Source organism: Gouania willdenowi, chromosome 24, assembly GCF_900634775.1.
Source record: "Gouania willdenowi chromosome 24, fGouWil2.1, whole genome shotgun sequence".
In the NCBI taxonomy this organism is placed as follows: domain Eukaryota; kingdom Metazoa; phylum Chordata; class Actinopteri; order Blenniiformes; family Gobiesocidae; genus Gouania; species Gouania willdenowi.
In genome coordinates this window covers 12,710,289-12,811,730 of record NC_041066.1, presented here as the reverse complement: position 1 = coordinate 12,811,730, position 101,442 = coordinate 12,710,289, and the positions used below count along the sequence as shown (strand labels likewise).

The 101,442-nt window shown below is 38.0% G+C and overlaps 4 protein-coding genes, 1 non-coding gene and 1 pseudogene across 7 annotated transcripts; 2 read left to right on the top strand and 4 right to left on the bottom strand.

Moving 5' to 3' along the window:
• Nucleotides 1–2,767: 2,767 nt before the first annotated feature.
• LOC114457452 (cholesterol 24-hydroxylase-like) lies at nt 2,768–8,319 on the bottom strand. Of its 2 annotated transcripts, XM_028439267.1 has the most exons (15): nt 8,079–8,318; nt 7,919–7,996; nt 7,658–7,739; nt 7,391–7,464; nt 6,548–6,634; nt 6,246–6,384; nt 6,037–6,147; nt 5,790–5,952; nt 5,624–5,689; nt 5,386–5,458; nt 5,189–5,273; nt 4,929–5,039; nt 3,601–3,689; nt 3,413–3,479; nt 2,768–3,323 (listed from the first exon to the last, which is right to left on the bottom strand). In XM_028439267.1, exons 1-15 carry the CDS (start codon nt 8,225–8,227, stop codon nt 3,174–3,176), a joined length of 1,524 nt encoding a protein of 507 aa, XP_028295068.1. In that variant the 5' UTR covers nt 8,228–8,318; the 3' UTR covers nt 2,768–3,173. The 2 variants fall into 2 exon arrangements, with proteins under 2 accessions (XP_028295068.1, XP_028295069.1); XM_028439268.1 differs by lacking the exons at nt 2,768–3,323; nt 3,413–3,479; nt 3,601–3,689 and adding an exon at nt 4,203–4,784 and having other exon boundaries at nt 8,079–8,319.
• A 62-nt stretch (nt 8,320–8,381) lies between these two features.
• Nucleotides 8,382–8,454, top strand: trnat-ugu (transfer RNA threonine (anticodon UGU)). Its single transcript has one exon. It is a non-coding gene; the product is annotated as a tRNA-Thr (tRNA).
• An 11,118-nt stretch (nt 8,455–19,572) lies between these two features.
• ism2b (isthmin 2b) lies at nt 19,573–32,801 on the bottom strand. The gene is made up of 6 exons (XM_028439658.1): nt 32,094–32,801; nt 25,924–26,175; nt 24,635–24,956; nt 22,226–22,363; nt 22,052–22,120; nt 19,573–20,605 (listed from the first exon to the last, which is right to left on the bottom strand). Exons 1-6 carry the CDS (start codon nt 32,205–32,207, stop codon nt 20,088–20,090), a joined length of 1,413 nt encoding a protein of 470 aa, XP_028295459.1. The 5' UTR covers nt 32,208–32,801; the 3' UTR covers nt 19,573–20,087.
• A 4,534-nt stretch (nt 32,802–37,335) lies between these two features.
• sptlc2b (serine palmitoyltransferase, long chain base subunit 2b) lies at nt 37,336–59,112 on the bottom strand. 2 transcript variants are annotated; one of them, XM_028440282.1, is made up of 12 exons: nt 58,844–59,112; nt 53,498–53,692; nt 53,185–53,339; nt 50,453–50,601; nt 49,444–49,568; nt 48,637–48,730; nt 47,477–47,582; nt 45,581–45,800; nt 45,165–45,291; nt 40,576–40,711; nt 40,353–40,482; nt 37,336–37,894 (listed from the first exon to the last, which is right to left on the bottom strand). In XM_028440282.1, exons 1-12 carry the CDS (start codon nt 59,009–59,011, stop codon nt 37,781–37,783), a joined length of 1,719 nt encoding a protein of 572 aa, XP_028296083.1. In that variant the 5' UTR covers nt 59,012–59,112; the 3' UTR covers nt 37,336–37,780. The 2 variants fall into 2 exon arrangements, with proteins under 2 accessions (XP_028296083.1, XP_028296084.1); XM_028440283.1 differs by lacking the exon at nt 58,844–59,112 and adding an exon at nt 57,791–58,074 and having other exon boundaries at nt 37,781–37,894.
• An 11,568-nt stretch (nt 59,113–70,680) lies between these two features.
• Nucleotides 70,681–81,280, bottom strand: snw1 (SNW domain containing 1). Its single transcript, XM_028440043.1, has 14 exons — nt 81,227–81,280; nt 80,628–80,781; nt 80,371–80,532; nt 79,293–79,388; nt 78,733–78,839; nt 78,458–78,562; nt 78,216–78,285; nt 78,053–78,118; nt 77,854–77,970; nt 77,616–77,757; nt 74,965–75,067; nt 73,911–74,028; nt 71,615–71,778; nt 70,681–71,515 (listed from the first exon to the last, which is right to left on the bottom strand). The coding sequence occupies exons 1-14, from the start codon at nt 81,238–81,240 to the stop codon at nt 71,323–71,325; spliced, it is 1,611 nt and encodes a 536-aa protein (XP_028295844.1). The 5' UTR covers nt 81,241–81,280; the 3' UTR covers nt 70,681–71,322.
• A 15,045-nt stretch (nt 81,281–96,325) lies between these two features.
• LOC114458139 (uncharacterized) lies at nt 96,326–96,443 on the top strand (annotated as a pseudogene).
• The last annotated feature ends 4,999 nt before the right edge of the window (nt 96,444–101,442 follow it).

The window sequence follows — 101,442 nt, the reverse complement described above, 5'->3', positions numbered from 1 at the left end:
CATTCCTCAACATGCCCACAGCGCCCCCGCGCGTCCCTTACCGGTAATGGTCCACAAAGCACTATTATTGATTTTAATTTGATTCATTCATTTTGAACATGTAAAACCAAAAATATATATATGAAATAAAAGAAATGTCACAAAACAAGTTAATTACCAAAACAAGTAAAAAAAAAAAAAATCAAAGTAAATACGATTTTAATTTTTTTTTAAATGTATACGTTGAAAAAAGGTGTAGGAAGAAGTCTGACTTATTTAATCCTACCTCTCTTATAACCAGTATAACCAATTTATCTTCGAGCTACTTATATATACATACCCATATATGCACCCATACATGTATATATATATACAGATATACACCTATACATAAACAATGTACATACAGTAATATTATATACTACCCATGTGCAAGTTATAATTATAATATAAGCTACCTATATACATATGAACACATTTTTATATATCGCTATACCCACACTAAAGATACCATGTTTTTTTCAATTATATTATTATATATTATTTGCGGTGTTTTGCCATTTGTACTATTAATGACATAAATTTGAAAATAAGTGATGCAAAAATACTATTTGTCTATCCATGTAATTTATTGATTATCTATACATACATAAGCATATATATCTATACATTTGTTGAGTCAAGAAAGACACAGTAAAAAAAAAAGTATTAAAATCCCATTGGAGCCATCTTTCATTATATTGGAAATTTTTCCTTACAATGTTAAGTCAAATTTTAAATTTGGTCTACTAAAATTGACTATTAATCACCTAAGAAAAAATGATCGCTGTTTCAACTGGATAAATTGCATATTTACCGTAATTTCAATCCACTTACTTGTATTTTTCTTCTCCACACATCTTTGTTATTGACCTGCAGCTTGTTGTGTCTGCATTTGTACATTTGCATATTAGAATTATGGAAAAAAATTGTAACGAATGACACTGTTTGACTGTTCTCTATGAATAATGTTTAATATATGTATGACGTGATTTGTACTGTGTGATTGTATAAATAAAAACAATTAAAAAAAATAAATAAAAAAAAATCAAAGCGACTTGAATTAAGCAAACAATTGTCCCAGGCTTACGTGTGTTTTGTAATAAAATACATACTTACTGTATGTTTTGGGGGGCACACACACAAAAAAAAAAAAAAATCAATTTTTTTTTTTTTTTTCAATTATTTATCTAATTCAGTGAATGCACTGATGAAGCTTACAGGGTTCGGTATCTCCAATACGGTTAAGAACCAAGTGGGACTAGTCTGAGTTGAGTTCTTTACTCGATTAACAAACACACCTTTGGTCCTGCAGAAGAAAGCAAATAGAGACACACAAAGAATATAGCTATGGTGTTTACTTGTATGAATTCCTAGTCAGGAATAAACTCACCCTATGTGATTCAAAGTTTTTTTTTTTTTTTTTTTTTTTTTTACAGCTTAAGAAACAGAACTTTGGCAGCTCTTTGGGATTAAACATCATTTCTAATAACTACACACCAAAAGACTGAAAACAACAAACTTGAACTTGAATTTTAACTCGTGACTAGCAATTTGTAAGAAAACCACACTTATAGGAAACTTGGGAGAATTACAGAAAAAAGTACAGCCAGTGTCATCAATTTTTTTAGGAATTATACACAGCCAACTGGTCAATTTAAAGAAAACTAATCCTCGACCCATTTTAGTTCAGAACCCATAGTGTAGAGTATTATGCTTCTACTGCCTCAACAAAGACTCTGGACAGGAGTTTTGTGCCCTGAATATCAACATTTTCGAACCAACCACTGTTGAAAAATCTGGTTTCACCTGTCAACATTATTATTTTTTTACATTTGGGAAACACATATTCAGTAAAGTTTGACACTTTTAGTTTTTAACACAATCACTGCAATTGAGACAAAGAACAACCCAAAAGTGATCTTATATGGAAAACCAATCCATCACAGGTTGAAATAAGGAAACCACATCTATGCACATTAAGGGTGTGCCAACTTTTTCACTTCCTATTTTTTTATTTTTTTTCAACTTTTTCACTTCCATTACCAATATTGCAACTTTGGGTTATTGGTCGATACCAATATTACGCCGATACATTATAGGCGTGAATCTTGCAGACTTTTATTACTTATTTTGTAGTGTGGAATGTTAGAAAAGGCTTGATTAAGTGATATTATCAATCAATCAATCAATTTTTATTTGTATAGCGCCAAATCATAACCAATGGTATCTCAAGGCACTTTACAGTAGAGCAGTCTTAAGGACGGACTCTTCATTTTATGGATACACACATATGCATATATACGTATATACACATACATATGTATCCCACACCCAACATGAATTCATATTACTCAGAGAACAATAGACAACAAAAGCAGGTATGACGGAAAAACTCACCCATTTATTAAAGTATTGGAGCACCGTCTGAAATTTTAGACGCATTTTTTTGCTGATATTCGACTGATATCTGATATTAATATTGGATCGGTAAAGCCATAATCCACTTTTAATTTTCCCTGCATGTTCGCTTCATAATAATAAGCTGCTTGATAAAGGCGATCTCAGGAAGAGAAATGGAAAAATGAAGCACTGATGTTCCATATTATTTTATTTAATCATATTGTCATTTAGATGAATAAATGCGTTATGTCAGTTTACATCAATGTCCTTTTTTTAAGTGGCTGAGATCATTAAAAAAATGTTCAAACTCAATACAATATTAAAGAAAATGTAAAAGACCAGCAGATTTACATTCTCAGATCTTTTTTTTTAATAAATTTTGTAATATTTCACATGGTTGAGCTACAGGCACCACTGGTAGGTCATTTATTAGAAGTTTAAGAAAGGTAAATAAACACATCACAATTACTATATGCAGTATTACTTTTCAAAACAAAATGTATATACAAGAAGATTTTTGTATCCCCGTGTCCTGATTTTTTTTTTTTTTTTGCTGAGAAGAATCAACAAATTACATTTTGATTTTACACAAACCCCAACAACTTTGTTAGAAAACACTATTGTTAATATTTTTAGATGTAAAGGAGGTAAGAATATATAGTTTAGTAAAATCCAAGAACACAACAAGCCATAATCACTACACTGATAAAACTATTTCTTGTACATTTTAGGGACAAAACTCCTCGAATCATTTATTCTTTGAACTTCCTGTGTGCCACAGAGCAAAGCACTCCACTCTTGGGCCTCAGCGTGCCAGTATCCATGATATCGTACGTCTGTCCCGGTTTGAGGGTGAAGTCAAAGCGCTGGAGGAACTTGGCCATGACGACTTTTGCCTCCATCTGAAAACGCAGCACCACCCATGCAGTTGACTCATTGTTTGTGGGTGTTGCCGGCCTTTGTGTTCAATTATTATTTTAGTCACACCCACCTGAGCAAAGTTCTGTCCCAGGCATGCCCGTGGGCCCAGGGAGAAGGGATAATAGCAGTAATAAGGCCTTGGGAATCAGATAGGATATAACAGGTCATTGCGCACTTTTCCTCCTCGTGTGAGAGGCATTAATGTTTGTTCTGATGTTGGAACAAATGTGAAAAACCTGAAACCTGAATGCTACTTACTTTGGAGCATCTGGGTGAAATCTGTCTGGATCAAAAGTAAGCGGGTCCTTGAAGAATTGATCTAATCTCCCACTCACATAGGAGCTGAACTGAAATAAAGAACACTTATAATAATTTACAAGGGTATTAAATGCTTCAAAAACCTTTGTATTAGAACAGCTGTAATTCCTATTAATGCCAGAGGTTATCTTTAGTTTTTTCAAATAGATGTTAAAACGTGATAATCAGCTAATCTTTGTGTTGCATGAATTTTCCATTTGGGTCTCCTGAGCCTTACAAAGCAGAGCTAACGCTAATGATGTTAAGAATCTATCCAATGAGTTTCCATTAGAAGCTCTGCTCCAGTAGGTTAATCTTTTGAAATCAACTGGATTTCTACTCAAAATGCTACCAGTACTTGTCATATTTAACATCAATCGTGTTTTATGTATTCCTAAAAAAAACAAAAAAAAAAAACAATGTGCACATAAAAACAAAAACACCATAAAAGTACCAGTAGTGTGATTGTGGAGTCATTTTGTATATTTTTGTATCTTTCTTGGTGTAGTTTTGTGCATTTCTGTTGTAATTTTAGTGTATTTTTTGTATAAATATTGTTTAGGTTTTTTTTTTTTTAATAATTTAGTATATTTTTTACTATAAATACCTTATGTGTGGTGAGGGCGTGTTTTGAGATGTGTGTGGCTCTCTATTTTGTTGCCATGTGGGACTCTATCTCCTCCGCCTCAGCCGCGCACACGCACACACTCCGCCACAGGTTGTTGAAATGCGTGTGTAGAGAACACTTCCGTTGTCGCAACTCTCTCTCTAAATGGCTCTGTTTGTGTTCAACATGTACATCCACGGTGCGCATTTCGTTCTATAGCACGTGGTGAAAATATCAGCGTTTCTAATGCCGTATCCGCGAAGAAATGTGAATTTTTCGCCGTATGCTTTCAATACAGCCAATAACTTCTGGGTCCCATCCGTCCAGTCTAAATAGCGAACGGTCAAACGAACATGAAAATAAACATTTTGAAACGTAATCACTAAATAATTAACAGTCAAAAAGTATGTTTCCTCAAAAGGGAAGTCCACAGGAGCCTTGAACTATCTTCCACTCTCGCACTCGTTTGACTGCGTGTACGTCTGGTGGACTCCAGGTTTTCAGTGAGCGATTGGCCCTGGCACGCACCGCAGTAGAGCTGTGCAGTGAAAAAGACATAGATGGTGCGCTAGCGCCCCCTCACACTGAGGTCAAAAGATGAATAGGTTTCACTTCTGGGCAAACTTGATCAAAATCCAATGCATTATTATTATTTCCTTACATATATTTGACAAAAACTCACAACATAAGTAATTCCACCAGGAATGGAGATGCCATTGATGACCATGTCCTGCCCAACGTCTCGAGAAGTGCCTGGAGCTGTCGGGTACATTCTCAGAGTCTCCTTTAGCACCTGAAACAGTTGGAGTTGGTAAAGTACAGAAAGGAGAATTAAGTAATGAAATAGTCAAATGAAATGGTAACTAAGGAAAGACGCTAGAATGAGATTTAGCACGCAGTTCATACAATTCCAGCTCTACTCTATATTTTAAGGAAATGTACCTGTGAGAGGTACTGCAGCTTGCCCAAGTCTTCGTAACTGACATCCTTTTTCATCCCAATTACATCATCCACCTCTTTTTTCACTCTAGAATTAGAAACGAAGTAAAAAAAAAACACTCTAGAAAGTATTGGTGAAACCAAGTCTTACTGGCCAGAAATGCAACTACGGTATTTCAACCAAGATGAATATTTCGTACTTCTGTAGGATGTCAGGGTGGCGTCCAAGTTCCATGATGCAAAAAGCCAGTTGATTGGCTGTTGTTTCCTGTCCTTTTAAATTAGACATTAAACAAAAGGAGAGATTTGACAAAAAAAAAAACATTAAAAAAAGCTGCCAAGTGGACCTTCATAGCAAAGTTGATAAAGTTCTTGAAATATGTTTCTAAAAGGTTCCTCAGAGCTTAATGTTTTTTGACAGCATAGTTTGTAAATCACCTGCAATAAAAAAAGTCACAAAGTTGTCCAACATGATCTCTTCATATTCTGTAGACGTGGTTTCCTCTGTAAAGAAAGAAAAAGCCACAGTCTTGTTTTAAATCCACTATCACAGCTGTATTTAAATGTAATATCTCATAAACCACAGACCGTCAGCATTCACTACCTTTCCCAGCTGCTTTCATGATCTGAGTGAGGATATCCTTGGGAACATCTTCACCGTTCAACATGGCTTTCCTTCTCTCACCAATCCACTTCTCTCCAGTTGTACGCAACAGGCGACACGCTTTTCTGGCTTCTTTTATAAACTGCCAGTTTCGGGGCTTAAACTGTACACATGGATTGAAGTATTTTTTTTATTTGCTTTGAAATCAGTATCAATACAGTCAAACTTTCAGTCTTTCAAGTACTACCAGAAAAAAGGAGTCCCTTATTTGGTACACCATTCCCTTCAAACATATCTCAATGGCTTTTGGAAAGAGTGAGGCGTTCTTTTGGTGTTCTAAATCAACGCCGAAAGCAATCTAAATGTAAAGAAAAACCAAAAACCTCTGAAAACTCAGTGTTTAGACAATCGACATCTAAATTTCTGACATAGTCGTCTTCTTCAAAGAAGCAATACCTTAGCGATCACATTAAGGGTTACACGGTTGATAAGTTCAAGCAAATGGGCCTCTGATTTAGTGTCAGCAATATTGGAAAGTTTGTCCATTAGTTTCTCCGCCTCCTCATTGAAGCTGCCCATCAAACCTCTCAAATACCTGCAAGCAGTAATATAATGGAGCAGCCCAGTCAAGACAAAACCAGTAAAACCTGTAGAACATTTTTATCATTCTACAAACTAGGTGAAAAGGTTTTATACACACACAATCTGCAACACGTTTAACAATAAATTAAGTAAAAAAAGATGGAAATGTAACTCACAAACTGCTGAAAGCCGGGTCCATTATCCGGCGTTGTTTGTACCACTGCTCGTGATTAACAATGGTTACCAGGCCATTCCCAAAAAACCTCAAAAACACACAAATGAAAAAGTAAACACCTTAACGTACAAACTTCACCAACGTTTCACCTGAATTGAATAAAGTTTTGAATAGCTTTTGGTGGAAGTTAGTGTCGCTAAACCTGAGTTAAGAGTTTAATCTTTGGAAGTTGTGTGAACGCCTGAAGTGCGAGCACTGACACTTTTTACAATTTATTATTTTAAAAAACATGGATTAGATTGGACATTTATCTTATGGAAAGGATCACCATCTCTCTTCGCTTTCAGAAAAACACATTTTTTAAGTTGTGGACAAAGTGGCTCAAATATGTTAACCGTTCACAGACAGAAGGAAGTGGGTGGATGACTGTAATTCTGGGTGTATAATTTATTGTTGGATGTCCTATTAGGCCTAATAATTGGTTTGTATTACTCTCTGGGGACTTTCCAGTTTTCTGAAGTAATTCACTTAACTTTCTGTCTTTTGTCCCTTGTTTTGTAGCATAAAAATCTTACTTGTGAGTGGCAAAAGATGCACCAATGTACAAATGTATGTCTGAAAGTGTGCACTGTATTTTAATGCTCTCACAAAAATAAAATAAATAAATATATTGGATAACTGCAATAGAAATTAACCAAATTCGGGGACAATGTGCACATTTTGCATTTAGTAGTGCAGGCAGAACCCATAACCCTTCAAACTGCGAAGTTGCAATTATATCTAGAAAAAAAACACACACACATATAGTAAACAAATACTTCTGACTTTCATGAATGTACAGTACCTCTCACCAAACAGGTTGAAAAGCCTGCTATTCAAGAATTTATCTTTGGAGTATTTTGAGGACATCAAGACTTCCTGCGATGGAAACAAAATGCATCAAAACACATTCATCTGCGTTATAAAGAACTTGCAGGGACATGTAATGAACAGGTTAATCTTCCTTTGTGTGTGTGCGTGTGTGTGTGTGTGTGTGTGTGTGTGTGTGTGTGTGTGTGTGTGTGGTTCCACACTGTTTATGATGCAATTCACGAACTACGCTCCACTTTACCTTGGTTGTTTCCGGACAGTAGACACACACAAAAACAAAATGGACAAAATTGACTCTGTAAACGGGTCCATATGTCTCAGCCCTGCGAATGACAATTGATTTTCAAAGTTAGATTAAGAAACGGATCATTGCATGATGTGTTGAAAGTTCAAATAAAAACATCAATCAACAGTGACGTGGTTCAGCCTCACTAACTGTATATGGAAATACTTTTACACACAGCGCGCGTTTGGAAATTCAAACGTTTTGCCATTAATTTACCATTCCAGAAACGTGTCGTGCATAAGTTCACCACTGTTCATGATTCTCACAAACATGGAAGCGTGGCCAAAGAAGAAACTGTAAAAAAAAAAAAAAAACATTATTTCAGAAGCTAAAGCAAAAGCATTGACGTTCTTATGAATAATATTATTTAACGTACCTGTCCCTTGGCGGCCCGGGTATGTGGTCATATTTCATATGAATGCGTTTGATGTACAAACAGCAGCCGATGAACGCAATGAGCAGCAAAACGAGAGTAAACAGCAGTACGTGAGGAGCGAATGACAAGAACAAACTGAAAAACGCCATTATTACCAAGTGTTTGACCGCAAACAGCAGCGTCTCACCTGACCTGACCGTGTAGAGTCTCACCTGACCTGACTGTGTAAAGTCCAACCCACTTTATTACCACGTTCTTTGTCACTGTTTAATAGGCAAACTGTACACCCGAGTAGGCATCGCGGGCTCCATAGCTCAGTGGTTAGAGCACTGGTCTTGTAAACCAGGGGTCGCGAGTTCGATCCTCGCTGGGGCCTCGTGAACGGAATGTTGTTTTTTCATCGTTGTTGAATTTAAATATAAATGGTTTACATTTAATTTAACTTTTACTTCGAGTACTTTTCTCTTGCACTTGAGTGTTTTATGTATCACTTGTACTTGCATTTGATTACAATCTCATTCAAGTAAAAGTATTTCTAATAATCTCACCCAAGGTGAATATTGAACAGAATATTCTTACAGTCAATAATATAATATAATAAAATATATTTGTGTTTGTCATTTACAATAGTGATTCTCAACTGGTGGGTCGGGACCCAAAAGTGGGTCGCGGACCAGTACTGGGTGGGTCGCGGAGAGCAGACCATAAATAAATACTTAATGTCTCTCATGTTGGACTTGTCTTTTATTTTGAAGTAGACTTTTTTTTGACAGGCATGCTGTGAAAGGCATGTTACACACGAAAATATATAGATGTATGTTTTAAAAAATATTTTGTATGTGTGTTTTCAGCTATTTTTGAAAAACTAAATTTGCTCTGAAGAATTCTAAAAAGAAAAAGTGGGTCGCGAATTAATGACCGTGGCAAAATATGGGTCCCAGGGTGAAACCAGCTGAGAACCCCTGATTTACAACATACATATTCCATTATGTAAGAAAAGAATGAATATAAATAAAAAATTATATATATATATATATATATATGCAAAAGAATGAATATAAATAAAAAAATATATATATCAGAAAAAACACGAATCATTGTGTCAATGACCAAATAATTTAGTTGTAAAATGCTGTCGAAAGAACTCTAAATTTTACTATTTTTCACAAATTAATTCACAGTCTCCCCCAAAAAATGTAAATTGGTCAAAAAATAAATAAATCAAAGGACATCTGTCACTTTTTGCTCAGATATTATGATGCCTTCTGTACTTTATGTCTAATGTATAACTGGAAGTGCAAACTTGGGCACATTATTATTAAAATTGTTTCTTTTCTTGCCTAAAACCTGTGGCCCACTTGTGATCAAACTGGTCCGTATTTGGCCCTTAAACTAAAATGAGTTTGACACCACTGATATAGAATGTCAGCGCCATAGTAAAAGTATTACAAGGAATGTTTCAAGTAGAAAATAGAAATATGAAAACAGTCCCTTATGGCTAATTTAGGGCCAACTGACCACCAAGCTTTAGTGGGAGACAAGAAACACAGTTCCTTGTCTCCCATTACACACAGGATTACAAACCCATCCAAGGGCCCAACACCACCATTAAGTTTGCAGATGACACCATTGTGGTGGCTATAAGGATCAAATCCAACGATGAGATTGCATATAGAGCAGGGGATGACAACCTGGAGAACTGGAGCTAAGACAACAAACTGATCCTCAATCCATCATTAAAACTGGTGAGAGCGTCCTATGGGCTGACATACACTGTGCGATGACATTAAAGACCTTATCCTATGGGTATCCAAGCCACTCAGATAAAGAGATTTAGAGACCTATAAATTGTGTTTTATCACTGTACCAGCAATCTCCATATATGCCACTGAAACAAGACACCGACCGTAAAGGCCCACTGCGAACATGTAATAACCTGGCCCAAAACTGCTAGAAAACCCCTAAACAACAATGACGTGTTGTTAAAATGTCACTTCCATGAAGCTCTTTTTGTGCTGGGGCTTTTTTGGCTACATTTATGATCATGAACCTTGTCTCTCTTTGTTTTGTCCACACATAATAAGCTATTTAGTGGTAATATATTGTTTTTGTTTTTGTTATTGTTGTGATATTGCCATATTCCTGTCAGATTTAAGTAAATAAAGGTTAATATAAGCTTCAGAGAGGCTGTGCTGAGCATCTTTAATCCATCGTCTGAACATCGGCCAAACGCCGATGTCTCCGCGACGTCTGCCCAATGAGCAAACGCTCTACATAATACGTTTCGCCAATGCAACTTCATTCATCGTGCCGACGTCGACGAGATGTATGTTTGCTATCAGGCTACGTGACTCAGATCAAGACATTTGGCAAACTATTTCACAAAGACCTAACTTTCTAACTTACCAGTTCATAAACCCTTCCTGGATCCCTAAAATTGAAGGATTTTCCCTATACTTCATGAAGCAGAAGTAGGCCTGTGTGACACACACTCCTTCATCATCCTTCTCATTTCGCAGCATAAATCTTTGTTTTTACAACTGTGAAGCTTATAAGTAATTTTCCAAAGCAGAGTTGCTGCGCCAAAGAACAAGGGAATCCCTCCAAAAACCTTGAACAGGATCAGCATTGCCAACTGGAGCATGAAACTACGTAGCAGTGTGCACTTGTAGCCGATGAAGCAGGAAAATTAGCCCAAACGTTATACGATCCCTCTCATCTCCAAGTGCACCGAGGTAGTGTGTGTCAGTGCACACGCTTGATAGAGACGCAGAGAAGTGATAGGCCGAGTGACGCAGATAAACATTGTGAATCCACCGTCACACACTTTCGTCAACAAATGTTCTCAGTGTTCATCGAACACATTATGCAGTTCTTTTTAAATGTGCCAAAAGGTTGAAGCTAAGTGAGCACGAAAGCCGATACGATAGTAATGAACTGAATATTCAATTGAGTATATACTTCAGTTGATTGAGTATATACTTCAGTTTGGTTTGTAAATGTGTTTGTCATTTAAAAAGGAAGTAAGAGCAAAGCTTTGAGATGTCAGACAATAAAAAAACCACCAGCCAAATCGAAGGAAATTAAAAAATATCGGCAATCGTGCATATTTTGGTTACTTCCATTTTGTTTTGCTCAATCAAATTTAATTTAGAACAGGGAATTAGTGATACTCTGTTGCATTACTGTAAAGCATTCCTTTCAAAATAAAAGCACAACATCTCGCTTATTTAAAGTAGTGTAGTTACTCATAGTGACCACCAGGAGACAGTCTTGGTCGGATTCTTAACTTTGAGTGTTCTTTTCACTCAGTTTTTTTTTTTTTTTTTGCTAGTAAAAGAGATGGAACAAACAAACAAACACACAAATCAGATCTTATGAAGGTTTGTGAGCTTAGTATTTGATTCTCCATGCCTTATACGTGCATTCAAAGGCAAACCCAGAGTTATTTTCATTTCCCATCATGTCTCGTCTAATTTGGGGAGGCCAAGAATCCTCATGTGACCTAAAAGGCCTTGTTCTTCCTCTTGGTTTGCTTTGCTGTGGCTGCAGCATACCTGCTTATATTGTTTGCAAAAATGCTTCAAGCTTGTCTGCATTCTTATCTAAAAAAGAAGAAACAGTCTTAGCTTCTGTCCAGGCTCCCAGCTCTGTGTAAACACTGGAGGCATAAGGGCTGTTTGATGTTGTTATGGCTGCTGCTGCCTTGGATCTGCAGGCTCAGGTCCAGCAGTAATGTTTGAGCAGTTACATTTATTACGTTATCACCAAAGATGAGCAAGAGAATGGAAGAAGAAGAAGAAGAAGAAGAAGAAGAAGAAGAAGAAGAAGAAGAAGAAGAAGAAGAAGAAGAAGAAGAAGAAGAAGAAGAAGAAGAAGAAGAAGAAAAACTTGGTTTCTTTTGACTTACTGAAAGAATGTGAGTTCCTCAGTTTTATCAAAGAATGTTGATGTGAAGCTATGGAATTATGATGCTCAAAATATTTCACGCCTTAGGCTTAAACCGAAGGATACATTCATTGATATAAAAAAGAGAGATAGGGCATGTTTGTTATTTGGATGTTGATCGGATTGGTCCGAAAATGGACTCCATTTTACCAGAGGTGAGGCTAAGTGCACGATATTCAAGTCTTGCAGCGTGTCTATTATTTTTCATCATTATTTGTATTTCATTATAGCTTTTTATTCACATACTTCTGAAACATCAGCAATTAGATTAAGAAAGTGTCTATTTATACAGTTGCCGTACGGACAACACACGGTGCTATTGGTACGGTTACCAAAGTACAAGTATGTAGCGTCTTAGGTTTAGGGTTAGGGTTAGGGTTAGGTTTAGAGTTATGTTTAGGGTTATGGTTTCGGGTTATGTTTAGGGTTATGGTTTAGGGTTATGGTTTAGGGTTATGGTTTAGGGATATGGTGTAGGGTTATGGTTTAGGGTTAGGTTTAGGGTTATGGTTTAGGGTTATGATTTAGGGTTATGGTTTAGGGTTATGGTTTAGGGTTTTGGTTTAGAGTTATGGTTTAGGGTTATGCTTTAGGGTTATGGTTCAGAGTTATGGTTTAGGGTTATGGTTTAGGGTTATGGTTTAGGGTTTTGGTTTAGAGTTATGGTTTAGGGTTATGGTTTAGGGTTATGGTTTAGGGATATGGTTTAGGGTTTTGGTTTAGAGTTATGGTTAAGGGTTATGGTTTAGGGATATGGTTTAGGGATATGGTGTAGGGTTATGGTCTTGGGTCATGGTTTAGAGTTATGGTTTAGGGTTATGGTTTAGGGATATGGTTTCGGGATGTGGTGTAGGGTTATGGTTTTGGGTTATGGTTTAGGGTTATGGTTTAGAATTATGGTTTAGAGTTAAGGTTTAGAGTTAAGGTTAGGTTATATCACAACAATTTTTAGGGTTAGGATTAGGGATAGAGTTAGGGTATGGTTTAGTCTCAGTCACGTGACCTAAACTGGCCAAATAGGGGCGCTGCGTACGGATAGAATGTCGACATATTGACACGGCAACCGTATGGATAGCCACTGCCTTGAATTAATTACATCCATTAGGGTGATGACAATCTTTTTTTTTTTTTTTTTATCAGATAAAGTCCTAAGTATAGTGTAGGCCTCATAGATCAATAAATCAAAGATTGTTTGCTCGGGAAAAGACGTAAACGGTTGAAATTGCTGCTCGCTTGTTTTGATCTCCACTGTAAACACTCTCTTATTGACATTGTCAATTTTCACAGTTGCATTGTGGGATGTGGAGTCTCTTAAAGTAAACGGATGCATAGAAGTGTATACAGCTTTAAAGTGTCTTCCATATGAATGCCATAGTTTGAAAGTTTCGAGACAAAAAAAAAAAAAAAAATCCCAAAGCATCACCACACTTCTGTTAGCTTAAAAAAATATGAGGTTTAAGATGTCAATTTTTAGTATCATCATAATAATGATGATGAAAATTATATTCATTAGAACATGAGCTGGAAATACAAGGGTCAGTCTTGGTACCACACCTGTTTCATTCCACTTATTTACAAAATGAGATAAAAAAAAAAAAAAAAGAAAAGTGTTTTATCACGCATTCATGATAGGGATAGACCGATACTCCCTCAATTTACATCAAAAAAATTAAACAATGATGATAACAAATGGTACGATTCTCAACTTTTTAAAAAAGGACATTTTTTTAAATTAACAAAAGTGAGGTAGAACGACGACAAGTATAACATATTTAACAAATATTAAAAACAGGTGATGTACAACAAGAACAAGTAAAAATGATTTCTGCTCTCTGTAAATGATGCAAAACAGTGGCCCGCATCGGCCAATGCCGATACACGTAAAAAACGCAAATATTGGCCGATATACAGTATCGGTCTATCACTAATTCATGACATCGTTATGCTCCGTAGTTGTTTTCTCACTGTATTTTGATGAAAATGTTGTAGTCGGACAAAAAAGTTTGAGAACCACTGCTCTACATTATAATTGGTTAATAAATGTAATCTCTTTAAATTGGAGTTTTGGTTTTTATGTAGAAATTGCATGTTCCCACAGTCCAAATACAAGGAGCCAAACAAAATCTACAGATACTTAGAGACTCTCGTTGACCTATCTAGATGTTATTTTACGTTGCTTAAATAAGCCCAGAGATAACGTGCTCATTCCACAAGCAAAGCGGCAACCAGTACAGCACCATGCTACCCATGATAAAATAAAACAATTGAATCAAATTATTTGAGCGATTTTGTGAAATCAGCCAGTTTTACATTGGCCCCCACTTTGGCTAGTGCGCGCCCGATGTAGTGAGAGGAAGGGGTTGTTCTTTGAGATTAGTCATGTCAATCACTGCTGAACAAGGCTTCCCTCTGTGTCAAGCCGGTCAATGAATTGGAATAATTAAAGCTTTCGGTAATCCATAAAATCCACTCTTGAGTCGGTTCATTTGTGAACGGAATTAGCGGTGTGAGTGTGACGTCTTTATACCTCTACAGATTCCTTGTCGTAAGGGTGACAACATGTTTGTTTGGTGTTGGCCTCATCACAAGCAGTGTGTGTGTGTGTGTGTGTGTGTGTGTTTGAGGCAGGGTGTAACGGGAGCAGCTCAGCACTAGAAGAGCCGAGCTGTTTGCAGGTCCACCAGCCACAGCACTCCCCAGAGGAAATCTCATGTTCCTGCCAGCCAACCTAAGTAAACAGATCTGTAACCACCGAGGGCTGGCACCAGGCCGGGGCCACCGGCAACACAGCTAAATGGACTGATCCACCAAACACATATTTGCTGCTCAAAATAAACGTGCTTGGCATGTGAAGCGAGTGTAAAGACTACTTTTTTTTTTCTGCATAAAGTCATTTACTTTCAAATGAAACACAATATTTGTCATATTTAACTTCTGTATAACCGCAAAGCACTCCCTCATTGACACGATGCATGTGCTTTCCATAAACTGTGAAGTGTGATCGCCCCCTTTTTTTTTTTAAAGTGCATTTGCTTGGAAAACTTCTGTTTTATTTAGTATTTCAGATAAAATCTTTGCAGCCGTGGAGTTCTGAAACCTGCCCTCTCTTTTATCTGCCCCCTTTTTTTTCTCTTCTCTGTTCTCTCTCTCTCTCTCTCTCTCTTCTCGCTTTCTCCTCTGTTTGCACATCTGCGGTTATTTATCTGTTTTTCTGTGGCTTCAATGTGGTCAACATGTGTCTGGCTCCTCTCCACACAGCATTCATCTGTAAGGAACCACAGGAGGACTGCAGCCGACCTATCAAGCTCCTCGGTACTCTTATAGAGGCAGCTACATGGTTTTCTAAACATCTTCTTGGCTCTACACATGACAATAGTGCATCCTTTTGACTTCTTTTTAGGCAAATTGTCTTGGTTTTTCTTTCTCTGCATAGTTAATGAGGACAGGATAGACACCGTAGGTCACAGGAATTAAAGTATCTGGGAGAGTATTTATGTTGCCTAAGCCTATGGATTTGAATTACCCTGACCTCTGAACTTTTAATCTAAATGTATTTAATCCTCTGAAAGCAGTACAGCTGCTTTCAACATTATTGTTTGCATATCTCAACCTACAAACCACAAAGAAGAAGCTATCAAACCAGGGTTCTGTAGTTCGAGGTTAGATGTCACTTTTTCGTCCCTTGACCTCCTTGAATTTGAAGCGTTTGAAGTCTCGACCGCAGTCACTTTTTTAATGACAGCCTCATGAATTGCCACAAGAATGTCTGCTACACATTTGTAACTCGTGACGGGACCGCGGGTAAACAAAGCTGAGGCTGATTGTTTACAAGTCTTTCCATGTGACATGTGGATGCATGGGGAGGTTATGAGGAAAACCAGAGTTAGATTGGAAACACACACACGTGCCAAGCACAGTCAACAAATGAAGTGTTTCACGGCCCTGTTTTAATTTGTCACTTCTGCTATTGGTGAGATGAAGTATTTGACATATGGTTTCACGCTGACACTTTGACAATTGAATTATACAGATTCTCAAAGGGTTTTTCTTTGCAGGCAAAGTTGAAGATATACATAAGAAGAAACATGTATCAATGATTAAGTTATTCTATATATCAAATTGTAAAAACTTTAGGGCTTAAGGGTCTTAATAAAATATAGAGCTTGTTTCAGCTTCAAAAAAAACTTCTGAGAGCTGGTCATAACAGATTTCAACACAGAATTATGTTGAGCTTGTGAGGTCACAAATGCAGACACAAACACCTTTGGTTTAGTTTCCTTAGCCCGTAGAGTCTATCACACCTTTTTATTTATTCCAGATGCAAAAGTATTCCAGACCACTGAATAACTCATCTGTGTAAACTCATAATGTGTAATTGAAGAACTGAGATGGAACAGCTGATCAGCTGTTTTTCTTAATCAGTATGGGTTTTAGGTGAAACTACATACAGTTTGAGTGTATGTGATACTCTTTTTCCGTTAACACTTTACTTGAAGTTTTATACATAAGGCTGACATTACGCCATCATTACCAGCCATTAGCATGAATGAGTGTGATTAAGCTACCATTAAGTGTTGTTTGCTAATTTATGACACCTTTGGAGCTATGTTGGCATTTTTTGGGATAGGTTGAGGGATCTAGTGGGGTTAGGTAGGGCTAGGGGGTAGGAGTAGAGTTATGGTTAAGGTTAGGGTTAGGGTTTAGGGTAATCAAGGGTTAGGGTAATGAAAGACACTTAATGACAGCCTTCATGAACCACATAATTATGACTTTAATGTATAAAACTCGTGTCACCCTTTTTCCTTTTTGTGCATTTACCTGCATTTGAAAAGTTAATTTGCAATTCTAGATAACTCCATTTTTTTTTTTTTTTTAAATCTTCAGTAATCTTTTTTTCTTTTTCAGAATTTAGTTCAGGTGATATGAGGTAAATCAAAGTTGAGTGGATTTTGAGAGGTCATATTTTCTCCTTGGTCAAAGCCACTCAATTTTAATTTCATTAATATCCCTTTAACTAAAAATGATTACAAAAAAATTGAGTTTTCTCAACACACTGTTGAGAAAAACCCAGCACAGGTAATGAACCATGTCTATTGAGCTGTGCCTATGTTATACCGTAAGAATTACTTTCACTTATCTTTGACTTTATTTGGACACGAACACCATCCATTTCTCCAGAGAGATATCTTCATAGCTCAACACAGTAATTGCAGCATTCAAAACAGCCTTCAGGTACACATTTGTATGTATGACGTACGCATTTCAGAAAATATTGGCTTGCAAGTCATTTAATGTTGTATGCAGGACTTAAAATGTTGATTAGCATTGCAGTGCTACAGTTGAAAATGGAAAAATGAGACCATGTCTAGTTGGGTAAGGTTTAATACACATTTTTATCTATTTACCAAGACCACCACAGCTAAGTGTTGGTATTCTCATAAACATAATAAAGGCAATTGGTCTAAGTTGATGTGCACATTTTTCTCCAAGAGGTTTTTAGGTAAAGTATTCCCTAGTGGCTACACAAACTTGGTTTATTAAACATTTGTGTAGCTTTCCAAACCTTTTTTTTTACTTTTTCTTTCACTGCAGTGGTGTTTTTGTGGACTTCTGCCTGAAAGCTTTGGATAGAATCCTGCTGAAACATACCTGGTCTAACAACTACCTCATTTTCAAGGTCTGCTGAGGTCTAACAATACTGAGCCTTCGTTTGAAGCTGAGAGACATCTTAAACCATTCAATCCCTGGCTGCTCCGTATGAGAATCAGTAAGTACCGAGCTTGTGTGGAAAAAAGGAACAACGCATTGAGGAATCAGATGATGATGCAAAGTCTTTATATATTTTTCTTCAGTATATTTGCAACAACGTATTCATGAATCACTGCGGTACAGCAAAAGATTGAAAAACACACAAACACACACCTGATGATGCTGTAAGAAGTGACAATAGGTTTCCCTTTTTGTTGACAGGTGCGTTCCATTCTCCATCTGATTAGTGCACCATAAGAAGTATAGAGTCATTTCAAAGGTCCATCAAGCTTTTTAAAAAAGGAAAACAGACAAATAAATACTGTACAACTCCATATATGTAATACTAGATTCAAAATTCACAAATGATCATGCTTTTCTGAACAAAACACATCTATGTATAAACACCTTCATTTGACAATGCCGCATTTCTGTTGAGTTTCCCTTCACAACAATACCATTATCAACAAACGGCAATAATTAAAGTGCCTTTCCTTAAAATGGTTGATATCCATCTTGGGACAGAACTTTTGAAAACGACGGTTTGAACATAAAATTGAAAGATTTGACAAGAACGACTTGTCCTGTATCTTTCAGCCGGTCACACCAGTCTGACTTTAGTATTGGAACGGATTTGAGAGGTGAACATTATTCAGTCAGAATCAACTCACAAGACATGCCTATAAGGGATGTCCATCCTGTCTAATAAAGGTCTGCCAGTACTCCAAAGATTCCAGAACCAAATGCTCAAACATTTTTTCTACAGCACAAAACATGGGAAAATGATCTAGTCTCAGGGTTCAAGCATTTTTCGGAGATACAGTGGTCCCTCGCTATATCGCGGTTCACCTTGCGCGGATTTTTTTACAGTGCAATTTTGAATGCATTTTTTTTACAGCGTTTGAACGGGCATTGTGTTCTGCGTCCTGATTGGCTAATGCTGCGTTCACCCACTGTCTCCAACTCGGTGAGTTTCACTGCCTGCTGAAACGAGGAGCTGCGCTCCTTTTTCTCCTCTCATAAACATAAACCACCAGTGAAAAAAGCCGGTGTGATTAGCGGCTAATGCTAACCTAGCTCAGTGCTACAGAGAACTTTTACCTGCTACTACCACCTCCTCGCAGATTCTCCTCCACGCCAAATCCTTCCTAGTGCGGTCCCGGTTGTAAAGGCCGTGTCATACAGCTCCAGGTGGTCACACACAGCTTCTACTTCATGGTTGAATGGGTGAACAGACCGGTGTCAGCGTTGACATGACGTCATTGTCACCAAAGACTCTGAAGTGCTGTATGTTTGAAAAATGTTTTATGTTTTAAAATCTACAAAGGTTTGAACTTTGAGAGTGTTTAAACAAGGGAAAAATGTTAATTCCCGTCTGAGAAAAGTGTATAAAGTGTGTAGTGAGGGGTTTCACAGCCTTAAAACATGTATAATAATTGTAAAAAAATAAAGCTGACTACTTCGCAGATTTTGCCTAATGCGGGTTATTTTTAGAACGTAACCCCCGCAATAAAAGAGGGACAACTGTATCTCAAAAGACCTCTGCTCACTGATTTCAATAGAACTAATCTTTAACTAAATGAACCTTCTGTAATAATCCAATAGTGTTCAACTGTTGAGGTACAGCAGCAAATTTGTTTGCCACGGTTAGCTAGTCCCCTGAGAATATTGTAGAAACCCTTCTAGGAACACATCATGGTCACTTGATTCTCTACTTTGGAGACCCAAAGGCTGGATTTCCACTGGCACCAAGTGTTTGATTCTTTTAAAATCTCTTTGGCACCCAGATCACGTATTCAAGGTGTTAACGCACCACTTCATCATTAAATCTCAAGAAATGAGCTTATGAAGTGTTGATTTCATTCAATATTGTGTTAGATATTCATCAATTTAGAAGGCTTGCTGAATTAGAATGTATTTGACCTTACATTGTAGCAGTATAGCTAGCATTGTTACCTGTTGTCCAAGCATTGTGTTTCTTTCATCAATATAAGCAGCACATGTTCATGGTAGATTTTCTGGAGAAAGCGTGACATCACCAAGAAAGCCAGCAGGAGATCTTACTCAGACAAATGGCGTGAGTTAAAAGAGAGTAGAACGTCATGCTGAACGTGAAAGACATTGTCAAGGAATGAGACAACACTCACATTTTATGTTGTTTTTCCTCTCATGAAATTCAGTTATATTCAATCAATACTGACGTCAGAAATTTAGAATGTTCTACAACCTGTCAAAGCCTTTGGGCCTACACTTATAAGGTAGGCTTGTCTGTTTTCAGTTCAGGATCAGTCCTTCTATTTTGGATGTCATCCTTTAGTATTCCCTGGCCTCTTCCAGTTCATTCATAAACACATCCTCATGGGGATTTTCAGGGCACTTCAATCCATTATTGGGTGGCCGCACCACATGAAAGCGACTCCAGTCTCCTTTGCACAGAATCCATGGCAGCACGTCTACTTTGAAGTGAAGCTCAGGTGAGAACTCTGTGCTGATCAGATTAGGCGTTCCAGCACTCTTTCCCCGTGTGATCAGCCGCCCGCGTTCATCATAGCAGCAGTGCTGCGCCGCCAGAGTCGATGCGTCATTGGAGAGAGCTGAGCGAATGCAGCTGCGTGCCGAGGGCTTGTAGATGTCCAGACGCTCTTTTGGGCTACTGGCATCACGCCATCGGAAAGGCCTGTCGTGAGACTTATCGTAGAGACTGACCACAGTGTAAGAAACTTCAGAGGGGTAGGAGCAGGGGCAGCTGGGTAACTCAGACTGAACCTTGTGGAGGTATCGCTGGAGGAAGTCACTCTTACAGTTGAGCCATTTTTCACAACTGTCCACATCTGTTAAAAAAAAGGCAGACATACTTCAGATTCCTGAATTCAGCGATGGCTGAAGATATAGGTAACTGTTAGGAGTTAACGGGTCTGCTTTTCACTACAGTTTTTCTGACATTGGTCAGCCTTTACATAGTATATCTAAAGATGGAATGTAGAAAGAATTAAAGCTGCTCAAAAATAATTATGGATTTTTGACAAAATGATGCCCAAAAAAAATTACATACTGCAGCTTTAACTCAATTATTATTGTAGGTTACTGTAATAGCATTCAAGATTCATAAATCATGTAATTACATAGTCCACCATGTCAGTATGTGGCACTAAGGAGTACCTATGGGATGTAACGATGTGTGCAGAGGTGTGCCAGGGCTCACCCAGGACTAAAGGTAGACCCATTTCAATGTGGACAAACAAGACACATGACTGACATGTATGTGCAGAAACCATGTTGTTTACATATGTGATGCTTGAAAAATTGAAAAATGGAAACAAATCAACCGCTGTTAAGGCTCAAAAACTTGTCACCTGAGGACGCGGCCACTTATTTAAAGAAACTCACTTTAAGTACAGGTAAACGATTGCGAGTCCCATGCAGCATTCCCAAAAATGAGTGAACATTTGATGTGGCGCCTGGCCCAATGCTCAATGGCCAGACATTTATGCATATCTGATAGAAAAACTCAGTGTATATAAGAAAGAAAGCCTAAAAGCATACAAGTCTCTAGATGCTTATAACTACTTGTTATGAACGGGCAGGTAGGCGGGCTGCTGTACTCCTGTTACCAAAGGTTTCCGTGTATTTCCACGTATTCTGATCAGTTTCAACGGATGAGTGTACATCTCCACATTAAGTCTCCTCCTCACTGTCCCTTGTCTGCATATCAGTCCATTTACAGCTTTTTATGGTCACTTTTTACTGGATCCAGACTGAGATGGCGCTCTGTCCACTCCCGTGCACCATCGCTAAACGTAACGTGGTTATTTGGCAACTTTATGCTGTTATGCTATTTCTATCATAAACCGGCTGATTTTTAGTTTATCCGGAATGTTTTAGCGCTTTCTCTCTCTCTCTCTCTCTCTCTCTCTCTCTCTCTCTCTCTCTGTGTGTCAGATTCGTCAGCTGTCAGCCTCTGTTTGATAACACACAACCATAAGTCTCGTCTATTCTTTTGAAAAGGGTGCCCACCTGCCGGTGTGTCGTAAAATGTAAGTTCTGGATCGTTGGTACTCCTATTTGTGCAATCAACAATGCAACACAATGCCACTGTGTTGTTTTTATATGAAAACAAAAGTGTTCCAATCATGTGCCGATGCTAGTACAATGCCGTTCTCCGGTTGTTTTGCACCGAGCCTGCGCGCGCATGCACCTTATTTAGAATGCATACAACACACGAAATGAGTTTATATGTTGTGATTAAAAAGTATTAAAAAAAAAAAAAAAACACTGACCTGTACCAAATGGCTCTGTGCCGTTCTCCATCTCGAAAGGGAAATAATCGACAACAGCATTCTCATCGCCTACAAAAAAGGTGAACAATGGATCACTTGCAGAGTCCAAACAGCCAGTAAACAATTTCAAATGCAGTCCACATACTGTCTGTTTATTTTTTTTGTTATTCTTACCTGGACATGGTTCCAAATCACATTTAGAGGCCTCTGTCAGAGTGCAGGAGTAACCACACGACTTTGTTCTCTTCTTCTCTCCCTGTCCACATGTCACTGAACAGGGGGACCACGGGGTCCACTCATCTGTGTCTTTGTCTGTGGGAAGAATTCAAACATGAGCTTCAGGAGGACTCGTTTTGTCTTCTGTGCCTGATTATCCTGTATAGGGCTGCAGAAGATGCCGGAACCTGTCTAAGATGACTAAGGGCAAGGGTACAGTAGACAACAGGACAGAAATGTTGAGGCAAGACTCGATTTAACAGTCACAGAGCTGAGGCTGAAAAACTTAAATCAAACGGTTAAAAAAACCTAAGTAACAATGGTTCATCAGATTGTGCCATGGTAAAAGCATTCATGAAGTAAGGGAAGAGTATGTTTCTTGAACTAAACTCTGTGTGATCCAAAAAAGCTTTCAGTTTTCAGCCCATACAAATGACAGTTTTCTCTCTCTTTAACCTTTCCCATGCAAGCCTGTGTTCTTTTTAAGAAGGATTCTGTCAAATTAAAGAGAGCGAAGTTGTGCTGCGGCGATGCGCCTCCGCACTATGTTTCCTTGTGGTGTTAATAACACTAAAAACAAGTCTTTCATGATTAAAGGCGAAGTTGGGTGCAGAAATACCAGCTTGGGTGTACGGAGCATCCAATTTGACTTTGAGGGCCCTGCCAACTCGCCATGTGGCCGTGCATGAATGAGGTCTCAGGAGAGTCCTAATTACAGAAGAAGCTAAGACAAGCATCCGTGATTTATGTCTGAGTCCTTAGATGTGACCACTTAATAGGCATTGTTGCCTTGTGTATGTGCACGAAACTCAAACAGACAAAGTCTATACACAGGCATAACAGGAAATGGGAAAGTCTAAACTCGTTTAGACACTTGAAGAGTTCTCAGAATATTTTTTTTGAAAAAGAAATGGATTAGTCATGCACTGCAGCACTGCAATTTCATTTATTTTAATTCCTTCACGCAATAAATACTTTATCTGTGAAAGCACGCAACATAAGCTTGGAAGAGGCCTTAAAGGCATGCAGAATCCAGAGCTCACTCAAAAGGCTAAGCCCTGCAGAACATTGATGATCGCCAGGATCTGAGAGTGGGAGGGCCTTAGGGGTCCTGGGGAAGAATGAAAGGCCTGGCCAAATGTCCTCTTGTCCTTCTCTGTTCCCAAACTGCCCTCTAATTGTCCACAAGCAGAGCGCTGTTTTGTCTCAGAGAACAGTGAACAGTGCCGCCTCATGATGCCATTAACGAGCGCATCTGACTCATCTTCAAAAGGCAGGCCCCTGCGACCAGCACGACCAGTGTCGACTTCAAAGCACCCCCTAACCCACAATGTCCTCACGGTCGAGTGCTCGTGCTGCCTTGCATGCTGGCATCTTTTGGTTTGCTGTGACTGCGAGGACAGTTATCTATAGCCTTTATGTGCTCCTTCCACTCAGTCTCCTCTTCCAGAAGACTAGCTTCCTACCACGTTCATTTATGTTGTCTTTCTGAAATTCCCAATGTTGAGTGTGATCGAGAAGTTTCTGAGGTGGAGGCACACTGTGCAGGTCAGTGTTTCTCAAATGGGGGTATGCGATGGCAATAGAGGGTGTACTTGAGACAGAGGAAAATTACCAAATAAAAAATGTAAAATATGGGGTTTTATAATGTTTATCTTTAGATAAAAATTATAATAATAGTATATATTACCAGCAACTCACAAAACAACAACAAAAACAAGCAAAATAAGGGGGAAAAATATACTGAATAATGAAAAAGAGCAGACAAACAACAACAAAAAAATACACAAAATTACACCAAAAACATACACACACACACACTAAGAGAGAAAAACATGTGCTATTACCAGCAACACACAAAACAACAATAAAGACATGATTAATGAGAGAAAAACACACAAGATCACGACAAAATACACAAAGATAACAGCACAAAAACACACACACTGAGAGAGAAAAATGTATATAATACCAACAACACACAAAAAAAGAGAACAAAAACACACAAAATGAGAGAAAAATATACTGAAAATTAAAAAGAACAGACAAACAACAACAAAATACACAAAATGACACCAATAACACGCATAATGATGATGGAAATGATCTTGATTAGAACATGAACTGAAAATACAAAGATCAGTCTTGGTCCCACATCAGGAGGGAGATGGTCTAGTCAGGAAGCCTAAATACTATACGTATTCATTCCATCATTATGCTTTATAGTTGTTGTTTCATAGTATTCTGAGCAAAATGTTCTAGTCAGACAAACGGGGTACTACTACTTGAATTCAAAAGTAAGAGAAAGGGGGTACTTGAGCCAAAAATGTTTGAGAACCACAGATGTAGGTAACAACACAATCTTACCATAGTAGCTCTGCACTGGGTCCCAACCTCCGTTCCAGCTTGTATCCCAGTCTCCACCTAAACCGCTAGGTAAGCGCTCCTCACTGCCGTAATCCAATGAGTAATCTTCCTCTTCCTCCTCTCCAGCTTCTTCCTGGCCCGATCGACCGTTACTGTCTTCACTGGAATCTGAGTCGGTGTAACTCCAAAAAATAGGCCAGAAAAGCTTCTTCCCTCCAATCCAATCGACTGTAGAGGAAGGGGAAGACGGGAGCCACTCTTTCTCTTTCGCCAGATCCATTTCTACTTCCATCTGAGGGTCATCAACCACCTCAATGGTTACCTACATCAAACAGGAGAGAGATAGCCAAATTGAAACCCACAGTAAATACATTTTCATAAAAAGGACTGTTCAGAACAACTTAAGAATGTTTGACCAGAGAGACATGTAAACCCATGTAAATTTTTGATGTACAAAACAGGGGACGGGACCTGAATAAGCAAATTGCTTCTCTCGTCTCCTTTTTCGGCATATACAAAAAAAAAAAAAAAAAATGAATGTAACCAAGTGAATGTAACCATGTCGGAAATAAACTGAATAAATAAATAAAATGAATAAATAAAGTAACGACATGGTGAGCCTGCCTTTGCAGTTGTTGTAATTAGGACAAGTTAAGGAGCCACAATCGTTTCTTCGGCTTTAGAGCTTCACATCAAATCAACCACATCATATCCTTGGAAGAGTGATTTGGTGAGCAAATCCATTCCCCGGATCCACCAATCAGATTATGAGCATGAGACAACCTAACGATACCTACAGAGAGAGAACATGAACCTTTATACAGGATAACTGCCCCTCATTACCTCAACGCGACTCATTTAAAACACATTCAAGAGCTCGCCTCAGATAATGTCAAGACCAGACACCGGAGCAATTACAGAGGAAAAATGAGTTTTATACATAGAAATTCTTTACGTTGCTGCTTATTCTGGTCGTTTTCCTCGTGTAGAGTCTTTTGGTTTAAGTGGGGGGTATAATGGAAGGTTCACATAAAAACTTTGAGAGATATTCAATATGGGGGACTTTTAAAGGTAACTGTTGGAAGGATCCACAAATTCCCATGGATTTTCCCTTTTTCCAATTGACAGTTTGGGATCTAACTGCACAAAGGGCTAGACTGAGAGACTGTAGCTTCTAAAACCCAACATTCCAGATATAAATATAATCAAATGAGAGCCTTTTTTCCCAGTTTCTTAAATCGCCTGATACTCTCCACGAAGTTAACAGATTCATCTATTCATACACTCACCTGTATGTTGGGATTCTGTGAGTTAATTTCCGCATTGGCCAGGTCTGGAAAGTTCTTCAGATCCAAGATGAATGGTTTGGTCTCCTCCTCGGGTTCGGGTTGTGGGAGAACTCCGACCGAGCGGTGCTGGTGGTGAGACCATCTTCTCTGGTGAATGTGCGGCTCTGGTAGAAAACTCTGAACCTGGTTCTGCTCTTCGATGTCTTCAGGGTCATACTGGAAGCCACCACTGTGAGCTGGGTGATTGTGAACCTGATGGAGAACACATTAATCAACATGGAGAAACTCATCATGGACACCAACACCAAAACACTCGACTTCCTCACACTCGGTTCCTTGTTTTTCATCTTTGGCTTTTTTTTTTGGCAAAGTTTGGGACCTTCAGGAATACAATACGGACATTGTTAGAAGTCGCTAAAATATGTACATGTTGTGAAAATTATAAAAAGAAAAGCAACTGGCACCATTCGCAAATATGTTGGCCTACCTGAGGCTATTAAAAGTAAACAGCAATTAGTTACAGTGGCAAACAGAAGAGTCTTAAAACAATTAGTCCACTGTTTCCAGGAAGTAACTTTGATACTGGCCACTACTTTGTGGCTTGGTCAGCAATTCCAAAAAGCCCCCGAGGCATGTAACTAAACAGCCAAGTGACCAACCAGCCTTCGTTAAATTTTCCTTTTTTCCCACCAGGCATGGCATCCAGGCCTTGGACAAAGGGCATCCTGTGGCAGAGAGATCCTCTTTTAGCATTAATGAGAGGGCCTGGGAGGTGTGGGACCCCCGGGCCGATGGAAGTGTGTCTGAAACTCCTGCACTGCCGCCACTACAGCTAATGCTTCATTTGACTTCTAAAGATCAGCAGGAAAAACACTGATCTCAGACAATAATCAAGATTAACAATGTGGGTATGAGATGGGGGATGAGGGACTCATCAGGAACTGTAAATAGATGTGAGTTTTCTCCAACCCTGGATGATATGATTGTGTAAAAGTTTTGTCTTATAACATATGATTTGTTTTTGCTCAATAAATCCTAAATTCAAGCCATCTAATGATATACTGTAAGTACTTTACACATTCAAATAACATCACGAGTAGGATAAATTGGCCCAAACATGTGATTGGACAAGAATGTGAGTTTGGATTTAAGCCAGATTGTGCTCTGTTGTGCTCGAAAAGAAAAAAAAAAAAAAAGAAAAACCAGTGGCAGTCGGGGGGGCTAGAGAGCAGAAGAAATGTCTGTATTAATGACCAGTCGGCTGTTAATTCATAGTTATGGCTTCTGGAACAGGGCGTACCTTTCAGCGACTGCCTGTGATTGTCTCATAAAGCACTTTTGTGGTCAGTCAAATCCAAGAATGTGAACACATAACGAATGTTTAAAGGGGAAACCTGCCAGGCCTGATAAATGTTAGATTATCTGCCCCCCACCCTTACAGAAATCTGTAAAACGGTGCTGACAAATGGTAAATCTTTTTTGGGAAGTCTGTAATTGCAAATTACAAAATATTTTTAGTTTGCCGACATCCCATTTTAATTTCTGAACAAAATGAGATTGCTCGGGTTGTCATTAGGGATAAGAACCAAACCCGCACCAGTGAAATAATGTTGAGTGATTCTCAATCCGGGGTACGCATAGCTCTGAGGGTACGTACAGTACGCTTTCACCCCTTATATTATCATCAATCTTAATTCTTGATGCACTACTACAGTAGACTTGACCAATTATTTACTAAGTAGCAAAATGCTTGTTTTTTTAGTGTTTTTTTAAAAAACAAAAGTAAAATATTCCCTAATGTCATAATAAGAGCAAACAGTAGAATAAGTTATCAGTTCATGTGTAACATGCATATTGCACATATCCAGGGCTTTTGTTTAGGGGTGTCCCGATACGATAGAGAGATTGAAATCTTGGTTATTGGTCGATGTCGATATTAATCCAAATCGATATCAGCACGAATCATTATCATACGTACTTTTATTACGTATTGTGTAGCGTGGAATGTTAGAAAAGGCTTGAGTCTGGAATGGGCTGCTTGTATCGGAGATTTTAGATTCAGGTCGATAAAATCCGATGCTCGTTTTCTGTGGGTATTATTACTAAATGTCTGTTTATGAAAAGTTGAAGCTGTGATGATTAAAAAAAACTCAACTAACCCTAATCTCAAGCAAAGGTCTCCTAAGATACATTTCTACTGACCTAGAACGCAAACGGAATGGCTCAGGCCACTCATCTCATATAACAGATGCAATCTTTCACACTATGGATTTGCCCAACAAGGAGGTTGGTAGATAAATTCCCCCCCCCCATCATGTTGCTGCTTTCTGTCTCTGATGGTTTCAGGTGAGACATGCAGTGACTGTGCACATCAACAACGTTCGTCCAGACTCCAGAGAGAGGCCACATACTTCAACACCCTGCTCATCTCGTCCCGTCACACATCTGGATTCTGTATTCTTACGCCTTGTATATCACTCTTCCTCCCCCTCGTTCCCTCTGATCCTTCTCTCCTCCGCTCTGTAGTGAAGCTCCTCTGATCAAAGGCCCGATGCTTGATGGCATGCAGTGTGTTTAACAAGGAGACCACGTGGACACAGTGGGGCACCTCGCTCTGAAACTTTAGTGCTATCTTCTGCTTTGTAAAAGACTCAGGTCTGTACACGTTGGGCTACTGGTGCTTCTACTGCTGGTAGCGACGAGGATGGTGACCATAGGCGGAGTATGCGGAGGATTGGGGGGGGAGGGGGCAACATTTCAGTTTTCCCAAATTCATTAAAAAAAATACAATTCTTAATATAATGTACACAATATACAAATACACCAGCAACCCAGAAAAACAGGAACAAGTGGAACAAGTAATTTTTTCAAGAGTGCACCCACCCAGCAGTTCATGTATGGTACTTTACTTTTAGTTTTAAAGTGTTTTGGACTAAATGCTGGGATTTATTGTATTTTTTTAATGTCTTATATATATTATTTTGAGGCCACATTTGTGGCCATACTTTCCTGTCATTGCTTGATCTTGTTGGATCTCGCCTGGTAAGTAGTTGGATGGGAGACCTCTGAGAATTCCAGGTGCCACAGTGGGGGACAGTCGCTCCAGTGGGTTCTGTCATTGTGTCCTTGGGCAAGACACTTCACCCGCATTGCCTAGTATGAATGTAGTGTATGAGTGAGTGTTGGTGGTGGTCGGAGGGACTGATGGCGCACTATGGCAGCCTCGCTTCCCTCAGTCTGCCCCTGGGCAGCTGTGGCTACAATAGTAGCTTACCATCACTAAGTGTGGAGTGAAAGAAAAATCCCTTAGTGTCTATGATAAAGCGCTATATAAAATCCAATGCATTGTCATTATTATTATTATTATTAATAATATATAGATGAATTAAGACTAGGGCCAGGTATCGCCAGGTACCTCACGATACGATACATTGCGAGATATTTTTTTTCCCACGGTTACGATATTATCACGGTACAGCAATTCTGCGATAATCAATATATCGTGGGTTAATTCATCCACGATATATTACAATATCTGTGTCACTGAAGAATCTCGGAATTTAGTGACTGCACTGAATCAATTCCACAGGAAATACAAAACATTATCAAGGACAACATTGTCATTCTGATTAGGACATGGCATCACTTTAAAGGTGAGAAGTGCTGGCTTGTTTATGTCGCCATTTTGCTTCAAAGTTTGACAAAATAATTGATTGTGTTTGCTCTGATGATTGTGTCCTAAAATAGTTTATATGGTTAAAAACGGAATTTTGTAAGCTTTCGAACGGTATATAATACGTGTATTTAAGAAGCATTTAATCCCTTTAGAGTGAGAACATGCATCTTGACCCGTATTTGGGTCGGTGGACGTTAACGGGTTATGACGTGCAGCCAACATTATCAATTATGTTATTAATCATTGTGACACACATTGTGGTTGGTGCAAATCTCAAGACAGTCTGTATATTTAATTTAATATAATCTCAAATGAATCTCAAACTCCGCCTATGATCTTCTGCTTTATAAAAGACTGAAACATGTACACGTTGGGCAACTGGTGTTTCTACTGATGATGATGAGGACGGTGACACATATTGAGGTCAGAGACTGGATGGCTGGAATGGGGTGGGGGGTGAGATCTGGGATGAGAGGTTCGGGTGGGGTTGGGGGGGGGGTGTTGCATGGGAAGGCATGCAGACAGAATGGCAGCCCTGATTTATGTGCATGCAGATATCAAACGTTGGTCATTTCCAAACCATTAGAGAAGAACAATAAACCATGGACGCTCCGGGATTGCCATCTTTCCGCCAATGGAAACAAATGAGACAACAAATGCATGTCCTGGTGGGGGGGGGGGGTTGGGGGGGAGAAACTGGTGGCAACATTTGTAAAAAAAAAAAAAAGAGGCCACTTCCGCGTGGAGCCTCTGCTTTCTGCTCCCAGATGAGGGCAAAACCAAAAAAAAACAGGAAATTCCACATTAACATAAAAAGGGCCAACGTAAACAATCAGATGAATGACCTTTGACCTGAGAGATGCTGAGGGGCTCGCCTTATCCTGGTTACATAAGCATCTTGTTACTACTTCTTCCTCCATCCATCCACCACTCATCCAACCAACCGGGCCCAAGCAGCGACCCACCCACAGCCTCACCCACATTCGAGCTGTTTTCCTTCTTCTTTCCACTAACTACTGCCTTCTCGTCCCTCCCTCTCTCCATCTTTTCCTTCCCCGTCTCTATTTTTTTTTTTGTTTTTTTTTTTTTTTGTTTTGCCCTGACATCAATCAGAAGGATGATGAGAGAGAAAGTCCTATAACAGGGGCACCCACGGGAGGCCACACAAGACGGAGAGTTCACAGGCGAAAAATCACACAAACAGACTTTGATATCCAAATACGTTTGTGTGTAGCACAAACATTCACCGTAGACACGCCACACACTGCACGGCATATGTGTGCGTTGAGGGCAGGGATTTATGATAGCAGGGTGTATGTCTGCCCAGTGAGGGCAAACCTTACTATACATGGAGAGAGATGGGAAAGTAAAGCACGGCGTGCACACTGTTACACGTGATTTACGCCTAATTTTAGCTATAAATATGTCATTTCAGTTGAAAGGAACTAATGTGTTGGAAGGATAGCGTATGTGTGTATGTGTGTTGCAGGCATTGCAAATTTAATAGTTTATTTTGGAAGGTTAAACCTTATAGTTTCTGAAAAAAAAAATAAAAACCTGATTCTAAATCTTGAAGTTAAAAACTTATTTAATGTGAACTTTAACAAAGGCAGATCACTTGTAGTTGCAACATAATAGCTTAAATGTTGGTGGTGGCGACCAAAAGGGACTTTTAATGTGTTTGAGGTGAATTTTATAGATTACAAATCAATTAGAAGAACTATATATGGATTGTAATGATCTAGACCAGGGGTTCTCAACTGGTCTCACCCCAGAACCCACATTTCGCCACGGTCATTAAATCGCGACCCACTTGATTTTAGAATTCAACCAAGCAAATGTATTTATTTATTTTTCAAAAATAGCACACATAGATAAATTGTTTAAAAAAAAAAAAAAAAAACATAAATCTATATATTTTCATGTACAACATGGCTGTCAAAAGAAAAGTTTCTTTCAAAATAAAAGACGAGACATTAAGAACTCATTTTTGCCAGCTGTCCGTGACCCACCAGTTGAGAATCACTGATCAAAAACATTTGACACATTGTTTTTTTCCTCTTCATACTGCAATGAATCAAACTTAACACGTGCCAGGGCAGCTCCACTTACAAAGTTAACTAGAAATATCTTTATTAGAATATATGGCCTACTTCTCAGATCCAGCTGATAAAACACAGAATAGATTAATTCATGCCTAATGGATTGATTTCTACACTTGCATAATCTCCCCCTTGTTTTTACTCCCCTTTAGTTTTATGGCTTTGACACAACAGTCACATAAATCTGATCAAAGTATGTTTGTGTATCATTTCCAGCCAAGAGTTCAGCTGAATAACAGTTTGAAGCTCCAAGAAGCAATCACTAGTTGGAGAAATGGTGTCAAAGTCATTAATAATGATTTGAGGGTCATCTTCTTAACAGTGCTAAAGTTCTTGAATGGAAGCACATGTGTGTGCGTGTGTGTGTGTGTGTGTGTGTGAAGAGGAATTACCTTGTTGGCCATGTTCATGTGTCTGGTGGGAAAGCCATGAGTCCCCAAACTTGGCAGAAGTATGGAGCAGAGGAGAAGCAGCGCCTGGAACCTCATCACCGCCTCCTGACGCATCTTCAAAGCTTCCAATGTGGAAGGATCTGTTAAAAAAAAAAAAAAAAAGAACTTTCTCTGTGGACTGGTGGTGGATATCAGCTGTGGGTGTAGCAGGAAAAGCTTTTGTGTCCCGCTCTGAAGTGTTTTTTTCTGGGCCTTTTTATGAAGATGCGCAGCAGCGTCCAGGGCTACCCGGCGCGCTCTCCATGTCAGACACCGGCGCTTTTACGCGTTACGCACAGAAGTAGAAGAAGCAGCAGCACCAGCACCAGCTTGGCGATCTTCTTCTTTCCACCATAAAATCCACCTCTTTTTAAAGCACTTGAAGGAAAAACCCCACGCACAACAATATCTCCGTGCGCACCGCTGATCGTTTATTCAGCTACTTTGGCGCCGTGACTCACGCTTCGTCGTGGGTGGGTGGGTAGTTTTCTTCCAATGCAATGCCATCTGGAGTTCATAGTTTGGAAGCTGGCTGTCTGATGCGTTAATCCGTTACCCAGCGCGAGTTCGTTCATCCACCGGTTCAAGAGGACGCGTACGTGTGATGTGTGCGCACGGCCCAGCCAACCGGTTTGGATAAACGCTCCGTTTTTACGCACGCAGTCAGAGGAGAGGAGGCTGGGGGTGGGATGCTCATTGCTCACATCTGTGTAGAAGAGGAGGAGGGAGGGAGGGGGGTGAGGGACTCTACAAGGTACAAGTTTTAGTTTACATGCAAGGACTTCCGATCATGTGATTAAATGTACGGTTCAGGGGCCACAGAGCGTGCACGTTCGACTTTTAACCATTTCCCTTTCCTTTTTAAAGCTGCTTTGCTTTCACTGCATGTGACTCCACCTGCGTGTAAAAAGTGACTAGAAGTGTGGTATGGCACAACTAGAGCTGGGCGATAAGGACCCAAAACTCATATCTCGATATTTTTTTTGTAAAATGGCGATATACAATATAAATATCGATATTTTTACCTCAATAAAGTCTTGCCAGAAATATAATTCTAGGTTAAATTAGATGATAAAAAATGCCACACAGACACATTTATTAACAAACAGCTGCACAATATGTCCCACTTTTGTGCTCGAAGGCAGGGTTTCTCAAATAGGGGTACGTGTAACCCTAGTGGTACACAATGGCACTACAGGGGGTACTAGAGAGAGAGAGAGAGAGAGAGAGAGAGAGAGAGAGAGAGAGAGAGAGATGAAAATTACAAATAAATTGTCAGTCTTCGTTCCACCCCGGGCATGAAATGACGGGAAATGATAACATAATAGAAAACCATCTAACCAGGAGCCACTAAAACAGCATTTTTCAACCTTGGGTTCAGGACCCCATGTGAGGTTGCCTGAAATTTCTAAAAAAATTCAAATAGATTTTTGAAATTTTGTAATTATTATTTTTTTAAAAAAATTAAAACACACAATTTTAAACAATTGTATTTCTATACTTTTACGTTGTGAAATATAAATCTAGTTCAACAAAAATCCTAAACAAAACCTAAAAAAAACAAAAAAAAAAAAACAACATTGAATCTCAAACATGATTAAAAACTAATGATAGAAAGAAATAAAATGTCTTTGGGATCGCCAGAAATTCAAAATGGGGTCACAATGCAAAAAAGGTTGGGAACCACTAAATACTGTTTCTTTCCACTTATTTACAAAATGAGATTCTTTAAAATGTGTTTTATCACTTGTTCATTCCATTATTATGCTCTATGGTTGCTTTTAGTTGGTTTTCTAAGCAAAATGTTGTAGTTGGACAAAAAAGGTACTTCAGCCAAAAAAAGGTTGAGAATTTCTGCTCTAAGGGACAGCACATGTGAGTGAGATCCGTAGTGTGGCTTGTTTAGGGGAAGGATATCCATCTAACTGAGCTTTTCATGTTGATCTGACAAGTAGCACATAGTAATTTTCTATATTGCCAAAATAGAAAACAATCTATCTTGAATCTCAATATATTGCCCAGGCCTAGGTGCAACATGTCACACCAGATATAAAACTGTCCAAATATTACATAAAGCTGCACTTCCAAAAGCATTGCAGAAAAGATTTTTAGAGATAGAATTGGAATATATTTGAACATTTCAAGATGCAATATGCCAGAACAACACTGAAATAGATGAGTCTAACAATAGCAGGGGTTGAATTATGGAACTGCAGTTTAAAAAGCTTTTTAAGTCATATATCGTTAGTAAGTATATGACTTTAATTATATACATCAATAATATATGTATATAATGGTATAAAAAACATGAATACTTAATAAACATAACATTTATAAATTGTGATACAACATATTAATTATAATTGTTTATCTTGTCTGCACATGCTGTCAAAGGTCAACACTATATATGTAGTGCAATCTTTCCGTGACAGTGCATGTTTTATTATTGCAATTAAATAAATGCATTTATTTTATTGCATGATTATAATAACCACCACCAGCCCTCCCTAAGGAAGGGTAAGAAATACTTTATTAATAGGATATATATATATATATATATATATATATATATATATATATATATATATATATATATATAGAGGGCAGTGTTAGACATAAGTGAGGGGGAAGGGAACAGGGAAGAGGGAGTCAGGGTAGGATAATGGAAGGGGTGGAGAAGTTGAGTGGTGTGATAAAAAAAAAGTGGTCACTGAAATGTGTCATGTATGCATGTGTGTGTATATAAAACTTTGTGTAGAATATATAGTGTGTATCGTAAAATAGTAATATTAGTTTCCTAATTGTTTTTTTGTGGTATTAGCCAGAGAGCCTTGTTTTGTTTGTTGTTTTTCTGAAGACTGCCAATAAATAACTAAATAAATCAACACAAACTCAATTCTAAGCTTCAGTACAAAGAAGTGATTTAATAATTTGCAGAAATGTTTCCAACAAACATCATGGCTTCTCAAACCTCATCATCAGAGCGGCTTATTTCCCCCCACAACTCAAACTAGAAGCAACAGATCAAAGTTACTGCTGGTCACTTTACAGGTTTAAGTGAAAGCAATAGGGGGACAAACAAAGTGTCACATTGTTTTTTTTTTTTTTTACAGAAATGCAGAGACTGACTGAACATTGTGTGTTGATGAAGCTTCCGTCAGCCAGAGAAGAAACAAAAGTTCCTTAGGTCAGAGCACATTTATGTGGTTTATTTAAGCGGATGCATCCGTGAGTCAATGTTCATTCATTTTCTGAGAAAACAAACGTTGGAATGAGTCATATACAACAACAAACAAAAAAAAAAAGTGTATTGGTAGATTTGTCGTGCCGTGTACTGCAGTTGCATCTCTGAACTTTTATCTGCATTCATTCGTTTTGTGGGTTAGGGTCACAATTTACTTTCTGACCTCAGATCAGACATGGAGACAATCACGCGTGACGTCTGGACAGTAAACGAAAAGACTGGAACGGGTTGGAATGCCTGCGGTAGAAAATGATCACGGATGATAAATTAAGTCGATTTAAAAACAAACAAAAACAGCTTCTTTTCTGTTTCAGTGGCTACGTCATGTGTGCACTTAGAATGCATGTCAGTAGTGCTGCACTGAAGTTAAGACATGTGGCGAAGTCAGTGGAGCTGCCTCTGATAACATAAAAAACACAAGGCTGGACAATTATCACATGATGAATAAATAAAGCCGTCTGTACATCAGATGAGTGTGTGTGTGTGTGTGTCTATCGTCATACATACAGACCTAATTTGCAGCGTGCCATGCACACAGATTGCTGATTCACATAAAAGCACTTGTGTGAAAACAAATAGCAAAAACAAACGTAGCTGGTTAAGCTTATAGAAATGTTAAAGACACTAGGTTCAAGCCATCTGAGTGCAGGTGTAAACAGTAAATAAGACTGAAAAATATTGCTAGAAAATAAGCAGTAAAAAATTATAAGTCTTTCTCTCTGTGGAATTTCTTTCCCCGTGTTTCCTCTGGAACGTCAGCTTTTGTTTCACGAGGACAAAAAAAAAAAAAAAAAAAAAAAAAAACAGGAAGTAGAAAATACATCTACAGTCAACATACATCCTTTGGTTTGGGAAGGAACCCAATATAATTTATACGCTCTGTTCAAGTAAAGGTGATAAATACAAATGTAGAAGACATGCTGACATGAGGGATCTCTGTTGGAGGTTTGGGATGTTTTACCTTAAGGCAATGTTCTCCCCTATGGGATCAATATTATTTACATAGACACCCCCCCCCCCCCCCCACCCCCGTGTGTGTGTGAACATCATTGCAACAGCTACCCTCAGATTTAGGTCCTCAGAGTGGCACCAGAAGGCTGAGATCTATGGGGCGCCGATTGTAAAGTTGCACATGTTAAAATAAACTTTTTTTGCAGCATTTAGCAACAAAATTCTCGTAAAAATCGAATGTCAACTTTGAATCTAAATGTTAAATATTAAATCTAAATGCTAAAATTAAATGTTAAATGTAAATTTGAAATGTAAATCTAATTGTTAAATCTAAATATTTAGCTAATATGCAAACAGATTGACCATAGATTTTACATTTAGATTTAACATTTAGCTTTAATAATTAACATTTAGATGTAGATGTAACATGTAGATTCAACATTGACAGTTTATTTTTATTTTAGATAAAAATAAACAGCATTTTTTTTTTTTTTAGCAAGATTGAACAACAAAGTTAAATTCTAAATGTTAAATATTAAATCTAAATGTTAATCTAAATCAAAATATCACAGGTGAAACTAAATATTTAGCGAAAATGCAAATAGATTTAGATTTAACATTTAGATTCAACATTTACATGTGGCATTTAGATTTAATATTTAACATTTAGATATAGATGTAAATGTAGATTCAACGTTGACATTTTATTTTTACAAGATAAAAATAAATAGCAACTTTTTTGCAAGATTGAACATAAAGCCACATTTATAAAAACATTTCTCATAAAAATATGTCAATGTTGAATCTCAATGTTAAATCTAAATATTAATTATTAAATCTAAATGTTCATCCAAATCTAAAAGTGAAATTTAAATATCACAGGTGAAACTAAATATTTAGCTCATATGCATTTAGATTTCAATTGAACATTTAGATTTCGATTCAACATTTACATTTAACATTTAGATTTAATATTCAACATTTAGATATACATTTGAAATTGACATATTTTTACATGATAAATATTACAAATATTGCTATGAATCTGGTCAAAAACGTGGTTTGTTGCTAAATGTTGCAAAAAGTTGCTGTTTATTTTAGCATGTGCAACTTTACAACCATCACCCTATTGAGCTCCGCCCACTGCACTCCATGTTTTGAAGGACTTTGCTGTCATCATTGCACAAATAAAACACATTCAATGTGCACACTGGATTAAAACTGGAACAAAGCAGTTACGATAGCGTAGCGCTAAAATAACGGACCTGACACACTTAGTAACAGTAATAAGAGACCTGTGGGAGACGCAGGAGTGGACAAAGTCTTTAAATCAAGAGCTTGGTTGTGGAGACACTGGCTCAGAGGACAACAGGAGGGAGAGAAGACAAAGGAAGCGAGAAGGAAGAATAAAAGTGAGTTTTGTTGTTGAAAGGCTTGGTAAAGATGACGAGACTCAGTCCTTGAGAAGACTCTCGTCTGACATCCATCCCAGCGACGGGAGTGGCCGCTCACGTCTGGAGTATTTCAGCTGCAGCAGGTCGCCCACTTCATTGATGGCATCCAAAGCCTGAGGACGCAGAAAGAAACTCATTAACCCTCCAATTTTTCTCAGAAAATTGTTAACCACATTTTTGTGTTTTTGTTGAATACATAAATAACCACTTGATAATGAAACATTAGAATTCATTTATCTTCAATAATTTTTATATCCAAATCTTCTCAACATTGATGACCACAAGAGTATGAACCCTATTGTTTGTGGTGATAATATTTCCTGCAGCGCCACCATCAGGTTAAACTTTCAGTTTTAGATGTTAGAGTATCGTGAAAATTCTTCATCCAAATCTTTTCTAATTTGGGGTGCACATTCATGACTCTCACAGAATGAACCATATTGATGGATTTGGGAACCCCCCTTTCCTCTCATAAACATATTTATGTCATTATTTTTATGTAACATATTTGGGGCTATTCAATATCAAGTGCTCCGTCTCAGACACATCCTCCTCTACGTCACTTTTACTGTGAAAGAGCTGTTCCAAGTCATGTATCAAGTCTGCACCTGCAGGTGTGGGGATGTAAGGTCACAGACAGACAAGTTTTACACAGCGAAAGCGGCTTGGGGTCCAATTGACCCCAGAGGAACATTAATACGTGCAATATGTGTTCAGCTCATTAAAAATATATTAGGTAACACTTTACTTTAAGTTTTATACATAAGTCTGACTTTGCACCGTCACTATCATAAATAACGTGTCATGAAGGCTTTGATTAAAATCAAATTAGGAAAAGTCATGAAATATGAGACAAAAGAAAAAAAAGGAAACTATTATTTGTTGAATGGGGTCAAATTGACCCCAAGGATAATAGGAGAGTTAATTACACTGATGGAAATGAGAAGAGAACACACAGGGGCCGACAGCTCGAGGAACGATGACGGAGAACAAATGGCCGGGTGTTGGGTTTACATCTTTAACATGTCAGAGCGGTGACGAAGCAGACGAATGGTACAGCTAAAGGTGAACAGAAGGCTCACTGTATAAACCACAACTGAGCACAAACTCCTCCGCCTCCCTCCACCAGAGACCGTACGCATTGCAACACACTGCAGGGCACCTGGAAACAATTTACCTTCCCTCTGACCTTTTTTTCTGATTCCATACTCTGACAAAGAGCAACGGCTTTTGCTTCGCCAAGGACGGGAAAAAAAAAGCGGCTTCTCTTAGTGCTCTACAAAGGCAGGCTGATGCCCTTTAAATGGACTTTTACAAACGGTGCTGACACACTCCTCAGCAAGATGAATGAAGTGTCTTTCGAGAGCCTCTGCAGCTCAAATAAAAGTGTGTGATTGAGCCGGGCTGTAATGTGAACAGACAGCTTTGGCCTTCCCACCGTCCTTCATTATAAAGGACATATTGGAAGCCTTTGTTTTTCAATGGGCTCACACACGAGCTGTCAGTCAAGCTGATCCCACTGATTAATAGTTAGAGTCAAACCATCGCCCACAGTGGAATCACAACAAGGTCCCAAATCATTCTGAAGATCAATGAATCGAACGTCATTTACTCCAAAAAAAAAAAAAAAAAGAAAAAGAAAGAAGGAAAAAGGTTGAAATCGCTCTGAAAAGTTTGTTTTTATCGCCGCTGTTAACACTCTTTTAATGACAGTTTTGGAAAAGTTTTACGCATAGCATTGTGGGATGTGGAGTCCCGTAGACCAGTGGTTCTCAAACTTTTCAGCCCACGACCCCCAAAATAAATGTTCCAGAGACCACAGAAAGGTTAACTTTGTCTTTTAAAAGAGTTAGAATGCATTCATGACTTAATGTCATGGTGCTATTTTACTTGTAATACGTTAAGGTTTCATTTATGTACTTTAATCTCCTGACATATTTTGACTGCCAACTGTCAGAAATATCTTTGATGTGTCATTATGAGTTCTTTATGGACGTGGCCAGGAGATTTTTAGGCTGGGCTACTGGACTCACTTTCTTCTTCTTCTTCTTGTTGTGTACACTAGTTAAAATCTCTACTCCTCTGTTAATCATGAACAGATTGAGCTGAAATTTGGTAGGTATAATCTATGGATGTGTACGCATCGATCGCTCGGAGCCCGATTTTAGATTTGGGCTCCAAGGAGCCTTAGAAGACAAAAAAAAAAAAAGTTGATTTCTCATTTATTTGCGAGTCAAATATTGCGACAGTTTAATTATTGACACATAATGGGGCCCATTACTCCGTATGTGCCACAGGGGCACCAGGAAGCCCCATTTTTCAAATGACTACTCTTCCGTTAATGCTCGTTGAATCGGGCTGTAATTTGACTGAATTCTCGGGAACTTGGTACGTGCTATTCGGTGGGGAGACTTTCCCCGGGCCCGGCCGTAGGTCATCAGAACTTTTTTTTTTTTTTTTCGGGAAATGAAAAAAGTTGTCTGAATAAATGAAACCTTAAACTATTCCAAAAAAAGAATACAACATGAACTTGCTGGAATTACTAGTTAACTTGTGTTTAAACTAACTTACTGTGTTGAGCATCTCTCTGGTGTGAGCTGCTGAAACACAGAAGCGCGCTCTGGACTCAATGATGGGTGTTGCTGGGAAGCCGACGCCCACTATGCCGATGTTCTTCTTCAGCATCTGTCGACCGAAGGCTCTGAGGAACCAAGAGGAGAACGCAGGCCGTTTATAAAACAAGACAAGCTAATAGGTTCATGATGTGGCTAGAATTCAGGATGAAACGGCTCACCCTATCTTAGCGGGCATGTAGAGCATCATGGGTATAACTGGAGAGTCTTCGTTGCCGTAGATGATTAAGCCCATGTCGTGGAGCTTCCGGCGGAAATATGTGGTGTTCTCATGGAGCTGTCTGAGGCGATCGGCGCCTGGGGAAGTCAGAGAAACATACAGACATGTCTTTAAACTGGATGCTGCACCTTCTGTTATAAAAACCTCAATCACTACAGTTACAAAATGTAATTCAATACCTTGGCTGTTTGAAATTGCATTCTAATGTACAGTACTACACATACCAAGTCTGACTTCAATATTATTATGTAGTGTGTTGACGTTAGATACTATGGAAAAATTGAGTACGTGAGAAATGTATACTATAGCAGGACATTTTTGAAGTACGTACTTTGGGCACACTAGTCCAGTGGTTCTCAACCTTGGGGTCAGACACTGGGAGGAGGTCTCCAGATGCCAAACTTGCCATTTTATAACCCATTTTCATCACTTTCTCTTGCAATATTTTTTCTCCTTTTAATGCACTTTTGCTACATTACTCCACTTTCTGCCACTTCATCAAATGTCAATGCCTTTTCTGTACATTTTTTCCACTTTCAAGACACAGAAATCCTTTTCATTACTTTTTTCACCTGATGTTGTATATTTTGACCAATTATTGTCACTTTTAACCACATTTCATGCACATTTTTTGCCAATTTAACCACAATTTGTCATGCCCATTATTTGCCAGTTTAATCTTATTGTTCCAACTTTTTTCTGCCACTTTTAAGCCAATATTGACACTATGAACCCTTTTTCTGTCGGTTTTTGGCCATTCTTAATTTGCAACTTTTAACCAATTTCTGTGGTTTTTAAAATCCAATTTCACCACCTTTACTGGTCACTTTTAGCCCATTTTATTTCTGATTAAAACAAGGATTCACATCTTCACATCACATCAAGCTAAAAATCAAACTTCCCTTTTTCAAAACAAAATAATCTCTTCTTGTCTTCCTTTAGTTTTTCACACTTTTGTGAACAGGGCTTTTGTTTTGAAGTGAACCAGAAGTTTTCTCAGAAACACAATGAAATGTGCTTTTCAAGAGTTTTATGGATCAAATGCTGATATTGTACTTGGTCACTTTCTCACTTGAAAAGCGTTTCAAAGGTGGCAAATTAACATTGATATATTTAGCCTCAGTGTGTTTCAGGTTTTTGTCATATGTTCGAAACAACATACTTGGAAGTATACTTTAGTGGGAATGGTCATCATCCTAATAATACATATAGCATATAGCAGACAGTAGTAAACAGTATATACTCATTGAGTTTGTGGTGCGTAGTGTACTGTAACTTTGCATGCATTATGCACAGATAAATTGTTTTTCCAACACTGCACCTGATCTCTGCAACTTCTGCGGCGAAGGTCGTCAAGGACACACAAAGAAGCTCTGGTGCGAGACCCGGAGACTAAACATGCATCAAATGTGATGCGTTTGTCTGATGCGCTCCGTGTTTTCACTGCGAGCCACCACAGATCACCATCTTAAGCAAACAGATAACCACATGCTACGCAAACCCAACAGCAGCAGCGCACATCTGGACATCAGTGCTCGACTCCAGAGCAGAAACAACACGACTTCAAAGAGTCCCGACAGTGCACATGGTTCCTTATTTGTAGTAAATCCACCGCTATTTCAAATATTGAGTAAAGTGACTTGTTTTGTGAGTCTTTTTTCAATCATGTTTTTTTTTTCTTCCAGATGACAGCTTTAAAGTAGAGATAGGCAAATGGCGGCCCGGGGGCCACATATGGCCATTGGTCTAATTTTGTGTGGCCCCCAAAACAAAATTGTAATTCGTGAAGATGGAAGTTAAATGAAAAATAACATAATACAGAAAACTCCAGAAACACAGAAAACTACAGCAAAATGCACAAAATACCAAAAAAAAGTTAAAAAAAAAAAAAAAAGTTACAAGAAAAACAGAAAGATAAAAAAACCTCAAAAGTTATTCATAAAACACACAAAATGATAAAGACACATTCACTTAATGTTCACTTACACACAGAAAATGACATATACAAAAGGACTTTAAAGACACGAATTCATGCAAAATGACAAGGACAGAAAAACTATGACAAAAACACACACAATGACGCCATATTGACAAGAAAATCTACAAAAGACATTTAAAAACACATGTAATGTGTGTTTTCAAGCTTGTATTAATGCTAATAATGTGGCCCTCGGATCAGATAATCACAGATAGTTTGTGTGGCTCTCGCTATGATAGAAGTTGCCCATCTCTGCTTTAAAGCATCTTTCCTTCTATATTTATTGCATATAGAAAACAGGCTAAGGCAACATGAGGGCAGGGACAAACTGTTAGCAGGCGGCTCAGCTGTCACTTTAACTTTGTTTCAGCGTTGAAGTCTTCAAAGGCTTGAATTTCAAACAGTGACAGGGCTGTAACCAATCAGACTGTCATTGTTACTTTCCTACAGAGATCATGTCAAGCTTGGACATGGGGCCAGTCAACCATCTCATAAGAGTTATGGCATAAAAAGAGTTGATGACAATGTAAAAAAAAAAAAAAAAAAGAAGAAGAAAAGGTAATAGTATAAAGCCTATAGAAGAGATATTTACTCCTGTGTGTGGCTGCTGGGATGCAGCGTAACCTGATCTCACATCAGCCTTTTGAAGGAGGTGGAATTGGCAGAGTACTGAGAAGATGCCACGCTGATAGGAAAACAACTACTTTGTCGTCTCTTTGGGGGTGTAGGGGAGACCAGCAGTGTTTGACCTGGTGTGAGGCACCATGCTGCTTTGTACCCACAGTGTGAACGCACACACACACACACCCGCGCACACGCACACACACGAAAACCATAAAGGCAGAAAGCTGGATACTCTGTCAGTGCAGCCAGAGGTGAACAAAAGTAGGGAACCCTCCACCGATGATAGTTTAACAAAGTCTATTTTACATCTGAACGCTGCTTTGATTTGGGAACCACACATTACAGTGTGTCAAAACAGCTTCAGATAATTCTGACTATAACAAATTATATTCGAAATAAAAAAACAGAGACCGGGGACCACCACTGTACTTGAAGGTGGTTGAACACAGACATGAACAGTCATGTGGAGACAGGGCTGTCTATGAGGGGGAATAAAGGGGAGAGCTTTTGGGGGCTCATCCATGAAGTCAGTAAAATGATGGTCCATTGTTCTATGAATCTGTGACAACCGCATATTTATTTATTTATCTCAATAATATCCAGGAAGTTTATTATTGTGCCATAGTATATAGTTATCTTAAAGATGTAAATTCTTTTTAAAAACAGAAATAAAATTGGTTAAGTGACCAATAATGGTGGAAAAGATGGTAAAATGGGATTTTAAAATCCACAGAAAGGTTACAAGTAGCAAATTAGAGTTGCCAAAACGGACAGAAAAACTGGTAAAAAGGGTTCAAAGTGTCAATATTGGAACATTCAGTTTAAACTGGCAAATAATGGGCATGGCAAATTGTGAATGTGGTTAAACTGGCAAAAAATAAGCATGAAATATGGTGAAGAGGTTAAAAGCAACAATAATGGGTCAAGATATGCAACATTAGGTGGAAAAAGTGGTGGGAAGAGTTTATAAGTGCCGAAAATGCTTTGAAAGTGGAACAAAATGTGCAGAAAAGGCATTGGAATTTGATAAAGAAGTGGCTGAAATAGGAGTAATGAACAAAAATGCATTAAAAAGTGATGAAAATGTATTAAAATATGGCAAGTTTGGTATAGTAAAAAATGGAAAAATGGGCTCAAATTGTTAAAAAAATATAATTCGTTTTTCGAAGGCATCTGGGGACCCCCTCCCAGTGTCAGGTTAAGTTTATACGTTCTCTGTATGCTTGTGTGACTTTCCTCTGGTTCACAATCCCATAGAGCCTAGTAGGAACTTGAGTTCAAATCAATTTCAATTCCACATTATCAATAACTGCCCAATGCTCTTACAGAAATGGTGATGTTTATCCTGCACAAGGTAAACAAAATCAGCTTCAAAGAAGGAAAAGAAGAAAAAAAAGATTTAGCGGTAAACTAATCTGAGAACGAGAGCAGATTCATGTTGCCATCTTGTGGTAATATTGCATCATTACATCAAGGATCAGCAATGAGGGAACTTCCAGTTGCATTGGTGACTGAATGATATCTACAGATGACATCGTGCTCAGTTGTAGCAGTAGGAAAGATTGTGGATATATGAAATAAAAACAGGGGGAGAAAAAACACTGGGAATGTTAATGGATGTAAAGATGGTGGCTTGGGTTTGTTTGCATTAAATGACACGAGAGAAGCAGAATTATTGCCGTGGCAACCCCTAATGGGGACAGCTGAAAGATGATAGCCAACAATCAAATGTCGTTTCTACAAAGGCACAAACACAAAAGGTAACAAAATCCACCTTAAATAAATCTGTAAAGGTCAACACGGATCTTTTCACTTTGGTATACGATCCTACAACCTCACTATAAAGATTTACCACATAAAACGTCTTTGCAGCCCATGCTCATCTCATCATATGATTAATCTTAGGTTATTACACACTTATAACCTACCTAGGGTGGTCCCATCCTCTCCCATGATGATCTTCATGGAGGTGATGATCTGTTGGGCCACAGGTGGAGACATAGAGGTGGCGTATACTGCGCTATGGGAATGACATCGCAGGTAGTCAATCAGCTCCTGACAGAGAAAAGGAAATCTTGTTTAAATTCATTCTTACAAGTCAATAAAGAATAATTTAGTGGTCGTAAGCAGATCAAACCCAAGGATTTTAAGGAGTGTTTAGTTTCATAATGACAGTGTGTGAACTCATATCTTCTCCTCTAAAACAGGAAGTGAACTTTCCTCTACTGGTAAGCAGTGTTGAGTAATACAGGAGTGAATGGTACATGTGACGCTGGAGAAGTTCTCTGCACTACTACGTGCTTCACTAGAATCATTTCCTATTTCTTTTTATCCTCTGGATCACCTTTTTTCCTCCGATGTAACCTCCTGCAGCACCGAAGCTCTTGGTGAACGTTCCCATCATAATGTCTACGTCTTTAGGATCCAGGCCGAAGTAGTCAACCACACCTTTGCCGTTGGGTCCTAATGCCCCGATGCTGTGAGCCTCATCCAGATAGAGGTAGGCCTTATAGTGCTTCTTCAGTGCTATGATTTCTGGCAGGCGTACGATGGAGCCCTCCATACTTAAATAGGAACACACAGGGAGCACAAAGTTACATCTAACATCAATACAACATGTGTCAAACACAAGGCCTGGGGGCCAAATCCGGCCCTTTAGACCATTCAATTCGGTCTGCAGGAGAACAAAAAAAAAAAAGACAGAAAATACATAAATGATTGTGTAAATTAGCAAATAATACTGTTTACTGTATTTAATGTTTTAAATGTGTGATTTTATACTGTTTTATTGTAGGGATGTAACGATTAATCGTAAGGCAGTTAAAAATCGATTCATAGGTATCACAGTTCACATCAATATTCTGAAAATTGAATCGCAGTACTCGCTATATAATATACATATATAAAACACATTTTCAGTTGCACTTTTAAAAAGAAAAAGAACAATTATGCAGTTTTGCATTGTTTACTACAGAACCAGCATTTAAATTAATAGGCTTCTTCTTCATTTGTATTATTCCTTTATTTATTTCATTCAAGATTTATTTTTAGTTAAATTGCATTTTTTTGAATTGTTTATCAAGGGATTCTTTTGACAATGAAAAATAAAAGGAAAATAGTACAGTTTTTCCCCCCCAAAAATAAAGGAATATTTTTCAGTCATTTGTCTACAGTCCCATTTTGTAAAATAAATCATCATATCAGGAGTTGAGTGAATCATTACATCACTATTTTATTGTGTTTTTAATGCTTTTGTTTTTAAAGCCTAACAGTCAAGCTTTGTGTGGAAAATGTTGTTCTGTATGTACCTATGGTGTGTATGTATGAATGACAATAATCTATATATCTTAAATAATTCAGTTCAATGAAACTCTACAATATTTAGAAGATTGCAATTGTCCCACGCTTTCATCACATGACTGCAGTCATTCAAAATCTCAAATTCTTCAAAGGAATCAATGTTTCTGAAATTATTTCTCATATTTTCCCAAAATCAAATAAAAATTTGTCACAAAAACCAATGAAATTTAAAAGGAAAAATCCAGCAGGGACTGTTACAGTATCTGTCACTTATTGATTGGATATTGTCAGTGACTTACATACTTTATGTATCATTTATACATCAAAGTGCAATTTTGGGAAATTATTGTTGAAATTACATGTTTTCCTGCCTAAAATCTGTGGCCCACTTAAAATCAACTACTTTATTTTTGGCCTCTGAACTAAAATGAGTTTGACATCCCTGATCTATACACTATCTATCTATACATTCTCAGCTTTTCCACTTCATCAACATATAAATTCACGTCGCAGCTAATCTCACGGTGAGTATTCATTCATTTGCACAGACTAACTGACAGCTACAATGTAGACTTAAAGTGGCTTTGAAAAGCATTTGACCTTATGTTTGACCTTCACATAGTATGTGTATGTGCAGGCGCTGTCTATTTTATCAGATGAAGTGTTTGCATTGGGACACCCCAGCAAAGATGGAAGTCCATTACTGTTGCATTAGTAAAGCACATCAATTATGCTAAGCAGTTTCACAGAGACCGTATTGATCAAGCTGATTGATTTCCTTTATGGGGAGATCCCTTCAAATAACAAGGCAGGCATTATAGGTAAAAGAAGGTCACCGGTCTTGCTCCTAGATTATCGTTATTTTACAAACATTAATAATTGAATCAGAGTTTGTGGCTAATATAACAGGTCTGCATTGGTCACTTTCTTTGGTGCCTACCTGTAAATGCCTTCCACCACAATGAGGATTTTCTTCCAGGGTCGGTGGGTTCTCGGCTGCCCGTGGACGATAGCGTCTCTCAGTAGTTTCTCCAGGCTCTGCATGTCTACGGGAAACACATTGATAGCTATTAGGCTACACAAAATGCCAGGGTATAATTGTAAACTTGTAATTGGTAATTCATTACAATTATGTTGTATTTATAATTGTAATTGAAAAAAATATATATGAAAATTCTATAAAAACTGTCTTTTACAATGTAATTAAATGCAAAACTGTGGAATTATGTTATAGTTCTATGGCTTACACATACTGTATGTGGTTAATAATAATTAAAATGTGTTTAATTTTAACTTTTCCCACTACCCGTCAGTTCTCTTGAGGATCATTGAAACCATTTTTTTTTTTTTTTTTTTTTTTTTTTTTAAAATCAAGGCTGAGACATTCACACCAAAAATATTAATACCAATATTTTCATTGACAAGGAATCGTAACAAGGTAAACAAGAGATGAAAAACAAATCTGATGATAGATATTATTTTTTTAAATGTATTTTACAGCTGACTTAAGACACGGGTCAATACTGACCTGTTATAAGAGATGCTAACAGAAAGCTAACACAAGAGAAAGGTTACTTTTCTAGGGTTATTTATTAAAGGCTCATTAATTGTGATTAACTGCAATTGAGAACATAATGTTAATTGACTTTCAGGGCAAAAAATAATGATTGTAATTAGAAAAAATGCTGGTCAACGTAATCATAATTGAGTTTTAATTGTACATTGATAATTGAAGATGTAATTGTATTTGGAAAATGTAATTGACCCCAACCTTGCAAAAATGCTAGCGTGTTTATTTCTGCAGATTGTGAGTATAGATAACTGTATTCATACATGGGGTGTGTGCGTCCTTGACTTAGTCTGCTTGGGTTCGTCTACACTCGCACGGCTGTTTTTATTTAATTAGTTGCTGAACTTTACCCTTGTGAAGTGTCTGTAATAGTTAGCTAACACAGAATATGCTTGTAGCACAGAATTGAACACAGCCTTGAAGTCACGTGAGAGCACGCTGAATTTGACATTTAAACCTCACTGCTATGCCATTTTTTTTTTCCTTCTCTCTCAACGTGGTCTTTGGAAATGGAAGTTACTGGTACTCACTGTTGTGTTTGAATACTCGGATGGTGGAGCTGGACAGGCGAGCACCCAGAACCAGAGAGGCGTGATTCAGCTCATCACTCAGGATAAGACAACCCTGAAAAAATATCAAAGAAATTTGAAATATTAACACACAAGTGGCAGACTAAAATAATAAAAATCAGTCCAAAAAACGATATGACTACAAAAATAGCCATAAATCTATAAAACACAAAAAAAAGAAAAATCTATGTTGGACAGGCATTTTTCCCATGTTTATACATTAAAAAAAACATTTATTTTTGAAATGCAAGACTAATTACATCATCAAATTCATACTTTTGTGTTCAAATTTAAAATATTGATTTAATGTGAAAACTTATGCCTTTTAAGCCTTTTTAAGGATCCATGGGAACCCTTTACACTCAGGTAACACTTTTCTGTCTTTCCTCGGTCATAATAACAGTCATTGTTTCTCGTGCCTGTCAGCACCCATTTCTACACACAGCTTGTGCAACAGGCTGAGAGCCAGAAGGACAAACAGTCAATGAAATGAGCCAAATGTCAAGTAACCAGTTTGTTTTTAACATTTGTTCCCGGAAAACAGCTCAGTGAAGAACATCCTGACTTCTTTGCATCTGACCCAACATCGGAAAAAAAAAAAACTTATTTGTACTTAAAACAGGAAGAGGTGCATTAGTTCAACAATAAACGACTGGGACTACAGTGTAGGTACAGTGTCAGGGTTTAAGTGCAAAAAAAGGAAGACGTATGCGACGATAAAGAGGAAAACTAAACAAAAAACAAGAGGAAGTGAGAGACATTCCTCACCTTCCCTGTGAGAGCAGGAATGTTCATGGAGTTGGTTGCAAAGCCCATGCCAAAGGCCATGGATGACTCGACGCCGAGAAACCTGGCAACCAACTGCTCCAATTCCTCATGGATGTCCAAGTTTCCTGAAAGCAAGAGAATCTGTCGTTTACATTAGAGTTAAACGTTTGATAAGATATTTGACTGATGACCACGAACGTCTCCATTATTTTATACTAGTTTTTTATCAACAACTGACTTGTGGAGGTGGAGCTTGTCCAAGCAAATATTAAGCCAAAGGAATGCTACTACTGTGCTCCACTAATGAGTGCTTTTCTCATTAAAAAAAGTTTAAAAATAAAATCATTTAACATCAAGAAATAACAACAAAACAGTATCATGCATCTTACGAGAGCAAAATCTGGCCCTTTAGAGCATCAAATTCAGCCCACAGAATAAAGTCAAAATGACAAAGAAAAACATTAATTATTGTGTAAATTACCAAATAATCCAGTTATAGAAATCTCAAATTCACCAACTTAATGATAATGATTTTTCCTTTGTTAATATCCCAGGATTGCAGGTCATTTTAATTGCAAATAACTACATTTTTTCACAAATCCTGCCATTTTAATTGCATAAAATTCCTTTGAATTACACAAAAATTGGTAACAAAATGGTGTTAAATAATCCCACCTCTTCAATTTTTTCTAGATTTCCTAACTTAAACATTAAGAAAGTTTCAATTTACTAACAATTTGAAAACTATATTGTGAATAAACAATCAATGCAATAATAATAATAATAAGTTTTTCTTTATTGTACAAACACCGCAAACTTTTAGATTTCATTATAAGTTATAATCTCCAAAAAACAGGTCATTTGTGTGAACCCCAAAATCACCATAATGAACAATGTCTGATTGCTCTTTTCTGCAGAATGAAAAGTGGTTAAAGTGAAGTTTTTCTTAGCGTAAGACATAAAAAGAGAGATTTTAACAATCATTTTATATTTGCGCAGCAATCCTTACCCATCTCACAGCGAGTGCTGCCGACGCCGACGCCGTACGCTTGTGTGGCCTCGATCGCAGCGTCCGCACACGGTCCTTTGTTCTCAGCAAAGCCGAGGTAGTTATAAGAACCCAAGTTGAGGACGTCCTTCAACACTCTGCCAGTGTATCTGTGAGAAGCAGCAAAACTAATGGTTATATATTATTATTTTACACATCTGTCCCTTTATATAGGCTATTACTGATTGTTGATTGAAAACTCGGTTGGAGTTTAGCCAGTTTGCTAACACAGAGAGAGCAAAGAGTCTAAAGCTTTAGAGTTTCAGTAATAAGCAGGGTTGGGGTCAATTATAATTGTGATTGATGATTAATTACAAATACTTCGTAATTATAATTTTAAAAATCTATTGCTGTTGCATTTAAATTGTGATTGAATTTAGATATTTGAGTTTGTAATTGTCGTTGCCATGAAAATTCTATACAAATTGGCAATTATAGTTTAACGCAAAACTTGGGAACCATGTTGCAGTTCTATGTACAGTTCTACATATATGTTGTTAACTATTAAAATATGTTTCACATCAAGCTTTCCCACATTTTACCATTTAAAAAAAACTTATAAATTGAGTGGCTCAGACGCCCACACCAAAAATATTAAAACCTATGATTTCATTGATTAGAAAGCCTAACAAGGTAAACAATAGATAGGAAAGAAATTAGATGATAGATATTTGTTTATTAGTATTATTTATCATTATTATAAGAGATGCTAACAGAAAGCAAACACGAGAGGAAAGTTAACTTTTATTATTATTCATGTTATGCATTTCAGGCTCAGTGATTGTGATTAATTGTAATTTAACTTTAGTAATGTAATTGACTTTCTGAGGATAAAAAAATATTTGTATTTGGAAAAAATGCTGGTCACTGTAATCGTAATTCAATTGTAATTGAACATGGGTAATTGAAATCGTAATTGTAACTGAAAAATGTAATTGACCCCAACCCTGGTGATATGTGTTCCCACTGAATGTTGGAATGAGTTGTACTTATGGTCTGATGGTCATAGATGTCTACTCTTACCAACCATCATGAATCAGCATTCTTGTAATTAAACAAACAACCCTCATGTAGGTTGAAGTGCATCGCACATTTCACAAATTCCAACACAGCTGCGCAGAATCAGTGCGTTTTTATCTTTCTGGGGTCACACAGGAATCGAGGGAATTTCCTCTACAGCCATGCTTTCGCTTTATCTCACTGAAAGTGTGTTAAAGGTATTCAACCATTTACACACACATAACCTTGTGACAGATACTCGAGTTTTCAATAATCAATTATGACGTATCTCCTCCTATCAGAAATACAAGGTCAGTGACTCACAGAGCACGCACACACACACACACACACACACACACCTTCCAGGGAGTATTGACACTCATGTGCAATGCCTTGTATCTAAGGGTGCGGTAGAAGCTATTGATTCATAAATAAATGTCACATCGCTGATAAATAAATTTTACCCAACCTTCAAAGCAGTTCCCAAAAAAGTGTTGAAAACAAACCAGTCATGCACCCATAGATAGTAATGTACTTTTTTCATGGGCTCTTTTAACTCCTGACTATTGTTTTTTTTTTTATTGCAAATAAATAGTATACAGTATGTGGCATCATGTTTTCTGTTGTCAGTCAGGTTAAATGTTTCTCTCATTGTGTGATGTTGCTTAACTGTATGTTAAATGTTAATGTTCAATTGTATGTTATATCACGTTTAGCTTTTGTGCCAACTCTGGCATATTTATGTTGACGCTGTTTGCTGACACATTGATTCATATGTCATTTCCTAATTCAAATTACATTTTATCGTACATGTCTAAAATCTCTGATATACAGTATATTATGTAAAAAAAATTTCAATAGTAGAATACTGTAGATATTATGTTGAAGGTTAAAATGTATGTAACCGACTGGTTAATAATAAATGGGTCAGTTTTTCTCATACCTACTGTTGCTGACTATTGTTCTCTGTTTGAGTAACATCACTTGATCAAGCCAAAATAAGCAGCTTGTTCTGCAGTCGGTGTACGACCACAGGATGGAGGAAACAAGTGTGGCCTTCAAGTCAACCATAGACCACTATTGAACACACTTTCTGAAGAGTACAACCTATAAAAAGAGTGAACGTTGGCCTGATATTACGGAAACCATTACAATACACTTGTGCAAAGACATGGTTTGTTTCCAATCGGTGAAATGGAAGGGGTTCATGACTAGAGCTAGGTAATAAGGACCAAAACTCGTGTCTCAATATTTGTTCTCAAAATCGAGATACATGATATAGATCTTGATATTTATACCTCAATACAATCTTACCAGAAAGACAATTCTGGGTTAGGTTTAATATACTTAAACAGCTGCACAATATGTGCCACTTTTGGCTTTTTCGCCTATAGGGGACAGCATGTGTGAGTGAGGGAGTGAGTGAGTTCTGTAGAGTGGCTTGTTTAGAAGAAGGTCTGGGTTAGGTCAATTTTAGCAACCAATCTAACTGTGGTTTTCTTGTTTTTTTTTTTTTTTTTAATCAATTTAGCTTTGCTAAGGGACTATATAACCATTTCAGAAACACTTTCAACTCTAATTTTTACACTTTACCTTTAAATCGCATTATTTACAGTTACTGTTAACCAGCCCTACTTGTATCTACAGAAAACGTGTGCGTAAACAGCCAGAGGAATCAACTGCATGCAACATACTCAAAGGTCCAGTTGTAGTTGGGGGTGCTCCTCTCGATCAGGTCCATCTTGGGCCCGGGAACGCTACAGACAGGCCGGTTCCAGTTGTCTCGGATTCTTATGTACAAGTTCCTGTTGTAAAAGTTCTCAAAGTCTTGATAGAGGGGAACAAAGTCCTGTATAACAAAAAAGTGTATTATTATGACAAATATTGTGGCATCCAAGTGCAATAAAAAAAAAAAAAAAGATATTTAATAGGCGACTGAACTTAAATGTAGAAAGAGAGAAAGATGGAATTCCTGCCATTCCTAAGTTTGACATGATGACGCTTTACCTTCTGTTCGTCTCTCTCACGAGCAATGTGGCGCTTTTCGATGTTCCACTGACGGAGGAAGTCTCTGAGGTAGCCAAAGATGGTTAGGATGCCGTAGCCCATGTATGTGAGCACTGCCACCATCAGTGGAGTCTCCTCGAAAGATTCCACAAAGGGCTTCTTGTACAAACTGGGATTATGGGGGACATTTGGGTTCTGGGAGAAGAGAATAAAACACAGTGAAAGAAATCAAAATGTGAAATGGGAAAAACAACCTCCTCCTAGTGTGTATTTTGTGAGCCTGAGGCAGAGACTTTGTGGGGGAGCATTTGGTCGTTGCACTGGTGCCTTCTCCTTTAAAGGGTAATGGTTTATCCATGCTTCAACTGTGTTTACTATTAAATCAGCAAGAACACCGCTGAGAAAACCATGAAAGAAAGCAGACCAGAATGGAAGCTTAGCTAAGAACACAGTCCTGTAGGCCATGTGAGGAAATGGTCATCACTCTATGTCAGTAGTCACCAACACGGTGCCCTCAGGTCTGTTCTTATAGGAGTCACCAATGGCTTCAAACTCAGGAATTCAGTACTTTTGAAGTAGCTCTCAGTTTCAGAAAGGTTGGTAACCCCTGCTCTAGGTTCTAATTGACTGAGTTTTGTAAAAGGCAACATTGATTGATGACTTAAGGGAAAACATATAACAGTAGTCACAGATTAAAAAACCTGATTTTTTTTTTTTTTAATATCAATCTTTGCCATTTCAACCCTGACCGTGTGATTCTTTACCAGTGACCTTGAACGATAGTTAAACCTTGGACTGTGCCCTGCAGCTTAGCAAAGCACACCTCATGTGACCGGTCATGCTTCTGCAAGACATTCCTCTGAGCTGGGAAACGCAGAGAGCACTGAAGTGTGTATGTTTGTGTGTGTGTGTTTAAAGACTATGGCCGGTCAAACCGGTTCCTCCCGCTAAAAGACGAAAGCTTCAGCGATCATTGGCTTTATTATACAACGGACATCAAACATTCAAAGAGCTGCGCACACCTTTCCCAGCCGCAGCATGGAAATGCAAATTGCCTGACATCGTATTTGCTTACTTTCCTTGTGTTTGGATAAAAAAGGAGCAAGTCTGAGGATAGCACAGTTCACATGCTTGCTCTGCAGCTCAATAAGAGCCGATCGTGTTACAATGTAAACACAATAGGGAAGAACACGGTGTGGATGACACACAGAGACAAGGAAACAGTGGTTGCCCTGACAGATGCTTTAGTGCATGCCTCGATGTCAGAAGTGGGCAACTTCACAATATCACAGCGGGGGGCCACAAAACTGTGTCTGATCAAAGGGCCACATTATCATCATTCATGTCAGCATTTAGAATATTGACCAATGTGGGTGTCAACACAGGAAATAAAGTTTTTATAGTAATTTGGTGTGTTTTTCCATTCTGTGTATGTTTGATGTTGTCTTGCTTGTATTGATTGCATTTTGTGCATTTCTGTTGTCCTTTTGTTTTTTCTTGTAAAACTTATGTTTTTTAGTGTCACATTATGTATTTATGTTGTCATTTTGTGTTTTTTAGAGTAATTTGTGCATTTCTGTTGTTTTGCTTGTTAGTACTATGGGTTTGGGAGGTTATTTTTTTGTGTTTTTCTTGTCTTTTTGTGTACTTTTGTTGTCTTTTCTGTAATTTTGTATATTGCTGTTGTCAGTTTGTTCATTTTTGCCGTAGTTGTGTGTTTTTGAAGTATTTTCTGTTTTTCTTTTTTTTTTTACTGTATTTTTTTGCAATTCTTTGTATTGTTGTAAATGTATTCTTGCTAGTGTTCTGAGTATTTTTCTCTCATTTCGTACGTTTACTTTAGAAGACAAATAAAATTAGACCGAGGGCCGCATGTGGCCCTTGGCCCGCCAGTTGCCCACGTCTGCTCTATATTAATTACGAGTTAATAACATCACTATTCATCGGGGAATGATTTTACACAGAACTCTATTTAGCACTTTGCGCACCGTATTGTGGACTCCAACAGATACTTTTGTATTATTTCTACTAATTTATTACAACGTTGTTCTCAAACTGTGGATAAAATGTATTATTGACCAGTGACTATACTTAGACTTTCACACTAAAACACTTTAAATAGCGATGTGACATGCGGGGTCATATAAGGAAACACTAAAAGTTCAGGAAATTACTAGAAAATTCCCAAGCATTCTTTTGGTTTCTCTGGCAACAACACGTGACACTGATGAGATGGAAATCAGGAGGATGATCAGTTGCAAAGTAAGCCATGCTCATTTTTGTTATGGAGGATGCCATTGTTCCACCCACTTTTATCTGTAACAATGACTTTTAGTAAAGGTATACAGCATCAGATTGTCTTATTCACGGTAATGTAGGTGTTTTAGAGACTTATATTTTGTTGCACCTTTGTGTACAACCTGGCAATAGAATAAAGGACTAGAAAAGGACAAATGTCATAGACAATAATGCTTGCTATACTACAAAACACAAAAATACACACACACAGCAACCACAAATTTTGAATTCAGTTTAGTAAATCAACTAAGGGTGCAAGAAAAAAAAACTGATTTGGCAATATATTACCACGCAGTTACTGTATTGATATTAATAAAATGCCCAAATCGATTTATTTAATCATTTTTTTTAACAAAAAAACTATTTAATTGCTCTAATATTTGCATATCACGTAAACACCTGGTAACTAGGTGTCAGTGAACCACATCAGACCTTGTTAAACTACTTTCCTTTCTAGAACCGTGCATAAAAAGTAAAGAAATCTAGTGAAATCATAGGATGATAAAAAACCAGAAATGATAAATTTAACTTGCTTGATTGGGAAATATTTTATGCCGTTTGTAAGCAAAAAAAGAAAAACAAGAATTTAACTTATTGGTATTAATTTATTTAAAATAATAGATAGAGCTGCACATATTAATTGTGATCACTATTTTGGTTGCCAGGATTAAATACATTTGATCGTCTGCAATATTTACATTTAAAATATGGGCTTTGTACTCTATATTTTTATTTTTTATTTTATTAGCCTTTGGAACATTTTAAATTCTTGGGTTTTTTTTTTTTTTTTGTAGTATAATTCTTATTAATGTTGCACTGTAAACTGTACACATTGTTTTTTTGTTTTTTTTAAAGTAAAATGATAAATAATTGTGACAGGTGCGCATGCCCATTGTCTACTGTAGGTTTATTCTACGCTACACTGGTTCCCACTAACTTTTTATGTTCTAACGAATGCTACCACTGACTCCGAATGCATTATTTTGTACGTTTATATTCTTCCTTGAACTTTATTTTGGAATTTTGAGTTGAAAAGCAATAAACATATATTGCAATGTTAAGTAATTCATCTTTGTTTTTGTTTTTTTTTTCCATTTTAGATTTGTAAATCAACATGTATAAATAACTTTTAGTCAATTAATGGGGAGATAATCGAATCAAACTGGAAACATGAATCGTTAGATTAATCGATGCATAGAAAAAAAATAATCGCTAGATTAATGGTTTTTTGTTTTTTTTTTAAATAATCGTTTATCCCAGCCCTAGTAACAGTAGGATATATCAATACTCTTTACACCTCTGGTTTTATCTTTGACAGAGAAAATGTAAATAAAGACAAACATTATAGATAAGAAGTACACACATTCGCAACAGGTTTCTATCGTTCTTATTTAAGCCCTGGAGGGACCACACCCTTCATGTTCAGACATTCCTCTCCTTGCTTCAGGATAATAGACACACAAGTTCTGTCTGTGTACACAAAAAAAAAAAAAAAAAAAAAACACTATCCTGGTATTTCTCCTCCTAGAGACTGTGTAAACACACACGCGCACGCGCACACGGGGTGTAAAGTTACAGCAGAATAGTCACCATAACAATCATTCATCCTGATCAGGTGACGTCCAGCAAAAAAAGAAAGCTCGAGGCAGTAGAATTGAAACATCATTTTAAGGATTTCCATGTGTCCCTGAACGCAGCACGGTGCGTTACATTGGAGGGTTTAAGCGGAGATAAACGTGTAATAGAGATATTAAAAGGCGTGAAGCTCATGGAGCACACTGTGGAGGACACATGAGCTCATCCACAGGCTATAATTCACACTACTGTGACGGTAAAGTGAGCGTTTCCTCAGGTGTCAGTGAACGCCTCACAGCTTCCGTGTGGCTGCTGCTCACAGCTGTCATGGAAAATGAATGCGAACATTGTGTCACAGTGCGGAGCCGGAGCTGTTTGTTTGTTTGTTGACAGCCCTTCCCCAGGCGACCCGGGCCTTACCTTGTCCCTGGGGCGGCGGTACTTGTGAGGCTGCTGGAGGAGGCAGTGGTTCTTCACGAAGCCATTTTTACTCGTTTTTAAGCCATTTGAAGTTCGGCGGCAGGAGTCTCCGTTCAGCAGTTTGTTCACCGAGCTTTCCGTCATCTTCGTCAAGCCGCCGGCCAGTAAATGACAGGGTTTGAATAGACTAAACTTGTGTAAAGGTCGGGGTCCCGTAGCGGCTCAGGGTGGGTTGTATGTGTGGAAGGGAAACGGATTGAACGCCCACTCTGCGCTGTGACCGCACCGAGATAACCGGAAACACACGCCCTGCTGCGCGCTGATTGGTCAATTTAAGAACCGTGACCAAGATCGTCTACACACAAAGAACTCTATCTGTGTGAGGATTATAGTTCAAAACGAATAAACACGTCTAACTCCATACAGAAACTTGATTTAATGTTAATTTGGAAACCAGATTAAAAAATATAGATATATTTTATCAACAAGTCTGAACCAGGTTTGGGGTCAATTACATTTTAGAATTATAATTACGTCTTTAATTATCCAACTCAATTACGATTACGGCGACCAGCATTTTTTTTTTCCAATTACAATTAAAATTAAAATTGTCATTATTTTTCCCTTGGAATCAATTACAATTATATTCTCAATTACTAAAGTACAAATTAAATTCCTAATCGACGAAGCTTATTGCATTCACTTGAATAATAAAAAAAAAAAAGTTTCTGTTTCTATGAGATAAGTTTTAGTTTTTTGAGCAAAGTTTCTGTTTTTATGAGTAAAATAAATCCTACATCATAATTGTAATTAATTACCATTTATGCAATTACAATTATAATTTACCCCAACCCTTGTTGGGGTGAATTATTCTGGACACCCTGATAAACACAGGAAAAAAAGACACTCACTGACTAAATGTATTTGATTATCTATTGAAAATTATATAGGTTATTTCATACTGTGCAAACATTTTATATTTTTGCAATCTCTATTCATAATTTACTATGCTGCTACCTGTAAATAACTCCTACCATACATAGCCCATCTTACCTTGATTATACTTCCTTTATCATATTCTTCTGCTGTTTTTCTCTTTAGCCCTATGCACTTGAAGATGAAGCCAAATAATTTCGTTGCACAAATGTATAATAACAATAAAAGCATTGTGAAATGTTGGCAAAAAAAGAATAAATACAAGAATATTGTCATTTCAAACATAGCTGAATGTAAGCTGAAAACTGATTCGGATGATCTGTGTTTGGCCTCATTAGAATCAAAGGAGGCGCTGCGTCCGAATATTCCCTCCTATCTCCTTTCCTATCGACTGTTCCTTAACCACCGGAAGTGTGGTGGCCATGATAAAAGGAGGCGCGGCCGTCGGATTACGTCATCGATTCGAAGTGCGTCTTTGATCGTCAAAAAAAAACAAAAAAAAAAACCCGATCACCTTTTCCTAACACTTTTCCTTAGGAGGGACTATTCGGACGAAGCCAAGAGTTGTGGTTTCTGATGAAATCAGGGCCCCAGTCATTGACCATGTGCTATATCAGACATAGGCAACTAGAGGCTCGGGGGCCACATGTGGCCCTCGGTCTAATTTTAGAAGGCCCCCCAAAGTAAATGTACAAAATGACAAAAAAAAAAATACACAAAACAAGAGCAAGAATACATTTTAAAAAAACAAAACAAAACAAAGAATTATACCATTGCAGGAAAATACAGTAAAAGATGAGATAAAAACACAGAAAACACTCCAAAAACAAACAAAACTACTACAAAAATGAACAAAAGGACAACAGCAATACACAAAATTACTCCGAAAAATATACAAAATTACAGAAAATGACAACAAAAGTACAAAAAAAGTCAAGAAAAACATGTAAAATGACTCTGCAAACCCACATTACTGACAAACAAGCAAAACGACAGCAGAAATAGGCTAGAAATACTCAAAAAAAACCTGCAAAATGACAAATACATAATATGACTGCAAAAACATCCTGTATTAATGCTCAGATTGCTCATTATTCTAAATACTGAAATGAATGTTGATCATGTGGCCCTCTGATCAAACAAACACATTTTTTCTGTCATCCTACAATTACTGTTATTGCGCCAGATTTCACAAAATAAAGTAATCTATGTTTTTTTTTTTATATAGTTATGGTTTATAGCTATAGTTTTTATAATAGTATTTTGTGTTTTATATTACTATACTGCGTATATTTAGGATGCATAGGAATTCTGAGATTATTATTATTTTGTTTACAGTAAAATGTATATTTTGTGGAAGGTACTGAAGTACAAAAAGAACAAATACTGTAAATTGCTGCACACCTGATTCAGTCTTGTTGCAGTATATATATTACCGCCTATACAATAATTCAGAACCATCAAAGTGCAAATATGTTATATTGTAATAAAATACTGATTTACCTGACAAAAATCATTCTAACTTGAAAGATAAGATGTATTTCATCTACCTGTAATGCTCTTTATGGTTATTAATGTGTAGTTGACTGTGCTCAGAGTGACTATGTACATGTGTGTGTTTCCACATTGAGACTATTTGCTAGTGTTGTGGTTGAAAATGTGTATATTTCTAATTGTTTTAATGCAAACAGTTGAAGATATTACTTCATTTTTTTATTTAATTTTTCTTTTTTTTTGTTAGTGTACTTTCATTTTGTTATTTACAAAATGATCCACCAGCCAGCATTCATACAAATAAAATAAAATAAAACATTTCTGACATAAAAGTGTAATCAGAGTGAGAGCTCTTCCTCGTGCCTTTCTGTCTTTAATGTGTGGCGTCGCCCAGAGTGGGACGTCCTAAAGCCCATCCCATGAAATGACCCGCAGTAACCCCACTGCAGACTCAGATCAGCACCTAACCACTGAGGCTCCTGCTTTCTCACCTGAGGGGCCACACAAGGGTCAGGGATGTGTCCAAGGTCCCTTTGAGGAGCAATGTGGGTTGCCAGGTTTGACTTTCAACATGCCAGAGACTGTCCTGTGATTGAAAATAAATAAATAAATAAATAAAAGCATTATATTAACCTTTTAACTAATAGATACATTAATGTATAACTTCATACATAGTACCCACATTGACCACAGTAACAGATATAGAAGGGAAAAAAGAGTTGCTATTTTCCTTTACTTGTCTCCATTTATGGAAATAAATATTCAACTGTGTGTAATTTGTGGTCTTAGGTCAGGTTTACTGATTCCAAAGCCTTCGAGCAGAATAATTATTAGAAAGGTTAATTACCATTCTTGTGCTGAAGTGCCCGCCGTCTTTTCCCGTGTTTGCTGTTAAGTGTTTTGCATAATTTGTGTTGATTAATATTCTGGGGTTGTCATTTTTCATCTGTGTGTGTGTGTGTGTGTGTGTGTGTGGTATATTTTTTTCAGCAATATTACTTTTTGGATATTGGAGTTGCATCCATCCATCCATCCATCCATCCATCCATCCATCCATCCATCCATCCATCCATCATCCATCCATGCATTCATCTATCACCCAACCATCCATCCATCCATCCATCCATCCATCAATCATCCATCCATCATCCATCCATCATTCATCTACCCACCCACGGATCCATCCATCCATCCATCCATCCATCCATCCATCCATCCATCCATCAGCAGATTGTGATCCAATTAGATTAAGAATTGTTAGATAATTCTTTTGTAAGGGACAGAGACCAACAATAGCAACAATACTTCTCCTGAAGCCATTGGCTGGGTTTTCCTTTTTTCCCTCTAGGGCCTCTTTGTTGTTCCCCTTCGTTACATCCTGTTTGGGTTATAATAGGTTTAAATGAGACGTGCTCACCAGCACAGAACCTGCTCTGATCCTGTTATTCCTAATGCTGTGAGTGTTCTTGAAGTTCATTTGATGCAGGGAAGCTTTTTTAAACTGATTTTTTCTTCTTTCTTTTTTTTTTTTTTTTTTTTACATCTTGCCTGTACTTCTACGTTGAACCTCCTAGATGGCACTGTTGAGCTACAGCAGGGTTGAATCTATCTTTGCTATAGTCTGAGACCTAAAAATGAAGGTTATATCCTGACTGTGGGTTATAGTTGAGAGGTGATTGGCATTGGTGTGCAGCCTGCTGTTTTTGCTGTGTCAAATCCATGATTAAGACACTGCTGATAACATCAGATGAATTAAGTCTTCAATCAGTTTTCAACCCTCTACTGAAGGTTGTAACCTTGAGTGTGGAATAATGAAACATCAGTCAGGCTGGCATGCACAGAAGCAGTTAAGCACCCCATCTATTCCAAAACTAATAAAGGTGATAAGAATCCAGGTTTAATAGGATCAGAGGCTGGGTTAAAAGGAAGAAGGACCTACTGTCGCTGATACAGACAGTACAAGGTGCTATCTTATAGACTAAACTCCAAAAGGCACTGCGGAAATGGATGTTTTTGCTGTCATTTCTCAAACGTGTCGGGCCTGAATTCATTTGGAACAGGAGCACTCAGAGAGGGCAAGCGCCAAATGTCCTCTTTGCTAGATAATGGCAGTTATCTGGATCAGTGATCCCTGATCATGGTACCATCATTCACACTTTAAAGGTCCCAAACTTTTGAGACTTTAGGTTGGTTCGTCTTCTGTTGCGCAATTCTTCGCAACACTGCACCCAGCAGTTCATGTATGGTGCTGCAGCAAAAAAAAATTAAGCAGAAAGCAGCCGTCGCCAGATTTCATCATTAATTTACAACATTAAACGACGTGTCGACGGAGATTTTTGTAGTCAACATTATCAATTATGTTACCAATCATTTTTGCATTATTGTGTTACACACATGGTGGTTGGCGCGAATCTCAAGACGGTCTATATATTTTATTCTATTTTTTCTTTTGCCCCCCCCCGGCAAGAATATCAAACTCTACCTATGGTTCAACTATACTTCAAAGTTAGGATTAATAACAAAGAGATTATTTCTCTTCTAGCTCTTTAAGTACGGTGGCTGGGAAGTGTCAGGTGAATGCATTTACAGAAATGAACACAAACGCAAACAGGTCACAACACGAATGCAAACCGGCCACAACGGAAGTGTTTCCGACGGACCGGTATTACAGTCGGACGGGTATTATGATATGATAGCCTGATATGAAAAATATAAGAGTACCCTAATCAACTTTCACTTACTTTCATACTTTCATTAACTGTTCTGGTGGGTTAAAAACATCCGCCAGAAACGTGTCCGTCTGTAATACCGGTCCGTCGGAAACACTTCCGTTGTAGCCATTTTGCGTTCGTGTTGTGACCTTTTTGCATTTGTGTTCATTTCTTTAAATGCATTCACCTGACACTTCCCGGCCACCGGGTTTCCGCAACGGAAGTGTGAAAGAGATTAGGGCCAATTTTGATGGAGACTGTTGTCGTAGGGCAGTGGTTCTCAACTGGTCCAACCCTGAGATTTTAATTGATTTTACTGATGATTTTAAATGTTCTTATTGATTTAAATGTTCTTATTGATTTTAAACAATTGAATGTTTTATCATGTAAAGCACATTGAGTTGCCTTGAGTATGAAATGCGCTATATAAATAAATTTGCCTTGCCTTGCCTTGCCTTGGGACCCACATTTTGCCAAGGACATTAAATCGCGACCCACTTTTTTTTCCTTTTTGTTTTAGAATTCAACCAACAAAATGGCATTTGAAAACACATCTATAATATTTTTTTCAACATAAATCTACATATTTTCCTGTGTAACATGCATTTCACAGCATGCCTATCAAAAGAAAAGTTTCTTTCAAAATAAAATACAACGTGAGAGACATTAAGCATTTATTTAATTTTGACCAGCTGTCCGCGACTCACCCAGTACAGGTCCACAACCCACTTTTGGGTCCCGACCCATCAGTTGAGAATCACTGTCGTAGGGGATTTGTCCCTAGTCCACTTCCATAGATTTGACTTTCTTAGCAAGCCATTGATTTTTATGACAATATTCTATTTTGAGTTTTGTTTCTAAATTTCGACTTTGATCTCGTCTTTTCGACTTTAAACTCAACATTATATTGCAACTTTATTCTCGAAATTTCAACTTTATTCTCGAAATTTCGACTTTATTCTCGAAATTTCGACTTTATTTTTGATTTGCCCAAAACTATTTTCTCTATCAAAATTGGCCTTAATCTGCTTTCGTATAACCCTAACCCTGAAAGACTCTTGCTCATAATTTCCGTTGAAAGAAAAAACACTGTGATTATGTTCAGTCCACTAACAACACAATGTGTCATCATCACAGATGGTCTGACGGTATAACTCAAACAACGCATTATTTCCGACTCGCCCTTTTCTCTGTTGTAATTTCCCTGTTTTCATGTCATTTAATGAAATCATCAGAAGAATCAATCTCCCCTGCTTTCTCCCCCCCGACAGCAAATTAAGACCCAACGCCAGAGGAAATCATGGCAAGCAGCCGTTTTTCATACTTCAGTGGCGTTGATAAGAAATGATGAAATCACAATCGTATAACAGCAACCATAAAAATGGGAATTAACATGCAGAATCAATGCAGGGGATAGTTGCTCTTGTGCAGAGTTTAATCAGCGACCCACTGAGGATTCTCCCAGTCGATGCTTCTAATGATTATGTGAACAATGATTATATTACAGCCTGTGTTTGCATGAAGTGTTGTCAGATTTGACCAAAATAACATGCCCTTCTTCAGGGGTGGACTGGCATTTTCTGTCCAGACCAGCCCATTAGGTTATCAGATGACACCACATAGAAGCAGTTATTAAGTCAGTGATGCTCAACATGGGGCTCTTTATGTCTTCATTTTTATTATTATTCCCCCAGAAAACCTTAGAAGGAGGAACAATTTTTAACCCATTTTTACCTATTTTTTTTTTAGCCATTTTGCAACTTCCTTTGTCCCATTTTTGCCCCTTTTTAAAAAGTTCTGACACTTTTTTTCAGAGTTCAGCTACCTTTTGCCAATAAATATATTTTTTTTTCCTATTTTTTGACACTTTCATCCAATTGTTTTCCTTTCTTTTTTTTGTCCACTTTTTTATCCAAATAAGCCAACTTTTGCAAAAATAACTACCACTTGTTTCCTTTTTCCACCCACATTTTGCCTCTTTTTGTTCTTCATTTTTACCCTTTTTCACTATTGTTTGCCACATTTCGCACATTTAAGCTACATTTTGCTATTACATACCACCTGGTTCCTCTTTAATTGCCCATTTTTTGGCCACTCGTGACTGCTTTTGGGCCATTTTAGTCACTTTTCACTCTTTTATTGCAACATTCTGCCTCTTTTGGCCCAATTGTTACCATGTCTGCCTGGAAAAAACAAAAATGTAGTAGACTGGATCTGCTCACTTTGGGTTGACACTTTAATCCAATTTTTGTCCTTTCTTTAAATAGTTTTGGCCATTTTTCATCCAAATAATCAAACTTTTGCCCAATAAATACCACTTGTTTCCTTTTTTTTTTTTTCTTTTTCTTTTTTCACTATTGTTTTGCACCTTTTACCCATTTAAGCTACCCTTTGCCATTACATTTTTGACACTTTTTAAATTTGTTTTGGCCTCTTTTCATCCAAATAAGCTACATTTTGCCCAATAAATACCACTTGTTTCCTTTTTTCCCCTACATTTTGCCTCTTTTTGTTCCACATTTTTGCCCTTTATCACTATTGTTGGCCAAATTTTAACCATTTAAGCTACCCTCTGCCATTACATACCACCTGGTTCATCTTTATTTGCCCATTTTTTGGCCACTCTTGATTGCTTTTGGCCCATTTTAGTCACTTTTTTGCCACTTTTAGACCATTTTTGGCCACCTGTTACCATGTCTACCTCCACTTGCTCGTCAAAAAAAAACAAACGTAGCGGACCGTACCTGCCCACTTCGGGTCAACAACCCACCGGGCGATGCCCGGTTTGCCAGATGGCCAGTCCACCCCTGCCCTTCTTTCATAAGCACACACCTAATGCATCCCCACTTTTCATCCTGCAGTCCCTGTTGGTATTTTTCCATGGATGAAGACTTTGGCTTAGGCATCAATCAACTCCTGACACAGAAAATCCCAAAGCGGTCAGCGTGCACAGCCATCACAGTTGGCCGGGCCCTGTCACCAGTGTGCAATGTGCACTCTGCACACTGACTGACACCACCATTAGAGGTAGTTACACCTGTCTAAATCTTCCCTCCATAAACCATTACCCACAGAGGGAGCCGCTGAAAGAGAGGACACATTCGTCTCTGTCGGAGTGTGCTAAGGCAGGCGGGACAGATCGATTGACAAGAAGACTGTTTTTCACAGAAACCCTGACTCTGGCATGCATGGTGATGATGGTGATGGCGAGCTATGCCTCGAATCTGCACTGATGAGAAGTACTGATAAGAAAGAGAGTGAAGGAAAGGCTTCTTGTTTGTTGAGTTACTCTTTCATATTTACACTATAAAGTTACACCTGAAGAATAGATGAATGTACATAATATAGGTCCACTGTGTATTCTTGAGCCAGTGTTTGTAGGTCCCCATTTTCTCCAAATAACAGGACAGCCTTTTTAAACTGTGAAAATTGTCCATATGAATTATATGTACTGTATATAATATAGTGTCTCTGGATGGCATTACTCCGTCACTCAGTACCACGGTAAAAAACGTAGGCGTTATCTTTGATAGACAGCCTTCTTCCACTTTGTAATATCTCTAAATTTAGGAACATCTTGGCCCAGAGCGATGCTGAAAAACGAATCCATGCATTTGCTACATCTAGATTGGATTATTGTAACTCCCTACTGTCAGGATGTCCCAGGAACTCACTAAAAAGTCTCCATATTTCTACAGTGTTGGCTTCCTTTCATTGGCTTCCTGTAAAATCTAGAATAGAGTTTAAAATCTTCCTGTTAACCTACAAAGCTCTACATGATCAAGCTCCTGTATATCTTAGAGACCTGTTACTGCTGGTCTATTGGAAGTTCCAGAAGTAGAACAGGAGGCAGAGCGTTCGGCTACCAGACTCCTCACCTTTGGAACCAGCTCCCAGTCTTAGTACGGGTGGCTGCTAACCTCTCCACCTTTAAGGCTAAACTCAAAACCTACTTATTTGCTAAAGCGTATATTGTATAAAAGCAATTACCTAAAATGGACATGGTGTCGTTGTTTGGTCACAGTTAAAGACCATTACACATAAATGGTCAACATCTAAGACCATTACGAGAGACTGTTACAATCACAACCTACTCATTTACTAAAGCGTACATCGTATAGTTGCAATAATTTAATGCGGGCAAGTGATCGCTGAGATCACCACGCGTGCCCATTATGTGACAAAATCTCATCTGAAATGGTTGCATACTCAGAACATGGTGGATGGCCACAAGACGTTTAATATTAATAATAACCTAACCACTAGGAACGAGTGTATCATGTTTTTCCTGCAGTCTGTGCCTTCTCCTAAATAAATAAAATTGGTGGTGAAAGGATTTGAGACAAGTCGTCAACAACCATACAAAAAAGAGTGATAGACTTCATATTTTCCAATATGTTTAAATGTAAAAAAGTTTTTTCAGTATCGGGCCTACATTTTGTTAGAAAAAAAAAAAATTGGAAAACTGTAGCACATGTAGTTGATTTGTTGTGAATTTTCAAAATGTTGAAATGTCGATGTCTTCCTGTAAAGCCACCTTTATGACTATTGGCTTGTTTTGTTTTCCAGAAAGGGACTGAAACTTGTGTAAATAAAAAAAAAAAACCAAGGGAATAAAGGTGCTTGTTTGCACATGGGAAGAAGTAGGATTTCCTCAGAAGAAGAAGAAGAAGAAACTAAGAAAAAAACAGGATAACAAGGGTTTCCAGCAGGCTGTGTTCGATATCGAATTCGAATGCACTACTCATACTAAGTCTGAAGTCAAAATGAGTATGTAGTCGTAATAATGGAATGAAAGAGTGATAACACACATTTTTAAAAATCTTATTTTGTAAATAAGTGGAAAGAAACAGTATTTAGTGCAGTGGTTCCCAACCTTTTATGGATTGTGACCCCATTTTGATATCAAGAATTACTGGTGACCCCAAAGACATTTTTCTTTCCAGAATTAGTTTTTAATCGTGTTTGAACTCAGATTATTTTTTTAAGACTGCATTTTAGTTTAACCAGATTTCTATTTCACAAAGTGAAAATTTAGAAATACAGTTGTGTAAGATTTTGTGTCATTTTAATAAAATAAAATTAAAAAGTTAAAAATCTATTTACATTTTTCAGAAATTTCAGGCGACCCTTTTTAAACTCCAGGTAACCCCATGGGGTCCAGATGCCCCAAGGTTAAAAAAATACTGATTTAGTGGCTTCTGTATAGATTCATTTGTGTCGTTTTAATAAAAAGGGGGAAAAAAAAGTAAAAAATAAAAATAAAAAATCTATTTACATGATTCTGAAATGTCAGGAGACCCTATTTAAATTCCAAGTGACCCCATGGGGTTCCGACGCCCCAAGGTTGAAAAATACTGATTTAGTGGCTTCTGAAAAGATTTTTTTTTGTTGTTTTAAGAAAAAAAAAAAAAAAAAATCTATTTTCATTTTTTCAAGGTGACCCCATGGGGTCCCAACCCCAAGGTTGAAAAATACTGATTTAGTGGCTTTTGAATAGATTTATTTGTCGTTTTTAATAATAATGATAAAAAAGAAAAAGTCTAAAAAAATTTAAAATCTATTTTTATTTTTCAGTAATTTCAGGCGACCCCATTTAAACTCCAGGTGACCCCATGGGGTCCCGACACCAAGGTTGAAAAATACTGATTTAGTGGCTTTTGAATAGATTTATTTGTCGTTTTTAATAATAATGATAAAAAAGAAAAAGTCTAAAAAAATTTAAAATCTATTTTTATTTTTCAGTAATTTCAGGCGACCCCATTTAAACTCTAGGTGACCCCATGGGGTCCCGACACCAAGGTTGAAAAATACTGATTTAGTGGCTTCTGAATAGCTTTATTTGTATCGTTTTAATAATAAAAAAAGAGGAAAAGTAAAAAAAAAAGCAATTTCAATTTTTCAGAAATTTCAGATGACACTATTTAAACTCCAGGTGACCCCACGGTTCAAAAATGCTGATTTAGTGGCTTTTAAATAGATTTATTTCATAGTTTGTATCATTTCTGTTAACCTCACGCCTGGTGTGGAACCATGACTGACACTTCATTTGTTCAAGTGCCCTCTGTAGGGTCATAGCATATCCCTAGAGGTACATGTACCCCCATTTGAAAAACACTGGTATATATATATAATAGAGGTAAGACTGTTTATCACTATTTACTGCTTTGTTGCTACAGGAAGAAGGCAGACAGGAATGAAAAGATGTGCTGCACCTACACAGGGTTGTTTATTGTTTCTGGCTTTGTTTCATTGTGGATGAAAGATAAGCAGTGAAACTCTTGTAGCCCCTACACAATACGTTCAGGGTATACTGTACTTCCAATAACAAAAGAACACCCTTCCTCATACCTGCCTGAGTGAAGGATCCCATTTATCATCCTTTGTGAATGTTCATAAAGGCCGACAGAAGCTGAGTTGGAATCCATCATTAGGTTGTTCTTCTAGATTAGAAATGAACAATTAAATCAACAATTAAAAATGTGCACTACATTGTAAAAGTTGACAACTCTGAATTATATTGAAAAAGCCAGAAAATTAAACCCAAGATTTCACTCATATTTGTAGAAACATTTTTACTCATAAAATTGGATTTTTCGCATAGTCGTTTTTTTCAGTTTGCAGCCGAGTTTAGAATAACTAAATACATTTATAAAAACATATCTACCAAAAGCAATTAAACATAATAGTTTTCAGCAAACCTTTATTCACCATGTTTTGTAAGGTGTCCACTGGCCTTGGAGGGAACGCAGAACATTAAAAAAAAAATCCCGATAAATATTTGGAAAAATTCTTAAGACTGGCTTGTATGAGTTTAAAAATATGGAAACAATGGCGCAGTTTGAGAAATGTATTTCACTAGCTGGTTAACATTTACATAAGTTACAAAGCTGGTACATCTAACAGATGTGTTCAATAAACTCAGCATTTATTGACTGAATTTTCACTTAGAGAAGTGACGTAAATAAAACAGCTAACAAAAATGGAAAAGTTGACAACACACTTTAAATGTAATGTAATCAGTACACAAATGGCCCCTCTCATAAAAACGTACATGATTTAAAAATTATTTTTTACTTCCACTGCATCAGATCTTTTCAACTAATTCAGACCTATCCACAGATTGTAAAATGTGTTTTAATTTTTACACAATATTTATGTTGGTATGGACTTTTTGTCATGAAAATCCCAGATTTTTTTTTTTGGGACAGGAAAAATAAATATGCAGTATTTACAAAAAATGAGGTGCAAAGTGAAATAATTGTAATGGAGTTATTCAGTTATTACAGCCTTGACTGTGTCATTCATTGAAAGCAGATTTGAATTTAATGTAATTTTTTTTTGTGTACACTTGTACGCCTTGTGTACACAAACGGTCCATCTCATAATTTTGTTTTTTTTTTTTTTTTACTTTCAAAAGAAGTCGTTTTGTGTGAGGGAGACCACAGGATTTCTCTATTTCATGACCTCTATTGAGAGATGTCATACACCACTGCCTCTTCTTTGTTTCCCCCAGTCAAGTTGTAGTGTTCCTCACTGTCTGGCAGATATTCCTCCCCTGAATCCTCACGGCTCATGTTCTTCTCAGAAACATGCTCCTCAGGCCACTGCACACATGCAGCAATAGCCTGCTCCAAGCTGGGATAGTGCTTCATGGTTGTCCTCTCTGGAGAAACGACCAGCCAAGTTGTGACTGAAGTAAAAAATTCTTGATCATAATAAAGTCTCTGCTCATATGTTGGTTGTGTGGAATTGTATGTTTTTGCAGGTGTGTAAATACAGACATTGCTTGCGTCCTCTGAGGAGAATGAAGAACATGTTTCTGAGCTGAATTTATATTCCCAGGTCAAAAGGGATATATTGATTTTTTTTTTTTTTCTCAACAATATTCAGATCACTATTTTATATCAGTGCTAATAGTTCTGTTTTATTATCGGTATGCATTTTGCAAGATGAGAAATCCAGGCCTTCACTGAAATGTCCCTGAAACTTTACCTGATGGTCTCTAGGTGTAAAGACCCCCTACCAACCAAACATATCCCCAATATATTGAAGGTAGTGGCTTAAAAACATATGTGGTTACAATGGAGTCAGCAAAACAAATTTGGTTACGAGGTAACCAAGTGTCAGTATGATGCATATCTCCTTTTCCACACACTCCCAATACACAGGATTTTGGAATTTAACAAAAAAAAAAAAATATCCAAAAAACAATAGTGGCAAAATTTCATACCTTTACCCTTTAAAATGACAGGAATATTGAGAGCCAAACAAATTAAAAACACCCAAAATGTCACTATTACTGTGTTTAATGTTGAACCTAAACAAAATATATAAAAATTAATCGAGACACTCATTGTGCTCCTTTGACGTTCCCATCAGCTCACACCTTCACTCTTTCCTGCGTTTCTTGTCATGGTAGTCGTCTTTGGAGCGGGTGCTCGTGGACGGCCTCTTGGAGCCGCCGTGCTGCTTGGCCTGCTCCAAGAACTTATCCAGACCGAAGGGATCTTCCTCAAACTGCACTGGGCCCTCCCGCCTCTGAGAGTGGTCAGCACCTGAGAACTCCTTGTCTGGCGCAAACCTGGAAGTAAGTGGGCGGGACAGAAGATGTCGTTAAACATATGTCAATTAAAAACGGATTACATTCACGTCACGCTTAGGAAGAAGCCACGTGAGCTACCTGTTGTTGTTCATCAGGTTTTCAAAGTCGTCCGCGTAGGCGTCCTTGTCTATGTTCTTGCTGGGTCTGTAAATGTTGGATGCCATGTCTCTGCCGCCGCGGAACGGCTGATCGTACACATTGTACATCTCGTCTTCACCGCCCGCAAACCCACTGTCCATGCCCTGGGAGAGAAAAAGAGTTTAAAACCACATGAAGAAGAGTGGAATCTAAATAGGTACCACGCAGATGAAAATATTAAATTAATGTGATTTTAAAGGAGCTGAAACATTTCCGGTAAATTCACGTTGGAACCTAAGCTTGGGAATATGAAAAAATAAAAATTTATTGGAATTAACTTAAAATCATGTGTCATTTTAATTAACTTCCCATGAACCATCTCCTTAGAGAGTAACTAACTCCCAAACCCACTTTGTTCTGCTGAATACAAACTATATGTTTTGGGTATTAAGTAGTGCTGTTAATTATTCCTAATCCCACTTTCACATTTTAGTAAATTTAAATTTTGCATATTTAGTTGTAAAATGTCAGAGTTACTGGCCTCTAAGGGTTCAACGCCGGATATTAAAAGTGAATTTTGCTATTGGCTGAAACGGATTCTTTAGATTCCACTGCGTCATCACTTTCACAGTTGGCCCCGCCCCTCCTATAAAAGCTGAGAGGAAGGAGGAGGGTTTCCTCCAATGACAGCCATCAGTGAGCATTGATTGACAGTTTTAATAAAGAAGTCCAGTGTGTTCTGTGTGAAACAGTGGTGATGTTTTTGACTCCTTGCCAGACTTTTAACTGGTGCTTCTAGAACATCCCACATCACCCCCATTCTTGCTACTCTGCACTGGCTTCCAGTTAAGTTTCGCATAGAATATAAAATATTAGTTCTCACGTTCCGAGCATTACATGGTCAGGCCCCTAAATATATCTCGGACTTGTTGTGCCCCTACTCATCAGGTCGATGCCTTCGGTCTTCAGGTCAGGGTCTCCTAAAGACCCCAAAAACTAAATTTAAAACCAGAGGAGACCTGGCGTTCCAGGCTGTAGCTCCCAGACTCTGGAATAACCTGCACCAGTCTCTCAGGGAGCTCAACTGTGTGGACACTTTTAAAAAAACTGCTGAAGACTACACTTTACAGTAAAGCTTTTAGTTAACTGGATTTTAATTTTTATTTATCCTTTAATATTGCTGTTCTTATGATATTTATGCACTCTTGTTTTATTATTCTATTGTGTTGCACTTGTACTTTTACCACAACTCTGTACAGCACTTTGTGATTTTATCTGCAAAAAGCGCTTTATAAATAAACTACTTACTTACTATAAAGAGCAGATTCTGCACTAATCAGAGAGTTCATCAAGCCATGTGTGAATTTACAGACACAACTATGCTATGTGTGTATTCCCGTCTGTCTCTGCCTGGGTATGTCTTATTGCTCTGTGCGTGATGGGACAACACTCAGGTCTGTTTGCCCCTGAGTGTTGTCTGTAAGGCTGTGAGTGAGCTTCACGTCGTGATTGTGTGCATTTGTGGTTGTAATGACATCTCGGCTTATGAACTCGCTGTGTGTGTACAGACACATCATTGTGTGTATTACCGTCTGTCTCTGTGTGGGCTGCCAGACTGGGGGTGTCTTACTGCTACAGCAGTAACGCCCATAGTCAAGGATTTTTTTTTGAATTTCCCTCCTAATGGCAGCTCAGCAGAAAGCAGGGGTTTAGTTACTCTTTAACGTGGTGGGGCGGTTTGAGCACCCGAATGATCCTGAAAGCTATGGTCTCCCAAGGCAAACAGGTCCCATGTGACTGGTCAGACCAAGAGCAGTTCAAAAGTCATCTGGGTGGGGCTCAGAGTTGAGCTGCTGCTGCTCCTCCACATTGAGAAGAGCTAGATGAGGTGGCTCAGGCACTTATTAGGTGAGGAATTCAGGGCACATCCTTCCGGAAGGAGACCCAGGACACGCTGGAGAGACTCTCAACTTTGTTTTTACCCTTTGACTCCCATGGAAAGTTCAAATATTTCCAGAATTTTGCAATCTTGAAATGCTGTTTTTTTTACAATTGTATTTTATTGTATGGATGCTAATATTTGACACGACACAGTTGTTTAAAATTACTCCCAAATTCCATGTAATTCCAATAAATATTTCCCATAAAAATGTCTTGTTTAGATTCCCCATGGAAATGTACCAGTAGTGAACTGCCCCTTTGCAACCTTAAGTGTAATATATATTGTTTTCTATAGCCAGTCACTCTTTGTGTGTCAACTTGTTTGAATGCAAATAAACAGGAGCTGTGAACCCACCTTGCTTTGATTAAAGAGCCGCTGGTCATACTGACCCTCGCTGGAGGCGCGAGGGTTGGGTTTACCTAGAGCGATGAGCTCACTGATGTCTCTGTCCTGATCTCTCTGCAGCTTTGACCTGGAATGAGAAAAACAAACTCATCTCAATAAATTCAAGTGAATAAAATACAACAAAATGTAAAGTCAGAGTAAAAAGATGTAGAAAGAATATTTTAAAACCTGACATATAGAAATCGGAAAAGAACAAGTGTCCAAAAGAAAGCTATACACATACTTTAATTGCATGATAATTCCCATTATGTTCCATGTTTGACCCTAAAGCACCTGGTGTGCAATATAAAGGTTTTGTTGTCAAAGCTTCATCAAGTAACTTCACAAGTAAAGTTTATTCAGTCGGGATGTAAGGATTTATCCTAAATCGGCTAAAAATCAATGAAAATAAGAGGGGACGCGTGCACACAGACACGTTAAGAAAAATATGTAAATTCCAACCCAGGAACATAGAGAAACTTTTCTTCCATTTTTAATTTTAGATTTTTGAAAAAAAAAAAAAAAAGAAAAATATATATGTTTAACTTTGCATAGTGATAAATTAAGAAGTGTGCAGTTTATTTTGGTTCATGAGTTCTAACAGTTTGTAAGAAGGTTATAAGAAGAAAATATTAGTTTAAAAAAGTAAAGAGAAGAATCGGTATTTTGACTAAAAAACATTATCTCTATGTATTCAAATTGAAAGGGTCATCATTACATCCTAATCTCTGATTTGAGTTCTTTTTTTAATTGGGATTCAAATGAAGTGGTTGGTGAGTGTATCATTACACCCCTAATATTTAGTGAATTATCTTATGAACTATACTTTAAACTGTCATCTCAGACCCACGGGCTAGGCAGAGGTCATTTAAAGCTGAAGAAGAATGACACAATCAGCCTGTTGTCACCTCGTAGACAAGGAGTTACTTGAGTTCCCTGCTGGTTCCGCCCACTATTGGTCAGTATTTCTGTGAGCTACGTGAATGATTCAACAGTGTGTGTTTTTAAAGTGCGTGTCCAGTACCTCTTATCAGGAGCAGCCCGTGAAATGTTAATGTCTCGCTGTCTCTCTTTCCGTCTGTCATGGCGGATCTCGTCACGCTCTCTGGCCTCGCTGTCCTCGCCACCTGCAGGAGGAAGGAGACGGATGGATGAACAGTGGGAAAACAAGGTGTCCCCGCAGGAGCAGGAGAGGTGGTGGAAGGGCGTTGGTCAGAGGTGAAAAACAATACAAACACAGAGAGGAGGAGGTAAAACTGTTAGGCAAAAACAAAAAGGTTTGTCAATGTGTAAACACTTCAAATGACTTAAAATAAACATATATATATATATATTAATGCCATCAGTGGAGGTACATCATATCTACAGCACTGTCAAAGTGAAAAAAATATTTGTTTTTATTTTTTGTGCCTAAAATAAGATGCGTTCTTAAATAAAAAGCAAAAAGTCCTTTTAATGTGTGTTTTTTTTTTTTTTTTCTTTTTTAAAAAGGTGTACATTTTTTGTTTATTGGTAATAAACTATGTAAGCACGATGGTTCTCTACATTTTCACTGCAGATACCCTTTAACTGACATATTTTAACAACTATGTAAATTTTAGGCTTTCTAAATGAGCTACATTATTCTGGCAGGATTTCCATAGGTTAAGGTTGGTTAAATGTAAGGCAAGGCAAATTTATTTGTAGAGCGCATTTCATACACAATGTGCTTTACATGATAAAAACATTAAATTGTTTAAAATCAATAAGAACATTTAAAATCATCAGTAAAATCAATTCAAATCATCAACAAACACATTACATCAACAACATGACCAAAAATATCTCTCAATCATATGTAGTAGAGAAAAAAAGTGCCTTTAACTTTGATTTAAAAATGTTTACATTGGATGCTGACTTCAGCTCTGCTGGCAGTTTGTTCCACTTCTTTGCAGCATAACAACTAACCGCAGCATCACCACGTTTACTGTGAGCTCTGGTCTCCACTATCTGACCTGTGTCCACAGATCTGAGAGACCTGCTGGGTTCATACCTGACTAACATGTCACTGACGTATTCTGGACCAAACCCATTCACAGATTTATACACCAGCAGCAGAACTTTAAAGTCTATTCTGAGGCTCACTGGGAGCCAGTGTAAAGACTTTAAAACTTGAGTAATGTGCTCCGACCTCTTTGTTCTGGTTAAGACCCAAGCTGCAGCATTCTGAACCAACTGTAGCTGTTTGATGCTCTTTTGGGGGATTCCTGTCAGAAGACCATTACAATAGTCCAGTCTGCTGGAGATAACATCATGGACTAGTTTCTCCTGATCTTTCTGAGTCATTAAACCTTTCACTCTGGAGATGATCTTTAGGTGGTAGAAGGCTGTTTTTGTAATAGATTTGATCTGACTGCTGAATGTAAGATCTGAGTCAATCAGAACACCAAGGTTTTTGAATTGGTCTTTAGCTTTTAAAGATCGAGACTCAAGATACTTGCTGATAGCAGTCCTCTTTTCCTTGTTACCAAAGACAATCACCTCCATCTTGTCATGGTTTAGTTGAAGGAAGTTTTCACTCAACCAGCAGTTTACTTTTTCTAAGCAGTCCCACAACACCTCAATGGGACCATATTCATCTGGGTCAGTGATAGATATAGTTGTGTGCCATCTGCGTAGCTCTGATTCAACCTTACAGTTCTGTAAAATGTGTCCTAAAGGAAGCATATAAAGGCTAAACAGAAGGGGTCCAAGAACAGCGCCCTGAGGAACCCCACAGGACATTGGTAATCTGTCAGATTCCAAGTTTCCAATGCTTACAAAATAACTTCGCTCCTCCAAGTAGGACTTAAACCATTGCATTACTTTTACATTTAGTCCAACCCATGTTTGCAATCTGTGCAACAAAATTGTATGATCTACAGTGTCAAATGCAGCACTTAGATCCAACAGAATGAGAACAGATACTTTTCCGGATTTTGGTACGGTGCCTGATTAGAATGAGCAGTTAACTATCTGACACAAATCAGAGACAAATGACTTTACAACAATTTTAAACAAGTTTGAGGGTATTGTGTCAAGGCAACACGTTGATGGATTCATCTGCTGAACAGTTTCCTCTATTGTTTTTGGGTTCACTGTAATAAACTCTAACATTGTAGTTGACTCATCCCTCAGTGGTTGAAGCTGTTCAAGCTTTTTGTTATTTTGCAGGTTTGTTCTGATGTTTGACCTTATTGATTGTATTTTTTCATTGAAATATACAGCAAATTCATTGCATTTTCCAGCTGACAGTAATTCAGGGGCTATCTGATCTGGGGGGGGTTTGAGCTTTTCAATTACAGAAAACAACGTGTGAGAGTTGTTGACATTTTTGGCAAAAATTTCAAAAAAGTATTGCTGCCTTGCTTTGAACAAGCCATCATTGAATTTTTGCTGACTTATATTCTGCATTATCTCAGTCCTCCTCCAATGAGTAAGACTTTTTTTAAATTTGACTTGAAACAAAATTCAAAACCAGCTTAACTATGAACACAACCCCACAGCATCAGTTGCAAAGGGTTTCAGACAATTTAACCCACATTTTGTATTTGAATATGAAGCAGTTTGGCTCAACTCAGATCAGATGGAACCCCATCTTGATTTTTAGAAATGGGATTAAAGAAACTCCATCATGGTGGACTTTCTGAAACTTACCTTTATCACCGTGACCTTTGAACCCTGCCCTGCGGTCTCGAGCCATTTGGGCCAGCTCACGCAGCTTCTCCTCCTTCTTCTCCTTTTCCTTCTGAGCCATCTTCTTCTCCACCTGGGCTCGCATCTCCACAGCTTCTCTCGCCTACGAGCACGGTTTGTTTTAATCATCATCGCAATTCAAAGTTTGCCACAATCAAGAAGTCAGCTAGATAAACACACACACAAAAACACACAGTACCTTTCTGTCAGCGATGTATAGGGCCTCGGCCAGCTTTGCAAAGTTTTCATTGATGTGAACCGTTTGCAGACCACGACCGTCGGCAGCCAGACGTTTGTCAAGAGGAATTGTGTAGCCCTGAGAGAGAAAAGGGGATGAATAAAATTAAAGAAAAAAATAAAAGAACAAACAGAATTATATATATATATTAAATTATTACCTTTGCGTTCTTCCAGTTGGAAATGCAAGGAGGAATCTTCCACTCCTGTTGCTCCTTTACTGTCATCTGCAAAGAAAAGACAATGCTTCTTAAAAACTGAAGAACGATGACACAAATGATAACATCTGTAGAATTAAATATTTAGGGGAAGAGCTTAAACTACCTTTCTGCTTGGAGAATGCATGACGGGGGCAGGAGGAGACGGAGGTCCTCTGGGAATCTTTTTGTTGATTCTGAAATGGAATAAATCACACCTTGCTTGATCTAATGTGATTATTAAAATATTTAAACAAAAATCATCTCATGCAAATCAAAAATAAAACATTTAACCATTTAAATTTGACAAAGACCCTGAATAATCCAGCATTATAACCATAACCATGTAAAATACAGCTGTTTGCTTACTTAAAGCGTGGTGGCTCCATGGGGTCTCTCTGCATCTCCACCATGCGGATCACCCTCTGTTTGGCCCCTGAATTGAATGCCACTCCTTGCTGTGATGGCGTGTACCTTAAAGAAAGAAGTCATGTGTCACGTTGCACGATTAGAAGAGAATGGTGAATTTTAATACCTCAAAACAAAGAAAAACTACACTGCTGATGACCTTAAAACAAATTACCACGACAAATCATCTGTTTTTTTTTTCTTAACAAGTTCATCTTCTAGTATTATTAACCCACCTGATATACTGTGCTGGAGCTTGCTTGTCTGCAGCTCTTACTGGCATTGCAGCAGCAATCTTCTGAGAAACCAGCTTGTCCAGAGCAGAACGAGTCTTCTCTGTTAGCTACAAAAAAAAAATAAAAAAATACAAATTAGCAGCAACATATCAACATTGTAACTGAATAGTCTAAATGCAGATGGAGTAACAAAATTATTCCAATTACAAAATAACTTTACAGCTGTGTCTTAATGGACCTGAGTAGACGATTAAATGGATCTTACAGGATCACGTTGCAAGTTCTGAGTAAATAATAATATAAAGTAAATAATTAAATCGAAGGAGATAGGGTAACCCTATTTATGGTCTGAGCAGAGTATGTAGCTGGTATATTGGAGGCTCTCCTATTCTCAAAGGTTAGGACACATTTCATATAAAAGCTCTAGTTTTACACACACAAAAATCTACTTCTGTTCTTAAAAAATAAACTAATTTGATCAGCTAAACAATTGCACTGACAACTTATTTTTTAAAAAAAAAATGGTGAAACCACAATCCTGCACCTAGCAGCTTCCTTACCTCCTGTACAGTCTCCTCATCCGGTTTCTGTAACGCTGGATCATCTTCATTCATAACCTCTTTTGGTAACAGGTCAGTATATTTACTGAAGATCACCTGGAATCATAAATGTGAAACCATTAAATAAATAAACTCATCAGTATATGTGGTTAAACAAATGTAATCAGGTGGATACATACTCAACAGCAAATCTGTACCGTGTGTGATCTGGATGTGGTGGAGGACGAGTGTCATTTTGTCCTGTATTGTCCATTTTATTTCATTTAAGACAGGTTTTATTTAAAAGTGTACAGTTGTCTAACCCAGATGTTTTTTTGTATGCCTGAGGGGAAATTTATGGGTTGGCTGTACAGAAAAGATACTTTTGTTTTTGTCTGTTTTATCTGTAAAGTAGGGGGGAGGGGGGGGGGGCAATTTTTGTATCCAGTCTGAGAAGGTTTGTGCAAGATGTTTGTGGTTGGACATTTTTTGTCAAGTGTTTTTGTTTGTGAAACCAGCCTGTAGCCATCTGTTTGTGGTTTATTTAGTTCAGTGTCTTGTAAGCCAGTGTTTCCCAAACTTTATTGCCCCATGTACCCTTTAGCCTTTACTTATTTTTGCAAGTACCCCTTGGCTTAAGTTATACATTATTTATTTGTGTCTGCAGGCTCGTCTAAACTCTTTCATGTGTCTTGTTTAATCTTGAATTTAGCCTTTTCTCTTCATTTATTTCTGATATTTTGCTTCTTTTCGAGTTTGAACTTAAATTTTTGGTGAATTTAAAAGAGTTGTGCCACAAATTATTTTTGATGGATGAGAAAAAAGTTTGTGTACATGTAAAAAAAAAAACAAAAAAAAAAACATCTATATTGTTAAAAAAACTGATAAATGTTTCTGTGTACCTCCTGAGAGGGGTACACATACCCCAGTTTGGGAAGCCCAGTTGTAAGCCAATGTGGGCTGGGCACGTATATGCATGACACTTAAATACAATAAATCAGCAATATATAAATATACAATTATTTTTTAAAGTATCAAACCTGATCAAAAAAATGTGATATGATAATTATAATCTGTGAAATGTGTTATTCATACATACCTTGTCCTTCCCCTGCCCTTGTCTAGCGATGGCATCATATTTGATCTTTCCTTCTGCATCCACTTGCACTGCCAGGGCATTATTTGTCTTCTTCTTCCGACCCATTTCCAGAGGAAACTGGGCGAGATGGATCTCCGGGAAAGCACCTCCATCTCCAAAGTCCTAAAGACATGAGCAACACATTTGATTATCCACATTAGACCTTTATGGTGATCAATCCTGAGATTGTTTGATGACGACTAATCTTTAAGTATTACCTCCAAAGCACGGGGTATGAATCCTTGTCTGTGTCCATAGGGAGGAGGCTCTCTACGCGATGCCACTAAGGCGGTGGAGTAGGTCTTCTGAGCCCAGAGCTTCTCCTCCGCCTCCAGCTGATCCTGGGACAGCTGGGTAGGAGCCGGTAAAAAACTGGAAATACAAAAAACACACTTTGTTCCTCAGCGTGCGTCCAATAAGGGCTCTGTTAGCATTAGCTACCAGCCCAACACACACGGGACCGTCGATATGTGTATTATTTAAAAGACACGAATCCTTAAACATAGCTTTAAACAACAATACGTAATACAGTAAACGCATAATCTTCAACTATTTAGGTAACGCTAAGCATAAGCATTTTGAATGTTAGCGGTAGCTTTTAAACATTAAGCTAGTTTAAGCTAACGTTTTTAGCTTTTATCAAAGCAACCAAGGGAGGTTCGAAAAATCAACAATACGACTCGGAAATAGTGAATTCTATCACATAGATTCTATCACAATTCTATCACAGTATTGAGCAAGTTTAAATTATCAACTCGTGAGAATTTGATGAAGAAATTTTATGAAGTTTTGATGAAGGCCTTTAGTAAGGACTCACCTCGTAAGCGACATTTTCTCTCTTCTGTAACAGCGATGTGCGCGTGCGCAGTAATACCACGTCACTAAAAAAAAAAAAAAAAAAAAAGGGCACGAGGACATTCAATACAGAACGGAATTAAACATTTTTTAATGGGAAAAAATAAATGTTTTTATGGAATTAAATTATCCTTTGTGCCAAAAGAAAATATAAATTTTGGCATGCATCATCATCATCATCAGTTGCTTTGATTCAGGGGGTGTTTCGGTCTTTTTTTTTATCAGCATACTCATCAAAGGTGGCCAGCTACAGGGTAAATAATTGTTAAGCAAAAAATTGGAAACACATGTTTATAAAACTGTTTACAGTCAAACATAATGCACCGTAGGCTACATTTTTGATGAATAAAAAAATATCATAATCATAATCAGAATTCCTTTTATAATCCCAGGGGGAAATTGCTTTCGTTACAGCCATTTAAGAAAAAAATCACAAATAAAAGAATAAAACGTTTTAAGATGCCTGAAAGAATAAACATTAAATAAGTGTATAATTCAGTAAAAGACTGTTAAAAATAAGGATCAGATGCACACACATTACAGTGGCAAAAAATAAATAAATAATAATAATAATAATAATAATAATAATAGTAATAATAATAATAATAATAATAATAATAATAATAATAATAATAATAATAATAATATACAAATATGATACAGATATTTACAACAATATGTGTAGATCATAAGTGTAGTACAGTCTGAAGATGAGCTGTAGAGCAAGTTTGGTGTCAATTAAGCCAAATCATTTTAGAGCAGTTAGGTTTTATAAGTTTTACAGTTTTTGGGAGGTACGTGAGTACTTGTAATCCATTACTTTCACCTCTGACCATACGTCACTGTCTTGGTTTTAACATGTGTGGTTGATGGGGTTTGAGGTTTTTAACTACTTTGAGTTACACCAGTGGTTCCCAAACTGGGGTATGTGCACCCCTAGGGGTACTTGAACACCCTTCAGGAGGTATACACAGAAACATTTGACAGTTTAATTTTTAACATTATAGTTTTTTTTTTTTACATGCTCACATACCTTTTTCCTCACCCATCTATAATAATTTGTGGCACAACTCTTTAAAATACACCAATAGGTAAAGTTCAAACTCTAAAACAAGCAAAACATCAGAAATAAATTAATAAAAAGGCCTAAATTCAAAGTTAATGTTGGACAAGACACAAGAAAGAGTTTAGACATAAATAAATACTGTATAACACGTGCTAAGGGATACTTACAAGAAGAAATAAAGGCTAAAGGGTATATGGGGCGATAACGTTTGGGAAATACTGAGTTACACGATGAAAAGCGCTACACAAATAAAGTTTCATTTGATTTAATGACCAACAAACACACAGTGACTAAGCACTGCTATAAGTGACAAAGCTCATTTGGGAAGATGAGAGACAAAGACAAAGCTAACAGAACTTATCCTGGACCCTGAAGTACTTTGCAGTATGATTGCGATATGTGTTTGTCACCACATTTACTGTTTTGCTGCCACAAGAAGAACTAACTCAGCCGTGGTTTTCAACTTTTTCAACCCTCAACCCCCAAACGAAAGGTGCCAGAGACCGGGGGTCTCCACTGTACCTGAAGGTGGTTGAACACAGACATGAACATTGAAGAACAGTCATGTGGAGACAGGGCCATCTATAAGGGGGAATAAAGGGGAGAGCTTTTTGGGGTCCATCCATAAAATCAGCAAAATGATGGTTCATTGTTCTATGAATCTCTGATAACCACATTTATTTATTTATGTATCTAAATAATATCCACTGTTATTTTGGAAGCTTATTATTATTATTTGGCCTATATTATATAGTCATCCTAAAGATGTAAATCCTTGTTCTAATCACCAAAAATGGTGAAAAATGTGGTGAAATGGGATTTTAAAAATCACAGAAGTTGGTTAAAAGCTGCAACTTATAGTGGTCAAAAACAGACAGAAAAGTGTTATGAAGGGTTCAAATTGTCAATATTGGCTAAAAAGTGAAAAAACAAAAAAGTTTAAACTGGCAAATAATGAGCATGACAAATCGTGGGTGTGGATAACTTGGCAAAAATAAGGATTACATGTGGTGAAAAGTGGTTGAAAGTGACAATAATGGGTCAATATATGTGATAATAGCTGGGAAAAGTGGTGGAAAGCGTTTATGTGTGCAGAAAATGTCTTAAAAGTGGAAAAAAATGTGCAGAAAAGGCTTTGAAATTTGATGTAGAAGTAGCAGAAATGGGAACGATGTAGCAAAAATGCATTAAAAGGAGCAAAAATATGGCAGGAAAAAGTGATGAAAACAGGTTAAATAATGGCAAGTTTGGTGGAGGTGCAGAAAAAGGGTAAAGATAAGCAAAAATGGGCTTTAAGTAATAAAGAAAATATTCTTAGTTTCTTGAAGGCATCTCGCGACCCCCTCCAAGTGTCCGGTGACCCCGAGGTTGTGGACCCCTGAACTAAGCCATCCTCCTTTATGTGATGATATGTTTCACCTACACATGGTTGTTTATTGTTTCTGGCTTTATGTCCTTATGGATGAAAGATAAACAGTGAAACTATTGTAGCCCCAACACAATATGTCCAGGGGATACTTCCAATGGCTAACAAAGGGAACGCCAAAGAACACACTTCTTCTTACCTGTCTGAGTGAAGGATCCCATTTATCATCCTTTGTGCACGTTCATCATTAGGTCCTTCTTCAGCTAAAGCCTGAATGCAGGAGAAAAGATCAAAGTACACTGAGGAATTGATATTGATTGTTTTGACATCGAACCACTCTTTGTTTCTTGTTATTAGCTTGTTGCTAACAGTAACACCTAATCAAATGTGCTTTCAAAGCAGATTACTGCTACTACTACACTGCTTTTCTTTCAGTTCGTTACTTTACAAACAGAACTAGGTGACGGAGAATAGAACGTTTTTATTGCCCGAGGGGTTTTCTGCAAAGTCTTACCATTGACCAAAGATTTAAACGATTAAAATTTGATGAAAATTCATCAAAAATGATCAAAAAGAGCATAAAACACTTATTTTGTCCATGGCATTATTTGTTTACAATCAGAATCCAAAGGGAAAATAAGCGTTTGATCTATGGGCAACTGGCGGCCCGGGGTCCACATGTGGCCGCTGGTCTAATTTTGTGCGTCCCCCAAAATAAATCCCCAAAAGTTGTATTTCAAGAAGTTGGAAGGAATATAAAACCCGACCTAATAAACAAAATAACTCCCAAAAGCACACAACAACCACTTAAACAAAATGACTGGAAAAACACAAAAAAACCAACACTTGACAGAATAGCTCCAAAGACACACAAACTATCAGCAAAATTTCACAAAATGAAAGAAAAATACAGAAAACAACAGCAAAAATGCAGAAAGTGACCGCAAAAATACACAAATCGAAAACAAAAATGCATAGAATGAAAGAAAATTACACATAATTACAACAAGAACACACTTAATGACTGCAAAAACATACACAATGGCTAAAAACTGACAAAACAACAAGATTAAAAAGACAAAAACGCTTTTTATCTCCTGTATTAATGCTCAGATCGGTCATTATTTTGAATACTGACATGAATGTTGATAATATAGCCCTCATATCAGACATAATCACATTTTTGTGGCCCCTGATATAGAGCTACCTATCCCTGCACTAGATTATATGACGTAATTTTCTCATCTTTAAATGTGAAGCCATGTAGATTTCCACACAACTCATTTCATTGTTTGCTTTAACGGTTGTGACTGTGTCTTTAAAATGTTCCAAATCTCAAACCAGGCTCTCCTCAGCACTCCTGCGTAGGTTGGCTTTATCATTTTCTCGAAAAGCGATTGAAAGACCAGCAGTAAAACATATCACTTAAGGGCTGAATGCTGCCGTAATACAGAAAACCACAAGTATAAACTGCTGCTTCCATAAGAAAACATCAATCTTGTGCGTTAACAGCTGCTCGGGCACTGATCAGGCGTGAACAAGACAGTACGGTGTGATGATTTTCCTGCTGGGCTGTGTAATGCTGTGACGATTACTTCCCAAAGCCATGTCAGGCTGCATAAATCATAATTATTTGCAAATAATGGAGCCAGTTTTGTTGTCATCATAGCATAAATTGCACAGCCTTTTAATAAGAACATAAAAAATCTCATTGCACTCAGTAATTGACGGCCTCTGTAAATGCATTTCAGACATTAAATCAACTATGGAAATAGGCTGCATTACGCAGGAAATTTGTTCATTAATTAAAAAAACTTGCACGAGATAGTAAAAGTTAACAACTTTGAATTAAATTCGGAATTCCAAAAAAGGAAAGCCAAGATTTCAGTCATATTTGTAGAAACAAAATTCACTTGAAGTTTTATACATAAGGCTGACATTACGCTGTCAATAGCATGAATAAGGTGTCATGAAGGCTGTCATTAAAGGTGCAGTCTGCAACTCTTTTAAAAGTGACTTTTTGTCATAATTGCTAAAGCTGTCACTATGTAAGGATGGCAGATTGCCAGAATGCACCGCGACCGAGCAAAAAGAACCAATCAGAGCAAGGATTGTGTTTGATGGACTGTCTGACAGCTGTTACTCACAGGTCCCGCCCCTTTCCTTGAGCTAGCTTGACCGTCTTTTTTTCAGTGTATGGTCTGGAGGACTTTTCTGCTTGAAAGGTAATTACTGCTGCTTGATTTACATTATGTTTGATTTGTAATTGTTACAGAACTCTGTAGTGCATGTGTTGTTTATGTGCGCGCAGCAGCCTCTGTGTGGGCTGCTGTAAGTAACACTGTGTTGTTGCTGCTGTTGCTGAGGTGTGTGCACACAGAGAGAGAGAGAGAGAGAGAGAGAGAGAGAGAGAGAGAGAGAGAGAGAGAGAGAGAGAGAGAGAGAGAGAAGCGCTGCAGTAATATGCTTTTAACAGAGCATGTTATATTACTGTGATGTTGCTGTTGGGCTAATGTTAGCTTGTTAGCTCCTCTGAGGGAGGGACTTTGGAAAGTTTGGAGTCAAGGCAAGAGAGCAGCGGGGATGGAGTGAGGGAGAGGGATCTGAGAGTTGCGGACTGCACCTTTAAGTGTCTTTGGAGCTATGTTGGCATTTTTTGGGTTAGGTGGAGGGATCTAGTGGGGTTAGGGTTACAAAATGATATTCTTTAAAATGTGTTTTTCATTCATCATTATGCTCTATTGTTTTTTCACAGTATTCTGAACAAAATGTTGTAGTCGAACAAAGGGGGTACTTGGATTCAAAAGTAAGAGAAAGGGGTACTTGAGCCAAAAACGTTTGAGAATCACTGCAGTAGACGATCCCCTTTCAAGTAAAAAGCAGAGAAAAATGTAGATGTATTTTTATAGACAATAAAACGCTTGTTCCATATGTAACTAGAACGTGGAGAGAAGTTGTGTTTTAAAATTTGGACCATGAAAGCAGAGCCTGTTGATGAAAACTAGCCAATTTCACAAGAAACCTTTGGAGATTGCAATTACAAAATAACAAAACATTTAGACCGCCTTCTTGAGAAAAAAAAATAAATTAGGTATGAAATTTCAGATAGAGGTTGGATTCTGCATGTGTTGCCAGATCCAGTTAATTTTGAAAGTATTATCAAGTGATGCAAAATGGCCACCTTTGATATTTGGATTTATTACAACAGATTTCCATTTGTAATAAGTTTTGTTCTTCCACAGAAAATTAGTTAAGACTTGGTCTGCTTTTTTACTCAATGTGGCATCCACATCCAGGACCTGGACAGCATACGAAGGTCTAGTGAGGAATTCCTTCGGCCTTAGGGAGCAGAACTCTGCCTTTGAGGGAAAAGGTCCCATTTTCTATCCAGATCAGCTGACTACATTATCAGAGACACCACGGAGAAGCCGTTATTAAGTCATGATGCTATTATTCTCCCAGAAAACCTTAAAAGAGGGACACTTTTTAACCCCTTTTTTATCTATTTCCTTAGGGCATTTTGCAACTTCCTTTGTCCAATTTTTGCCCCTTTTCAAAAAGTTATGACACTTTTTCTTAGACTAGCTACTTTTTGCCAATAAATACAATTTTTTTTCCATATTTTTCATTCATTTTTGCAAGTTCATTTTGACACTTTTATCCAGTTTTTGTCCTTTCTTGAACATTTTTGGTCACTTTTCATCCAAATAAGGTAACTCTTGCCAAATGAACACCACTTGTTTAAGTTTTTCCCTATATTTTGCCTCTTTTTGTTCCACATTTTTGCCCTTTTTCACTATTATTCACCACATTTTACTCTTTTTTACTATTGTTTGCCACATTTTGCTCACTAAAAAAAATCTACCCTTTGCCCCTAAATACCACCTGGTTCCTCTTTATTTGCCCATTTTCTGGCCACTTGCGACTGCTTTTCGCACGTTTTAGTCACTTTACACTCTTTTCATACCAGGTTTTTGCCACTTTTGGACAATTTTTGGCCACGTGTTACCATGTCTACCTCCACTTGCTCTTAAACCACCCCAAAAAAAACATAGCAGACTGAGCCGGCCCACTTTGGGTCGACGCCCAACCGGGACAATGCCTTGTATGCCAAATACATCTATATAAAGTCTGCCATGCTTAAATCTAATGCGTTATTTCCTTGTATCAATACAATCGATTGATTACCTGTTTGATTTTTGGATCAATTAATGTCATCTGGAAGGCCAATTTGTCGAGCACAGATCAATGTAGTTGGATTGTAGGAATATTAATCGATTAATCAATCTAATGTATTAATTGTTACACCTTTCATTCTGATACATTTTGGTTGGTTTGGGTAAGTTTGACCCCAATTACTTCCCATTGGCATCAATGTGCCATATTTACCTCTAACTCAGATTCACAGCAATATTCCTTGATGTAAAATTCTATTAAAAAATGGCTTCTTTTGTTACGGGAATGTTTGATACATTAGTAAAACATTCCCGCAAAGGAACCAGGGTTGACCCAAAGTCCCTTTTCATTTGCAGAACAGAATAAAATATTAAACATATGGGAGCCACAGTAAACCTTAAAATCCACACACAGTGATAAACAAAGGAAAAGAAGCAAAGATAAACACAGTAAACATAACATAATAAAAGAACAAACACTGTTCAACACTTTTATTTTTAATAGATACTGTATCCTGGGAACACACAATAACAACAGCTGCAGCTGTGGAGACGCAACCATTACGGTGGCTGAGTAATCATATATTTTCCCCCGATAGAGTCGTTGATGTCCTTTCTCTTGCCAATTTTTCCTGATTTCAGCAAAACAACTTTAAGAATGAAACCATTACCGGTACTTGTTGCCTACTATCACTTATCAAGCAACAGGTGCAATGATAAAGAGATCAGCTGTTTTAGCCTCTTTACTGCACATAGTGGGTGAAATATCACCACAAATCAAAGCTGGAAAAAGGATCAATGTATAAGATACACATGGAGGTTGTGTGTATCGTATACTCAACAGTTGCTGGAATAATTAAAGAACATCTATTTCCGCCGTCCCTACAGTCTCTTGTAGTTGAATTGCTTTCAAATAAATTACTCAACCCCCAGAAAGTTATTAATCTCACAATTATTAGCAGATAAACAAGGAAGGAAAAAAAAGGAAAGCATTGAGTGACTATAGAAGAAATGAGAACTGTGAGGTTGCTTGTGGGAAGAGAAAAAAAAGGAAAACAACTCAACAATATTCCACGTCCCACTGTGGTAATTGCACACACGCTAAATGAGATCGTCGAGAGGATTTTTACCGTATGAAGCATTGAATGTTTTACAAAGCGAGGGAACGCCATCATGGCGCTTTGTTTACTCACTGCAGTTGCCATGCTGCGTCTGTTCTGAATGGCTCATAATTCCGTTATGATAATGTCATTGCAGATGGCAGCAACATTAGTTTGGATTCACACATTGTTAGAGTTTCAGACTTTTCTTTGTTAACCCCCCTATTATCCTCAAATATTGCACATTTATATTGATCCCAAGGGATATTTGCCTTCAGAAAATTATTTTCAGAAAATTGTTGACCAAGTTTTTGTGCCTGGCTCTTTGTTAATCTGTTGAATACATAAATAAGAAAGTGTCTATTTGTACTGTTGCCGTAAGGACAACCCCCGGTGCTATTGCAAAGTTTACCAAAGTACACATACTGTATCTAGCGTGTTAGGGTTATGTTTAGGGTTGGGGTTTAGGGTTAGGGTTAGGGTTAGGTTATAACTCATATCGCAACATTTTTTAGGGTTAGAGTTAGGTTTAGTCTTAGTCACGTGACCTAAACTGGCCAATGACTGACCTATCACGTGACCTAAACTGGCCAACGAGTGGGGCTGCGTACGAATAGAATGTCGGTATATTGACACGGCAACCGTACGGATAGCGACTGAACATAAATAATCCCTTGATAATGAAACTTTGACCTGTTCTCTAGCGCCACCATCAGGCCAAACCTTAAAATTAGAATTCATAGTTTTCATTCAAATCTTCATAAATTTACTGACAACATTAATGACCACAAGAGTATGAACCCTATTGGTTGTGGTGATGTTGTGACCTTTCCTATAGCGCCACCATCAGGTCAAACTTTCAGTTTTAGAGTTAGTGTAATCTTGAAAATATTTCATCCAAATCTTTTCTAATTTGGAGTGCACATTCAAGTCTCTAACAGAATGAATTAGGGATGCACCGAGTATTCGGCCACCGAATATATTTGGCCGAATATTGCAGAAAAAGCCACATTCGGCCTTCGGTGGAGTGAGTTAAAAGCAAGGCCGAATAGTAGCGTGTGACGCAATGACGCAATCAAACAGCGTGCTGTAATTTTGAGTCAGAAAAGTGTGTGCACGTTTGCTGCAGAACCAGAGCAGCAGCAGCAACAGCTCCTCCTTTCCACACACAAACACAGCCAGACTCTCTCCTTTCCACTCTCCGTCGTCCGTCACCGCGTAAAAGTTGGAAACCGTCCATTTCCACTACTGAGTCCGTTGTTAGGGCTGTGAGCTACGAATCCGTAAACATCCCCATCGTTTTCTCCTCAGTTCACAAGCGATGTCGGGTCTCGCTGCATAGGCTGGTGTAGCATTAGCACGGAGTGCTAACAGCTGGTTTGTAAAAAATGGCCATGGCTCCAAACAGTGACTCCCAACACGATCGGCAGCAGAAAAAGTAGTGGAGTTTGGGTGTCCAGTAGTGCAGTTTGTATTTACATATATGGCAATAAAGTATAATATATATTCTATATCAGTGATTCTCAACTGGTGGGTCGGGACCCAAAAGTGGGTCGCGGACCTGTACTGGGTGGGTCGCGGACAGCTGGTCAAAATTAAATAATTGCTTATGGTCTCTCATGTTGTATTTTGTTTTAAAAGAAACTGTTTTTTTTGACAGGCATGCTGTAAAATGCATGTTACACAGGAAAATATATAGCTTTATGTTTGAAAAAATATTATATATGTGAGTTTTCAAAAGCTATTTTTGAAAAACTAAATTTTGTCAGTTGAATTCTAAAAAAAAAAAAAGAAAAAAAGTGGGTCGCGATTTAATGTCTGAGGCAAAATGTGGGTCCCAGGGTTGGACCAGTTGAGAACCACTGTTCTATATTAAACAGCAGTGTTGTTTTAGCTGTTGGAGAGGGAGGAGCTCACATTCTAGGCGGCGTGTTAGGTGACGTCACCTGCCAACGTGGGCAAAATCCAACTGTCCCGTTCAAAGCTGACTTTTTACAAAATGTGGACTAACAATGGAGGGAGGAAACAGAACTTTTTCCACTTTGGTTCTCTGAATCAGGCTAAAAGGATGTATATCACTGTAGCAAAAAACCTTATAAAGTAACTTTTTCATCATACCTCCCCTTTAATGGACTTTAGTTTTTTTGGAATGCATGTTATGTTTTATTTGAAGGCCTAATATAAATGAACAACTTTGTTGTGCTTTTTTTTTGAAAAACAAAGGCTACCGGAATATTTAAAAAAATGTCAGAATATTCAATAAACATTTACTTTCTTTAAAAAACATGTCTAAAAATGTATTCTAGGCTATTTATGCACTATTTAAAAAAAATAGTGAAAAACTTAACAACCGCATTCGATATTCGGTATTTGGTATTTGACCAAGCGTTTATAATTTATTCGGCTTCGGCCACAAATTTTCATTTTGGTGCATCCCTATAATAAACCACCTTGATTGATGTTTTTATGCTTAATCACTTGCACCCATCAAATTACAAAAGTTAATGAAATATGAAGCAAAAAAAAGTCAATTATTATTTTTTGAATGAGACACATTGAATGCGGTCGAATGGTTAGAAATAGACTCTGAAAGTAAGGAAGGGGCGGGGCCAGATAAGTGTTACATATTCATTATATTTCTGTACATACACTGTGTCAAAAAGCCGTTAATGACTGCATATTTTATAATTGACTTCCTGCTTTTATCGTTTTGTTGTATTTTTGTTGTTGAAGTTTGAGACAAAATAACGAATGGAATAGAAAAGTAAAGCAACAATCAACCAAAGTGAGTTACTTATACCATTTGTTTACAAGAAAACATCAGTTTGATATTAGACGCAATGATGCAGTTGAATGGTTGTTTTAGAGTTAATGGGCGTACGGTGTTATATGGGGCACATTTAAATACTGTATATAGACTATATGGAGTTTTATAGTAATTGTCATTTGAAAAATGGATTAATGGCCCAAACACCAAATTCATATGTCAGGCAGCAATACAGAACATATGTATGCTTTAATGACATTTTGTTAATTAATATGGGCACATGCTCCAAAAAAGAATATTACTGTAATGTCATTTGCTAACAACAATGCACTAAAACCTGTAGAATTTTTGCCAAAAAAAACCCCCAATTCTTCTCACAACTTTGGAATTTTTAAATATGCCTGCGTCATCTATACATTTTTAAGACAAAAAGATGGCAATCTAAGAACTAGATCAGCCACTAGAGGGGACTGTGAGGTCACATTCAGACACACCACCACCACTGGACATACTGTAAGACCATTTCTGATGCACATTGGAATAGTCTTCCAATCAATAAGCAAAACTGTTCTACCTTTACAGATTTTTTTGTTAAAATGGTTAAAAGCGCATCAGTCATGTTATCATCAATAGGAGTTTTTTTTTTATATCAATAAGAAATGGCTTCAGTTGGTTGTAAATAATGTATACATTATGTCTATGTCTGTATCTTTTATTGTCATTGTCTTAAATCTATGAGGACAACGAATGGAAAGTAGCTCAGAGTTAAATCTAGCATTTATACACAAAGTATTCTACTGGTGTTCTTTAATGCAGGTGTTCTCAACCTTGGGTTCGGGACCCCATTTGGGGTCGCGAGACACTTGCCAGATGCCAGAAGCCTTCAAGAAACTAAGAAAATTTTTTCAACAATTTGAGCCAATTTTTGATTCTTTTTTTTTTCAACCTTTTTTCTGCAACTACACCAAACTTGCCATATTTTAAGCTATTTTCATCACTCTTTTTTGCCATATTTTTGCTCATTCTAATGTATTTTTGCTCCATTACACCCATTTCTGCCACTTCTCTATGACATTTCAATGCCTTTGCTGCATTTTTATTTCCACTTTCAAGACATTTTCAGAACTTATAAACCCTTTCCAACACTTTCCTCACCTAATGTCACATATGTTGACCCATTATTGTCACTGTTAAACTCTTTTCACCATATTTCATGCTTGTTTTTGCCTATTTAACCACATTTACAATTTATCGTGGCTGTTATTTGCCAGTTTAAACTAAACTAACTTATAATTCTTCCAATATTGACACTTTGATCTCCTTTTCTGTCATTTTTTGGCCACTCTAATTTGTAAATCTTAACCAATTTCTATGGTTTTTAAAATTCCATTACAACACTTTTCCCACCATATTTGGTCACTTTTAATTCATTTATTTCTGATTTAAACAGGGATTTATCTTATTTTATATCTTTAAGATGACTATATACTATGGGCCAAATACGAATAATAAACTTCCTGGATAACAGTGGATATTATTCAGATAAATAAATAAATGTGGTTATTACAGATTCATAGAACAATGGACCATCATTTTGCTGACTTTATGGATGGACCCCAAAAAGCCCTCCCTTTTATTCCCCCTTATAGATGGCCCTGTGTCCACATGACTTCGTCACATTTTTTTTTTGGTGTTGTGGGCTGAAAATGTTGAGAACCACTGCATTGATGTGCACTGTTATCTTCAAATAAATAAATAAATACATAAATAACATGAGTGATACAACAATATTAAACCATATAGGCTTATCTTATGAGACAAGTAAATAAGGTTATCCATTCAGTTCCAGTAATGAGCACTAGATAGCAGCACACACACACACACACACACACACACGCACACACACACACACACACACACACACACACACACACACACACACACACACACACACACACACACACACACACACCTTTTATTTGTTTTGCATTAGAAAGAGAGACCATGTACTAAGTGAGGATGCTTGTGAGCACAACAGCAGGGATGCCAGGGAATGCATTAGCAGCCAGTGAGGAAGAGGAAGAGGAAGAGGAAGAGGGAGCTCTTTATATCAGCAGGAGAGCTGTCTGGGACTCCCTCTGTGTTTGCATATGTTTAATGTTGTACACTGCACGTCCCATTCAGGGAGGAAACAGACTCATATCAGCTCTAGTAGTTCGCCTCCTGGCCAGGCCGGCTTTAGGTCATTCAGTGCCTTAGCCAAGAATGGACTAGTTTGGCTTTTGCATAAGCACTAAAATGCAGAATGTCAGAAATCAGAATGTGGTCTCTGTGTTGCATCATCATTTTATTTATTTTTGTTGCCAATATTTTGATATAATGTTCAATGGATTTTAATGTGGCTGCAGAAGACATTCTGTTTTGAATGTGTTTTTAAATTTACAAAATGAGATTAAATGTGTTTTGTCACTGGCCAGGGTTACATGATGTTTTTTTCATTCGGAATTAGTTATTCCGAAAAAAATCATTCGGAATTAAAGCGATCTCCTTTGTGTTTACATGGAAATACTAATTCCCAAATTGAGGTTTACTTGGAAAACTGGTTTATTCAGCTTTAGTTAATTCCACTTTAGGGCATGCCTCCGTTCATCCACTTTATTCATTATATCCATGAATTTTAAGGCGCTTCTTAAATAGCGTCGGCTCTATTCCGGGCCGCCATGTTGGATTATGTTGTCACCAGTGCGTCATTGCTGCAAGTCGTACATGCGCAAAACGACCGGAATTAATTTAAAGCAGAATTAAGTGTTTAAGACGAATTATTTAATTCGGAATTAAAAACGGAATAACCCAGCCACCTAATTCGAATTTAAGTTTAATTCGAAATTAAATTAGCATTAGGAATTAAGTGTTTACATAGTCAGATTAAAGAGGAATGAAAATTCCCAAGTAAACGTAGCCAGTCATTATTCCATCATTGTGCTCTCTAGATGGTTTTTCATATAGTAATCTGAGTAAAATGTTGTAGTAGGACAAAGGGGGGACTTGGATTTAGAAATAAGTTTGAGAACCACTGGTTTACTCCACATGGACTTCTGTTTTGCAGACTGTGCTGACAGTTTTGAACATGCGGCTTCAGCTTTGACCATTGAGCAATCCAAAAAAAACTGTAATTAGCCAATCTACAAAAACTTGCCTTATCATTTAGTCAGCCATGGTGTGGAGAGGGCAAACAAAAGCTCATTAGAATACTTCGAGTGCACATCAACAAGCCGTTTAAAATAGCACCCCAGCCTGTTTTGCATGGCCGGGAAAGCCCATTTCATGCTGCGTTCATGCTTTTCCAATGTGCTGCCGCTTCTTGGCGCCTCAGTGTTGTTGTGACCTTGAGAATGGGAAAGGGAGATAGAGAGGGTGGCAGTAGGAGCAGCGTCACATGGGGCTAATCGGCAACACATGCTGCTTGATGAAGGGTGCTGATAGTGAGCAGCAGCGGCGGCGCTTCCAGAAGTAGAGATAGGCATCGCTCCAGATTTGGGACAGAGCCGTCGTAGTCAACCAACGTGTTTAATAAGCAACTTTGCAAAGCTACAGTTACGGCTAATTTTTGCAGTCTTTTGATGTTTGAAGAGAAAAAGCTAAGAACGTGGACCCTCTAAACCAGGGGTGTCAGCAGTTTATCTTAAGTGGGCCACAGATTTTAGGTGGTAAAATAATCATTATTGTGCACTAGTTTGCCCTTCCACATATCAATAAACAATCAAATATGTAAGGCACTCATAATATCAAAGCAATAAGTGACAGATATCAGTCACAGTCCCTTCACTTTAAATGTATTTGATTTTGTGACCCACTTTGCAGCCAAATTTGCAGGATGTGGGAAAAATTGAGAGTTCTTTTAACAATTTGAGATTAAAAATGAAATCTGTACAACTGAACTTGTTAAAGGATTCATGGTCAAAAATCAGGGCAGCTCGGAAAAGTCGTTTAATTTCATTTCATTTTCTAAAAGGGACAACGCACATTAAGGAACAATAGTACAGCATCATGCAAATGTAAAGATTATTTTGAGTCTTTTGACAAGTAGATAACGGAAGCACAACCAATACAAGAGCCATCAGAGAGAGCAAACCTCTGCCAAGCGTCAAATAATCTCTGCCAGATATTGGCAGTTATCTGGATCAGTGATCCTGATCCTGGTACCATGATCATTCACACTTTACTTGAAGTTTTATACATTTATACATGACTCAAGTTAAAAGCATCTACCAGTGCTGAGCAAGGCAGGAGAAAAATGTCAAAATGCAAAGACAGAGATACACTTTTCACATCACTGAACCATCCATTTGGTCAGGATCTACTCCTTAGCTGTGAAGCAATATTGGAAAAACAGAAAAAAATAGATTTTTTTTCTCTTATTCTCATCAGCCAGACATTAAAAGACTAAAATGCCCCTCCAGCTGAGTCAGACATTTTTACACATACCTCAATGGAAAGCTCATACTGCCAGTTACAGTGGCTGTCCTCCATGGGGCTGCTCCATATTTCCTTTGCTTCACTTGAGTGGACTTCTGGATTTTTAAGACATTTTTAGGACATACCAGCCTGTCATTGCCCGATCCCGTTAGATCTCGGAAGCTAAGCAGGTCTGGGCCTGGTTAGTAGTTGGATGGGAGACCACTGAGAATTCCAGGTGCCACAGTGGGGTGGCAGTCACCCAGTGGTATCTGTCATTGTGCCCTTGGGCAAGGCACTTCACCTACATTGCCTAGTATGAATGTAGTGTGAGTGAGTGTTGGTGGTGGTCGGAGGGGCCGATGGCGCACTATGGCAGCCTCGCTTCCGTCAGTCTGCCCCAGGGCAGCTGTGGCTACAATAGTAGTTTACCACCACTAAGTGTGGAGTGAAAGAATAATGCCTTTATTCTGTAAAGTGACTTTGAGTGTGTATGATAAAGCGCTATATAAAACTGATGAATTATTATTATTAACTGTAGCCAGGCATAAACAGGTGAATTTCTTTCATGTTTACATAAAAAAAAAAAAAAATCTCCACTGTCAAGGGCAACTGCGACATGCGGCCCTCGGTCTAATTTTGTGCGGCCCCCCCAAAAGAAAACGCACAAAAACGACTAAAAACAGCACACAAAATAGGAAAAAAGTCAGAGGACTTACACAAAAATACAGAAAAATAACTGAAAAACATCCAAAATACACAACAATTACAATACGAATTGACTCCAAAAGCCACAGAAAATGAGAAAGAAGCATACAAAATGATCACAAGAGTCCACAGAATGATTAAAAAAAAAACTATACAAAACTACAACAAAACACACAAAAACACAAATGACAACAGAAATACACAAATAACAAAGAAATACAAAATGACAACAAATCTACACAAAAAAACATACTAGATAACAAAAATAACAGAACACATAAAATAACAAAAATACACAAAATGACTCCAAAAACACATAAGATGATAACAAAAATAACAATAATTTATACAGAACGACCACAAAAAAGAGTAGGAAGCGGGCTGGTAATAGGAGGGTCACCGGTTTGAATCTCACCTGGGCCATCACTGTGGGATCCCTTAACCCTAACTGTTCCTCGCGGGTTACACTGTGGCATCCCACTGCTACCCCTCTGGGAAAATGGATTAAATGCAGAGAAATAATTTAACTACCTTTTTTAATAAGGGATACATAAAACACATAAACCCTTTGTTTTTTCTTGTATTAAAGCTGCAGTATGTAGAATCGTACAACGCTCCACGTTCCCCTTTCCCCTTTTGAACAAAACTTTACCGGTCTTCTTGTGAACAATTCTCCACCTTAGGCTTCCTTTTTCCTCTTGCTTTGTCGAGTAACCGCTATGTTAAAAGCCACGATGGAGACTTCTGCTGGAAAAACTGCCATCACTCCTTCCCTTTTGACAAGAATTTTGAGGAGCAACTAGAGCAGCCAAAAGTAACGCTTAAAATAGCTCATGGATCGCTCTGTTGGTAGAAAGATCACTGATTGGCTGAAGTCCGGTGTCACGCTCCTGTATTTCTAAACTTCATTTACAGGGCCAGGAGAAAGAGAAGTGATTCACTGTCCACTCAGAACACTTTGGATTACAATTTGCTCAAAGACAGTTATGGATTTTTGACCAAATAATGCCAAAAAAAAAAACATACACACTGCAGCTTTAATGTTCAGATTGGTCATTATTCTAAATTCTGATATGAATGTTCACAACTTGGCAGTTGGATCTGACAGTCACATTTTTGGGGCCCACTGTGATAAAACTTGTCCATCTCTGCATTATGCAATGCTTCAGTATCACCACCAAGCCAGCTGTGCCCTCCATCCACTGCCTGATTGATTTGTTGAAGCAACATTGGTCCCGTGCTTTTATATTTATGCAGGGAGGTTCCCATTCCACCAACTTATTTTCTGCATTTGGTTTCAATCCCCGTTTCTTCCGCTCTCCTTCCTCTGCTCGCGTGCTGTGAACCTAAATCCTAAAAAGCCTCTCCAGCAGTCATGAAATGCTAATGTTATGAAAAGAATCTCATTTTCATCGCATGTGAACTTCACCATGAACAGGTGCAATCTGTCCAGCACCAGATGACATGCTTTTGTTTCTGGATAGGCCGATGGGAGCACACCACCATCACTGTGTCTGACAGGTGGAGGAGAAATGAAAGGAAAGCAATGCAGCTGGGCCTCTCACATACCAGGTAGCAGATCAGCTGGCTTCATCGTCTAAAGATGAGGGGACACAGCTGGGATGAGAATGAACTGCTGGTCTTTACTGGGGTTATAATGGTGTCACCTTTGCACCTAATAATAAATATCTATGGAATCTTATGAATCAAAAATGGGACTAAAACACTTGGACTGGTTTGAAGCTATAGCTGTGCTACTTCCTGTGTGCTAGAATACAAGGAAGCAACACAAAGCCTCAAATATTACTAACACATTTCACCCTTAGGGTCAATCTGACCCCAGGGCCACCAGAAAACACACAAATCGACAACATTAATGCAAAAAATGACAGAATAATACACAAAATTACACCAAGACAACAAAAATAACAAACACACATGCACATAACGACTCCAAAAACACACAAAATGACTACAAACTGACAAAACAACAAAACCACAAAGACAAAAAAAGACAAAACCTTCCCCCCACCCTAGTATTAAAGGTGCAGTCCGCAACTCTCAGATCCCTCTCTCCCCTTCCCTCCCCGCTGCTCTCTTGCCCTGCCCCCAAACTTTCCAAAGTCCCTTCCTCGGAGGAGCTAACAAGCTAACGTTAGTCCGACAGCAACATCACAGTAATATAACATGCTCTGTTAAAAGCATATTACTGCAGCACTTCTCTCTCGCAATGCGCACACACCTCAGCAGGAGCAGCAGCAACAACACAGTGTCACTTACAGCAGCCCACATGAACAACACATGCACTACAGAGTTCTAGTGTAACAATTACACATCAAACATAATGTAAATCAAGCAGAAGTAATTACCTTTCAAGCAGAAAAGTCACTAATTCCATCTTCTAGAATCAGAATCAGAATCAGAATCAGAAGAGCTTTATTGACCAGGTACAGTTTAGAACAATACGAGGAATTTGACTAGGTAGTTGCAGTGAAAGGAGACACATCAACACACCGGAGCAGCCATTTGCGGCGCCCACATATTTAGGTGAAAAAAGGGATCAATAACAGGAGGAGAGGAGGGGTGAGGGGAAAAAAACTGCCAGTTTGAAACTGATTTCCCTAAACAGAGAAAGCAGTGTGAAACCAGGAAAAAAACCGCCTCTGCAAACATAAATGTAAGCATGACACAGTCAAACAACTCGAGACAAGGCATGTAGGAAGGGTTAGGTGGGAGGTTGGCTGGGGGAGGGGGTCAGGTGGGAAGAACAACAGGAGTCCAGCCGTTTGGGGACATGGGCGTGCTGCCAGTCGGCGCTGCAACCACGCCTCCATGCAGCTGCGGATGGGAGGTGGGGAAAGATGGCCGACGAGGCATTTGAAGTTGAAGACCTGTAGCTGAGTTACTGACAACCACATGACGTGTGGAAAAGTTCAGCATCAACAGTTCCAGGAGGAATGTAGGGAAGGAGCGGGGGGAGGGAGTGGGGGAGTAAGAGCCGCCGTCTGCAGAAACTTCCTGGTGATAAGAGTTGAGACAACCTTGGCTTTAGCCTTGGCAGCTGGGGAGCCGAAAGGGAGATAAGCAATGTGATTTGATACAGGCTATGTTAATTTCCAATAGCCTTCTGTCCTGGGTCTCTCTGCTGTAATCCAATGAATGGCCTAGTTTCCACTTCCAAGCCGGGTCTCGAACTTCTCCCAGTTGTTATCCATAACGCGTAGACGATCCAAAAGCAGCTCTTGCTTGCTTTTGATATCGATCAACACATGAGTCTGAGTGTTCAGAGCCCTGCTACATCCTTCAGAAATCACTGGCAGCTTTTCCAAAACAGTCGCCAGCGTAGTACGGACTTTTCGATAGATTAGGAAGCCACCAGCTCCGATCAGCAGCATGCCTACTATCATTATTCCAATCATGTAGATGTCCTCCACGTCTTCCACGGAAAGGATGGACAGACACACAACTCGCCACTTGTTCCAAGGGTCAAGTGTGTATCCAGCCGCAAACGTCCCGCTTGGACATGCGGGGTCACCACCCCTGGTTCTTTGCGTCGAAAAAATCTGATCGATAGCACTGAGAGACCAAATTAATTCCATTATTCCGGTTTTGGATGAGTTGCAGAGAGAGGCTCTTGTTAGTTTCACAAGACCTGACAAAGCAGCAGCTAGGAGAGAGATAAGACGGAAGGGAGGGAGAAACAGAGAGTGCGACTGACCTCGTCGAGAGAAGCAAGAAAGAGGAGAGAAGCAAGAAAGAGCTTCTATTCCTCCAGACCATACACTGTAAAAAAGACGGCGCTCTAGCTCCGGGAAAGGGGCAGGGCCTGTGAGCAACAGCTGTCCGACAGCCCATCAAACACAATCCTGGCTCTGATTGGTTCTTTTTGCTCGGTCGCAGTGCATTCTGGCAATCTGCCAAAGGCAGCAGGAGCAGCAGGGGGGGCTCAATGAGTCTGTTTTTTTCACACAAACTACTAGTTTCATGTAAAGCTGTCCTTAAATAGTGACAGCTTTAGCAAATATGACAAAAAGTCACTTTTATAAGAGTTGCAGACTGCGCCTTTAATTAATGCTTGGATCAGTCATTATTCTAAATGCTGAGCTTGACATAAATGTTAATAATGTGGCCCTGGGATCAGATACACTCACATTTTTGTGGCCCATCCCTGCCCTAGGATATATAAAGTCAGTATTTTGACATTTGTTTGAAAGTGTTTTTTCTGAACGATTTCTGTTACATGTCTTCCATTTATCTGCCACAATCACTTCACCTTGGTCATACAATGCATGATGTCTAGGGGTGGTACATTCCAAACAGTGCATGACCGCTGAGGACACACTGGGCCTTGATGGTGGATAGTAATTTGCATCAGAGCCAGTGAAGGATAACGAACCTAAATGGAACTGCCACCTCTGTCTCCCCTTTGGTTTTTATCAGCCTCTCGCTGAATTAGCACAGTATAAAAGCCTAGTAAATAGTAAAGGGAATATTCCAAGGCCTCCACGGCTGTTTGAAGATAGCTCTGCTGTTTGACGTCC

Coding starts and splice junctions, on each gene's coding strand:
- ism2b (XM_028439658.1), bottom strand. CDS start 32,207: ATGCGTCAGGAGGCGGTGATGAGGTTCCAGGCGCTGCTTCTCCTCTGC. Junction 26,176..32,093: donor ACATGAACATGGCCAACAAG/GTAATTCCTCTT, acceptor GTTCTCCATCAG/GTTCACAATCACCCAGCTCA. Junction 22,364..24,634: donor CCCAGTGCAGAGCTACTATG/GTAAGATTGTGT, acceptor TTCTTCCCACAG/ACAAAGACACAGATGAGTGG.
- LOC114457452 (XM_028439267.1), bottom strand. CDS start 8,227: ATGGCGTTTTTCAGTTTGTTCTTGTCATTCGCTCCTCACGTACTGCTG. Junction 5,953..6,036: donor TAAGGGACTCCTTTTTTCTG/GTAGTACTTGAA, acceptor CCATGTGTACAG/TTTAAGCCCCGAAACTGGCA. Junction 5,690..5,789: donor CATGAAAGCAGCTGGGAAAG/GTAGTGAATGCT, acceptor CTTTCTTTACAG/AGGAAACCACGTCTACAGAA.
- snw1 (XM_028440043.1), bottom strand. Junction 79,389..80,370: donor AAGGGCAGGGGAAGGACAAG/GTATGTATGAAT, acceptor TTATGATTCCAG/GTGATCTTCAGTAAATATAC. Junction 78,840..79,292: donor ATGAGGAGACTGTACAGGAG/GTAAGGAAGCTG, acceptor TTTTTTTTGTAG/CTAACAGAGAAGACTCGTTC.
- sptlc2b (XM_028440282.1), bottom strand. CDS start 59,011: ATGTTTGAAATGACAATATTCTTGTATTTATTCTTTTTTTGCCAACAT. Junction 40,483..40,575: donor TACATGCCCGCTAAGATAGG/GTGAGCCGTTTC, acceptor TTGGTTCCTCAG/AGCCTTCGGTCGACAGATGC. Junction 37,895..40,352: donor CCAGAGAGATGCTCAACACA/GTAAGTTAGTTT, acceptor CTGCGTCCTCAG/GCTTTGGATGCCATCAATGA.